Source organism: Phodopus roborovskii, unplaced genomic scaffold (genome assembly GCF_943737965.1).
Source record: "Phodopus roborovskii unplaced genomic scaffold, PHOROB, whole genome shotgun sequence".
Lineage (NCBI taxonomy): Eukaryota > Metazoa > Chordata > Mammalia > Rodentia > Cricetidae > Phodopus > Phodopus roborovskii.
The window spans coordinates 11,633,651-11,777,829 of NW_026126549.1; positions in this window are offsets into that span (position 1 = coordinate 11,633,651).

Consider the following 144,179-nt stretch of genomic DNA (forward strand, 5'->3'; position numbering starts at 1 on the left):
TGCTTTTCCCTGATGGACTATGTCTCAGACCCTTGGCGTTCCAGCATGGGCCCATTTGAATAGAATACCCAAGGCTCAAGAATTATGGAGGCTAAATTTTGGTCATAATGAATTTACTTATTCCCCCACTCTCCTTTTCTCACATTCTGGAGGCATGTCTCCCTGAGGGTCTCCTATTTACACACTCTCCTCCAGGTTTTCCTCTGAGAATCTTTTTGTAGTGAACTCATATGATGTTACAATTTTTAATTTTGGTTGCATAAAAAGATTACCATATGGAAAAATGAAAAGCACAATTATAAAAGAAGCATCATAAAATGTTTAGATACATAATTTAGAAAATGCCTACCCATGACACAAAAGTGAATTCATATTTAAACAAAAGTAATATTTTCCCTGCAAACTGCTAAAATTGTTTCCAATAAACAGCTAAGAAACTGCTCCCTTTTTTAAGGCAACTTTACTTTTTCTATTCAATTTAAGTTACTCACTAAAAATATTTACAACTTATTTTTGATATATGGTTAATATATCTCTCAAAGTAGTGGTTACTCTCAGTCAGTTTCTCTTTCTCTCTCTCTCTCTTTCTCTCTCTCTCTCTCTCTCTTTCTCTCTCTATCTATCTCATTTTTTTCTTTACAAATAGAGACATATTTATCCTATGAGATGTGACTGGGGATGAAAAATACAAGTAATAAATAGAATCATGGACGTGGATTTTCTAATTGTGATCATTACCTTAAAGAAGCTCATCCATCAATACTACTTGCTCCAACAATTACATACATCGATAAGGATAACTGACAATAGGTGAATTGCCTTGTGGTTATGATCTCTGTCTTCTAATAAATAAACAAACTAAATTTAATGCATCAGGTGGGTATGGTGGTGAACACCCACCATCATGGCATTGTGGAGGTAGAGGCAACATTTTTGAGTTCAAGGCTAGCATGGGTTCCAGATTGACAAGCCACTCTGAAACAACTCTTTAAAAATTGCAGCAATATGAATAAACTTCAAGATTCAGAGATAAAGCATAAAACATAGAACTGAGGAAAGTACAGAAACACGGATTCTGAGGACCTGTCTAGCAGGAATGAATGGAATGTCCTCAAGGTGATCCAGCACTTTGCTCCTTTGACATATATTTTTATTCATCATGTTACAATGTTCACCCAGAGAGGTTTTAAAGAACAGTGATTCATATTTGAGGTTGTTTTCTTTAGACACTGGCTTGGGTCTCACAAAGTAGAATCAAGCATGTGCTGTAGCACCATGCCTAGAGTCATTGCAGACAGGACATCATCATGAATAGCAAAGAGGGAGAAGGTACTGTGCACATTTCTGAACTTCCTACCTCTGGACTACATGTGAGAGGAAAAGCCAACAGACAACCAACCAGACTGAGCCATCTGCTGCAGACACTGTTATCCAACATTTCCTTAACCAGGTGGTGCTGATGAATCAATCTGGTAAGGAAAAGCAAGCCTGAAGCAGAGAGAGTGCACAGACAAAGGTCTTGCTTGTTATTTGTGCTCCCAAACAGTAAGAGTAACCAAAATAGATACTTGATTTGGAAAGCAAAGAAAGAAGGAAGAAGGGAGCAAGTAAAGGAGGGAAAGGGTTAGATAGGAGAAAGGGGATTATATCATGAAATGATTTGGGGATGTTGGGTATAAAAGGGGAAACAAAAAACCGCTTCAATGGAAAGAAATTAGGACTCAGCACCAAAGTTAATTGTATAATAGACTATAGGAGAGTCTATTTACAGTGTCATTTTCATCTGCCATTCATGAGTGAATAATTACACTTTATTTTGGAAGCACCACTTAAGTCAAGAAATTTAAGTTAAAAGAATAAATGTTTGCATTGTTAGATTGATGGAAGTTAATTTATTGACAGCTGAAACACTAATTTTAAGAAAAATGCAATTCACCACAACAGTATTAATTTTCAGGAATGCCTGGAGACAGCTATTTCAATTATAAATGTCTATTTAATAGTTACTACAAGTGGACAATGATTGTTTGAAAATAAAATAAGTCTTCAAAGCAGACAAAAACTGTCTTATGAAAACCCATATTAAGTTATCTGAAGAGAATTTCCATATAAAATAAATTAAACTCTGGTTTAAATTTTCACTCACACACATAACTTAGTCTTAAAAGTCAATCAGTATATAATTTTAAGAACATATTTTAACTAATTTGAAGTCTATGAGCTGTCCATGATGGAGTGTTCAGTAGAAGCAGAGTATATAGTTTGTCTGTTAGAGATTCAGATGCACATGTGACTGACCATAAAGCCACAGTTGTTGCTTAGTTCATGGTCTGGGTATTGCAAGGACAGTACACCAATGAACAATGAAGAGGGTAGGGCAAGCATATGTGCCAATGTTGTAGGAACTCAACTTGTTTAGTCAATGATATTTGGGGTGACTGGCTCTATGAACTCTATGGACGTGGTTTTCTCTGATACATGACTGGTTAAGAACTGAGGTAGGGGAGTTGCACACTCTCTGGATTGGTCATGGAAGGCTTCCTGATGCAATGTTCAGAGACCTAGTCCAGAGATTTCTACATTCTTCCCTGAAGGACAATGAAGCAATGGTGTCTCTTCTTACTGTATTTGTGAGTGTGCTTCCTATTTCATCTCTTATTAAGTCTTCCCAAGCATCCATGGGTTTCTCTTTATATACCCTTTACCCACTGCATCATCTTCTATTCTTTTCACATATTTTTTTTATTGATACTTTGGGAGATTCATATCATGCACTCCAATCCCATTCATTTCCCAGTACCTCCATATCTGTCCTTGTAGCATTACCCTCCTCACAGGAAAAACTTGAAAAGAAACAATAAAAATAAAAAACACAAATAAGAATATAAACCAAAAGAACAAAGACAAAAAAGAAACAAAAATCCCAATGACCAAAATTCTTAAACCAAATAGTAAAGGCATGTGCATGTGGCTTATGTGCCTTGTAGTATCAGCTACTCAGGAAGCCAAAGCAAGAGGATCTTTTTAGCTAAGCAATGTGAGGTTATCCTGAGCAACATAGCAACTCATCTCAAAGCAAATCAAAGCAAACCAAAGCAAAGCCAAGTGAGGCCAGGCAAACCTAACCAAACCTAACCAAACCAGCAATGAGGACACACATGAAGACAAAGCAAGTATCAGAAAAATGACTCATATATGTCACACAGGACATCAATTTTAGACATTTCAGGTCATGAAATTTAAACAAATATTAATTTGTTAAAGTAACCCAATTAGAGGGCCGTGAGTACAGTCCAGAGGTCCATCCTTTGCTTAGAATATATAAGGCTATAGGTTTAGTCCCTAGTACTGCAAAAATAAATAAATAAATAAATAAATAAATAAATAAATAAATAAATAATCCCTAAAGTAAATAAATAAATCCTTAAAGTATATAATAATAATAATAATAATAATAATAATAATAATAATAATAGTAAATACTTAAAGTGAAAAGCAAACACCATGTTAGGACTAATGGGTGATGTAAGCAGAAAGTGAGAAACAATAATAAAAAATTAAGGGGTCAGCAGAGATGGATTAGAGGTTAAAATCATAGGCTTACAAAGGTCGTGAATTCAATTCCCAGCAACCACATGGTGGTTCACCAACATCTATAATAAGCTCTAGTGCCCTCTTCTGGCCTGCAGCAGAACATTGTATACATAATAAATAAATCTTTTAAAACTTTTTATTTTAATTGTCTTCCTGCTACCTCCCTCACCTCTACACCCCATGCTCCCAATTTACTAGGAGATCTTGTCCCTTTCCCTTTTTCTGGGTGTTGATGTATGTCTCTCTTAGTGTCCTCCTTGTTTCCTAGCTTCTTTGGGGTTGTGGATTGTAGGCTGGTTATCTTTTCTTCTATGTCTAATATCCATTTTTGAGTGAGTACATACCACGTTTTTCTTTTTGGGTATTGGTTATCTCACTCAGTATGGTTTCGTCTAGTTTATGGTTGTCAGTTGGAAGGCCAGGGCAGTCTATGGGACCTCTGGCAGTGGAACCAGTTTTTATCCCTAGTGCACAGACATTGGGAGCCCACTCCTATGAAGTGGGATACAGAGGGGAGGGCCTCGGTCTTTCTCCAGATGATGTGACAGACCTCACCCTCCCTGGGGAGTGGATGGGAGGTAGGATGGGGATGTTGGTGGGGAACATGGGAGGAAGGGAGGGAGAGGGAACTGGGATTGGTATGCAGAATAAGATTGTTTTTAATTTAAAGTAAAAATTACTTTAAAAATGTTTTTACTTACCAATCCAAGTTCTCCCTCCCATCCTGCCACTTCCCCTACCATCTCCCCATCTCATTCCCTAGCTACTCCTTAGAGAGGCTGAGGCCTCCCATGGGGAATCATCAAAGTCTGTCACATCATTTGAAGCAAGTCAAAGGCTCTTCCCTCTGTATCTGGGCTCAGCAATGTATCCCTCCATAGGGAATGGGCTCTAAAATCCAGTTCATAGAGTAGGGGTAAATACTAGTTCCACTGCCAGTGGCTCCATAGATTTACCAAGCACCCCTAATGACACCCACATTCAGGGGGCCTTGTTCAATCTTATGCAGGTTCCCCAATCAATCTGGACTCAGTGAGCTCTCATTTGCTTGAGTTAGTGGTTTCTGTGGGTTTTCCCAACATGGTCTTGACCCTGTTGCTTATCATTTCTCCATCTCTACAACTAGACTCCAGGAGGTTGGCCCAGTGCTTGGCTGTGAATCTCTGCTTCTGTTTCCATCAGCTACTGGATGGAGGCTCTATGAAGTTATTTAAGGTAGTCATCAATGTCATTATAGGTTTTCAATGACTGGGATTATTTCTTGTACTCTTAGGGTCCTTTTTAGAACCCCTTGCCTATACGTTGAACGGTTTGACCTATTTTCTTCTAGTATTTTCAAAGTTTCATTTATTACACTGAGATCTCTGGTTCATTTTGAATTTATTTTTAACCAGACTGAAACATGTGTATTGAACTCTGTTCCTCTACATGCAGATATGCAATCCTTCTTCTATCATATGTTTGTTACACTTTTTTTCTGGTGTATATTATTAACTCCTTTTTTGACCCAGAGATAAATGTTCATCTATGCTGTTCTGTCTTACCCCTCTACCAATCGTTACATCTTCCTTAGCCCAGCCAACATCTCTCTGGTTTCCTGCCACAGTAATGATGGTCGCAAGGAAGGGGGTTCACTTCCTAGAAGGTACTATTGGTCTCCCTCCAGCTAGAGCACTGTGTGGCTGGGAACTGACTGAAAGCTGCTAATGCCTGCTGTTTGGACTTCTTAGAGAGTTTCCCACTTATGCTTACTTCTGCTCTCTTCAGTCATTTCTCCTAATAGAGAAGAGTCTGGTGTGGTATGTGTGTGTGTGTTTGTGTGTGTGTGTGTGTGTGTGTGTGTGTGTGTTATTCTTTTCCTGGCTCACTCATGGGTATCTGAAAAATAACCATAACCATTTGATCAAGATTTTGTGATTATAAAACATTAAAAGCATATTCTACCCAAGAAAAAAAAACCATGACGTTAAGAAGGTGAAGAACAACATGAAGATGTATACTTTCTCACCACTGAAACTATAATGCACTTAACGGCATCTCTTAATATAATTACAGAAGCCAACATATTAATATGTAGTTAAAATTATATTGGTAGGCTGAATAAACATGATTACCATTAAGAAGTCTGGATAATCATAACAAAGAAAACGAAATAACTAAAGTAATGTACTCTGAATAAGGATACAGTTGTTACATCCCATTAAAAATACAGTAGCTGGAAAATGACCTGGAACAATTTAAAAACAATCCCAAGAACTATGTTATAGAATATAATTAAACCTTAATGAGACAATTTTAAGACTCAACAAGAGTATCTACTGTGTGTGTATAAATTATGTGAAAAAGTACAGTTCTCAGAATAATCTCTTTTATATGTTAAGCACAAGAAATTGTGAATAGTAAACATTAACCACTTAAGTGATCTATAGCATGACTGATTAGAAAATTTAGAATTAAAATTGTTATGGATGTTAGAAGTTCTAGAAGTCTAATGAACTGGTCTAAGCACGGAGTTCTACTTTTAAGTATTGCAGATTTATTGATGCTAATTGATCAAGGGCACTTGATTTGTTAATGTAACACATTTTTAAATAATTTGTTTTTATTTTTAATTTTGGGCATATGCCTGTTTATTTCAGTGTGGGCTTTTGTGCATGTGTGTGCAATTACCAGTGGAGGTAGAAGAGGATATGGGATCTCTCAGATGAGCTGGAGTTACAAATGGTTGGGAGCTACCAGGACTGAAACTTAGTGACTTAACTCAAGCCCTCTGTAGGAGCAGTAACTGTTCTTAACCACTAACCCATATCTTCATCCCTAACAGCATATATTTTAATATTTTAAGTTCACAAGTGTTTGCATGTAGCTCACTATAACGCTAAGACTTTCTTGCCTAAGAACTGGCATTGTGTCCTTCCCTGGGATAGAGAGATGAGTAAGATACAGAAAACAATAAACCAGAAAACCTCAACCTTTCAAATATTGATTTCTTGGGTCAGATATGATTAATATGATACTTTTCATATTGCATCCATTTTATGGTGGCTAGTACTATGCTGGTACATTTCTGGGTACATAATATTATTTGTCTAAACCCAGATTTAAGTGGATTTTTAAAAAAAATATTGAAGGTCAATTTTCTGATAATCCCTTTAGCCTGATTAGTAATGATAATTTTTTTAAAAAAATAGAACATTATGGACATTAGGCCTATAGAAGTTTCATTATTAAAATATTTCTAATATGATGATACAGTGAATAGCATGTTTAGTCTGATTAAATTCTATTCAGCTCCCTGTTTTTAGATGATAATAACATGCATTCTTTATGCAGGCACAGATAAATATATGTTGTCAAAAAAAAAGACCACAGACCTTTTTCAGCTCTGAGTAACCCAGCAGCAACATCAATAGCACCTACTCCAGCGTTCCAGTGCAACTCAGAGCCTAGCACAAGGCCTTTCATGTGGTTTTCTTCTGAAGAAAGGCACAGTCCATCAGAGGGTACCTAATTCCATGACTGAGAACCAAAGGGAAAATATTAGGACATTTCCCCAACATCCTTTTGTTACCAAAACATAAAAATGTTTTCAAGGATGTCACCATCAGTGTCTAAAGGGTAAGGGGCCACTTGAAGCCTCCCCTGACTACACAGTTACAGTGTTTGAGATAAAAATTGTAGACTTACGCATTGTTGATATCAAAGTCACAGTGAGACTGTCTAAGAGACCAAGGGTATGATGGGAGGGGTGTGGAGGAAAAAAGAAAGGAAAACTATGCTCAAAGTATCTTACATACCTGCATAAAAATGTCCTAATGTAACTCCATTTAATAAAAAATAAATAAATTTTATTGTAGAAAAAACAGATCAAAGACTAAGCAAAAATACTACTGAAGTTTTGTTGTAGCTAATAGATCACTATTGGACATGGATCTTGCATTGAAACACTATCTTATAACTGGAGTGTTAACAATCTGGTGTTTTAAAAAAATTCTCATGGAAAAAGAGTTTTCTGGAGTACTTATACCTCACACTGGGATTTTTTTAATAAGAACAGAAGCCATAGAATAGAATGTTTTGTTGTCTGTATGTTGAAGCACAGTGTGTACACTGCTGTGTACCTCTTCCTGGGCCCTCTCTTACTTGTCACCCTTTTTTACCCACATGCTAATGACTCAAATGCTATTAGCAGAGACCCAGAAAATTTGGAAGACTTATCATACATTTTGGCTGATATGCCCTGGAAGACTCAGTCCATCATGGCAGATGCTCTACTTCTGGCCAGAGGATTTCTTTCTGCTTCTGTATGGGTATATTTTTTCTTTCTATTCCCATCTGTTATTTTATTGTCTTAGCATGTAGAGTTGACAGATGCTCTGGGACTGTATTCTCACACCCTTATACATTTTCTTCAAACCAACTCATATCTTTTCATTCCTTGGCTGCAAGTACTGCTTGGAAGCCATTCAGTGGCTTTATCTCACCAATAATTCAGAAACAATTCCAAATGATTTTACAATTACTTAATTAGCTGCAATTGACTTTTTTGTACCCAAAGCCAGGGCTCAGCTTGTTTTGTGTTAAATGTTGCAAGTTATAAAACTCAGTTTAAAAAATATAAAAAATTACAAATTTTCAACAAGAAACATTTGTAATGCTTTTACTTTGGTTGAAATCAGATGCAACTTAAGTACATCCATATGTTGGGATGCCATCATTCAGATGACTACTCAAAGGACTAGCTAAATCATACGATCTATTGCAAAATGAGACTATAAGCCCACTTACCCAAAATTTATTAAGAATGATGCAAAATGATATTACAGTATAATAAACAAAGCATATCATTATTGCCTGCATAGAGAATCATAACTTCAAAGACTACTGGTCCATATAACCAGCCCTGCTTATAGCATATATTTTTTTCATTATCAAAATTTTGGAGCATATAACTTAAGAACTTCATACCCTATAGCAGTGATAAATGTACATTTGTGAATGGAATCATCAACACAAAAGAAAATTGAAAGTATGAAAATTAAGGGAAATGCGTGGAATTGGAAATACTATGTTGAACAAGGTAACTCAGGCCCATAAATACAAACACTTCATAATGTCTCTCATACGTTTGAGTTTAGATTTCTGTGTTTAAGTTGGAGTGAGTGTCTGCAGAGGACAGTAAACAAGAAATGAGCTATGAAAGATGTGTTTGTGGGTGTCTTTGGAGGAAGAATACTTAAAGATGTAAGATATAAAAGTAGAGTGAGGAGAATTCCAGGGCTCAATTGGTTTAAATGGAGATAGGGAAGAATGAGAAATAGGTGAAGATGTGGGAGGGGGCGTCAACAAGAAAATGTATATAGAAACCTACTAATTTATAAGGTAACTGAAGATAAGACACACAGGTAAATAAAGCTAAAACTAAGCTGTATTCTCCCATCCCATTGGCTACAATTCATAGTGCTGGGGAGAAGAGTTATCAGTTATCCTGTTCAGCTCTGGATCCTGCATACTACAATACAGACCAACATGTAAGACGTTCTCATGGTGCAATAGCAGCATAATTGTTTGGGGGCTTACCAACACTTTATAATTGGATTTGAAGCTTGCTCCACGGCACTATAAACATGAGTAAAAACTTTGGCTAGAGATGTCACAAACCTTAGTAGAGCAACTTCCTGTCAATACTAAGCTACATGGGTATTTAACCAAATTGCTTTCTAAATGTTTATTTTTATATCCATAGACTACTGCTGCTATTTATCTTGGATAGAGTTTTTTTTTTTTTTTTTTTTTTTTTTTTTTTTTTTTTTTTTTGTCCTCAGTGGGAAATAGAGACCCACAACTGGTCAAGTAACTAAGAATAATGATTCCTGAGTGCTTAGCTCCAAGAAAGGTATCTATTATCTATTTTTTATCTATTTTACTTCCAGGGAGGATTAAAAAATAATGGAGGAAAGACTACAAGAGAAACGATGGTGAAGGGTCCATTGAAACAGTCTTGTGGATGCAACATGATAAATATAATCATGAACACACAGTAATTATAAATTATGTGTATAAGACCTGCACACATGCAAAATAAGCCATGAAAGTAGTGGGAGGGAAGGGGATGGCAAGTAGAAAGTGTCTGTAAGAATGAGAAGGGCACAAGTGAGGACAACAGGGGGAATATTTTTATAATATATTATACACATGTATAGAACTGTTAAATTATAAAATTTATTATATAAATTTATTTATATAATTTATTATATAACTTATAAAACTAAAAACACACAAGAGTAAGGAATGAATTTATTAATTAATTTTCCTTTGATAATAATTTTTGAACAATATATTTCACTTATTAAGAAAATATTTTACTGCAAGAAATTCTTACATTAGAAAACATATTTATTTTGTCATGGTATCTCCATTGTATTTTTAATATTTGAAATTTATGCTGATAATTATATGATATAAAATAGGTTTATTTTTCTATAATTTACTTAAATAATTAATTCTCTAATATCTAAGATGTTACATAATTAATTCTCTAATATCTAAGATGCTATATAATTAATTCTCTAATGTCTAAGATGTTATATAATTAATTCTCTAATATCTAAGATGTTATATAACTAAGTCTCTAATACCTAAGATGTTAAGGTTTTATTTTGCATTTCCTATGGTTAAGGCAAACAGTTCTGGAGACAGAGTGATATGTGAACAACTACTCTATGGCACTAGCAAGGTACTTACCTCTCTAGGTCCTCCTTTTCTAACCTGAAAAGTAAAATTCCTATCCACCTTCTAGTGTTGTTTTGTTTTGTTTTTACAGGGTTGAGTTAGGTTATTAATGGCCATATTAAAAACACACCAAAGTTAAACATCAGTTGTTTTAAATATGTCTAAGTCTTACTTCAGGTTTCAAAACCTCACACCCTGCATTGATTCTTACAATTGTACATATATCTCCATTGTTTTGTATTACATTTTCTTCATTTATCCTGAAAAAACCACCTGATACTTAAGTTTACATTCTGTGTGCTGAATGTTCTCAGTTAGGAGTTCCTTGCTCTTAAAGCCAGTTGAACTCTCTTACTAGTCCCTTTCCTGGGACACTTTGAGATCCTGAAGATGGTGGTGACAGGGGACTCATGTCTTCGGGCTTCTATTGCTGCAATAAAACACAAGACCAAAAAGCAAGCTGGGGAGGAAAGGTTTTACTTGGCTTACAATTCCATATCACTGTTCATCATCAAAGTAAGTCAGGACAGGAACACAAACAGGGCAGGAACATGGAGGTAGGAGCTGATGCAAAGAGCATGGAGGGGTGCTGCTTATTGGCTTGCTCCTAATGGCTTGCTCAGCCTGCTTTCCTGTAGAACCCAGCCACCAGCACAGGGATGGCACCACCCACAATGGGCTGGGTGCTCCCCTATCAATCTCTAATTAAGAAATGACCTAAGTCATTTCTTAGTTTGTGTCAAGTTGACATAAAACTAGCCAGCACAACTCATGTTCCATGATCACTTGAATCTGTGATCTGCTCTTTCATGACCCACCAGGTTTAATAACATTCTTTTTATATATTATGGACATTATATAATTTGGACTATTCTCTGTAAGGTTTATATAAACAGAAAAGACCCTCACTATTTGAAAAAAAATAATAATGCTAAATTTTAAAATGCAAAATTATATATATTAAATAATGTTCTTTCATAACTCTATTCCATGTAACTTAATTGCCAACATAAAGAAACTCTAACTTCAACTTTTTTCAGAAAGAGCTGAATTGTTTCTGTTGTCTCATCTGTCCATAGGATTCTATGACATCCTGTGTCTTTGCTCTGTAATACACATTTAGGTGCATGTCTGAACCTATAATCTCTAATCTTTTTTGTTTGTCTTGCAGAATACATGGTTTATGCTTAGATGGCTTCATGTGCTCTCAGTTTGTTGCTTGACTATGCCATTCACTTTCTTGCACTGGTGTTATTTATATATGCTCTAAGGATCCAGTTTTTAATAGAGTCACTGGAATTGGATCTGTGTTTCTCCATATGCCACAAAGGAAACAAACATTCTGGAGCTGGGATTGTATTCATTAACAAACTAGTCTATTTTCTTCTGCCAATATCAGAATTTTATGAACTGGGTAAATTATATAGAAAAGAGGATTCTTAGAGCTCAGATTTCAGGCCAAAGATATAAGAGTTTTATCTGGTAACATTCTTGGTTAGCAGAGTATGACATACAGTGAGAGTCAGGGTTTGCATGTGTGTCCTCTGCTCTCTTTTTATAAAGCCACCTGTATTCTATCATGGGTGACCGACCCACCCAGATGTTGGGCCAAGTTTTTATTTTCTTAATAGCACTCAATGGGAAAAGAATAATCTCTAAAATTAGTTTTATGTGGAGTAAACCATATTTTGACCATATCAACCGAGTCCTATATCAATTTTATCTACAAAGAGTTAAGCTATATTAGTAAACATTCAATCAATTCTTGAATTCTTGACAGTATTAGATTCAAGATATCCAAAATCATGACTTCTTACCAGATTACATTAAGGCCCCTATGTAGTTGAATAAGTCAAGAATAATTAAGAAGTCCTTGGTTCATCTTTCCACAATTGAAAGGATAGTACTGTCACACCACATACAAGAAGGTTTTGTATTAGGTTAGAGATGGAAATTCTAGCTCCAGGAAATCTCTAACTTTCTTTTAAATCCCACTGCACTGTCTAGCTTTTTGTTTGCATGCTTTTCACATGGCTGATCCTAATTCATGGAAAATATTATTTCTTAACTTTTCATGTGTTTCTTTCTCTGAACTCACTGTTTTCATGGCAATCCATGACCTACATAATATTATAACTTCTTATTTCTTTTCTCTTTGCATTTAACTATGATTTCCTCTAATATCCCTACCAAGTCAGACTTTTACCAATCAGCTGGTTGTTTTCAAGTTTCCATCAACTTGAGTGTATATCTCTCAAGTTCACTTGCTCTGCTATAGTGGTTTTCAACTTGTGGGTCATGACTCCTTTGGGGATTGCATATCAGATCTCCTATATATCAGATATTTACATTACAATTCATACTGCAGAAAAGTGCAGGTATGAAGTTAGCTACAAAATACATTTATGGTTGGGGGTCATCACAATGTGAAGAACTGTTTAAAAGGGCTGTAGCATTAAGGCTGAGAAGTACTTCTCTAGTACTATTACTATTAACAGATCTGACCAAGGCTTCTAATCTGTTTACATTGGTACTTATTACTTATTACCCAGAAACCAGTATCTTCTTGCTGCCTTTACTGATGGATATACTGTCTTCTGTGTGCATGCTCCATTTCCTTATTATTTCTTCTGGCATAACCTTTTGGAAACATCTCAACCTCCAGTCACAACTAACACTCTTCACTGATTGCTAAACCCAGATGCTAGCATTGTAGTAGAAAATCACACAATTAGGCCAATGTGTTAATCTTCTTTTTGTCTTCCTATTGCTAATGGATAAACTATTTCATTTCAGTACAAAGTATTCTTCCATACACCCTAAATCTTAAGTCAACTTATACAGCATATCTGATATTTCTTCATTTAAGTTGAAATAAAAAATTCCTCACATCCTCCATGCCTGCATGTACAAATCTTCTCCATGTATTTAACTTCTCATTATAGAGGAAGTTTTTTCATGGAAAATATTTTCTGAGCCCATTCTTTCTATTCTTTTAATTTTTATTTTAATTTAAATTTGAAACAAGCTTATTTTACATGCCATCCCTAGTTCCCTCTCCCTCCCCTCCTCACCTGCCCCATACCTCCCTATCCCATCCCCTTTTTGCTCCCCAGGGAGGGTGAGGCCTTCCATGGGGGATCTTCAAAGCCTGTTATATCATTTGGGGCAGGGCCTAGGCCCTCCTCCATGTGTCTAGGCTGATAGAGTATTCCTCTTTGCGGAATGGGCTCCCAAAGTCCAAAGTCCATTTGTATACTAGGGATAAATACTGATCCACTACCAAAGACCCCATAGATTGTTCAGGCCTCTTAAGTGGCATCCATGTTCCGGAGGTCTGGGTTGGTCCTTTGCTGGTTTCCCAGCTGAAATTCTGGGGTCCATGACCTCCCCTTTGTTCAGGTTAGCTGTTTCTGTGGGTTTATTCAGCCTGGTCTTGACCCCTTTGCTCATCATTCCTCCCTCTCTGTAACTGGATTCCAGGAGTTCGGCTCAGTGTTTAACTGTGGGTCTCTGTTTTTGCTTCCATTAGCTCTTGGAGGAAGGCTCTAGGATGGCATTTAAGGTAGTTTTCAATCTCATTATGGGGAAGGATATGTCAGGTAGCCTTTCCACTATTGCTTAGATTGTTAGCTTAGGTTGTAAGATTGTAGTTCAAGATATATCTACATCCTTGTATGGGACATTTCCCAGAGGCTAGATTTCTCTGTGAACCTATAATGGCTCCCTCTATTGTGGTATCACTTTTCTTGTTTTCCTCTACTCTGCTTCCAACTCAATCTTCCTGCTCCTTCATGTCCTTCTCTCTCCTCCTCTTCTTCCCTTCTTTTTCTCCTAACTCCCTCTCTCCTCTCCCATTTTCCCCTCCTGACTTCTACCACACTATTCTGAGTAAATTCTATGAATCATTCAGCAATGAACACTCATCCTCCTGACATTATTCCTAAAATCTATTTTTGTATTTCAATGTAGATGTTACTTATTTCCCACTCAAATCCATGTCTTATTTAAATTACTTATTTCTATGTATATTAGTATATCTAGATATTTTTATCTAAATGAAATACAAATACTTAGAAAAAGATACACCTTAGGCTGCTCCATGGAGGCACATGCCTTTAATCCCAGAGTTTAGGAAGCAGGCAGATTTCTGTGAGTTCAAGGCCAGCCTGGTCTACAAAGCTACACAGAGGAACCCTGTCTCAAAAAAGAAAGAAAGGAAGGAAGAAAGAAAGAAAGGAAGGAATGAAGGAAGGATACACCTTAAAGGCCAATATCTTTGACAGTTTATTAGTATGCTTCCAGACATCTTCCTATGTGCATAGACACAAATTTTAAGTTGTTATTTATGTATGTAGGGTTGAAAAACTGATGTATAATGTGAACATATTTCCAAGGCATAAATTTAGTTAGCAATGCTGATTATATAATTACATTTAGTTAATTATTTTTAGTGAGTAGATATTATTACATTACTCCATTAATTTGTTCATGTACTCCAACACTTTTAATATTTAAGTTTTTCAGGTTATTCTTTTTTTTTAAACCTCTTATATACACATGTGCAGGTAGCAGTTGAGATATAATCTTAATTATTTTTCCAGATGGAAACCACAGGCACAGACTGAAATTCAGTGTTTGCCTTATATTCTAATTAACCTTCAGATAACTTTAGAAACTTTTATTTATTTACATTGAATGATAATTTCACTTTACCTAATATATTACTTTTCCTTTTGGATCTTTTTAATTTCTTAAATATAACAAATATTTACTCACTATTTTCATATATAATTTGGGATGACTATAGAGGAATAATAGTTTTACATATTTTCATTTATATTCATATTCACATCATCCCTTTTTAAGGTTCCCCTTTATATTTTTTCTATTGAAGTTTTAATCACTTTCTTAATAGATTTTACAAAATTTTTCCAAGATGTTACAAATTTTAGTGTTTTTGAAATTTACTAAACCGCTTTATTTTAGTATTAATTATAAATACTTGCTGTTTGCATTCATCCATAGCAGACTTTTTTCTTTTAGTCTAATGTGTTCTCAAATGAAATATTTTGGTGGCTAGATTTTCCTTTTGCATTGGTATTGTGAATTATGGTGATTTGAATGAGGTATTTCCTATTATCTTGGGCATTTGAGTTGGTTTCTGTTTGGTGCCTTATTTGTGGAGGCTTAGGAGGTGTGACCATGTTGGAGGAGGTATGTTACTAGGACAAGGCAAGGAGGGAAGGAGAGAGAAAGTATGATTATGAATGAATGAGAAAAACAGGAGGAATCACCAGCAAGGCACCCTTCAAAAGCACACATACTCAGTGACTTATTTCCTCTAAGCAGGCCCTAGTTACTAAAGTTTCTACTTCCTCCAAAATTAGCACCACCTAGGAGCAAGCTTTTAACCCAGGAACCCGAGGATGATATTTCCTATTCAAACTATGACACAGAGGAACTGAGGAGAAAGGAAATCAGATCATGAAATCAGGGAGTAGGGAGTAAGTAAGCTGGAGAGATGAATGAAGGGAGGAGACAAGGAAGTTCATCCAACAGGAAACAAATGACAGTGATAGAGCCTGCAGTGAAAAGAACACTAAGATTCTAGTCTAGATTCTAAATGAGGTTCCCTCAAGCCTCAAATGCATGGACGGGAACTGGTTATACAAAGTATAATACTAACAACAATGCAGGCCATCACCATTTATGAAGCAAGTTCTAACATTTTCTGTATTACTTATAAGGGGAAACTGAGGCACAGAGAACCCAAAGGGCATTTTCCAAAGGCTCAGAGCCAGTAAGTAGCTGAATTAGGTTGTGAGGCTAGTAACTTGGCTTCCTTTACATCCATGGGAAAGCCTTTAATCTGCTAGCTATCCTTGTACCCATATGATTCCTCTTCATTTTCCTGCCCAACCTTCTGTTATTTGACATTCTACCCCTTGATCTGCCTGATCAAATAGTAGCAAGGGGAAGAAGCTAAAACTTGAACTATTTTCATACACAGTGAAACAGGAACTGAAAACCACTTTACAAGGTCAGGGAGCTATGACAAAAGGGCATGTGACAAAGAAGCTAAAACAATATACACTTTGAGCATTTGAACAGTGTAGCTCAGTACTTTTGAATGGTCTATGGTTCAGGTTAACTCATATCATGAACCACTATGTAATTTAGAAATCAACATGAGAGAACAATAGAAAACTAAAACTGAGCTGGAAAGAGGATGGTTATGTTGTGGTCATAAGACTAGCACAACAATGCTTTGGGGCACAGACAAGGCAGTGTACAATCTAAACTGAAGGAGCTCATATTTATACAACCAAAGTAAATTTTTCCAAACAAACCTGAAAGACTGGAGAAGTAAAGGCTGCATTCATGGAGTGGGAAGTTCTAGAGTTCATGTCTTTCTATGAGGCAGTGAAAATATCAGAAGAAAACAGCCAATGTATCTCCATAGATAGTAGAGCCTTGGATACCTAATCCAACTTATTATTTCTTTCATGAACTTTCTTAGAAATATTTACTTGGAATATGAATTGCTGCAGGTGCTGTTCTAGAAGCAGTTATCAGACAGCTCATGTTATAGAGACAAGAACAAAAGCTAATAAATACATTATAATGTAATTTGTTGAATGGCCATTTAAAGTGTAGGCACAAGAGATTAGACAAGCTAAAAACATGAAATGTATGGTGGGAAAAGATGTATGCAAATTAGACTGGAGACTTGGAAAGAGTGGGAAAAATGAGTAAAAGGTATAAAGGAAGATGTTACTCATCTATCTATCTATCTATTCAACTATCTATTCATCTATCAATTCATCTATCTATCTCTATCTTCATGTATATATCCATGAAGACATCAACCTTAACACACAGTTGATTCAGGCAGCATACAAAAGGACAGCTGGCAATCAGAGGTAAATGATATTTTATCACCAAGAACCAAAAAGCCCTGATCTATTTGATTTTATAATATTATGCCCTTGCAATAGTAACACAAAGTCTTTAAATGCTTATTTAATCCCCTGAAGAACCAAGCTTAAGTTCCTAAAATATTTACTTGTTTAATTATACAAGTAAGGTAAAGGGTTATCATTAATTTCTGTGAAAGAAATGGAGTTCTACAGTTGGCTTCTTTAGTTACCTTTGGAATGCTGTACATAGGTTGGCTTCCAGTAAATTTTGTAAGTGGCTAAAACCTCAAAGTAGCCTGGATATGTGTTTCTTTCATATGTGAATAGCATTTGATTACAAAACTTTCTACTGTTCCAAAATGGAAATACTGGGGGTACAAGAAAGAATGAGAGCATCCTCACTGGTAAATACACATCTCAGACATGGGGAAGGTACACAGAGAATGGGGTCCTATACACTTCCTATGGAGACAATGGTGATCCAACTGATTAGGGTAGAAATGGAAATCACACAAATAGGAGTGGAACTAGAGATCATATCCGGTTACAGTTGTAATTAAATGATGTCTATTGGAATGAATTTCTGTTTGCATAGAAATGTGCTAAAAAGAATAATGAAAACATTGCCTTTTCAACTATGATCATTATCTTTCTGCATTTATACCCACTCGATAAACAGAAGAACATGAACACAGATACACAGACACACATAGGACACAAAAAGAGACACACAGAAAGACACCCACAAATAGGCAGCATATGCACCATTTCACATACACACACACACACACACACACACACACACACACACACACACACACACCATAAGAGAGTGGAAGAGAGAGAGATGCATTTCTTGGTGGTATAACTCTGATTTGCACTTTAAATTGTATCAGAGATGTGAACATTTATCATTAGAAAATAATTTAACTGTTCTGATAAAATTTTGGAAAGAAAAAAAACTATTGTTAAAAGAAAACTGTCATATATTGCTAAAACTACTCAGAGAGAGTGTATATCAAATAGAATGGCTTCGATTTTAATAAACTTGGAAATAGTCAAGCAAGCAAAAAAAAGGTTATGATACATCAAAATTTTAATCTGATTCAAAAAAGAATCTTAAAATTAATTAATGAGAAAAAGTATTTCCATGTCTCATTAAATTTGTGATGAGGCCATATCTCTTTTGATTCAGAACTTTCCTTTAATAAGCTGGTAAAAAAATATACTGAATAATTGTACTCAACAAAAGGGTTATAGCAGAGATACTTCCATATTATTTCAGTCACCATCAATTCAATTTCTATTATTAATGCAAAGCTTAAGTTCACACAGTCATTCTTGTAACTTAGACCTGATTGCCTTTTCTTCCCATTTTCCACCTCCACATACTGATGCTATAATTTTAGTAAATGGCATTTAGAACTCAAAGCAAACTGAACAATTGATGTAATGAAAATGAAAGGCTTATGGAAAATACCATCTATTTTAGATTAAGAAAGGACCTCTAATTACATTTGTGTGTGTGTGTGTGTGTGTGAGAGAGAGAGAGAGAGAGAGAGAGAGAGAGAGAGATAACAGAGTCAATGTCAAAATTAAAGGTCAGAGAGAAATTTTATGTTTACCTAATAATTCTGTTCACACACTTTAAAATGCCTGTATAATGTTTGCCTATTAATACAATTTTTTTTAATCTTAAAAAAAAAATATTCCTGGTTTTTCAATTATAAGAACACAATTTTTGAACCTTCACTCATGTCCTCCAAACCAATATTTTAGAGTTTAAAGTAAGTACAAATAATGAGATTTGTAACCATTTTTAATCAGAGGGAAATTTCTCTAAGATAAGCTTTTCTTATGAAGGTCAACTGTAGCAGAACTCAGTGTTCTCTTCCTTTGTGATTTAGACCCAGTCTCAAGTGTGTCTCTAAAAAAATCATGTTAAAATGACGAAGTCTACCTGTACGTGCATACCAATTAGTTTCACAGAGGCATCTAGTAAAAGATGTAGACAAGAGAGGTGGTTAAAATGCAGTCCATGGCCACATGGCCTGACATAAGAAGATTTTAGAGTAATGCTATCTTTCTCTTCATAGGAATCATACCTCTTGGAGGTGGGATAAATGGAATTATGGTAAAAAATAGATCTCCAGGGAAGGAAGCTCTTTTGCCATCACACACCCAAAACTCAGCTGAATTCCCATTCTGAAAACCTTCCCACGTGGAAGTTTACAACTAGCAGTGACTGCTTTTCCAATTGCCAGGTGTTTTCCATGTCACAGGAAAGCTAGACTAGCCTGTGAAATGAGAGGTCCATCCAGAGATCAGCATCACAGAACTAGAGACTAACACAGTAATTTGGAAGCAGGCAAGTTAGGTTGGGTGGTAAATGTCCCCATTTGTGTGCGTATGTGTTAGCCTAATAACAATCTTTTCCTTTTAGCAATAGAAGGCAATGTGATACATAACAATGTGAAAGCAGACAGGCAGCTATTGAAGAGAGGAAGCAGCAGAAATGGGCTAAGAGCAGGGAGACAGAATGGAGCAGGGATGTGACTACAATAAAAACAAGGTATGGATTTACCATAATTCAAGTACTGATTTGCACACAACTTTTAAGTAGAACTTTGAAAAGTAACATATTTTTATTAACTTTTGGAAAATTCCATACAGTGTATCAGATCATACACATTCTTCCAACTCCACCAAGAATTACCTTAACCTCCCTAACCACTCATCTTTGAATGTTCTTCTCTTTTCCCTCCCAATTTTCATTTAATTTTTAAAATTAAAATACTTTTTAACTCATCAAGTTCAATTTGTGTTTCCAGTCCAATCTTTGGTATGAGCCCTACCCTGGAGTACGGTGTAGCTAGTAGGGATAATCAGTATAGAAATCTCTTCCTTTCTTAATAGCTAATAAATGCCAACAGCTGCTCAGCTAGTGTGGGATTTCTTTCTCACACACCCACTTCAATGCTGGGATTTTGACTGGCTTGAGCCTTTATATGTTATATGCATGTTGTCACAATGGCTGTGAGTTTCTACTCATAACAGGGTAGTTGTGTGTAGAAAACACCTTTTCCTTGATATCAGCTACTACCTATGGCTCTTAAAATCTTTCTGATCTTTTTTGTTGTTGTTGAAAATATCAAAGTCTTGGGTAAGGGAAATGACATAGCCATCTTATATAGGGTCATACTTTTCATTCAATATAACTTTAAAATTTGTAATATATTATGAGATACAATGCTTTTTGAATATTTTCATCGGAAAAAGGTATGACAACTTGATTCCAGGAGTCACTTTCCTTAAAAAAAAATTAAGCTTTATATTTGGATTTTTGTCAGTAAGAATGAGTAAAACTTTCCTAACAACAGGTTTACCTACTTGCTGTGAATAAGTATTATGCTACCATGGAGTAGCTATGAGTTGTGACTTTAGGACATGTTAGTTTTTCAGGGGTGGTTCTTCAAGGAAGCAAAGTGTTTGGTTTATAGACATGAGCTCTATCCTTGTCTTCATCTGTATAAAGCCAGAACCCAAACTGAATATTTGTTTCTTTTCCATTGAGGAGGGTATCCCTTTTCTTATTTACACATATTGTTTTCAAAGGGCCCCAGAAATAGCACTTTTCATAATCAAGAGTGTTACACATGTGTACAACAGAAACAGAGAGGCATGGACTGGGTCATCTTTATATGTAAAAAGGAGACAGGAGTTATGGAGAGAGAGACTCAAAGACATAGGTTTGAGAAGAAAGGCCTTTGAGGAATCCCTTGCACAACTTGCTGTTTACTCCCAATGGCAAGATGGCCAATGCCTTGAAAAGTAAGATTTATGCAGTGTCCATTGCTTCCACAGAGAGTGAGTATGACAGCAAAGGAAATGAAAACATTGTGTTACTCTTCAAGTTCCCTGTCCTACTCATAGAGACACAAGGATGTTATAAGTCAGAAATTCACTAAAAATCTTTCTAAGCTGTAAGCTTTAGTAGTGATTTTCAAATTCCAACCCTTCGATTTGGGTAGGAATGGGAAGAGCTTACTCCAACAATGCTACCTTTCTCCCAGTCCCAGGAAGCTCTATCTCTTATCAGTCATTAAGTATGGGACTCAATCTGTCCTTATGCTTCCCAGAGAGTTCTACAGGAAAGCAGGTATGTGATAGTCAAGGGTACTATTATCCAACCTATGAGAAGAAATATGAAATTAAAAAGAATGCATTCTACTTAAACATAAGCCAATGTCCTAAATAAGTTCTTCCCCAGTTTGGGGTATACACATGGACAATAATCCAGAGCCAGTCTCCACTTGGATGATAATCAGAGAAATGCAAATTAAATCAGCACTGGCATACCAGTGTGCATCTGTTAGAACTGCCCAAATCCAGAATATTCACTATACCAAGTCTTGGAGAGATATGGAGATACAGGAGTCCATTTACTATAAATGGGAATGAAAACTGATGCAACCATTCTCAAATACATTTTAATCTTTCCTTCTAAATTTAAAGAGCTTTCATTCAGGGAGAGCTTGGAACACTCAGTTCTACACAGGATGTCTCCATCAACCCCCCCCCACCCCAGGGCTCAGAGAACCTTGTAGAAGAGGTGTCAGAAAAAATATGCTTTGTGAATAAGGCACAATTCCAGATGTGGGTTTTGAGGTGACACCTGTGTATGTGAAAGAGAGGTCTCTGTGTCACTCCCTTTTTTTCTTGTGCATTTTCTTGGTTTGTAGTGTTTATACTGAGGTTTTAGTTTTTGTTTGATATTATTATATCTTATTTTATTTCCTTTTTTTATAATTCCTTAGAATTCTTGTTTTCTAATGAGAGATAGAAAAAGGGTAGATCTGGATGGGAGGAAGTATAAGAAAGAGGTAGAAGGAATAAAGGGAAGGAAAATTATAAGCAGGATATATTACATGTGGGAAATATATGTTCAATATAAGGAAAAGAATTATAGCCATAATGAAAAAATAAGGAGCTTTCCTTTTTTGTGATCTAGCAATTAAATTTTTTAATATTTGCCTGGGGGAATTGTAAGCTAAAATCCATATAATCTTCATATGATGTTTATATTTATTTCAGTCATATTGCCAAAACTAGGAAGTAACCAAGATATCCTTCAGTAGATGGTATCATATTTAGCATTTCTAGATATAGCCTTAAAAATACCTAGTAATTTTAAACATACCTTACTAAACTAAAAAATAAAAAGCCAACTTCATGTGATTCCAAGTCTATGGCATTTAGAAAGGACAAAACAAAAATATTAGTGGTTAATACAAATTGAGGGAGAGCTGATAGAGGGCATACAGAAAAACTTTAAGGCAATAAAATTGCCTTGTGAAATTACATGATGAGCATGTGCTTTTGTACATTATTTTGGAATGCGTACCAGCAACAATAAACACCAATTCTATCTTTGTACTTTTAGAAAAAAATGCAGTTATGAACATACATCAGTTTTAACAAATGCAGCACTATGATGGGGTACTGATAATTGATAAGGTTTTGCACACATGGTAACCTATGGTGTTTCTATTGCTGTGATGAAACCATGATCCAAAAGCAAGTTGGGGAGGAAACAATTAATTTTACTCACAGTTTCATAGTGCAAGTCATTATCAAAAGCAGTATGGGCAGGCATTCAAGCAGGGCAGAAAAGTTGAGGCAGAGCTGATGAGAGACCATGACAGGTGCTGTTTACTGGCTTTCTCCACATGACTTGCTCAGACTGCTTTATTATAGAACCCAGGACCACCATCCCAGAGTCAGCACTCCTACCAAGTGATGAGTCCTCCCCATCAATCACTAATTAAGAAAATGCCCAACAGCCAGATCTTATGGAGGCAATTTCGAGTTTAAAAGTTTATCCATCCAATATCCATTAATTAGCTATGGAGTAATTCTGCATAATCTTATTACAATGTGAGACACAAAAACCAAAACCAAAACCAAGACAAGCAAATAAACAACAGAACCTAATAAAATAATTGGAAGTATTGTTTTCCACACCTAATATTAAAGCCATGAGATAATGTACAGGGTTGCTCCTTTCTGAATGAGACTCAAGGTTAGACACGAATGACCAGTAAGAACTACATAATGAAATCATGTGTAGAAGGTAGATTTTTCTCACTAGTGCTTGATCCCAAGATAGAAAAGAGCTGAAGTATAAATAAGGCCTAGGAGATCAGTAACGTTTAGACAGAGTCAAATAAGGAGAGTCCTCATTGATCTTGGGTGAAGTCTATCTTATATACAACAACAAGAGGATGGGGAAAAAGGACACTGAAGAGAGAACAGAGTGGTTACTAGATATGATTTATAGCTCCTAAAGGTCATCTGATAGCTTAGGACATCTAGTATTACACTAGATTTCACTATAACCGTTTTGATTTTTCAAAAGCAAGGCCAATCCATGAATTTTTCTCTTTAAAACTGCTTTGTTATTCCCAATTTATGGGTTTTATGTATGTATATATGAATTTTTCATATTTTCGAAAGAGGAGAAGTTAGTTTCAATATCTTTTCCATAACCAACAAACTGCAAATGCCATTTGCCATGAAAGGATAATCTTACTATCACATAAGCCTAACAATGTATTTCTTATTACTAAAGCAGAGAATACTAAGTAGTTTTCTTATAAGTCAATGGGTATCAGTTCTCTGGAGATAGAGCTCATTGAAAATATTAATTAAAGCTAGATATTCTTAGAAATCAAGATAGTTTAAAATAGACAATGCATGTAGACTGAGCATAAGTTAAATCTCCCCAAAGATCTAAAACACAATATTCTAGTTATCAGAAAGTTTTTCTTTCTCTGAAACATATCAAGGTTGCCTACATAGTCTAGAAGTTGTATGGTAGGAAAAATGGCTAGGTCACTGCCTTTCACATTGTGAGCCATTAGGTAAGCTGGGCCTGGCAGCCTATATGTAAATAACTAGTATGCTCACTGTCAGTAAGATAGTATCAGAGAAGCATGGCAAATTCTGAAAATTCATGGAAGAAACCTTTCTATTAGTCAATCAACCCACTTCCAAGACAATATCAAGCCTTCCTAGTGGAAGCAAACCCTGCATGTCTTCAGTTAAAGACCATGTGATGAAATGTAGCAAAGCCAGTTGATCCCATATGTGGGGGAAAAGTTACACAGAGAATAACATCCCAAGCCACTTTGTTCAAAGGGCAATAGGATTTCATTTTAGTAGCTATGTTTCAAGGGGGAAATATTTTTTATTTGTGGAGTCAAGCATACTTTTTGTGGCCCGGCTACAATTGCATGAAGACAAATTAAAACACAAGGGCTTAGAAGCTATAGCAGACACCCAGGTCCCTAACCCTGGTCTAGGGGCTTTACATGAAAGCAGACCTGGAATAACAAAAAGGCCGGCTTCATTGGCATTCTGCAAGAAGGAAAAAAGCACTTTTTACTACTTCCTTTGGGTCAGGTATAGCTAGGAAGAAAATCTTTCTTTGAAAGCCCTTATCAGGTTTTGTGTAATTGTTTATCACTACAGTTACAGGTAAGAGTAAAAAAGGAACCATGTTGTCAATCAAAAAAATCCTGAGGTAGAAATTCTGGTTTCTTTAACACTTCCATGTTCTGTGGAAAATGTTAATTGTGTAGATTTTATGTCATTCAAGACTCCCTTACAGACTTGGCCATTGCCCAGGCACACACGATAGCATCGGTGCCTCCCAAAACAACATTGCTTATTTGGATTACGTTGGGACCAAATAAAAAAGTGGCCTGCAGACTGCTAGTGTTTCTTGCTGAGCCTTCCCTGGCACAGGGAATTTTGAGTCTTATTTTAAGTCTTAAGAGTCATTTGTTGTCCTTGAAAGACAAAGTAAAAAAATAAAAAGTTGGGCTTGAAATGACATGTATTTTCCATGCTAAAATCAATTCGTAATGATAATTACCCCAAAAAGGAAATAAGAGAAATATTTTCATTAAGATTTGCTTAGAAAGCAACATGTCATCATCTCTTTTTGTCATGGCATGAATTTAAACTTTGTAGGGTATGTCCATTAATTTGTAAAATAAAAGCCCACAAATAAACAAACAAACAAACAAATACCAAACACTCATTATGTCCCCATCATTTTCTAGTTTCATCATTATCAAAAGAGAAATGCAGGCCTGGAGAGATGGCTCAATGGTTAAGAGCACTTGCTGCTCTTGTTGAGGACTGGGTTCAGCTCTCAGAACCCACAATGCATCTGTAATTATAGTTGCAGAGGGTCTGGTGCCCTCTTCTGGACTCCATGAGCATCTCAGGCACTCAGCACACACCTACACAGGCAGATAAAACAGTAGCACACATAAAAACAAAGAGTACAATATACTTTAACAGTGTTATCAAAATAATAAGACCATTAACTCCTAAGATATGGTTATTTGAAAACTTTATTCTTTATTTTGAAATTTGTATTCTATTTTAAAAACTTACTGAGATAAGGAGATGATAATATAGTCAATAAATATAAATATGTATGTATTTTGTTTATGCTTTAAGTAAATATGTATTTATATTATACATATATTCAAGAACCATAATAAAATGTATATAATACTCATTTATTAGATGAGATAAAGCATATTTGTAGTATCCCAAATCACCAATCTTGGGTTTCAGGAAATGGAACTCCGCTTACACATCCTTTTGGTTTCCTCTGAGTGCACGCGTGGAGTGCTTTAGAGGAAAAGAAATGGTATGATTTTCAACAGAACTTCCAAATAGCTCTTGATGCAAAACGTCCCCATAAATTGGTGATTTACTTAAGAAGTTAGAGATCTATAATTCAGGTGAATCCAGGCAGGAGAACAGAGGGCTGTGAAGGTTTGGGAAGATAAACCTGAAGATGTTAATGATCTCTTTTCCACTTAGCCTCACATAGTAATGGTAGAGTTCAGAAGAGTCTCTTAAAGAACCCAGATCAAAGCTGATGCCCAGAATACTGACGCTGCATCATGCTGGGGGCTCTTCCTGCCACATCTGTGCTTAATGCTCCAATAGTTCATTCGGTGCTTACATGAAATCACCTGAAGTATATTTGTGGTGACAGTTCACACTCATTACTGCAATTTCTTAGTTTACTTGAACAAACATTGTGATATTGAACAAGACAGAAATATTTCTAGTCCAACATTTTGCTACTTTTCAGTTTAACAGCACCAAAAAAGAAGATCTGAAAAGAAGCCATTGATGCACACAACCAGAATCCGTGCAAAACTTCACATGAGAGGAAATAAAATGAACCTGGGGGAGTGGTAGCAGATGCCAGGAATGACTGTGGAGGGAAAGGAGCCTGACCTTGGGTTGAGTATGAGTTTGATTGACATATAAGCAAGGAGAAACCCAAAATTATCCTTAGCTACTTCCAATGCCCCCCCCAGTTGATTTTAGTTCACCTCTAAATAAAGTGCAACATCTACTTACCTTATTAAAAACTTCCACCATTTTTCAGATAGAGGGCTAGAGTGTAAATTTTAATTCTATAAAACCAATGAGAACAGTCTTTCAGATTCTGCTCCCATTTAAGTAAGTTTTATTTTATTCTTATACTGTATGCAGTTATAATTATCATGGATACATGTCTGTCTACTCAAATCCTGTATAAAGAGGCCTGTAGTTAAAGTATCAAGTCATTTAGTTTAAAAATTTCAGGTATACACTCAAAGCCATTAAATAACACATCTAAAATCTTATTCTAAAATATGAGACAATAAAAACATTTCTCAAAATGAGAATTAAAAAAAAGCAAACCTCTAAAATAAAACAAAGGCAAAAGTTTACCTTAGAAATATGATTTCTAATTAGATATGGCAGATCATATTAAGTTTGCCTATTATAAGTATTAATTAACTCAGAAAGATTTTATATATACCAAAGAAATTAACATATTTAGGATCTATGCCAAATTTTTAAAGAAAATGTCATTTTATATATAAAAGTTGAACATTATGGGAAATTTGAAAAAAGGAACTGATCTAGCTATCCCATTAATTCTTATTTGTGAACACATCTATGACTCTAGAACAATATAGTTATAGACAGGCAATTTTTGTGTTCACTAAATCTTTTCATTATTCACTGGACTTGGTGATAAATCTCTGAACAGTAATAAAGGCTAGACTGAGAGGAACTAGGACCTGTTTGTCTCATAGTGTTTTCTTTATTTCCATCACAGTTTATCTCATAGGCTTGTGTCAGGCCACTTCTGTGATGTGGGACATGTATGTACCAGTTACCACAGACTAAGAATGTTCCTACCTAGTAATGAAAGGTTTTTAAATATGTAGGGGTTTTGTATTTTATTTTTATTGAAAATAATTTCTTTTCCTACAATACATCCTGACCACAGTTTCCCTTCCTACAATTCCTCCCACAGCCACCTTCCACCATCCCAATTCTATATCTTCTTTTTCTCTTTCATGAGAAAATAAAATAGCAAAATAGCAAACAAACAAATAAACCAGAATGAAAAAGAAAAGAAAAAGCACAAGAAACACACATACACACAATGTCATGCCACTCTTCATCAGCCAATACATAGATATTATTTAATAGGATACTTTGATGGATGGACTGGAATGTCAAAGAGTACCTGTGTTGCAAATGTATGCATGAAACATATGGTAATTAAGTAATCACAGAGAAGAGATCTTTTGTAAAAAAAAAAAAAAAGTTCTTACAAATTAACAACCATGTTTACTCATCTCTTTTTAGGATTAAACCTCTAAGCAATATCAAAAGTTCAAAATTTTCAGGAGCTATGGAGATGGTTCAGCAGCACAAAAACACAAGTTCAGATCCCAAAACTCATCTAAAAGGCTTGGCATGACAGAGCACATCTAGGATGTCATTGATGGGCTGCACGGAGATAGGCAGAGCCCAGGGAATTATGAACCAACCAGTGGAGTTTAAATAGTAAGCTTCAGTTTCAGGGAGAGACTGTGGCTCAAAAAACATGGAGAACAATCTAGGAAGACATCTGGCATCAACGCCTGACCTCCACATATACAAGCAATGAAAAGCACACCTGTAAACACTCATGTTCATCTCACACACACACACACACACACACACACACACACACACACACACAAAGAGAGAGAGAGAGAGAGAGAGAGAGAGAGAGAGAGAGAGAGAGAGAGGCTATATATCACTTAGAAACTACATGGTCCATACAGTTAAACTAAATTAATACCTATTGGTAGTGTTTAATATACTCATATCTTTATATTTAATGTTACATTCCAATTATCATGCATCACCCTTCCCATTTTCCTTCACAATCTCTTTCTCCTTCCTTACATTCTTGCCTATTTGTTATAGCAACAATTCAAGGCAAGGTCTTAGAAAGGAACTAAGACAGAATTACCCTTCAGAGGATCTTTAGTTAAAGGGTTGCAAGCTCATGGCCATAGGCAGTCATGATGAGGTTCTGAAGTGGGAGGTCAGTTCACAAGTCAGGACTCAGAAATGAGAGGGCTAGTTCTCAGGATATTAGAAGAGTTAGAGGTCCATGTCGTAATTAGTGTTATGGGCCTGGGAAAGAGAGGAAAGCTTCAATTCCAAAAAATAAAGAGATGTCCGCACTTTTAGGGCTATATGGTAAGTTCCATACTTCCTGACCTAACCTGTGAGGTATTACAAGTTACTGGCAAGTAAAGTTAACATTCAAAAGTTATCTTTATGTGGGCAGAAGCAGAGGTGTGGGGTTTGGCTTTCAGGTTTAGAGAGTGATGAGATATATAAGTGCCAATAGCAAGAGAAACTTGACAGCAACAGTGCAGGATGTTTCTTGACTGATTTGGGGATAAGGGAGTGGGATCTTTAAGGTCTGTGATCTAATTACTTCCTTCCTAACTATTCTTCCTATTTCCTTTTCCCCCCAATGTCTCACTGTGGTTCACAGTGGCTTGAAACTTCCATAGTATAGGCTAATCTTCAAACTTATGTCAATTCACTTGGTCTGGTCTTCATAGTGCTGGGTATGGGCCTGAGCTATTACAACAGAATTTTGTACTCTCCCAACTACTGTTTCAGTTCTTTTTCTTCTTCTTCTTTCTTTTTTGTCACATTTAAATGAATTTTCTTACAGTGACTGTTCCAATAGCTCCACACCACCAATACCTGGTAAATATGTGTTGTTTGGTCAACTTATTGGCCAAATGTTTGTATTGAAAGGTATCTTTCTAGTCTCTGGAAATGGCAGTGGTGGGACAAGTGGGAGCGTGAAAACAGTCCATGAATCTGGTTTCCCATCCTGTGATGAGTGGCACAGAAAATTTATATATAGCTCTCAGCAGTACAGAATCATAATTTATTGGAACTTCCTCTACTTTCAGATTGTTCTCTATAGCATAACCTTGCCCTGAATTGTGCTGTCTCTCATGAACTCTCAGAATTAAAGTGCATAAACCAACAATCTTTCTTCAAAATGGAAACTCAGTGGAAGTAATAAAAATTTTCTCTAGGTGTCATAGTAACCTTCACAGTCTGGCTTCTTTGTGTTAATCTTTAGCCTACAAATACAAGAATGGCTATTGATAACAATCAAACTTTCATAGTTAAGGAAGAAATTGATCAAGAAATAAACACCACATTTGTTGAGCTGTTTTGCTCTCAGAGCAAGTTACTTGTTTATAACATAAGGATGGCAATATGGGGTGAAATGTAGAATCTTGTACAATTTCTCATTTTTCCGTGAACTCTATGATAAACAGAGCCTCTTTACCAAAGTTAATGATGGACTTCAAGAAAAAAATTATAAACAGAAATATAAACCTTGAACATACTAATATTCATTCTCTACAATGGATATTAGCTTGTAAATATACATAAAATCAATAGAATTCAGTGTAAAACATTAGAAGCAATATTTTATATACCAATCGGTGTTTTACTTTATAGTATGAGTTGTATGGTTGACATATATAAAGTATTCTGTAGTAAATTTGATGTAATACATACAAAAATTTTGCAAGAGGTTTTAGTTACCAAATCATTCTGGAGCCAAGAGTCTCAAATGCTAAATTTTATTCCACGGAGAACAAGAATCCAGATTTCTAATGTATGTTTAATGACCCAATAGTACCTGGATAATGAGACAGTCGAGAGTGGAGAAAGGTGCGCATCCATCAGAGGAAACTGAACACTGGTGTCATGTTGCTTATTTACAGTGCAATATAGAAGGACCTATGGCTCACATTGTTGAAGGAAACAGAACAATAAGAGGTACTTTAAAGCCATTTGTATTCATTTAAAAAATTGAAGCCATGAGATGAAGCCAAGATTTCTATTCTTTCTGACAGAGATACAGCATTTATCAAGAGCTGAATGCTTCATTCTTCAAACAGTGCACAGTGGGGGTTTGGATTTCTACAACTCTCGTTTCACGCTGATGGAGAAACAATGAAATTGGAGAATGAAGCAGTAATTAGATCATCTTGTGCTTTCATTGTCACGCTCATGAAACTCTGTCACATATTCTCATTGCCTGTTTGTTATGATTTTCAATAAAATTTCTGTCCGATTTTTATTCATCATAATACAATACAATTTAGCTGTCACCAGATTCCTTTCCTCTCTTTAAAGAAAGCTTACTTCATTATTCTTAGTGCATAGTGCATTCTGTAGTGTAAAATATATCTGATCTTTTTTTCTGGCAGTGGAATAGATCTGTTATTTTCAAAAAATAAAAAAAAAAAAAAACCATGATGTCCGTATTTTAGGCTGTTATTAAGCTTTTTACATGAAGCCTCATCACATATTAACTCTACAGCCTTGTTCCTTTCCCCTTAATTTTAATTGCACTGAATCACATTTTTAAAAGATAATCATTTAATAGCAGACAAATATATGAGTTTTCCCTGTGTTATTTAGAAATGAGGAACATGTGTGTAGATTCATGTTGGGAGTGTGTGTCTAGATACACATGTTATAAGTTGTGAGCAACAGGAGACAGAGTGAGGAGGAATCTGAACTTTAGATTGTTGTCCTTCAACATGGAGAGAAATTCAATTACACAAACTAGAGAAAATTCCAGCATAGCATTAATGCCAGGAAACAGACTGTGTTTCTATCCCATGCTGTTAGAGGAAAGTGTCCTCCCACTTGAAGCATTTAATCTGGGAGACAGGTGATGGAAGACTCAGGAAGTACTAAGATTAGCTTTTATGGTACCAGAACGTGTTATCCAAGTTTCCAAAGGAAGAAAGAAACCAACAGTTCTACCCAGTGATGATGCCTATGAACCAGACCAATGATCACCACAGCCTGATAAACCTAAAGGTACAGTAGTGATAGGCATACATGATGATAAACAACAGTTTATCCTTAAGACCCTCTCAACAAGATGGAAGTCATGTTTTGTACTGGAATCCTAGACAAATGCCCAGGATTAGTGAAGTCATGAATCTCAGAGAGAATCTACAACAATCACTTTAAAAACCAGCATAACGTCTATCTACATTATACCCATAGATGAGTGTAATCTTTACCAATCACAGAGGAAACTTCTCTTTGCAACAGACACAGAACATTACAGATAACCACAACTAACCAAAATACAGAATTATGGATCCCAGTCCAAATTGATACATCTATAATAAAACTCCCACACCTAATGCTCAGGGAATACAGGAGTTGGGAGTGGTGGTGTAAGAAACAGAGGACCAGATAGTCTGCAAAAAGATTGTGTCTCATGGTAATATTAGAAGTTAAACCCATGAAGTCTTACCAACATGATTGCCTAAATGTGAGCTGAACAAGAACAATAACAATAGGCATGGTAAAGTACACAGGGGGTGGAGAAAGTCAGAGGCCTCAACCTTTTGCCTAAAGTAGAAGAAATAGTTCTCTGTAGAGGAGGACATACCAATTGGCTGTCCAGGACCAAATGGCCAGCCCTGAAAATATATAAAGACCTCTAAGAGATTGAGCAAGATGGATTTATGTGTTTAGGAAAATGTACACATATGTAATATGTATTTATTTATTTATTTTGGTTCACTGTTTAGAGAATTCAATCTTCTATGATGGAGTTAGTGGTTAGAGAGAGAGCAGTTAGGATGTGAGGGCGAGAACAAGAATGAATGCTTCTAGTGGGATTCCTTCCTCCTATTTCTCTCATCTATTGGAAGGTACTGTTCGCAGTCAGGGTAGATCTTGGTCTCTAAGTTAATTTCTGTGGAACTATTCTCTTTCCTAATCTCTTAGATGGTTTCAGTTGACAATAAATAGTATGATGCTTACTTTAACAGAAAATACTCAAAAATTCACATTGTTTCATTATCTCATTTGTAATTTCCAGCTTTACTAATTTATTATATAAAATGCTTATCTAATAACTCTGGAACTTAAGTGAATTTTTCTTCAATAATATGTATATTAGACCTATCTGAAAAAGTATTAATTATTCTTACAGATTAATAACCACTAGGTACTTATAAATATCATTAATCCAGTTATTGCAACCTTTACCCACTAACATAAAAAGCCATTGAATGTTGTCTTGGAAATATTTACCCTACCAAATTATCAACATGAATCTTTCCAGTGCTTCCATTGAAGGCTCAGTTTTCAGTAAAAAGTTAAATATAAAAACATATCAAATAACAACAGTGTGAATATATATTATTAGTATCTATACCTTTAATACTTAAAAGCAATCCATATTAAATGTCTACTACACAATTACAAAAATGACACTTATTTGGAAATATGAGCATCTATTTTTAATGAATCTTAAAGATTTCTGTAACAGTGCATTTGCTAGGAAAGTCTAAAATCCCATAGCACATTATATTTGTTCTGTTTTGAGTTATGCATGGTTCATTCCCTCACTGGTCTACCAAATGTATATCTAGCTTCTTTTATTTTCTCAGCCATTGTTTGATGCTAGGAATTTGCAAGTAAAAAAGAAATGGTTCCTGAATTATTTGAGTTAGCATCTCCATGCTTTCACATTTTTATTCTCTTTTCCATATACCACGATGACTGTGTACAGTTTTAGAAGTAACCCCAATGTATTTCATGGTATTTTTATTTTGGTGTGAGAGTGTGTGTGTACATGTGCATGCATGCACTTTTTGTTTTATATTTTGGTATTTTTGTCTTATTGATTTTCTTTTATTTACTTATTTATTGGTCTGTTTTGATTCTGTTTAGTTCTTACTTTTGAGAGAGGGAGAGAGAGAGAAAGAGATATTGATTCAATAATATTTTATCAAAAGGCCCAGGATGCTCTATGCAAATGTTAAACTAAATTATTCTGTAACAAAGTATGACTCTTCATTTCTTTTTCTAACTTTTGTCACATATTGCAGTCCTAAATATATATATTTTATTTTAGATAAGAATTTATGTCAATGAATTGTAGAAAAATCCTCACTTGTATAAAACTTAAATTTCTTGAAAAAATTGTAAACATGACCCACCATAAAACTCTACGTCATCAGGTAAATAATGAGTGTATTCTAGAAATCCACATGAATCTGTAACAAAATTTACACTATACATGCCAAAATTCATCTTTCTCTGGGGCCTCATTGAGTTCAAGTGTAGTCAAGTGCCTACCCATTGCATGGAGAAATGCGAACTGAATAAAAGGTGCTTCCAGCTTCAGCGTGGAGAATCCACCCCAATGTTTCCATGCTCTTTTTCTATATAATAGATCCAATAGAAAAGTGTACTATGTTCTTGAAATCCACAGTCTAAAAACAACACCAGTATGTGCATTCTATATTATCTAGGTTGCTGAGCTACTGGCGATCTGATGGGAGATGTTATTCTTTATATGTTTCTCTTTTTAGTTGATGAATTAAACACTAATTGGCCAGGAAGAAGATAGGCATGGCTATGCAAGGAGGAGAATTCTGGGAAACTTAGGCAGAGAAAGCCCACTGAACAGAGTCATGATGCTGCTGGAGGAGTAACACCATGCTGGGCATTGCCAGGTATGTCACAGCCTCATGGCAATACATAGATTGATAGAAATGAGTTAATAATTAACACAGAGCTAACCAATAAGAAGCCCTAGTTATCAGCCAAGAGAATTATAATTAATGTAAGTCTCTGAGTATTCACTTGGGGCTTAAGGGCCATTGGACCTGATGAACCAGAATACTCATGTTTATAAAGATGTTGGTAATTCTTCAGGTAGGTAGATATATTTGACTTACCTTATGAAAGATATGAGCTGACCTAATAATAAGGATATATATTGAGCAAATAAGACAATTTTTCAAGAAACTCTTCATATTTCTTTTCCCGATTGATTAACCATTGCAGACATACACCAAAGCAATCACTGTGATAATCAGTCCAAAAGATTCCTCCATATTTTTAAAAGCGTTTCTATTGTGTCAGATCTTACAGTGAACTCTGAACAATTTTTGTTTTGGTTTTTGCTTATAGAATATTGCACAGGTGTGATCATATTTGTTTTTAAATTTCCCCACCACTACTTATTAAAAATATAGGGCTTTCCCAATAAGTGCTCTCAGCAACTTTATCAAAGTTGAATTGATTATACATTCTTATGTCACACCTCTCTATGCTCCTCTTTTGTCTACATGTCTTTCATTTAGAAATCTGACTTTTGTGTATATATAGCAAAGTATGTATATTATCATATGATTAGTAAACCTATATGTGAGCTTTCACAATGATCTTAGTGAGGAAATGACACAAGTGACCATGAATATATATGAAAGTGGAGAACATTGTGCCAAGTGAATGAGCCAATAATATACAAAATACTCCATTTTTCCATTTATCATATTGTCATGGTCAAATCTAGAAACAGAGAATAAAATGGTGGTTTACAGGGTCTTTGGAAAAGTAGAAATGAGAACTTTAAGGGGCGATATAAAAATTAGTTTTGTTTAAAAAAAACCAGATAACTTAAATATTCTTGCCATCCCTCCATCACAAATAAAAAAATGGGTGTGTTTAATATTTTAAGGCAATGACACTATCATGTATGTGTATATTCTCAGTCATTAAATTATATATAATTATATACTACATAATTTTATGCATGTGAGTATTTAGTTAGCGTAGAAGAGGTGTATATGTCATTACCTTAAGTTAATTATACCACAATGTATAGATATTTCAAAACATTCACAATTATGTATACATATATATGTGTGTGTGTGTGTGTGTGTGTGTGTGTGTGTATGTATCGTTTCAACAATTTAAAATGAACATATAATTTTGTATATAAACCTTACTTGAATAATGTTAACTTTTAAATTGGGGTTTTTCAAGATAGGTATTTCCCTAGGATAACAATACTTTGTGACTGTTTATCCAAAAGTGTCTGTTGAAGGAATTGTACAAAAAAGAGTCTTTCAACATGAAATGGAAGAACATATGTTATAGTGATGAATGGAATATATTCCTTCTGGAATGCAAGCTTAAGATTTGACCCTGACATTTCCTTCATTATTTGTGGGGAGAGCTTTAAGGCAGCCAATCAATCAGAAAGGCAGATCCCTTTGAAGCATTGCTGAAGAAAGAGGATTACTTATCCCATGAATGGGACCCTCTACCTTTCCTTCCCAGAATGTCTGCCCCGTTGTTCAGTCCTTTACAGAGGTAAATCTACCCAGTGATGCAAGGGGAAGTAAAACTTTCCTTTCCTTCTATCTCTTTCCTAAGCATCTTTTTCCTGACACTCTGGGATTTTCTCTGTCTCTGTCAGTGCTGTGTAACTGCTTTTCTGTCATGTGGTTGAACTCCATTGCTAGCCAAACTCCAATAAAGACTGCTTTTCCTCTTCTTTATATTCCTCCTCTAGGCAGTTGATGAGATTTGCAGCTTGCTATATTAAGGCTTTTCTTTGAAACTCTAATAAAATTGTCCTTACGCTAGAAACAGCATAGGCAATGCAGGAGCATTCCATCACTGCTTTATGAGTCTCTTCATCTCAAGTTTCACATTCATCCATTTTTTAGAATGAGTGTTTTATATCATGGCTGTCATGCTCTTGCTTCACTGGTCTTTGGTATACTGTCTATTAGTCTATGAAAACTAAAAGACATCAACACATAAATGGTCTTGATCAACAGGACTGAATACTTTATACCAAGTCTGGACTTTGGAATGGGATCAGAAGTAAAGTGAGGCTTTTATTGCTCCATTTAGAAATGAGATGAATGTGCTTTAAATACAGGAGACGGTACAAGTTTATAAGTAGAGGACCAAACTGTGGTAGAAACTACTTTCTACACACACACACACACACACACACACACACACACACACACACACACACACACACACAAAAGAAACAAAATGAAAAAGACCCCCAAGCCAATCTATATTCCAAAACATAAAATTACACAATATTTAGGCTCCTTTTAACACTATGACCATGTTCTAGGAAGTGACCTATACTCTTTCCAAGAACAGTCAGTGAAAGCATCTCCAAGCATTGTCCCACTACAGTTCACTGAGATGAGACAACCACCATGCCCTTAGATACATCAGCAGAGCTTGCCTTATCCTGACTGATTGTGTGGCAGTGTGAAAGTGAAGAGTGATATGAAATAGCCCTACCTTCCCTGGATGTGAAAGAGAAATGAATCCATGTTGTTCAGGGCTTTGGTAAGAGTAGCTATCATTTTCTGAGATAAAAATATAAATCTATGAGTACTACTTTAAGAATCAATCATTTATTGATGTATTAATGCTAAATACCTTATCATCCCTGTTCTAAAGGATTCCATTGGTTAAGCCAGCACAAATGTTAGGCTTTTCATGTTTTAAAGATAGTTACCTTAATATCCTTGTCAACAGTTCACACAAACCTATACACAGAATATAATATCTAGGCCACTAAATGGTTTACTAACTTTCAGCTAAGATGGTTCTTCTTTCATAGATTTGGGGAATGAGGCAGAAATAGGAAAATGATGAAAGCCTACTTCTAAACTCATATTGGGAAGTGTCAGAACTGTATTTAGGCCCTCACAATCATACTCTAAAATTATAATCTTAGCCTTTAAATTGGGCTGTGGTTATAGAGGAACTTTAAAAAAAAACTGTTGTCACAATTTCAGTCCTCACAGTGCTTGCAAAATATTATGTATGTTCCTGCTACTCATACCCTCAGTACAGAATTACTATGATTTCAAAATATGAATGACATGTGGGGATATTTGCATCAGAAAATATTCCTTAGTGTCTAAAGGGAGCTATCAAAGAATCTCAATGAACAAAGAACTCTCCCTGAGATTCTAAGCAGAGTTTACCAAAATGTGAAGACTCACATTTATTGTGTGACAAGAAGGGTAGCACTTCATTTGCTTTAGCCCAAATTTATGGTTTGTGAAGGCTAGGCATTCGATTCTTCAAATACTTCCATGGCATTAAAATACAATTTCTCTGTAGTAACAGGAAACTTTCCAGAGCTCATAAAATAAAGCACTATTCCTGGTCCTGAGATGGCTCATAAAATATCTTACATTTGTACCATGTGTTGGTGTAACTTCCTTTTACCATAATTTCCTAGTAACATGGTTTGTGACCTTTCTGCTTACATTTATAAGAATATTACTGTTCCCACTAGGGAACAATAGCACTAGGTTTTTTTTTTTTTTAACAAATATGCTCCTTTTGTTCCTTGCCTCATTCATTGGATTTATTAAATGTTAATGTTATGCAACATTACTATAGTATAGATATAAATGGTGAAGATCTATATTCTGTGTTCAGAAGAATGCCTGAAAGCATACAGGGCACTAAACAAGTACCTAGAACAAAGTGAGTACAAGGGTCAAAAAAAAAAAAAAAAAAAAAAAAAAAAAAACAAATAAATGAAAAAAACTATTTGAAGCGCAAGGAAATCTTATATGATAGACCTTAAACGGGAATCCACATCATTGCTTGGTTGAGTTAGAAAGGACTACAAAAACAAACAAACAAAAACAAAACAAACTTGTAACATGAAAAATAGGAGACCCAAAAACTGATACTGGGTTTCAAGCTTTAAAATGAAGATCAGAAAAGCAAAGAAGCCAAGCCAGTAGATCTCGCCTCTATCCAGCTGAAAAGGCAAGCCCGTCTCAATGAATCCTCAGCAGCAAAAGGCTCTCAGTTCCTGTCTGCTCCTCCTTTTATTCCTTTCCCCACCCATCCATAGCACTCCTGTCCACTCTTCCCTATGCTTGGATTAAAGGCAGATGATCCCTGCTGCTGAGATCACCTTTGTGTGAGTTGTCTCTTTTAGGACTAGATCAATTTCATGTAACCGGTGTGTCCTTGAACTAACCTTCTCTTAATCCCGAGTCCTGGGAATAAAAGTATGTGCCAACACTTCCTAGCTCCGTGGCTGCTGGAAATAAAGGTGCATATCAATACTTCCTGGCCTCTCTAGGTTGTGGCTGGCTTTGCTTTCTGAATCCTCAGGCAAGCTTTAATAAATCATAAATAATATATGGCCACAGATTATGGAAGGTATAGATATACATGATGATCTTATTAAGGGACAGTCTGTGGCAGACACCATTAGCAGAGCCACATAGTCCTTAGCCCAAGCATGACCCAATAACTAGGCAGTCTAAGTTTCTGTCCTCATGTGGACTTCTCATACTATCCATGGCTTTTCTCTACCCATGAGCACAATTCTCCTAAATCACCTCTAGGCACAAAGCAAGCTATGGGATAAATGACTTTCTTAAGACTCCAGGCAAATCATTGCTGGTGAAATGAGAGCACATTAAGAGAGAAGACAGCAACACCAACTAATTAATATGGACTGAGAGTACTGTATGCATTCTCTTCTTCCAAAATTATTCACTTCTGAAGTAATTGATTCCAATCATAGGTCATAAGCAGAAGTATATACTGGCTGTTTTGATGTATATCAAAAGTATATGATGTAAATCAAAGTATATGATGGAGGTACTGAGAGCATTATCCAGCTTTTAAATCACTTAGATGCTAAGAGGCCATGACATTTGAAATGTGTGTTTGAATTAATTTTCTGGCATAAATGAACTCTAATATTATTAAATGTGCAACATGCACACACCTATACTATAAAGTGATAACTCCACCCCCCATGAATACTTTTAGCCCTCTATAGTGCTGGTGGCATCAGCAACAGGCAAGGTTTCACTCCTTCTCTCTTGGCTATACCTATGTGGACAGCTCTTTAGTTCTCCCATGGGGTCAGATTGTGAGAGTCTGATTCTATAGCTGAATGCCAAAGACAAAATAGTTCAAAGTGCAGGGCCAACTAATAAATGAATTGGGTTCTAACCCCAATGGTGGTACTTAATGTTCTTATGGAATTAATTATACAAAGGCACTTAGTGAACTTTATGATTATCTCTGATTACTAAAATACTTAAAGTCTCCTCATAGTTTCAAGACTACCTAATATAATTTAATTAGAGGCAACAGGTACCTTCTTTTAGGACACTGCTATTTTTATTGAAAGGGAAATAGGTAATTTCGAAAGTGAAACTTCCTCATTGCATCGAGTAACTGGCACTGGGAGTGATGACTTAGCTCTGTACCTGCCCATAATAACATTCTACTCTGGTCCACTGTCATTTCAAGATGAGTGATGCTCCAGGTTGTCAGGACTCCCCAGATATTGCAAATATGAGTTGGTGTCCCAAGGCTGAGAAGATTTAAGCTTATTGTTTCTTTCAGGCAGCCTTGTGGAAAAGCTAGATTGCAGATATCAAGTTAACTTAGAGAAGAAGAAAACTGGAGTTTCTGCTTTTGTGTGAGATCAACTCTCAATTTGTGGTTAAAGTTTCTGTTTTTTGTTGTTGTTGTTTTTCTAATAGAGTTAAACTTCTTTTTTCATGCAAAGTCAAGTGCATCCTAACTAATAAAACTACAAGAGTTGTGCAATTAGTTCTTTTGCATTATTTTGTCAGTTTTCTGTGTGATCATATTTTATCTCTTCTAAAGAACATGGATTTTGTATACTTCATGGCATTAGTATATTTTGTGTATAAGGATATATTTATTTCATAGCATATGCCAAGTGCTATAGATCTTATTTTCTATCTTTGTTTTTTTTCAGGCCAAAATAAAATTAGCAATGCTTTAAACAACTCAATGTTCACTTTTTTGGTCTAACAGTTTATTATGCAATTTTATCTTCTATTGTGAATTGGATGGCTTTTATTTTTATTTATTGCAATGTTGTGCTGCAAAAATGGTAGATTTTATAAAAGTTTCAAAGATTTTAAATCGGTACTATTGACAAAAACCCAGGGGAATTAAAGAACTGAAAATTTGTATAATAAATTATTCAAACTTACTGGAGAATTTCATATGTATAATACACATATGTTTGCCCATGTGTGTTTAAATGAGGGAGGGGACATCCTATTTAATACAATGTAAGTTTCCCTAGTACAATAGAGGTTTATCTATTAGCAGAGTTTATGAGAAAAGAAAAGCCATATATGGACAATAATGCCAAAAATTATCATGGGAAAAAATATCAAAGGTAGCTGACTTAAAGTGAGACATAAAAGAGTAAACATAAGACAGGATTTATTCTGCTTGTTTGTTGCTCTACAAGTAAAGGAAAATATCATATACTGATAAAGGCAGAAGTTCATTTGAAATGGTGAGAGAGAAAAGAGCTCCAGGGCATATAAATTGTGGTAAAGAAGATGATGAAGGCTGATACACAGGATGTTTCAACCATCTTTATTTAAGTGGAAATCGTGATTAAGTGAACGAAAAGACATGAAGGGATTTTTGTTTTAGTGTAGCCCCTCTCCCTGGATTATAATGAAATCAAAGCAACAACACAATAACACTTGCCTGACTGGAATAGTTTATTTTTCTAAAACAAAAAATAAATCATATTTGTGATATGTGATATGTGATATATTGTGGCTCATTTCTTTACATTTTCACCATGAACTTCCAAGAATTACTTTTTTGATTTGGTGAATAGGCTAACTGGCAACAGCACCAAAAGATTACTCAACTTCAAGGGTATATAAACAGCTTTTAGAGCAACACATGAACAGTTTGGTTTAATTTTAGGAAGAATCCTTTTGCTACCACACCCACCCTTGCCACCCAGCGAGATTATGCACAACTTTCTTCAGGGTCTACCCATTTGCTTATGCATGACTCTCTCCTTCACTTACGCTCCCCAAACTGCCATATCTAGCCCAGGTCACACAAGCAGTGCATGGGCCTAATATGACCACCAGTGTCTGCTCTGAAGCATACCCCTAGAGAGTATGCTGAGGCACTCTGTCTATACTCCTAACTCACCTTTCACATGTCATATCTAAATTTTCTACCCATCCAGATCTACTCTATACTCCAGGCTTGAATCAGGACCCATATCCTGGACCTCAGCCCATTCCCCTCTTTCCACCTGATTCCATTCCACCTAAGCCATTTCTAACTTCTAGTCCCAATCCTTCCCCACATACTTCTACTCCAAGTTGCTTTATTTATATCAGGCATAGAACTAAGAAAGAAGTCCACATATCTATATCTCATTACAAAAATATAAACAAGTCACAAGTAAAGATCCCCCATCACCGAAAAGAAAAAGGGGAGGGGGGAGCGGGTGGTGGTAATACACACCATTAATCCAAAAATTCAAGTCAATAGATGTAATAAAACACATAAATGGATTTAAAGACAAAAAAAAATCACATAATCATTTTAACAGATGCAGAAAAGGCCTTTGTAGAAACCAGCAGTCAACATTACTCTAAATGGAGATTTTAAAGCACTCCTACTGAAGTCAGCAACAAGACAGGGATGTCTACTATCTCCACTCCATTATAATACTGTACTTGAGTATTAACAGGAGCAAGAAGGCATGAGAAGGAACTTCAAAGGATGTGGATAGAGAAAAAAAATGAAGTCAAAAAATCCCTATTTTCAAATGATATGGTATCACACGTAACAATTCAACCAGAAAACTTTTAGAATAGTCAATGAAGTTAATGAAGAAAGCCATGTGTCAGGATACAGAATCAACTTGTACAAATCAATGGCTTTTCTATACTCCAACAACAATCAAACAAAGAGATCATGGACATACTCACATTCATAATAGCCTCAAAGAATAGACAATATCTAGGATTAAACCTAAAAGTATTAAACCTCTTAAGAATGTCATAAACACATTAGCAAATGGGAAGACAGCGTATGCTCATGGACTAGAAGGATTAATATTATAGAAATGATTTTCAAAATAGGACTTACTTGCCCCCATACATCCCCCAAAAGTGATAAGTGCTGTGAAGGAATTAGAGTAGTGGCATAATGACTACTATTTACAGAGTGGTAGTCAATGCACTATCACAGAAAAAAGCGATAAGAAATGAGGCATTTAACGTGGAATCTGAAAAATTAGTAAAACGGTGTTGGCTTCAACCATAAAATGTGAAAACAATACGGCAAACAGAAGGAAGAGGAAAGGCATACCACTTAGCCTTTCAGGACTTGACTTCAGTCTTTGAAGAATGACAGCAATGCCTTGTAAGATTATTATAAAGACACAGAGCCTAGGCCACCCCACTCCCTGCCAAGTGATGCCACTATATGCCCTTTAATAACTATTTTCTCTGGTGAGAAGAGTATCCCTTCCTTCAAGAGTTACTCATCTCTTTAATATTATATAGATAATATTAATTATTATCAATGACGAATTTTTAAAGGAAGTAATTAGGAAAACAGTATAGGTATTCTATATATTTTATGAAGACAACACATTGTATTTTAAAATAAAATGAAATAGGATGATCAAGTCTACAAATTTAAGCTTAGAGTTCTCACAGAGAGCATCAGCAAGAGAAGATATTGGTGTTCTTTCAGAATGTGTTCTTTTTGAAGACAAATACCAATTGTCTTCTAGGTCACTTCCACAAATGGTTCCCACTTAATTTTTTTTTTTAAAGTAGATATTTCATTGTTTATTTTTATGTGTGACCATCTGAGATCACAGCGTGGTGTCACCCACATTGAGGGAGGACCTTTCTTCTTCTCAGGAAACTTTCTTAGAGACACACTTAAATTTGCCTCAATAATGCTGAGACAGGTTCATTTTCTTCCTTGTTATTATTTTACTTTATATATAATTATATGTGTGTTGGAGCCCACATGAGCACAGGCTCCCACTGAGGCCAGAGGGAAAGGAGAACCCCTGGAGCTGGGATTACAAGTGGTTTTGAGCCTCCCCATGTGGGTGCTGGGAACCAAACTCAGGTCTTCGGAAGAGCAGCATGCTACATTCTTAACCACTGAGCTATCTCTCCAGACCACAAATTCTTATCGATGGTCAGGGCATGTGTAGGCACACTCCACCACACAGCCCTGCAGACCTGAGGGCATCTAGTGGGGTCAGTTCTCCCCTTCCACCTGTACATGGGCTCTGGGGATCAAACTCAGGCTGTGAGACTTATGTTCTTAGAAATCTTCATCTGCTCACCCATCCTGCACACTCTGCCCCCCCTCTTTTTTTAATCAAATCTTTGGGAATTTCACAGAATTTACTTGATCATATTCACTCTCCAGCTTCTCCAAGTCCACCTCCCACCTCCAGTGCATCCATCTCTTATCTCTCTCTCTCTCTCTCTCAAAGTTATTAAGTCCCATTGTGTCATCCAAATCTTGAATGTGTGTTCATCCACAGGAGTGTGGTCCACTTATCAGGGTTCATACCCTCAGAGAAAACTGACTATCCCCTCTCCCTTGAGAGCTACCTCACCTGCTCCATCTCACTGACTCCTACCCTCTGTGGGAACTCTAACAGAAACACAAATATCTACAGACTCAAAGACAATATCCACAAGAGAGATAAAGCATATGATGTTTGTCTTTCTGAGTCCAGGTTACCTTACTCTGGAAGATTGTTATAGCCCCATCCATTTCCCTGCAATTTTTTGTTACGAGTAGGTTTTTCCCTGCTGGGCTGGTCCCACTGCCAGTTACTTGTTCTTACTTCTGTTTGCCAGTTACTAGTTTCTTATCAGCTAGCTCTCTATTAATTATTAACCCATTTCTATTAATCTAAGTACTTCCACATGGTCTTATCTTACCAGAGAGAGTGGGTGGCATTCTTATCTCTCCATCCTCCATCTTCAGTCTCTCCTCCTAGTCTCCTAGTCCCACCTATCTTGCTTACCTATTGGCTAACAGTGCTTTATTCATTAACCAATATGAGAAACATATTTACAGAATGACATCTCCCATCAATTTTTTTTTTCATTTTGAGGCAGTGTCTGGAGTGTCAAAATATTATCTACAACTCACTATGTACCCAAGGATGAATTTGAACTCTGAGCCTCTTCCTCCACCTCCTCTTTTCTGTCTAAAATTAAAAGAAGGGTTTTTACTTTAACATAATAAAATATATCACACAACAGTTATCAAATAAGAATCACAGTTAACAATATTAGTTCATTAACATTTAGTTAGATTTAAAGAAAATAGTCTATCATCTATCCTATCTTTGTGAGTCTTAAGTTTTATATGTAACTTATCTTTAATCCTAACTAAGGAAATTTATAACCATAACTATCTGTCTTCAATTCCATCAAAGACCACAGAAGGATAATATATACAAACTCTAGAAATGACAGAGACAACTTGCCTAGTCAGGCACCAGAAGTTCTTCTGTAAAGTTCCATCTTCAGCCTATAAGCCATAGTGTGTCTGGCAGACACCTCAGCAAAGCAGGAAACTTTAAACTGTCCACCTTATTGGCAGTTTGTTAGTCATTTTTCTCTGTGTCCTATAGACTGTCTGGCAGACTCTTCCATGAAGCAGGAACCCTGTAGCAATGTCCATCTTGTATCAGCAGACACTTTTCCTGTGGGTCCTGCAGTTTATACATCATAAAGGCAAACAGTCCAGACAAGAACAGTATCTTGTGTGATCAAAGCCCAACTTATTGTTTCTCAATCCCTATACAACTGTTTGTTTGTTTGTTTGTTTGCTTTTGAGTTTTAGAAAGGAGCTCTCACTGGCCTGGAGCTTGTAATGGAGGCTTAGCCAAACCGGGCAGCACATCTTGGTGATCCATTTGTTTCTGCCCCCCTAATGTTGGGACTGAAAGTAGGTACTCTTGAGTCTGACTTCTTTAAGTGGGCTCCAAGGATGAGTTCAGGTCCTTCTGTTTGTGTGGTAAGTTCTTAATAAATGAGCTACCCAGCCCAGCTCTTCACCTTGTTCTGCAGATAGCACCTGGAATTGACAAAAGCTATCAACCAGTATGAACTAGAATATCTGATTTTCCTTCCCAGCTGGTAAAGGGGGCAAAAGGGCTGAGGTCAGAGAGGGTTAAGGAAGCCAGATGTTAGGATTCATATGCCATTAATGAATAACTTGAATAACTTAGTAGGAACCAATTGGAACTGTAAACTAATGAACAAGAGACTTGTCAAAGGTACACATTACCAAGAAGAGCTAAGTAAACCAAGCATCTTATAACAACAATGAGTGTGATGTAGACTGGGGTAGTTTTAAGTCAAACACTTATGTGCTGGTGATTCTGTAGTTTTAAAAAGTTATTGTTGGAGGTGACAAGAGATTCTGAGATTTTGTTTTCTTCATTAAGAATTATACAAAACTCTCAGAAAACAAAAGTATGCACTATTCTTACATAAATCAGTGAATCACTGTTAGCTTGAATGATTTGTTGATTCAATTCCAGTTGCACTTTTTCTAGTTTGCACAATCTTGGGTTTCCAGGAAAAGACAACATGATATTAACAAGTCATAGGCAACTTTGCTCAAGAGCAGTTGGGAAACATCAGTGACTCATTTGGGGAAGTAAACAAAAGGATTAAGAAAAGCAATTTTGCAACTATAAATGGACACTACAAACTCTTTCTCACAGAATGCTGGAAAACAGTTGCCAAAGGAGAAAACAGAAAAGAGAGAAAACAAAATGGTTTTTGAGAAAAGCACAGAGGGAATCAGTCAGAGTAACTTTAAAATGGAAAATGTTTTGCTTTTAAAGTTGGAAATATATCAGATTTTCTTTTTGTTTGGTTTTGTATTACAACGCCCCCCCCCATTCTTATTTACACACTTTGCATTGAGTGTCAGAGATTGTGTGGCAGCCATATTGACTTTGTCAAAGCCTGGGGTAATCTTTTCAACAGTAACAGACTGATCTTTTTGCATCTCTTCAGGGCTGTTATTGCCTCAAAATGAGACCATTGTCATTTTTATGTTTGAACTTTGAGGTTCAAAGTAGAAGATTCATCTGGCATGATATAATCAATACTATGTCAAATATGCTTATTAAAGTCTATATTTGTAATTTTGAAATAATTGAAAATGTATGGGAAGAGTACAAGCAGGTGAGAAAAACCAGATGTTCCTTATCTTTTGAAATACCCACAGTATTTCAAAGTGGCTGTGTCACTTTTGTCTTGTTGCCTTCTCATTTCCTCTCTGTGCAAGCCTTTTTTAATGATAAGGGAATATCTGGTAAGTCTACATGCTCCACTATGTACTGCAAAAGCAAGGACACATTATCCATGGTCCGCATCTTATCCAAAGAATTTACACTGACCACTAACCAAATCATAGATTCTGTCTCTATGACAATACTATTGGAATCTTTTGGTGCAGTTAGCCATCAAGAGCATGTCCTGAATGAGCTACCAGGTCTCACCAGATTCCTTGAAGTTTTTCAACCATTACTATCTCTCCTCTCTGTGTATGTCTTAGAACAGGTCCCACCATGCTGTGCTAGGACCCTCAACATGTGACTATCTGATGCACGCATATGACCAGGCACAGGCCATGTATTCTAGGTATTCCATCAGAAACATATTATGATGATTTTACATTACTGATGTTATTCAAATTAATCAAAAGGTAAAGGTATCTGTCATATTTATATACTATAAATTAATTTTTAGCTGCGTTGCATCATCATAAGAGACTGCCTGGGAACTTGGAAAATTCAAGTGTGATCTTTCAGCCAGGGTTCTTTCCCTGTGTTATCCACAGTCCTCTGCTATGGTTGCTTTCTTGCAGAGATTTAATTGCAGAAATATTTTATTTTTTATCAAGATCCTACCAACTAGCCTTTATGTCCATTGATACTTTTCATTTATGTTGATGAGTACTGGGTTGTTGCTAAATCATATTTCTCCTGCTTCTTTCATATTTATTAGCTGGTGTTCTATTCTAAAGATATTTCTTATATATATATATGAGTAATATATTTATGAAAATGTGTGTAAATTTTTATTTATATCTATAAATTTATTTATGAAAGTATGGAGTAATTAACCTGTGTTTTATTCATTGAATTGTCATATAATATTTTCACTATTATTTTGATATTCACATCATTATAGGTTGATGCCTCTACTACACTTCCAGTTTTTGCTTACTCTCTGGTGTAACATGTTACATCTTTTTAAATTTTAATGCTATATTTGCCTGTCTCATCACTATAGCAAATTATTTTTCTAAGATGTCATGCTTCCTTTTAGCATAAGTTTGTGGATTAAAAGTAAAATCTTAGTGTTTTGTTTTCACTTGTTACAAGGATGCCATTCCTCACAGTTCCTCTCAGCAAAACATATAGACTATAAAAATGTATATACTTATGCTTTATATATTGTATATTTATAAAGTCACACAGGGATAAATTATGTTTATACAGTTATGCTTTTTATGTATGTGCACATAAGTGTGGGTATATATCTAACTTTCATATCTACTTATGCATACAGAATTCTGGAAGTCTGACCTGCCTCTTTTTGACATTTATTTCCTTATTATGTTGTATGTCACAGGTGGAAATATTGTGAACATGCATGCCATAGAAATCCTGTGGATGATGGAGGATAATTTCTGGATTAGGTGCTGTTCTTCTACAGTGTGGGTCCAAGAATAAAATGTAGTTTGCCAAGTTTACCTCAAGTGACTTTACCTGCTGAGTCATCCAGCTGACCCACATCTGAACTTCTTAGGTTTAAAAGTATTTGCTCTTAAATGGGACACTTAGAACTCTAATAAGAGTTTCACTGAACTTTAGCTTTCAGCAGATTCCTTAGCATGTTAGGTTCTTCGAGACACAGGAATAACAGACAAAAACAAATGTCCCCATACTGATGGGGACAGCTGACTGCTGGAGACAGCTTGGCTTCTGTCCTCCCCCCCTCAAAGAGCAGAGGTCAATTTGAGACAGCAGGGAGAAACACTTGGATATCTCTTACAACTGATTTGCTCCATTTTAAAGTTAATGAAAAAAGTTTTAGCATCTGGAGAGGAAAATGAGGACTCTCAGCTCACAGTAAAGAGTTCTGGATTATACCACCATAGTTGTCAGCTAGAACAGCAAAACACAGCAAATGAAGGGAATTTGGAATGTATAGAAAGAGAGTACTTATGTCATTTGTGGTCATGAGATCTGTCTCAGTTTCAGGGATAGGGGGTGTGAGGTTGCTACTATAATTCAGGGAAGAAGCAGATGAAACATAGAGGGTGTTACTTTGTGACAATGGGAATCCCTGCCTCTGTGAGGATGTTTTGACCAGTCTTAATGCTTAGTCCCTCACAGGAACTGGCCTTTGGTGAAAAAAACTATGTTGTGATGGTTTATGGTCCTTACAACAACAGTTGGTATTGAAATCACAGATGAATGAAGCAGTATAATGGGCCAGGCCTTGCTTCCCAGCTAAGGTCAAACGGAAAGGGGCCCAAATTTCAGACCTTTTGGAATTTGTGATTTCCTAGCTTGTGTTCACCTAATGTCCACTCTCTTTCCCATAGCTGATAATCCTGCTAGTACCTAACAAATACCCAATTCCTATGGTTGACTGCCAGATAACAGGTTATGTAGCACTTAAATGACAAATGATTAACCTGTGTCACTCCACTGATCCAAAAAGGACCAAGTCTTAGTTCTCCTTGTACCAGGGAGGATTCTATTACTAGGAAAAAGGAAGTGTCGCCTGTAGTCCTTTACTTTGAAGGCTTCTGTTTTCTTTGAACTAATTTTCTAAGGAGGATGACAGTAATGGATGCATGCTGAAGTGTAGGGCCATGGACTAGAAAAGAAAGAACACACAAAATTGGAAGCTTGAATGAGCTCTTAATTGCAGCATAATCATGGCAAGTTTTTTTTGGGGGGGAGCAACTAAACAGATTTTCTAAGTAAAATACATCTTATGATTGTTCCCCTTAAGGGGTTAGAAACCTGTAATATACATCTAAACTCCCTCCCTTTTTTTGCTAGATGTTACATTTTAAGTAAAACGTATCATCAGTACCTGTGTTCCAGTGCTCCCAGGCTGAGTCACAATTGCTTGTGATAGGATGCCAACACCTTTGGTGTATAGGCAAATCAATCACTGGAGTGATATATAAAGCCTAGGATCAGCCCAAGGTACTTAAGTAGAGAATTTGAGCATTATCTGTAAGGGGCATCCAAAATGCTTTACTTATGTACTATACTTATCACAAGGTTGGTTTCTTCTCAAGGCAACTGATAAGCTCATTGCAATCTTATCCACAAAATCAGCAGCTGTCATCACACAGACAAACTGTTAAGTAATCTTTATTTTTTAATTTTGGGCCCATTCTTGTGCTGTGGAGAAGAATAACATGTATCCACTTTGGTGCAGTAGACTGACTGAAATATAGTAGTCTGTTAATAAACCACATGCTTTTATTCTCATGGCAGTTTATTCTCACAAGTTGTATAGAGGTCTGAATGCAGGACCACTGCATGCTGGGAAAAGAACACCCAAGAAAGAAACATGGCCCTGGTTTTCTGTTAGGTGGTCTATGGTCACATGATCAAGGTTTATTTTGATTAATATATTGTAATAGATTTTATAACAATTTTATCATTAAAATCGCTATCTTAAAATGTCATTTATAACATTCTACAGCATCAAGTTTTAATCTTTAAATGTTATTTTAATGTTTTATTTTGTGATTTGTATTCAGTAAAATTCATCTGTTCTAATGTACAATGCTTTAAGTTTGACACACACAGTTTTATGACCATAATTAAATCCAAAATATAAACTAAATCTTTCATCCTCCCCCTAACCTTTAATATTTTGTAATATTTACTAGATTTTAATAGCACTAATTAATGTATGAATATATATCATTAAAAATTACTTTATTTAAGACAAATTAGTCACTTAGTTATTATTTTTATTGACAGTTTTATTCCTTTTCTCAAGAAGCTCTGTTCTCAGTTTGGGGTATACTCTTCAAGGCCTTCTTTATCCATGTACCACTATTATATTGTTATCATTGAACAACTTAAATAAGCATATATATGTTTATTCTGATACCTCACAGTTATGTTTTAACTATGCATTATCGATGAAATATATACAAAACAGTAAAAATACCTTACAGATTATTTGAAAAATGTAAAATGTACCAAAACAATCATTACCTATGAAAAGAAATATGAAAATAACATATAGAAATAAAGAAAAAAGAATATTTGATTCATTATGTGTTATTATTTCATCAATAATAAATCATCTAAGAAAATAAATACATATCCCAAAGAGCATACTTTATTATGTAGAAGTCTATTTTATATTTATAATAGTAAACATCTATTCTTGTGGGGTACAATTTATCATCATTTAAATATATTGAACCAGTAAAATAATAGTATAAATCAAATATGACACTCAGAATGGATACTTTAGGAACATGTTAAATAAATGATTATGAACATAAATGGTTTGTTCTACATGGTTATGATGGTAACTTCAGTATCTGAAATGAATAATGTAATAGAGACTACAACAGATTGGATCCCATGGTAGCTTCTCACTTGAAAGATATTTATAGTTAGTCATTTTAACCACAGAGTGAATTAAACACACAGGGACTAAATGTGTCTTATATGACCTTACTACTTTACAATCTTTGCCTTAAAGTCATAAATTGATACAAAATATATTTGAGCTCTACCAAATTCAAAAGTTCTCATAGGCTATGGCTTCTATATTTTTCTTTCACACATTCTGAGTTCACTCTCTGAATGAATCCCCCATATTAAACAGTTCTGTGAGATGTTTGATCACACTGTGTAAAAAACGTTTTGCTGTTTGACTCTGATTGGTTTAATAAAGAGATTAATGGCCAGAAATAGGAACTCAGATAATGGCATGGAGGGAGTCAGAGAAGGCACCACAGGAGAGGTAAAGAGTCATGAGACAGAATATAGATTAACAGAATTAATTAATGGGTTAATTTAAGTTATAAGAGCTAGATAGAAACAAGCCTAAGCTAAGGCCAAGCTTTCATAGTGAATGATAAGTCTCCATGTCATTATTTGGGGAGCTGGTGCTTCAAAGAAAGTCCACCAAAATGTCCAACTATAAAAGAGCTCCTGATTAGTGTTTCTGCTCACTGTCTCACAGGCTTCCAAATTCCCCCAGCACCACCTCAGCAAACTACCTTTAAGAATCCTCATCTGCTCAGGGTAATTTGTGCAAATCCTGGTCACAGCTGAAAAAGTTCATGATAAACAGCGTTTAACATTCAGTTAATATCTAGCATTTCTACATTTGATCTTATCCATCCAGTTATAACAAACAAATCTATTAAATTTGTGTTTTCTTTTTCATTGTAATATTTTCAAAGACATTGGAGTATCTCGTAGCACCCTGGCACTTTACACAGTAGTACCTTTCTTTCACCTCCTCCATCACTCCCTACCTTTCTTTAGACCCTTGCAGGTGGCCTCTTCTTAAGTGCTCCTGTATTTATGTATACTTCTCAATGGTATTTACTTAGTTATTCCTTGTGTAAATATTCAGTTGACTTTGACAAGAGAAGAGACTGTGTATTCCCAGCTTTGAATACAATACTTGCCAGATAGTATATAAATTTAATATATTTTCTGTAATAAATTTGTTCTTTAAAAACTAGAACAGAATCCTAATCTTGTTTTATTCTGTGTGCTGTCATCTTTTATTGAACCATGCTAAAATGTGATGTGGTTATTATCTTCAATTAAGCATATTGCTTTAACTTAAGTAAACACATACTATTTTCTAGCCCTATCCAAGCTTAAGACTGTAAGGAAAGGGATGGATGTTTCTACAACACTGAAAACAATATCAGCACTGACAAATTGAATATAGAGTTTCTAGACCTAAATAAAAACTGTACACACAAATTACTTAAGAAAAATGAATATTTCCAAAGTGAAAAACAGCAATTAATTAAGAGGTTTTTTTAAAGTTCAAGGTCAGTGGCACCTTTATTTTCAGTGTAACTAATTGAATTCTGTCTCTAGCACTGAGCCTTGAATGTTCAATCACTATAATTTCAAAAATTTCCAAATTTTGCATACATATTTTATTATTGTATGAAATTTTCAAATAATTTTCAATTTCACAGACGATACAAAACCCTGTCTAAATAAATCATCCATTTACACCTCAGTTTAAATTCAGAAGCACCTTGAATATCTTATGGATCAAAGAGGACACAGGACTGTCTGTGTTTGCAGATGTCAAAATCTCCAAGGGCATCTCTGCTTGCATCCCCTTTGTATTGCCATAGAAACTATTTTTTCCATGTCGAGAAACAGTTATAGGAACACTAATTTTGTTCCCATAGAGATCTAGAAGCCCAGACTAAGCATTTCCTTATAGTAATAGCCAAATGTGAGATATTCTCTTTCTTCTAAAAATTATAAACATTTAATATAAAAATTCAAGGAATAATTACAAACTTAAAGATGAAAAAGTGATGTAAAGATCAAGCTGTTAAAGACAGCATTGCACAGCAAGTGTTTCTATGAACAGTTAAGAGTCAATTGCGGAGTCTACCAAAAGACAACCTTGCTTAAAAATAAGAAGTTTAGCACATAGATAGGCCAGACAATGGTAAAGCAATTTGCCATAACTAGGAATAAAGAAATGTTTAAACTGAGATTCCATGAATTATCGGAAGGTGGTAGCTTGTTTTTTTTTTTTCTCTTTCTTTCTTTCTTTCTTTCTTTCTTTCGTGTGTGTGTGTGTGTGTGTGTGTGTGTGTGTGTGTGTGTGTGTGTGTGATTCTTTACAGGACATAGGCATTTCTGAAAGGAGGAAGAGATCAAATCTCTAATGTTCTGGTCCACAAACTTAATTTAGTTTCTTCTTTCAATTCTGACAATGTTATCCTTAATCTTTAACTCTCGGTTAGGAGACAATGAGAGGTTTACTCACCTTCTTGCAGTAGTTAGCTAAATTCATTTATAAATTCCTAAAGTATCTCCAAAGTGCTCTTTACTGATGTTTATTATCATTGAAAATGTGGGTTATACTGATTTGCTTTTTCCCATAAACTTAATCTACTCTGAGAAGGATTTTATCTTCTTATCCATAACAATCCACACTATGGTTGACAGAACAAAGTCATTTATTTCCAATGAATCACTCATGTAGAATGGGGATTTGGGATATATCCATCCTCTTACTTTTTAGATATGGATATAGAGTCTTCAGAGTAGAGCAAGTAAACCACTCAGTGTCTCCTCCCTCTTTATAGAAGTCTCCTAGTCTTGTAACACTCACCTATACATTCTGCGTGGTTACTGGCCAATCAGCGTTTTATTAAACCAATATGAGTTGCAAATCTTTACAGTGTTCAAGAGCATTGTTCCACATGAGGAATGAGAGCAGAGGTAGCAGGAGGAACAAGAGGATTTGAGGTTCTCAAACTCCAGGCATTTTTTAATGCTGTGTACTCTAACAACATATCTGATTTAAAAACTTGTCTTCAATAAACAGTGTTTCTAAAATTTTTATTAAAATTGTTTGTTATGTTTCTGTGGGTATGTGCATATACTACAGGACCTGCATGAAGGTCAGAGGACAACCTGAGAGAATAATTCTTTCCTTTTACTGTGTAGGCCCCAGGCATCAAACTTAGTCCTTCAGGTATTGGTAATAAATACCTTTACCCAGTGAGGCACATCACAGGCCCTAATACTGTTATAAAAGTGCACTGAAATGTAATCAGTTAGGTGAAAATAGCTTTAGTTTTATTGTTGCTGAGCTTAAAATATTAATCCATTTTGAATGTGTAATTTCATTTGTGAATATTTATTCAATATACTTTGAAGGTTAATAGAAAAAAATTATACATTTTGGTAAATGGCCAATTCAGCCCTAACAAGGAATGACTTTGTTATTTATCATAAGTCTAGTAATCTTTGTATTACTTATTTCAGAACAGATTTCAATGTCTGCAACTGTATGTCTCTAAAACTCAGACATATACAAAGAATATTGTGATGAAAAAGAATGTACTTATGGGGTTGGAGAGATTGCTAAGTGGTTAAGGAAAAGGACAAAGTAAAAACAAAATTTGATGGGAAAGAATGGGTGGGTAAAGAATATAAGGAAAGGCATTGAGGTGGTTGAATATATGAGAAGGTGAATATCCTCAAAATAGACTTATGAAATACTTTAATAAGTAATAAAAATATTACAAAAACAAGTGCTATCTGCTCCTGCAGAAGGTCCGAGTTAAGTTCCCAGCATTCATATTTGGGCATCTTAAAGCCACTTGTAATTCCAGTACCAGGTGATTTGAAGCTATGCCATCCCCCATATGCAATGTACTGTTTTCATAAAAATGCTTTTGTTTTAGGAGATTGTCTAAATACACATCTATAAGGACACCATATATTATGAGTTTGGGGTTAATTTTATTATTTGATGTGTTATTTCTAAAAGAATGAAGACATCCCTATTGACCATAACTTCCCAATGTCCTAACTGCCTTGCAAAGCCATCTTTACACAATTACTTTATCTACATCAAATTAGTTCCATCACCCAAATAAAATAAAAGGCATTGTCAAAGATAATGATGATAATAGACAGAAAGAGTATAATACACACAGATTTGGCAAAGGATCAGACTCGTATAAAATGTTATTCGAGTATAGTATAATCCATGGTGTGGTGATCAAAGTAAATAATTATCTTTCTTCTGAGTATCAGTCATTTGTATTAAATATTAATTTCCCTTTCTAGAATAAAGTAGAATTCTTTCATGCTTCATGGTACACTAAAGAAAAACATCAAATATCATCTAACTACCCATGGCCATCTCTGCTCTCATCATCAGCTTCTCAGGATTCCTGCTGTTCTCATCCACTCTTGAATTCCTAACAGGCTTTTCCTCCGCAAGGTCTAACTTGAAGAACCAGCTTCATTTCCTTATTAAGTATTTGATGTGAATATTAAGAAAATAAACCATAATAGTATATTAATTTTCTATAGATAAGAATATTTTGTCTCAGGTTCCCATATACTTAAATGTCATAATAAACCATCAGTCTATAAAATAGCTTAACACAAGATATAGATGCAAAAAGTCCAAATTATACACTTACAATAGAAATGTTCTCTTAAAGCCTAACCAGACTGTGATAGTCACTACAATTCACATGCTACATATAACTCAATATGTAGTCTGATTCTGCCATGATGATGATGAACTAACCCTCTAAAACTATAAGCCAACCACAAAGTAAATGTTTTTTTTTTTATGAGAGTCCCTTGCTCATGGTATCTCTTCACAGCAATAGAAAAGCAACTAAGAATTATTTATTATCCCATTTGGCAATTAAGCAGTGCATGTCAAGTATGTCACTGTACCTACAAGTCAATGAATGGAAGCATAGAAGAATACATTAATAGATAACTTTTGATTAGAAATGTTTTCAACTGCAATCAGTTCCAGAACTTTGATAAGCAAATCATATTTCTTTTGCTGTTGACTGTTCATTTCTAAATAGAGACTGATTTCAGTCAAAGATTGTTCAAAATAAAATCACAAACAAAACTGACAAAGTAGTATCTTTTACATTAGCAAAATACCTGAAGTGTTTATGCTAATACCAAGGAATATTTGAAGCATTGGAGCTGGAAGTCAGCACTGTGGTCATCAATCTGAATATTTCATTATAGAAAAATAAACAGATTCAGATCAATTGCATCAGATCAATAGCAGAATTATCTGAGGGTTTCCACACTTTTTCCAAGGAAGGAGAGAGTTTTCTATTATTTGTGGTTCATTGTTTTCCCACAAGAAGGGCATTTTTTCAATTGTTACAGCACATGATTTTCTAACTAACATAATGAATTGCATCTATGTTTCTTATGCTGCTGGCTTTGGACTCCTGCGTGCCTTTGGGGTTAGTATCAGCAATTTAAGAGTTACTGAATTACATATAAAGGGGCATTCAGGAAAACCATTAACACTGTTTAACAACATATAATTGTAGGTGAGTATTCCTTGTGGATTTCTTGAGGCCCCTCAGATAGTCCAAGCTTTACAACTGTCTCTCATATATGGAGTGCCTAGTTCAGCTCTATGGAACTTATTTGGGATGGTTGCCATTGTTGTCTTTTGTTCTCAAGTGTTTTTCTGTGTAACCCTGAACCTAAGGAAGTAGTGGAGGTCTTTTAAGATGGCCCACTGAGGAAGAAATGACTCTACACAAGAAGGTCCTGGAATTATCTAAGGCAATGCATTGCACGGGCGTTACTGTTTATATATTATGGTCTGTTCTAGGTAACCATTTTTACAAATTTCTGTATTTACTCTGGGTTATATTTAAATTTACCAGGCTGAGCCCTGAAGGAAGTACAACCTTTCCTAATGTGGAAAGCCGATTCACAAAATTAATGATTAAAAATCACTTAAATGAAGGTGCTCACGTTGGGGAACATGAGACCTGCAACGGAGAAAGTACGCACATCTTACTCTGGAGCTAGAACAATGACACTAACAAAGTGTTCGCTGCAAGAGCATGGGTTGTGGAGCTCAGATCCCAACTCAGGTACAGCACCACACATCTGTAACCCCATCACTTCTGCAAAACAGGCAGATGTTGGGATTTAACTACTAGCCAGTCTCCCTGGAAGGTGAGTTTCTGGGTTCAATGGCAATCCCTGCCTCTGGAATTACTGAAGAGTCACCTGATATTAACCTCTAGTCTCCACACACACAAATACTGGTTATCGCAGAAATGTACACATACAGATACACAAACTCACACACACATAATGGTATAACTTCTGACTTTGAAAAAAGTACCATGAAGTAACTAAAAATTGGGGTAATATATTTTGTTTTTTCTTCTTTTTTTTTAAATTTTTATTTTACATATCGATCCCAGTTCCCTCTCCCTCCCTCCTTCTTTCTCCCTCACCCACCCTCTCATGCTCCCCAACTACCCTTCCCTCCTATCCCCCCAACCCACATGTAGGGTGATGCCCTTCAGGAGGGGTCATCTACATCTGTCAAGTCATTTGGAGTAGGAACTAGGATTTCCCTCCTGTCTCTAGGTTAAGGGAGTACTCCTCCATGGGGGATGTGCCCCCAAAGTCCTTTTGTGCACCAGGAATCTTGAAATTCTTAGGCAAGTGGATGGAACTTGAATAAATTATCCTAAATGAGGTAATCCAGTCACAAAAAGAGGAACATGGTATGTACTTGCTCATATATGGATTTTAGACATAGAGCAAAGGATCACCAGCCTATAATTCACACTGCCAGAGAAACTAGGATACAAGGAGGATTCTAAGAGATTCATATAAGGTCCCTCACAGAAGGGGGAAGTGACAAGTTCTCCAGAGCACATGGGGAGTGGGGGGAGGGCAGTGAGTGGAGAAGGAACTAGGAGAAAAAGAAGGGAGGAAAGCATGCTGGACTAGGAAGATTGAGTATGGGGTGATGTATTTAAAGTGTTAAAAGAATGAATGAATGAATGAATGAATGAATGAATGAATGAATAAAAGGTCAACCAAACTAAAATTCTGTAATTTATAATTTATCTCTGAACATGAAGAATACTGAAAACACTCCCTGATATACAAAAGGTGATGGAATTTGTTGCCATTACGCCTACCTTGCAGGAACTCTTAAAACAGAGAGACAAGATGATCCATATCAGAAAATAAGAAAATATTTTTAAATCTAAAATGCCTAAAAGACTCTTAAGAAAGTGCTCAACATCCTTAGCCATCAGGGAAATGCAAATCAAAACAACTCTGAGATACTATCTTACTCCCATCAGAATGGCTAAAATAAAAAACACCAAAGACTGTTTATGCTGGAGAGGATGTGGTGAAATGGGTACACTCCTCCACTGCTGGTGGGAGTGCAAACATGTATAGCCACTTTGGAAATCAGTATGGTGGTTCCTCAGGAAAATGGGAATCACTCTACCTCAAGATCCAGTAATTCCACTGTTAGGCATATGCCCATAAGATGCACATTCATACAACAAGGACATCTGTTTAACTATGTTCTTATCTGTATTATTTGCAATAGCCAAAACCTGGAAGCAACCTAAATGCCCCTCAACTGAAGAATGGATAAAGAAGATGTGGTCCATTTACACAATGGAATACTACTCAGCAGAAAAACAAACAAACAAATGAAAAAACAAACCAATGGAATCTTAAAATTCAAAGACAAATGGATGGAACTAGTAGAAACCATCCTGAGTGAGGTAAACTAGTCACAAAAAAAAAAAAACCAAATACAGTATGTACTTATATATATATGGTTTTTAGACATACAGCAAAAGATTACCAGCCTACAATTTACAATGCCAGAAAAGCTAGGAATCAAGGAGGACCTTAAGAGAGACATACATGGTCCCCTGAAAAAGGGGAAAGGGACAAGATCTTCCAAGCAAATTGTGAGTTTGTGGGGAGGGGAGGGGAGAGGGAGTTAGGAGGTCGAGGAGGATATAGTTGGACATGACAAAGCAGGAAGACTGAGTCAGGGAAAGAATGGAGGAGAGTAAGAAAAGAGATACCATAATAGAGGGAGCCATTGGAAGTTTGAAGAGAAATCTGGCACTAGAGAAATGTCCAGAGATCTACAAGGATGACCCCAACTAACAATCTAAGCAATAGGGGAGAGGCCACCTTAAATGCCCTTCCCTTATATGTCATCCTAGAGCCTTCATCTAGTAGCTGATTGAAGCAGAAGCAGAGACACACAGTTAAGCACTCCTGGAATCCAGTTGCAAAGAGGAAGGAGTGATGAGAAAAGGGGTCAAGACCATCCTAGAGAAACCCACAGAAACTGCTGACCTGAACAAGGGGGAGCTCATGGACTCCAGTCTGATAGCTGGGAAACCAGCACAGGACAGACCCAGATTCACCAAACGTGGTGTTAGTTGGTAGGACTGGGCAGTCTATGGGGCCTCTGGTAGTTGATCAGTATTTATCCCTAGTATAGGAATGGACTTTGGGAGCCTATTCCACATAGAGGAATTCTTCCTCAGATGGGGAAGGGCCTAGGCCCTGTTCTAAATGATATGACAGACTTTGAAGACTCCCCATGGAAGGCCTCTCCCTCCCTGGGGAGCAGAAAGGGATGGGACAGGAGTTGGTATAGGGATCAGTGGAGGACAGGAGGGTGCAGGAACTGGATTTGACATGTAAAGCAAGCTTGTTTCAAATTTAAATAAAAAAAATATAAAATTACTATTCAAATGATTTCAATTCAGTCCAACTAGAAAGCATTCAGCTTATTAAGTAAAATGCTGCTAGTGTTCCTGCAGGAGGTGGAAAGGACAACGATCAACATCGTATCTGGAAAAAGAGAGGGAATAAACCAAAAGTCCAATGCAACTTAAATATAGCTACAGATATTAGTAAAATAATAAAAAGCAATGAATGAAATAAAATTTAAATATTCATTCTGTTAATTCATCTCACTGAAGACAATTTGTTTCAAAAACTAGAAACAATAATGAACTGCTTGCACATAGCTATGTAAATAATAATGTAACACACATAAATAGAAGGGAGCATATATGTCTGTGTGGATAAATGAGTATATGACAGAAATGCCCAGAGGCAGGAATTGAGAGTAGTTTAGGGAAATACAACTTCAAAGAATTAGAAGAAATAGATTTGAGCAAAGGAAGATAAAAACATGTTTGAGAACATCACATAGCAATCATTTAACTACAGTATTGATATGAGTTGATAATTAAAATTAAAAAAAGAAGACTATTTCAATCTTACATGGTATTGTATTGTCCACAAGACAGGATAATTTGAGATGAAAGTGAATATGAATTAATTTTAAATATAGATTGTAAGCATACAGACAAAGCCAACTTTTGAACAAGCAAGTGTATGCAGCATGTTACATGGACTGACATAAAGTGGTTATAAACCAAACAAGGCAGAAGAAATGGAGTCTACAACAATGTGAGCAAATAACATGGAGAAGAAAAACAAAAATAACAGACCTGGTAGACAATGGTCCAACAAATAGCAGTTAGTATCTTACAATTCAATATTTTCACAATCATCACTGAAAGGAGATAGTCAAGGCTGCATTGAAACTAAGTGTTACTCTCTGTTATCTATGCTAATCATATTTAATATATATGACCACACATATTTACTTAAAATAGACAGAATAGGCCAGACAGGTTAGTTAGTCTACTGACAGTGATAAAGGTGACTGTCATCAAATCTGGTGACCATAGTGTGATCCCTGAAGTCCACAAGAGGGAAGAGGAGAACTGACTGACTTTTCCAGCCTGTCCTCTGATCTCCATATTATCACTGCGTAATTCGTTGTCTAAACACAAACACACACATGCATGAATATATATATATATATATATATATATATATATATATATTCAGCAAAGCTTTCTCCTGCAGCAGATGAGAATAAATAAAGGGACCCACAGTCAGACACTATGCAGAGAGCGAGTGACTTTGGAATATTCAGCTCTGAATGGGATGTCTCTATCAATTCCCCCCAGAGCCCAGGGAATATCCCAAAGCACCCCAATCAAGAGGGAGTAGAAAGACTGTAAGAGCCAGAGGGGATGGAAGATACCAAGAGACCCTCTAACTCAACATGAGAAAAACTTATATGACCTCACAGAGACTTTGTCAGCATGTACAGGGTTGACAAAGTTTTCCACCAGGTCCTCTGTGTATATAGTATGGCTTCCAGTTCAGTGTTTTTATGGGATTCCTTCTGAGTCTCTGATTATTGTGCCTTCTCTTGGGCTCTTTAACTTCTTTTTTTTCTGTCCAACTTGGATGTAAATTTTTATAGTTTTCTATATTTCAAAAATAATTCAACATATATGTAAATTGTAGAAAAGATTATGAATCAGTTGTAATTCAATTTTTTTAATAATCAGTATAGAAATATAAACTATAGACAGGGAAAATTATAATCAGGACATAGTATATGAAAAAAGCATCTATTTTCAATAAAAGGAAAAAAGCAAAAAAAAAAAAAAAAGAATGAATAAGTGGAAGGAAAAAAGAAAGACAAACTAGGTATTTTACTCACTGATGAAATTTCTTCAATGAATTCAGTTAGGATAAATAAACTCTAACAAAAGATAAGGAAAAAGAAAGGAAGGAAGGCAGTAAGGCAGAAAGGAAGGCAGGAAGGAAATAGGAAGGATGAAAGCAAGAAGGAAGGAGAAACAAAATAAGGATGGAAGTAATGAAGTAAGAAGGAAGAAGGGAGGGAGGAAGGGCCTTACTATGATGGCTCCCTCCCTAATGTGCACCACTGTTACAATGAACAAGGTTACCCCATTTTTACCTATGTATTTACTTGGTGATAAAAACATGCTGGAAGGCCTTTGAAAGCTGCACTTAATCATCATAGAACACTGACTTCTACCAGTTCTCCAAGCTTTTCATCCTTGATGTATTCCCACACCCTCAGGCACATGGGCTTAGCTATGCTTGGGACGAATCCTGGACAGTGGAAAGGCAACTTCTCATCTCCAGAGAGGGGCTGATGTGCATCCCTCTCTTAGTACTATTGGACAAGATCAGCCTTACACCTAGAACCTGGCCTGGTTACCTAGGCTATAGCACTGCACAAAGGGAAAGCATGTGTACACCATCACAATGGGCATTGCATCACAAGATGACTTGTGAAGTATTAACCACAGGAGCAAATAAGATCCCACTTTAGTTGCTCACTGATATTGATGAAGTGACAACTGTGGAGACCAGTCTTCCGAAGAAATGCCAAGAAAGATTCCTAGACGTTTGGGCTCTCTACCCCGCCATCCTCCTCCTGCTCTTTCTTCCTCTTATTGTTCAAGCTCTCTACATTTTATGCCTACTCAACCTTCTGCTTATATACAAGCCACACAGACCAATTCTAATTCTGTTCTCCAGACTACCCATTTCCCTTCTATGAAGCATACAGCCATCTTCTCCACCTTAACAGCCTGCTCACCCACCTTTTCTTCTACTGCCAAAAGTCCTACTAAGTGTCCTGCTCTGGTTTCTCACACTTCATGTAACGTCAAGTTTCCCTCCACTCCTTCTAACAGCCCCACAGACTCATTCCCTATTCTGTCATACCCACCGAGAGGGCAGCTGCTGTTTGCCAGACTGAATAAGACACATTTGGATCCCAGCAAGTGGATTTAGCAGGTAAGAATGCAATTCCAGATTTTAATGACTGTGGCTTCCTAGCAGCCTAACCTAGGAAACACAGGATAGGCAGGAATGTGACACCACTACTCACCACAGACCCTCTCAGAATTAATTTCTCGATTGTCCATTCTCTTTAGCAGGCTATCATGAGACACTGAAAGAATCCAGGAGATACTGATGTCTTCAGAACGTTACCGAGTCACCAGAAAGCCTTGCCTTCAAAAGATACCTTGGATAGAATTTTATGTGATCACTGGATATCATTGTGTTCATAGGGTACAAGGAAGAAATGCCCTAGGACATAAAGACTGTAAGTCAAGAAAGAGATTAGCAATGAGAACTGAATAGTAACTCTAGTTTCATCTGTCCTATGAGCTGGGAGGCATATATGGTCAGATATATAGATGGTCAGAAGAGTCTGATGGGTGGGGCCAGGGTAACTTGGTAGGATTATGGGATTCTAAGTAGTCTGTGTGACTGTGGAAGAAGTGTCAAAAATTTCATGACTCAAAACATAATACTTAAATATAGATGTTATCAAATTACCTCAAGAGTTTGGAGCAGTTAATCAGGTAGTACTTGCAATGTGCTGGCAATTACAAAAGGTAATGAAGGAGAAATTGATGCATGACATACATAGATATGCATGGTATATACAGGTACACATGTATAAAATTTTATAGGGAACCAATTACTTAAAAATTTAAATATTGTTTTCAGTACTACCTTGTACTCCACAACATATAAAGCAAAATATTTTTGTAGCATTATGAAATTCCAGTGTTTTGACTGGAGATAAACCTACAATAAGAACTAGAGTCTACAAAAGGAATTATAATTGAAAGTGGAAGGAGAGTAATAAAAAGTTTAAATGTACTATTCATATAAAAATGGCAGACAAATTATGGTAGACAAAATGAGAACACACTACAATGTAACTACTAGTAAACTGTAACAAATAATGGTTTTAATTTTAAATGATGATAATTTAAGTTCATTGATCATATGATGCAGAGTTGAAATTTTCTGTTACAGTTTACATGCTGTGTATAAAGAACTTACTTTAAATAAAGACACATATGCATTAAAATAAAAGGATGGATCGACCTGCCCATTAAAATTTGATCCCTGATGAGCACATACTTCCCCTTGCCAGAATAGACTGAATATTATATTCCTATTTATCTATCATTCATCTAAATACATCAAAAGAAGAAAGTCATTTGGAGTTTCATTTAGCTGTACTGGTGTGCTGACATTTCCTATTTCATTCATTCACGCTTCAAAAATACTTACCAAGGATACAATAATTTATCTATATTGTCAGTCTCTGTCAACTGTATTTTACCCAAAGAGCCTACACTGAGATCCTGAGTCTATGTGTTTGACTGTCAGGTAGATCAGTGAGAGGTGTGCATACTTCACATTGGGCATTCCTTTAGGGTTAGGGGTGATCTGAGAGTTGCATGTCACAGCAGGTCTTGGAAAGGCTCAGCCACTCCATGAAGTATCAACTTTGTAGAGACTTGTACAAAGATGACAAGAACATTTCTGAGATTTTTTTCCATATCACCCCTTGCCAGGGGTTTTCCTCTCTCCTTATCCTAACCACATTTGCTGTACTCCTTGCCAGTCTTCTAGCTGTACAACCATCTCTCAAACAAATAGTTCTGTTTTCTTCCCTACTGAAGTCCTTGCCCTGAAGCATCCTTCTTCCCATCCCACCTCCGTGGTCCATGTCCAAGTCTTCTTCTTTTCTTTCTCCTTCTAAACAAACTTGTTAAATTACTTTCCATCTTCTGTCCTTTTTATTCTCTTTTGGTAACCATTCATCCCATCTCTTAATTTTCAATGAAATAAGTCACCTAAGGATACGAGACTGCACAATACATAGTAAGCATGATTCTTTGCACACACTGATATGGCTGTCTCTTGTTTCTAAATCTCATTCAGGGTATAATGCAGAGACTAAGGAAAATTACAGGCAAGAAACACTGGGTTTCACAAAGAGTAGAATTGTAACTCCTTGTCAATGTGCTTCATTCACTTAGTAAAGGTTGGTAAGTACAACATATAAGTGATCTTAGGAGGACATGATAGACTCCAGATTGGCCTAGGTTTAAATATGGACACAGATTGCTAGTTTACTTGGTTAAGTATTGAGACATTGTATTACTCAGTTTACTTCTCATAAAATGCAGAGATGACCAGAAGTGTCTCTGGGTGAATGATGTTTGAATGGTGATATCTAAAACAGTTTTTGTCACAGAAAAAGGGACTAGATACCTGTAGACTTCATGTGAAAAGAATTGTTTGTGTGGCATGAGAGGATTAGGACTAAAATTGGACAGTACAGAGATAAACACAAAGTTCCTAAAGTTGGTTTTGGTTGGAAAAATAGTTCAAGGGATCCTATTTTAGATTTTTTTTTTTTTTTTTTTTTTTTTTTTGGTTAAGGCAGAATCGAAAGGTCAGGAGGGTATGGGAAGATAGAAATTATTCAGGTAATTGAATGGAAATTTTAGAAAAAATATGGTGACATACAATTCCTCTTTCATAGAAAATAAAGACCCAGTACACATAGGTGGAAGTTTTGCAACTTTGACCTTTCAGCACATCTCATATCAATTTTAGCACATATGACAAGAAGTACAACCTTGGCTGGTCCAGCAACCACTCAGACCATTTTGGACACTTCAGATGGAGATTTGCATTGGGGCAACATGAAAGCTGTCTTTGCATACTCCATCCCTATTCATCATTATGGTTTTGAACATAGTCACAAATATTGGCATTGCAAAAAAGAAACAATGTACACTGAGAACACTGAATGATGGGATTATGGAGTCACATGATACAACTAAGCTGGAGTTTAGGAATGATGTAGTTGGTCAAGGATAGACTTGATTTGCTCCCATTGTCCATTACCCTGCCCATGGGAAAATCTTGCCCTATTCAGATAGAATACTGCCAGTATCAATATGGACAAGAAGGGGGTCACACTCAATAAGAAACTTGCTGAACATGTCACTTTTTAACACTTATTTCATATATGTCCTTTTTACTAACTGCAGTGTACTTTCTATAAGATCTATTCATATATAGCTAGTGTATTCAATCACTTATCCTTGTTAATTGCAGTACTATTCACAATAAACAAAAAGCAGAATCATCATAAATGTCCACTAGCAATGAATGGATAAAGTGTGGTATATACTCAATGGAGTTTGATTCAGCCACAAAGAGAAGTATTTTGCAATTTACAGGAAAATGCATGAAATAAGAGAATATCACTGCTAAGTGTATGTACAGACATGAATATATGCACATATATGACATGAAGTAGATAATAGACCCAATTCAGGATAGGAAATAGGAAAAACATGTGGGAAATGGGAAAAACAAAGGGTAATTGGGACTTAATATTATCACATTACATAGTAAACATGAAGAATAATATAATATTTACCATTTACCAGTTACACTACAAATATGCATTCATAATTTTTCTCATAAAAATAAGACCTTGTTCAATATGTAACAATTTAAAGGTGAATGCGCGAAGAAATAGAAAGAACTACTTAAATTTTTTTATTTCATTCATTCTCTCTTTTAAGTATGTATTTTTCCTTTTTGGTAAGTATTCCTTTTACGGGGTAGCAATAAAAATGGTGAAGAGAAAGAAAACAGTACAGAAGGAGATAGTAAAGAAATACCTTTGAAGAAGACATAAGAGCAGAGGAAAATATACAAGCCATAATTTTCCTTAAAATGTCAAGACAAACTTTATTAAATGATGACATGTAGACACTGGCCTAAAGATGGTGAGGGAAGAAACCAGAAACATAACTGAGGGGAAATATTCTAAGTAGAGAAACACTTTTAAAATATTAATTAATTAATTAATTAATTTTTCTTATTTTACATATCAATTCCAGTTCACTCTCCCTCCCATGACCCTCAACCCCATCCCATCCTATCCCCCCTCCCACCCCACCTCAGGAGGGTTCAACAAAATCTGTTTAGTCATTTGGAGGAGGGACTAGGCCCTCCCTCCTGCCTCTAGGTTAAGGGAGTATTCCTCCATGACGAATGTGCTCACAAAGTCCTTTTGGGATACATCAGGGATACATCCTGGTTCAGAGGTTCCTTAGACTTCCTGGTTCCACTGCCAGAGGCTCCACAGACTGCCCAGTCCTCCTAGATGATACCTACTATCAGGGGGCCTGGTTTGGTATTATGTTGGTTCCCCAGCTGTCAGATTGGAGTCCATGAGTTCCCACTTGCTTAGGTCAGCTGTTTCTGTGGGTTTTCCCAGCATGGTCTTGACCCTTTTGCTTATCACTCCTCCCTCTTTAAAACTGGATTCCAGGAATTTAACAGAGTGAATCTCGGCTTCTGCTTCCATCAGCTACTGAATGAAGGCTTTAGAATGGCATTTAAGGTGATCATCAATCTCATTATATGGGAAGAGAATTTTAGGTAGCTGTTCCACGATTGCTTAGATTCCTAGTTGGGGTCATCCTTGTGGATCTCTGTACAATTTCCTAGTGCCAGATTTCTCTTTAAATCTATAATGGCTAGAGAGATGGCTCAGCCATTAAAGGCTAGGCTCACAACCAAAAAATATATTTTTAGGCAAGAATTTGTTTGATGTGTTCTGCAAACAGGCAACAGGACAACATAATTGAATAGGGATCTGCAGGACAAAGTGTAGGAGTGAGAGCAGCCAGAGATAGGACTTTACAGTCTATCAACAGGACTCCCTTCACGTTTAACTAATTTCATCAGCCATATTGGAGGTATATTGTTTCAAAAAATCAATCTGAGATAAAGTAAGGATAAGAGTTTAGTTGGCCAAAAGTTTACAGAACATTTAGTTGACAGGGTCCTGGTAGACTTTTAGCTGAATGATCTGGTTCAGGTTTGGTTTTGAAGTTACTCTTATCATGTCAAGAGGGGAACATGATGTGAGAATCTGGCTAATTATGAGAAGCTAGGAGTCTATAGAGATTGTCCAGAGAGAGAACAATGATGACTAGAGTGGTAGAAGCAAAAGGGATGAGAAGTAGTTAGCTTGGACTACATCACTGGATTTGGTACAAAACTAGAGAAGAATTGGAGATGACTAAATTTTCAATCTATGGGGATAGGAGAGTTATTAAATGAGAGGAAGGAAGATGAGCAGGATTGGGGGATAAGATGAGGAATTTTTTACGATGTATGAACTTGATATAGCCATAGTTAGAATCCCAAATGTTTATGTCACAGAACTTGTACACATTTGAGAGATGGTGGTCAGTCCATAAATAGTGCTCAAAATGGAGGACAGTGTGGACTCAGTAACAGCTACTAAAGAGAAAAGGGGTGGAGAAAAAGGTGGAAAGTGCAATAAGAAAAGGGAGAATAAAGAAAAGCAATGAGAGTGAGAGAATAAGAACTTTTAGAAAAAGCAAAGGAAAAGCATGGGAGCTATTTGTAGATTTTAAGTTGTCACAGAAGAAGGAGGAGGAGGAGAAGGAGAAGAAGAACAAGAACAAGGAGAAGAACAACAAGAAGAAAATAAAGAAGAAGGAACAAATGAATTTTTTAGTAAATCAGAAGAACACCTTATGAGAAACTGTGGTTAAAGAGGGGCTATGGATAAAATCCCCCAAGTCGGTGAAAGTTGCAAATATGCTGCAAAAGAGAATTCCACTTTCAGATTATGATACGATTTTGGGAAATTCTTAGAAAATATAAAAATTGGCTGCCATCCCAAAATATACAGACTTTGTGATTTTTCTATTATTTCAGCAGATATTTATGATGTGTCTACTAAATAAAAAAGAAAAATATGCTGAGGGAATTTTCAAGCTTACAGACACTGTACCAGCCAGCTTACACACTGGCAAAAGAAATGAGGTCTACCTAGATAGTCAGAAAACTGTCAGAGAAAGGCCAAGTTCTTTTCATTAGACATGATTTAAAATCACGGGTTTTAAAAGTGTAGACTTAAGGAAAACAATTTCAGATACCCTAATTTGAGTTTCAAGCATGGGAGATATGTGGTTCCTTACCATAGCCTAATTGTCTTTCTTTAGATGTTACCTATAGACAGAATGTTTGTACTCAACAGCTTCCTATTGTTCACATGCTGATTAAGTTTAGCAGGAAGAAAGCAGAATCCCCTCCCCCCCAATACTGACCACAGTGACATTTATTCTCACTGATCTCAAATAGCTGCCTATCTGAAAGCTGATGGCTAGGGAAGGGTGGGGATATATGGATTTCATTAACTATGTGTAACTATGTGTAACTATCTGCCAAACATACATGAGTTAAAGGCAGTGGTAATATTGGTTCAAAAACTAATAGAAAAAGGAAAGTCCTGTATAGGGTTTGTACATATATTTGTACATATACACATGAAAATGTTTATATATACATAGCATGCATATATACATGTATTATTAATCAACATAATCAAAGAAGATACCCAGAGGGTATACCATTTGTATTTATCCCTGAGAAGCAATGAAAATAAAATATTACAGGAAAAAGATGAGATTCTAGGTTAACATATTATAAAGCAAACTAGCAGCACCAAAAAGCTTTTGTGTGTGTGTGGGGGGAGGGGGTCACGTATGTGGTGCATAAAGATAGTAAAAGCCTATAATATAATTTATTAATGGGAATAGCTTGGAATTTAGAGGTAAGCTAATATACTATTTAGAATGTAACCAGGAAATGATTAAAACAACCTATGTCATATATTTATTATTTATTATTTATTTGGTACCAGATGTAGGAACTTGCAATTTTTGAGCTCTTAATAGTCTTTCATTTCAACATCCTAGAAGTGTTGATGTTTGTCCTGTGCCTTCATAATCTCACAGATGAACACAATAAAAGTTCCTTTTTAAGCCGTATTCTAAGAAAGAAAACATTAATATATTCCCTTGTTCTACTTGTGAGAGTTTAGTTCCAAGAAACATCAATACTCCCAGACACCTAAATCCTTGAGGTAGATGAAACTTATATGCAGTATCACGTTTTAAGTATGCCCCATGCACATCATTCTATACATTTTCAAATCAGTTCTAGATTAGTTATGATACCCAATAAAATATAAGTGCTCCTAAATAATTACAAGTTTTAAAGTGTTTTTGTTTGCATTTGTGGAGGTAAAGCTCATGGCTATAGAAGGGATACTTTGCTTCAAATCTTCCTTAGTGAGCTTGTGTAGAAGTCATGACAGTTATAGCCCAGACACTCAGATCCCTCCACCTAAAACCAGTCCTCCTGTGTTCTTGGAAGGCCATCTTAGTGCACAGTCTCAGAAGAGGCACACAAAGATTACAGAGAGGAAGGACACCTGTGCAGCCAGCCAGATTGATCAAATCAACCCTGGGGATTAAAAAAATCACCTTCACAGTACCCATCTCTGATGCCCATGAATTATAACAATGAACATCATAATATCAAAAGGTTGAGTAGGAACACTTACATTTTAGAGGTAACCAATTTGGGATTAATGCCTGCTCAAGGGGATTCAAGTCTGATATTGTGCATTCAGCAAACTCTCCATGCCTAATTCCATTACGGGACTGAGAGTAGAATTTACTATTTCCATGTTCCCAATCTAAAATAATCTCTATCTCAATCCTTGATGTTCATTTTTATACCCAAAATTGAGTGTTACCAGTGTCTTATTAAATGGGCATCCTTTTGCTATCTATAGTAGAAATATAATACTAGAAAAAAGCACACAGTGTCAAGGATTACTAATGTTGGTAAAATGTGATTTAACCAAAATTCTAACATAAAACTGAAAATGTAGGTAAAACTTATTTTTAACCATAAATTTATGTGATCTCCTTGGCAGTAACTGGGCCTCTTATAGAAGGGATGATAATTTCTATTACTAGACTAAACAAATGAAGATTTGGCCTCAGCATGGACATACTGTAAGCTGAACTCAATCATAGTAAAGATAAAGAGACATTAGATACTGGAAAGACAAGAAACAGGATTATTATGATAAAAGAATGGTCTAGCATAACCATGCTTTTTGTTTATAGTGGAAGAGTTAAACTAAGCAAGCATATAGCAAGGGAAAGTGAAATAACAAAGTAGCAAGTAACAGGTAGCAAGTCATCAAGTTGGATACTTACAACATTCTGTAGAAGCAACTAAAGTGGCCACATTGGAGCAGCAAGCAAAAGTAACACTCTCAAGTCAGGTGTTTATAATCTCCAGCAGAAATAACCAGGGACTCCTGTGGAACAATCTCACTATTATTCTTGATTAAAATATTTCCAGACAGGACAGATGTTTGCTGGAACAGATAATCCCTAGACTTCCTTGTTCTGCTACAGACATTTTTATACCAGAGAAGTAACAATACTAACCTCTGCTGGAAATGGATCACCCTCTTGTTGCTCTGAGGAGCACAATGTTTTGAGGACCCTGAGCAGTTTTCTGTTCACCCTTTTCTGTGTCAGAGAGGCAGGGGCCAGCCTGCCCTCTGAAATGGGTCTGGGGGAGGCACCTGAGATAAATATAATTGAGGCTGAGAGGAGAGAGCCCCTCTTTTGCTCTCAGGGTCAGGTCTCAACGAACAAAACAATCATGAGAATAGAATTTTTAATATAAATTACCAATGTAATATATATCACAAAGAGTTCCACAGATTCAGAGATGCAAGATGAATCTGGAGGTTTGTGTAGAAATGGTCATAGGGCAGATCATGAACCTGAGCGTGGAGCCGGGAAGTTAACATCTACCTAAGCCTGACATTGCAGGTCACTCTCACATGTGAACCTCCTCCCCAACCCCCCCCCCCCAGAAAGAGAGATTTGGGGAGAAAGAAAAAAAGAAAAGTCCTACTTGTTGCCACTGTTTTATCAGATTTTTAAAATTTAATTTCCTCATACCCCTATGAAACAACTTACAACTCTTTAATGTGGTTCCCAATTTAATTTCTACTAAACATTCAAACTCCTCCATATTCTTCACCCGCCACTTGGCTGCTTTGGCCAAGGCTGTGGAAAGTCGCTTTGTGCTGCCTTTTACTTATTATGCTTGTTTTTCTTTTTAACTTATGCAAGCTGAGTCCAACATTCCATGCTTTGTGCCCCTAGTTAATGCTTGTTTTACTTGAGTAAATTACTTGAAGTAATTCCTCTTTCAAAAATTTAGCATCAATACAGCGACTTGGAAACTTATAACAGAAAATGTGGCAACAAGGGCACAAACTCAGTCATTAGTAGTATTCATATCCCTTTAAGAAATGAGTACCAAACAAGATAAAAAGATAATTAGGATCAATGTGTTGCTTTCAAACAATATTTAAAAACGAGAAGAATCTGTGTTTCTGGCTTGAATCATGACATCATAAATCCATAGTAACAATACTCAGAAAATAGCTCCAGTAAGACACAGGCATTTTTCTAACCAAGAGGAAATGAAGTCTCTAAAATCTGTGCTTGTTGACCATCCTTTTAACCTGCACCAGCAGCTGTTTATACTGACACATAATAAGGTCTCAAATATAATTTTCTAAAATAACCACATCTATGATCAAAAATCTCTTACAGAAATAATATTTTTTCAAGATTAAGTACAATGTTTATATTATTTATGGGCTTAAACCAAATCTAGAATGGGAAGACACAGCAAACATTTGAAAATTATCAAAGATGAATTTCCATAGTCTAAAGCATCCACAGTTAGTCACATGACCATAAATTTATTGTACACTTTTCAGTCATATATTATCATGCTTAAAATAAGCAAGTGCTCATATATTTCTTCAAATTAATGCCTTCCATTCTTTTAAATTTCCAGACAGTACTTCTATCCTATGTCCTCTCACCTAATATTGAATGTGAACTTCAATGGAAAGCAATAAATACTTAGAGGGGAATTTTCAGTTCTGTACTTTGTTTATGCTTTATATAATGTAGTAAAAACAAAAACGATATCTGAGTCCATTTTCATGTATCTTTCTATTATTTAAAATATATGTCTCTTACTACTGTTTGATACATTGATATCAGAAAAATGAATTCTGAAGTTGCTTATGTTAAGTAGTAATTTAAAATAAACATTCTTGTACACAATTAACATAATTTGTTATATTACTTTAAATATGCATTTAAATTAATATGCTTACATGAATTTAACATATATTTTTAAATGTTGGAATAGAAGTATTGGAATAAGTTAGTCATCAATCTCATTATCAGGGAAGTGCATTTATGGTAGCCTTTCCACCATCATAGAGCACTCATCTAGTAGCTGATGGAAACAGAAGCAGACACCCACAACTAAACACTGAGCCAAACTGGAATCTAGATGCAGAGAGGGAGGACAAGACCAGGCTACAGAAACTCACAGAGATAGCTGACCTGAACAAGGAGGAGCTCATGGACACCCAGACTAATAGCTGGGAATCCAGCATTGGATGGACTCAGACCCTTTGACATGGGTCTCACTCAGAAGGCCTGGGCAGTCTATGGGACCTCTGACAGTGGAACCAGGATGCATCCCTGGTGCATGAAAGGACTTTGGGAACACATTCCCCATGGAGGGATACTCTCTTAACCTAGAGGCAGGAGGGAGAGCTAGTCCCTACTCCAAATGTCTTGACAGATTTAGCCTTTGGTTGCCTCTCAAGGCTTGAGTGTGGACCTTTATTGATCGTATCATACACTTAGGACAGAGGGCTCATGATTTGAATTGGATATGACCTGTAATTCTCCATGGTTCCCGAAAATATTGTGTGAGCTGTCAAGGGAAGGAAGCAATTGAACAGCCCTACCCAGGTCTGTAATACCTATAAACTATGACAATTAACAGCATGGCAAGATACACATAAAGGTAGAATCATGACACTCACGCATCTGAGGCAACTAATAGCTCTCTATCTGGACCTAAGCCCCACTCAACAATGGGAAAGTCATGCATGGTACTGGAAATTCAGCCAGCTTCCCAGGGTCAGTGAGGTCACAGACATTAGAATAGAATGTACTGTTGCCATTCTGCTAGACCAGCGTAATTCCTTACTACATTCTGTCCATGTACCTACAGATAAGTGTAGGTACTTATCAAAGGAACTTCTCTTTATGGCAAATGGAGGAAAATCTTTATGGCAAATCACAGGAAAACCTAACAGGACAATGCAGGGACCAACAGTTGTGGGGAGTCTGATTCTGATGGATTAATTTACAAAAAAGCTCTTGCACCTGTGGCTCAGGAAATATGGAAGAAGGGGTGGAAAGATTGTAAGAGATAGGATTTGTGTTTTTAAAAGTGATATGAATGTCTAATATAAAGCTTTATATGTTTTAAAGAGTCCAAATACTGATGAATCAAAGCTTCGCCAGGTTACTCTCTCACAACTCCAATTATAATATGTAAATGAACACAATATGCAAGTTAAAATATTTTTAGGCATAACAGAATATATCTAAATACAAGCAGACAGACTAGATTCCAAAAGGTTAAAGATATATTTTTGTTAGTTGTCCCTATGTGACAGAGTAGTGTTCAGTCTGCTAGCTCATGAAAATGGCTATAAGTCAAGTCACTGAAAACCCCAAACTATTTCTTCTTTCAGGACAGTGCCCTTAAATTAGAAAACATGATTAAAGCTCTATGTACTTCACATACTACAACAAATGCATCTGATGATCTAATCCTTCAGATTGGAGTTCACAAACCATTTCATTGCAACAATTACAAAGTAAAATGGAAAAGCAATGAAAAGTTAGCCCATCATTCAAAACCCACATTAAAGGATGAAGAACTGATGTTTGGACTGCCACATTAAAAAAAGAAAGAAAGAAAGAAAGAAAAGAAAGCAAAGCCCTTGTCAATACTGCAAGAAGTGAAAAGTCAAACAAAGAAAATTAATGTCTTAAATGTTACTGCTATTTTAAAATAACAAAATCCTGTTCTTTAGGGGCTGGGGAGATGGTTTAAGCCCATAAGAAAACTGGCTGATCTTCCTGAAAACTTGGGTTTAATTTCCAGAATCACCTTCATGCCTCATAATCATTTATAATTCAGTTCCAGGAGATCCAATACTCTCTCTGGCTGCCACACCGACAGCATGCTTAAACGTACATGTGCACAGACATACATGTGGGAAAAACACCCCTGTAATTAAAAATAATTAAATCAATTTTTAATAAATCCTATGCTTTAAAGTGAATGCAAAGACAAAATGGAAATATAAGCTACACCAATCCAAGGGATCACTCGCACAAATCTGTTTCTGGAATCTTTAATACAGTTAAAAGGTGTGTGTGTGTGTGTGTGTATGTGTGTGTGTGTGTTCCTTGTGTATTTCACATAATGGGAGAAAAAGTAAGTGCATTTCTCTCCAATGCTGCTTTATATTTAAGGCAAAAGATATTTCTAACTGTCACAGGTGCTCATACAACTTTCCCAGAAACCACCAGACCCACTGTTAGCACTTTCAACATATAATTGTGCAATAAACACCTAGGGATTGCATATTTATGAACAGATCTAATAGCTGCTTCAAAAACTATTAATCTTGTATTCAATTACATAGAGCCTCACACTTTAAAAGTTGAGTCTAAGAATGATAAACATTTTCTGGTAATTAAAAATAATAATTAGTAAAAATATGTCTCTTTGATTGAAATACTAAGAAATAAAGTAAGTCAATGTTTTGTTTGTGTTTCCCTGAAACCTTCCAAGTCATTAGTTTCTCATTATATTCTCCTAGTTTTATCTGTGATCTTTCTCCAGACTCATTAAATGTTAGTCTCAATGGCTCAATTTGGTTTTTCTTTAATTGTTTTCTTTTAGATTTATTTAATTGATGCTATGTGTACTACTTTTGCCTGCATGTTCCTTATGCCTCATACCTGCGGAGGTCAGAAGGCATCAAATCCCTGCGACTCATAGTTACACATTGTTTTAAGTCATCATGTGGATACTGGCAATCAAACCTGGGTTATTTGATTGAGCAACAAATGCCTGAACCACTGAGAAAATTTTCCAACCCCATGGTTGACTTTGCTATACTTTGTATTGAACTAGTTTTCAGAATCAAAAGATAGTAGCCAAATTACCATCCTAGTAGCTGCTTTGATAAAAAGTGTGATGATTACTCTCCAGAAACAGTTTGTTTTTGTTATTTTGAAATAATGTGCCTGAGGATCTGCAGGCTTAAATTTAAAATTAAAAGGGAGTGACCTCAGATATACATATATCATATGTATGATCCTAATTGTTTTCAGCAAAATGATAATGCCCACAAAAAATAGAAAGTTGTTAGCAGCAATGGAGTGAGTGAGGCTTTATTGGCATGTAAAATTATCTTAAATGTTCAGATTTATTTTGAGTTGGCATCAGGCATCAGGATCATTTAAAAATCATGGAATATGCAAGTCCTGAGTGAGTCCAGATGCTTAATTTCCCAAGATTATTTATAAATCACTTTTGTTCAATAAGTAAAATTACCTTCTCTGCTAAATTTGAATTACCAGACACTTCCAAAATATTTCTGAAGCTAACAACTGTTTTCTCTTTTGTAATTTGGCTTATATTCAAAAACTTCTTCAACAGTTGTAGCAGTGTCTCAGAGTTTTCATCAAGCATGCTTTAGCGATTTGTTTTCCAACTATAGCAGAGTATATTTAGAGCAGACAGCATCTCTGCAAATAATTCACAAATGTGGAATGCCTAAATAATGTTGCTGTGCACAACTGTTCCTAAACCCAAGTGCAGGAAACAGTTAAATGACAAGGCATCAAACAGCTGCAATCAACATTGATACATGATATGTGGAAGGATTGACTCCAGGGTCACTACTTTGATTAAAAGCCCAAGGGATATTGAAGATGTACTCCTTTAGAAAGGTCTACTGCTGGTATCCACACTTACATGACTATCGGAATCCCCAACAGTGGGGCAGCTTTGAAATATTAAGTTTCCTGGGCTCCCTGCCAAGCAATTTTGTTCATGGGAACCTTAGAACCAGAAATCTGTGTTCTTTATGAAATTACTTAGTTCTCCAAGTACCTGCTTAGGCACAATTGGAATACATGGAAAAAACTGTATAATTATCTCAACTATCAATCATGTTTGATACATTTATTTAAGTAATCTTGACTACAGTTTAATTTGTATCTAGAATTAATATGTTTGATTATCTTTATGACATAAATTATCATGATATCATTATACAGAAACATCTGAATTCAGGGAATGTGCTGGGTCAGAAATTGGTCTGTCCCAAGAGCAAGTAAATCATGAGACAAGCAGCATTTATAGAATAGGACAGGAATATTACTCATCTGGGGGTTTATATTTTTTGTAAATATATATTAGTGGTCTCAAAAATTTCTTTCCTTCTCTGGTATCCAACTCCAAAGAATAATTTGCAGCCCCAGGCCAGTTGAACAATTCATTCTAAAGAAAGGTAGAAGCCAGATCCTCCCTACCTCCAAAATCATATGAATAAATGCTACAGAATCTAGGAACAGGAGAGATAATATGTATGGAGGGAAGGTTTCTGAGCCCAGGGATATGCACAGTGGTAGATTTGAGCTCACAACATTGAGCTTAATTAGCTGCATGCAATCTTGACATTGACACAAACTTGACTTGGGGATATTTAATTTTTTATTACTTTGTTTTCCTTATCTCATTATTAGTATTGATGGATTTGTGCTTTAGTACATTTAATGGGAAATTTATATACAAATAATGAATTGGTTCATAATCTGGCAGCTGAGAAATCCATCATTTTCCCTCTCAAGAGATCTCTGTATGTGGGGAATACAGAATAGTGATCAAACTGTGAGCAATTTGAATTTCTATACTATGACTGCCTAACCATGAGCTGAACAAGGAAAACAACAGTTATAACAAAGTAGGCCAGTGAAAGACCATGAGTTCTCAACCCTACACAAAGAACTATAATCAACTAAGAAATGTTGAGAGTGGGAGAAATACCTTTTCCCAAAGAAGACCACACCAATTGGCTATCCAATATTAAATGGTCAATCCTGGAAACATCCATAATTAATGTCATACAGGGTGAGCAGATAATATTTTCAAATACCTATATATACCCATATACATATGTGTATGTAACAACAATTTTGAAAGTCCATAATTTTGAAAGCAAGGAGAGGCTTAGGGGAGAGCCTTAAAGGGAAAAGGATATATTCTCAAAATAAAATAATAACAAAAACCCTCACATCTCCTGGTTCATTAGCATTCTCATATTTAGCATTTAATTCAGGTGGCCAGTTATAGTAGTGTCATAAAGGCTGCTAATTTCAAGTTCCCTTTGTTCGATATACCAATTATGACCTAGTGTCCTTCAGATGTATGACAGATACTCCCTTAAGCCTTGGATGGCAAACTCTATCTTGATGTCTAATAAAGGTTCCTGATTATGGGTCCTTTCTCTTGCTCAGCACCTGCTCGAATCCCTAGGCACCACTGCTGTGAGGAAGCCTGCATAGCATAGGGATGCTCCTCTCCTTAAAGTCTGTGATTTCACATGCCTCTCCATGCATAATTTTCACAGGCAGATTGTAATAATTCTTAGAGATCCCACAAGAGAAGCTTTAACTATTCCCCGAATGAGCTTGGATGAAAAATTCACACATAACAATTCAGGGTAGGATATAGGCAGTGAACTATGACTGCAAAAGTCAGAAATACTCCTCCAAAGAGCTACATCTGACCTTAGTATGACAAACATATAAAGGAAAAGGACATTTTGAACTTTGAGAATCAATGTGTAATGGCATGACATCAGACAGGCACAGATCTCTATACTAAGTATGAATAGCAGTGGTTCTTGAAATAAAAAATGCATAAAGAGAGGCTATTGAAATGTTGCTGCATCTAGGTTCACCTCTCTGGGATGCAGACTTTACTCCTTGGTCTCCCTGGGATGAATTGAAGCCCCCATGATTCTTTCTGATATACAGGGCATGCTGCTTTTGAGTGACCTCATGATGAAGGGTTTACATTCCTTTCTGAGAATCATGAATCGGGGCTCTGAGCAGATGAGCTGCCAGTGAAAGATTTTAACCAGCACAGTGATGCTCAACCTTGATTTCTTGCAGCTAAGTCTGAGGAAACTGTGAAAAAAACTGTTATGAATTATGGCTAAAGGGGTTGTCTGGAGCCTCTGTTCCATCCAGTTGTCTTGTGCAGCCTAATGCATGTGTCACTAATGGTCTATGCTCCTAGTTGCTTATTTTTCCAATGGCATTGATAATGGAACATTTGTGAGACCAGTAAGGCATTTAGAACATAGCTTAACGTGTCATGCATACATTGTAATGTTGAAAACTTATTGTCACCATCAACATTTACATCAGCCTTTACAAAGCATATATCCAAGGATAATGTATTTCTCCAAAGAACCAGCTATATGGAGCACAATGATTTTTGGTTTTATTTTATTTTATTGTGAACGGGTCTCCCTATATTACACATGCTGACCTTGAACTCATAAGATTCCTTCATCAATTTCTTGAAGTTTAAGATGACAGGCATGCACCGCCATGCTTCAGAGGATATGTTTTGTTTTTATGTTGAAAGATTTGATTATATATATATATATATATATATATATATATATATATATACACACACACACACACACACACACATACAAGGAAGGTGGGTAGATTTGTGAACATTAGTGTTTTAAACTTGTAAGACCTCTGTTTCAGACTCTTGCAAACTGAGATTATAAACCTTCACCACTATGCTTAACAGAATATATTTTATTTTATTATTTCTAATGTGGGGGGGGCATGTGCTGTGTTGTGAACATGAGTGCAGGTACCCACAGAGGCCAGATGTATCATTTTCTCCTAGAGCTTCAGTTATAGGTAGTTATGAGCTGATTGGTGTGGGTATTGGGAATAGAACATGAGTCCTCTGCAAGAACAATATACACTATTAGACCCTCACCTATCTCTTTGGTCCAGTAATATATTTTAAATTCTGTTAATACCTATACCTCAGTTAAGATATGAATTTGTATTCAAGCAAACTTCTTAGTATCTTAAGACATAGAGCTATTCATTTGTACCAGGCCATATTTTACTAGTGACGCATTTAGTGATATTATTATTCAACGATACACAGTATAATCATAAAGATGAATAGTGGGCTACTACACAATAGCAATATTTAGAAAGTTTCTTGGGATCAAATGTTCTTCTACACATGAAACAATGTGTAGACTCCTGACAAAAAGATGAGCAGAGAAAAGTTTGAGTCACTTAAGTATAATTACCACAGCATATGGAACTCAATCTCTATCCTTGTAAAAATAATCTAATACAAGAATAGGTTAGACAAATCCTGGCTCATTATAATAACAGATGCATAATCCAGGAATCCACAATCTGTCTGTACATTCATTCTTTTTTAGCATCCTGCATTTAACACACTATTGCTGAAACACATCGAGCCTTGGCAGATTTTTAAATACATCAGAGATAGACACATATGTTCTTTAGTTAGCAGCACTGAGTCATCTTGACCCTCAACGATTGACATGCTATTACAAATACATTAAAGAAATTCATTTTCCAATTACTGTATGTCCCAAACTAAAATTCAGGAACAGGATCATTTTGATAGTCTCTTTATAGATCTGCATTTAGCCATGCATATAAGAAATAAATCTCTAGCTTTTGTTGCCTTCCAGATTCAGTAGACACTTTTAACATGAGGTATTTCTCTCAATCATTGAAGCATACTGTTCATTGTTTGTTACTGTTTGTCACATAGAGAGTGAGAGAATGGGAAAGAGAAAGAGAGACAGAGAGGTAGGTAGGGAGAGAGGGAAGGTTTTTTTTGTTTTTTGTTTTTTGTTTTTGTTTTGTTTTTTTTTTTGTTTTTTTTTTTTTTTGCTTCCAATAGAAAAGAAACTGGAGCCAAGCATGATAGGTACATGACTGTAATCTTAACATCAATGATAATGAGGCATCATGACTGATGTGAATTCCAGGACAACCTGAACTATGCAATGAGTTTGAATTGCAAAGTAATATTCTAATTTAAATTAAAGTTAATGAAACACATCCGCAAAACTGATGAGAAAGAAACAATAATTATTAATGCCAAATTTAGGCCATCCGTGTGCCAGATGAATAAAAGAATACATATTTGAGCAGTAATACTAGCTTCTTCACTGTGAAATAGCAAAATGGAAAGAAGTGTCTAAAGTCAAATACCACCAGATGCATTGATCCAAAACCTTAGCAACTCGTGGTCTTACCTATTCACCTGAAGGTATACCTACCTCCTTCCCATTCAACTAATCCGATAATACTTATGAACTATGTTCTATTTTAGGCCTTACATGGATGTTCTAGGTTTGCTACGGTAATTAACTCTGACTCTGTCCTTCTGGGCTTGCTTCATATATAGTCCCAATTTGCAGAAGAGGAAATAAAAACTTTGGGTCTTTACATATGTATCTTACAGAAGAGCTGTTTGTGTGTTTTTAACCTACTGTCTTTTGTATTTCTATTGTCTTCATTGTAATGTTGGTCTAGTGGATTACAAGTTATAGTTCTGTCTTTCTCTGTGTCTTGTTAGAATGAGTCAAAGAAATGAATTTTAAAAAAAAAATCTTAAAGCTTGAAAATAATCATGTTATGTTAGGGCATTATATAGAGATTTGGAAGCAAGATCATTTTTGCATACTAAAACATAGATGCAGAGCCATTGTCTCTTATGTGCATTGATTTATTTTTTGGTATTGTTTTTGGAATTTTATTCATGTGTAAACAATGTGAATTTAAATGAAGTATGTATTTACAGACTATACAGGTTTCCCTCTTCTATCCTGTATATGATTAAGATTAATTATTCCCATGATAGTTGATTGTTTCTATTCTAGGAAGTACCACTTTGCATCAGTATGGCCATGTCAAAAAATAAGTTCCTGATATAAAAATGCATTCCATGAATACCAACAATACAATGAGAATGAAGCCTCTACAATGTGGACATTGTGTTTGGGCAACTAAAATTCATTTCTATTAAATTACTGTATGTGACATTTCAATATCAAATCCAGGATTTATCTGTGATTGCGTTTAACCATTCAACATTAATGAAATTGTTTAGAAAAGAAGGATTTAGCCCTTAGAGACTAAGGAATTATGCCATTTATCCTAGTTTCATTTCCTGTTGCTGTGGTAAAACATCCTAATGAAAGCAATGCTCAGTGGAAAGGGTCTCCTTTAGCTCCCAATACTGCTACAGCTCATCATAGCAAGGAAATGCTCATCACAGCAAGGAAATTCAGGGGGTGACTAACATCACAGTCCAAATTAGAGACAGAATGTTGTGGGCATGCATGCTCAACTCACATTTTCCAATCTTGCATAGTCTACTGTCCAGTTCATGGAACTGGTGTTCCCCTTCCCATCTGAGTTAATCCAACTAAGAAAAGTCCTCATAGGTTGACCCAGCCCAAACAATTCTTCATTCAGAATCACTTCCCAGGTCATCATACATTGTGTCAAGTTGACAAAAAACTACCCATCACCACACGGTTGAAGTAAATTAATCATATGTATTTATATGCATGTGAGTGATGGCTGACAGAGAACTTTACTGACAATCATATTCTTTGATAAAATATTAAGCTACACCACTCTTTTCCTGTGCGACTGTTACAACATTACAAAGCACATGTGTATTCTCTGATGCCTCCTTATTGATAGTATTAATTAGACATCAGTTATGAGTAATGGTTTCCTTAAGTTATTCTGTAATTTTTGGACAAAAGAAATAAATGAAATAAATGTAAAGTCTCTCCTATGAAAATTTAAGCAGAAAACAAAAACATTCCTGGCCATGATGAAATTTTTCATAGGCTAACATGACTGTGGAGTAAGTATTATGATTTCTTCAGACATCCTCCTATTTCCATTTATTGCTATAGTATGATAAATTGCACAAAAGAAACCACTTATCATTTCAAATACTGTTTATCTTTGAAAAGGAAAAAAATAACTTCATAACATTCATGAAGATATTATTAATATTCCGTTTCCAGCTTTATATTTTGTGAAATAAAATTTAGTTATTTAAGATTTTTGTTATAATTGTTTTTCATTTCTATTGTCTAATATTGCACAAATGCACCATTGACTTCCTCCAGCTGTGGAAAGGAAATATCAATGGGCTTTCTGTAGCATTCTCTTCCTAAATCCCCTTATACGAAAAAGTACCACAAATCTTGTCTTTATAGTAACAAATAGCAAATTGGCTTAACTCTCCTGCTAATATCACACATATAGGAATGTGCATACATATGTTCACACATAATCTCACTGTGAAATGAAAAACATTTGTCAACTTAGACAAAACTCTTAGTCATATATACCCAAATACACTAGAGAAAATAAATTTCTACAGAATATAGGCTCTTGTTCTTTGTACATTCACTATCTTGAGATAGGAATAGTTGTTTTTTGTTTCTTTTTTTTTTTTTTTGTCTAAGGTGGAAATTACACAATAAATCAAGATATGGATAAAATTATTGTACACCAATAAATCCAAAAATCTATATTTTATAATAGCTATCACATTAATCAAAAATTGGTTTTGTTATTTTTTGTAGGTCATTTTAGATAGTTTTAACCAAATAAATGCTATCAAGGTCATTTATGAGATGTCAGACTTGGAACTGTCATCATACCTACAAGTGTTTTTAAAAGGGAAATTCTCTTTTAAGTGACTGGAGTTAAATTATTTCTTTCCATACACAGGGTTAAAAAAGGTGTGAATCCTGCCACAATACAGAAAATACCATCTATTTAAGGAACATTTTCAGATTTATTTGAATTGAACAAAACGTTTTACAATCAGTAAAACTACACACAAAAGTGTGTAGTTGGAAGGTTTAAATGGGTTCCTTTCTTCTATTTTTTCTTACCACCATGTATATGCTAATATTATACATGATAGAAAATAAAAGCCAAGCTTAGCTGATTTTATTCACCTTGCCCGGATCCTATTTCATTCCTTTTTCTTTTTTATCCTTGCAAGTACACTTTCCAATCAGCTGTAGGTTATAATTTTTCTTATCACAAAACCTGATAGGATATTGCGAGGTCAGAGAGGAAAATATCTGCATAAATTGGTACTGCAAATACAATTTCCTGGGATACTCACCATTAGGGAAGGGGAAATAGTTCAGTCTGCAAGTTGGTGGTCACTTGGTAAGGACTAAGATTACATAGATTAAGGTCAATTTCCAGAACTCAAGTACAAAAGGCTGATTGTGGTGGCATGTGCTTGTAATCTCAGTGTCGCATAAGCAGAGCGAGTCAGATCCCTAGGACTCACTTCTCATGAGGCCAGCCTAGGCTACTTGGAAAGTTCTTGACCAGCAAAAGATCTTGTCCCAAGAAGAAGCTAGATGGTGGCTGAGGGAAAGACCCAAGACTGTCCCCTGCACTACAAACACATACACAAACATACAGTTATATATAGTGTATGCACAAATACGCAGGCATTACTTAATGGTTAAGAAGTGTTTGTCACATCTGTCATTGTTTGGCAGAACTATTGCCTCATGTCTACACCAGAACCATGAAGCTTCCCTACAACCAAGCAACAGCAAATACCCAGCTAGAATGTCAGCATGTTCAGCTTATTTAATTGACTCTGGTTTAGTAATGAGATGCATTTCAAACAGTTCAGTCTGTTTTGAATAGAATGTCTGCAAATGAGGCCACAAAAATGTGTGAGTTCATGTCTGAATCAAATATTTAGTTTAGTTTTGTTAGCTTACGCTTCACAGAGATGGACATGAGAATAGAAATCACATTTAAGTGCATGATTCATATCTTAGTTCATAATAATGTAACCTTTCCTGGGGCCCATTAACTTTCATAAAGACAGAAACATGAATCTTTTCTTAAGGCAGAATTTTGGCTTCTTCTCAAGATGATTTTCACTTTGGGGTAAATATTTGAGTGCATGCATGTTTTACATAGATTCCATATCCTTAAAGGGATGCTAGGTAAGTTAGAACAGCATACATAAAGATTTCATACATAGATATTCTCACGTATGTGCACACAGACACACAGCATTTCACTTTACCTGCAGAGCAGGTAAAGGATAAAGGGTAGTATCTTGACAACAAGTGGGCATTATCATCCTGTTGGTCTCATATTTACAGTTTATGAAGAAGCTTACATGAATAGTAAGTCCTCTGAGCCCACCTAGGGTGGCTTAAATGGGGCCTTTGTCACATTATACCCTCAGCTGTTCTAATCACTGTCCTTTTCAAGAGAGTTTTATCAATGGGTTCAATATAGTCTTCTAAAGGATAGATGTTGTACCTCAGGTTCTAGAAGGTGACGTTTGATTTCAGTTATCTTAAATGCATTTTATAACAAATGTAATTCAAATAAACATTTAAATCACATTCCATTCATATACATAAATATATAATATAAATTTGTAATTAATATATAAGAATGTGTAATTATATATAATATGTAGTGTATATTGTATAATTAAAATGAATACCAATATTGCTACACTGTCTGAAATAAAAGTTTCCTTTCAGCATGATATTGGAATCAGGTCCTTCTAAAAAAAACTTTAAGACTTCTCTAAAAGACTTTTAGGTAAATTATGCCTATTACTGTCTCTTAGATAATATATATATATATATATATATATATATATATATACTTTTAAAAACACATACTTTCAAGTTATTTTTATTTGTTCTTTGAGAACTTCATACAGAAACAACATAGTTGCTGCATAACAGCTATGGTTATCTGCATGAAACCTTTACAAGATCAAGTCAGCTAAAGATTCTGCCATGAATTGTGGTGGGCCTTCGGAGCCCCCACTACTAGTTGAAAACTGTTGAAAACTATGGTTGTTACTGGAAGTATCTTAGTTTGTGTTTTATTGCTGTGAAGAGACACCATGACCATGGCAACTTTTATAAAGGAAAATATTTAATTGGAGCTGGCTTACAGTTTCAGAGTTTTAGTTCATTATCATCACTGTAGGGCATGGCAGTGTGCATGCAGTCATGGTTCTGAAGAAAGAGCATAGGAGACCATGCTACAATGGCCAGAGCGTGAACATCTTAAAGCCTGCCTCCAAAGTGCCACACTCTCCCCCAAGGCCACTCCTACTCACCAAGACCATATCTGCTAATAGTGCCACTTTCTGTGGGTCAAACATTCAAACATGAGTCTTAGAGGTCATGCCTATTCAAACCACCACAGGAAGATTACTTTTCCCGTAGTTGTGGCTACTAGTAGATTGCTCCTATTTCTATGGATGACCAGCTCCATATGAACAGGGTCAAAGTGTGTTGGACTAAGTGGGCTACAGATAAAAAGAATAGAAGGAAGTAGAAGTAAGATGTGACGGGAGCATCTAGTAGGAGTTGCAAGGAGTTGAGTCCTGGGATGTCTGAAGATTAGGCCCAGAAAGCAAGCCAGTAAGCAATATTCTCTGTGGTCCCTGTTTCATTCAGTCCTGCTTTTGGGTCCCTGCTTGAGCTCATGTTGCTTCCCCTAAATGATGCACAGTGAGCAAAGCATTTAAGCCAAGTAAACACTTGATTTGGTCATGGTTTATATCACTGCAATATAAAGCAAACCAGGACAAATGAGACAGTAATCAATAACTAAAAGGTTTTTCCATATGTGCATTAAACTTTTTCTCTTCAATAAAGTCTAGGTTGATAAACACATTTCTCATTTCCATCCATATTCATGAAAAATAAAACCAAAATGTCTTATTCAAAATTTATGAAATTATGAATCATGTTCCCCTAAATATTGCCTTTTTTTCTTCTGTGGAACACATGGGTATATATGTAGTATATCCAGTCACATGGAAACAAGAGGCAAACTATGCTAATACCATGTAATTATTCACAAAAACAATGAAATGGTTGATGATAAATGAAAATCTTTTCCTTAGCCCATTCAGGAAAAGGTGGGTCCAAAGAAAAAAGAAAAAAAAACCCAAAAAAGTGTTTTGAGAATGTCAATAACATTTATTGCAGGCATAAATTTCCAATACAAAGATTTTCTTTCTCAGTTATTCAGTTGTTATCCAAATTGGCAACTGTAGAAGGCTCAGATGAATAAAAGTGCTCCAGAATTCATTTAAGGTAGAGCCAGTTCAGTGACAATCTACTCTCTCTAATCAAAGACAAAGTGTGAATGGACAGGCTTCACTAAGTTTCAGCATGGATATGACAAACAGTAAGTATCCATGAGGCTCTGAGGGAAAAAAAAAAAGACACACACACACACACATACACACACACACACACACACACACACACACACACACACACACACACACACACACACTTTGTAAAGTTTAATGGGTCCCAGCCAATTTCCTGCAGGCCTATCTTCTGCACAAATATGTGGGATTCAGCTTCTCTCAGTATTTGAGGCAATCAATCCAAATGCACGCTGAGATGGCAGCTCAGACCTCAAGCCCGCAGAGCCTCAGTCCCGAGTCTCAAATCCCATTCCCCTGATCATTGAAGTGGAAGAGCTCCAGTCAATAAATGCTGAGGCAGTAGAAAAAGGATGGCATATCTGGCATATCCTACTGCTGTTAGGACACTGGGCTTGGCCTCAAGGCCTTGAATGTGGCTGGAGAAAAGCCAGCACTTTTTCAATTAAGTTGTTTAAAAACTATAGCATCTAAGAGTCAGGGTTTTGGTATCAGCATCTGGGGGTAAGTTCTCCTAGACCACTGACACAAGGCTTGATGGTTACATGGGTACCTGTAGCCCCCAATAAATATTACCAGAAGACCTGTTCTTGCCATATAGCCACTGTCATTTTGTGCCACCAAAACAAGCACATTTATTTCATTAGTGGTAGAAATATGAATTGGCACAAATATGACAATGTCAAGTTAAGGTAATTTAAAACTAGCCATGAAAGTTATAATAGAGAATTTAATTTAGAATTTAACTTCTAAATTTTTGCCTTATAGATTTATTCATACTTTTACACAAAACTAATCATATAAAGTATCCATTATAGCACCATTTATTCCAATAAAATGTAAACCTAATGCCAGCAAAGGATATGGTTAAATATATATGCACATGCATGAATACAATTATTTGAAGCTGTTAAAAAAGCAAAATATGAAAGTTCTTTAGGCTAAAATAAAAAATAGCCAATGTATATCCTTCAGTGTACCTTTGACAGGTAAACAATTGCATACATTCTTAGAATACTTCAAAAATGTTGATCTATTATAAAAATAGTAAATACTTAAAGTAAGTGGCTACAAATATTTAGTATTGTTTATGATTCTAATACTTTTCCAAGTTGATGTTAAAGTTATGTTTTTAGATACTCATACAGGAAAACCTCAACAGTGCAGAAATATTCCGTTTAGAAAAAGAAGATATGTCATAAGACATGTTGATTGACAGACTGATACATAAAACCTTTGAAGAATACACTCCAGGGCTTGTCATAATCAGGGTACTCTCAGAGCTTTAAAATTTGCAGGCAACCTTAGGCTCAGAAATGCATATATTCTTTGGGTGCTGGTGCCCCAGTGTTCCAGGCTTCTCATAAAACATCAGACCAGCAACAGACTGCCTGGCACTTTGGGGACTTGTATCTTTCTGGAAGAAAATGAGTGTAATCAACATAATTTTCTTTGGTTCAAGCTTTTAAATTGTAAATGATATATTATATAACCAACATGTTTTTGTATGGTTTTCAACAAAAATACTTTAAAAAATACAATACTAAACAAATGAGGATGTCCTTAAAATATTCTAAGATCAAGTAAATAATAAAACAAATAAAACACAAAGGTTAAGTGATACTGAAATGAAGCAGGTTTGTTTGTTATCTTGTTTTTGGGTTTATTTTCAGACCAAGTCTGGCTTTTCTGAAGAACAGAATAGAAGGAAAAGAAAGGCCCAGCCTCAGGAAAGTATAGCTGTGATAGGATAGGACAGTGAGGAGGGGGTGTTGAATTGCAGCTCCCTTACATATGTGTCTATCAATTTACTTTAGAAAAACTCTTTGTAAATAGGAAATTAAGATCTTGAGATCATCTTTTTAAATAAGGTGAGCCAGAAACACAGTTAACTATGTCCTGGTAAGAGACAAAGGACAAAAAAGAATAACCATAGAAATATGGTGATGGAGATGTGATGGGAGATGTCATTCTGTAAATATGTTTCTCATACTGGTTAATGAATAAAGCACTGTTGGCCAATAGGAAAGGAAGATAGGAGGGACTAGGAGACAAGGAGGAAAGAGGAAGTAGTAAGGAGGAGTGAAGATGGAGAGTCTGGATAGAATAGGACACCATCTGGCTCTCCGGTAAGAGCATGTGGAAATATTAGATTAACAGAAATGGGTTAATAATTAGTACAGAGCTGGCCGATAAGAAACTAGTACCTGGCCAACAGCATTATATCAAATACAGAGTCTCTGTGTGTTAATTGGGGCTGACATGGTGGCGGGACCAGACCAGCGGCAGGAGGAAATACCTTACTCCTTATAGAGATGAAGGGGCATAATGTGGGTAGATATACATATGAGTTTAATAATGACCCGGGTTTCTGCCAATGAATAAATGCCAAAATAAATATCTGTGGCAAATTCTTCACCAGAACATCCACAAAGAGGCAATCTAGTTTCAGGATTCTTTACCTCAGGACTATAAAAAGACAAAAGGAGTGTCTTATTTTTGAGTCATTTAATGTGTAGTGAATTGGTACTGCAAACATAGGAAGCTAAAATACAGAGGACAAATCTTCATATGAGAGTCAGGGTTCATAAGGTAAATTAATGATGCATGGAGACTTTTATATATATATATATATATATATATGTGTGTGTGTGTGTGTGTGTGTGTGTGTGTGTGTGTGTGTGTTTGTATGTGTATAGAAGTCTCCTCTGTCTGTAACCTATAACAACCAACTTACTAAACCAGCATAATCCTTAACTATAATCAAAATACTTGTCCTAATACCCTTATTGAGATATAGCCCTTACTCATCATCAAGGAAACCTCTCTTTGCAATAGGCAGAGACCATTACTGAAAATCATGACCAATAAAAACACAGAGTTGTGAAGCCCAGTCCCCAACAGATATATCTATTACACAATTCCTCCACCCAAGCCTCTAGAAACATTATTAAAGACAGAATATACAGATTCCAAGAGCCATAGTAACAGGAAGTTTACTATGGAACTGTATTTCTCAGGAATGTCAGAAGTATGCCCCTGAAGTCTCACCTACAAGGTTGCCTAAATATGACCTGAACAATGGCAGCCTAACATGGATGGGGGAAAGTTCATGGGACCTCAACCCAACATAAAGAATTACAGGCAACAGATTCTGAGAGTGGCATATAGTATCCAGGGAAGAGTACATGAACTGGTTAGCTAACACCAAAGGGTCAACCCTAAAAAATGTACATACAAGTATCATATACCTTTTACAAGGGTATCTAATTAGTTTTCAAGTGTCTCTCTCAGCATAACCTCCTTTTGATTATATGCTAAGGTAAAATCTGTCTGAATATTCTTAGGTTTTATTTTCATATGTCTATTATTTTATTCCCAGGACTTATCATGGTTTTCTTTATAAATACCCAGTAGGTATTAGCTATTGAATAATTACTCACTTTGCTTCATGAGATAGAGTTTGATGCAGTTAGAAAAGAGTAACACAAGGGGTCATTAAATTATTAGAGACACAAAAGAAAATAAAATTAAGTATACAAAAATGAATCCTTTCTTAAAACAAGAGAAGTAAAAATGGCCTTTCCCAAGAAGAACAACAGCAACAACAACAAAAAACCAGCAAACACTAAGGAAGATTATAAGGATGCTGTGAGACCAGGAAGGGGCAAGCTAGTATAGTCCTCTCTCCTCAGTGTTTGAAAGTAGTAGCATTGCCTTCTCCACACTGTGAGATGAGTAAATGCCTCCTGTAAGATGAAATAAAAATACCTATGAGAGAGAGGGGGAGAGAGAGAAGGGCAGTGGAGGAAAAGAGAAATGGGGAGGGGGAGAAAGAGGGAGGAAGGTAAGCTTCCAAACATCTGCACAAAAGCCACTCTCTCTCTCCATCCCACCCTCTCTCTCTATGTTCTTTCTAATGCTAGTTTGCTAATGTTCTGAAGTAGATTTTTGATACCCAGACATGGTATTTACTTTTGGTGATCACAAAATTCTGCTAGAGACTATGCAATGTGTTACAGGCATCAGAAACAAAAGGAACACTATCTGGCTCATAATACAGCACAACACAGATAGCTTCATGATGATCAGTTGATTGTGGTTTGATAAAAACCAGATGACTGAAAGAAAAGCCCCCATAGCTAGTATTGTATAGTAAATGAGATCCAAGGTGTTGATTCACACACAGCTCTGCAAACTAACAGCTAGTGGTAAACTGCTACAGCTTTTCACTTTGCCCATGTTCATGTGCTTTGCTCTTCCTTTACTTTACTGCATTAGTTCCATAGCTTCCTGGAAATAATTATTAAAGGAAAGTTTAGTGCATTCTTTTAGAAGTTGAGAGAAAATGTTTTCTAGAATTAAACCAATCTGGAACCAATTCACAACAGAATAGAATGTATAAATGAAAAATATCAGGGGTGTTGGTAATAAAAATCAGATTATGGAAAGTGACTTCAGTCCATTGTTCAAAAGCATCTTCCCAAGATGAACTTCTAAACACTGGCAAGGGAAAATCCACATTTACATACAATTTTTATCATGTTTCATGAACTGAGCACTAATTTAGCCATGACGCCAGACATCTTTTTTTCACGAAAGCATACAATGGAGACAAAAAGCTAACACCTTTGTGATCAAGAAATTCACACACACACCAAAAAATGGAGAATCCATGCCTTTCACCGGAAGGTTACAACCTCATAGCCTATGCAAAGACACAACTTTCCCAACATTGCAATTTTATTGTCTCTACTAGCAATGCTTGGAGTCAAGGACTTTTGCTCAGAAAAACTAAGATATAAGCTCATTTCTCTCATTTAGGTCAGTTCGTCATGAAACAATACATATTTTAATAGGGCAGCAATGTAATGTTTTGACATATAGATATATACAAATTTACACACATATTTATACATATACATACACATGCATATATGTGAATAAAAATCTACATACACATATATACACATAGACATACATGCACAAACATATATGTGTGTGTGTGTATATGTATAAAAGAAGAACCAATCATGTAAGAGTCTTGTGGCTTCAAGTCTGTCAAACCTTAGAGAACATCTTCTCTAACACTCCATGGCTCAAGGAGCTGATGGACCTTGATTTGGTTTGTCCATGAGATGAGAAAATGCTTGCACTGAAAGCAAAAATATCAACAGACATGGCTTCTTCTGGATTTCTTAAAGTTCAAAAAAATCACAGGACTCTTTGAATAAAAACTCATTAATTTTCAATTCATTTGATTTCACTTTTGTGATATTTTTAATGAATTACAGACAAAACTCACAATACATACTATGCACCTTACCTACAACTTTGGCACCATAAACCTTTCAAATGATGGCCACATTAATGTACGTTATGGCCAGGCATGGTGGCACATGCTTTTAAGCCAAGCACTTGGGAAACAGAGGCAGGTGAATCTCTGAGTTTGAGGTCAGCCTGGTCTACAGAACCAGCTGTAAGACAGACAGAGCTATAGAGAAATACTGTCTGGAAAAAAACAAAAACAAAAACAAAAACAAAAAACAAAAGCCAAACAATAACATGCATGGTTATCAAGTATGTATTACTTAAGCAAAAATCTAAGGACATTGAAGTTACAGTGCCATGAAGATTTTATCTTAATAGTAAGGACAGTGTTAGTAAACCAGTGTCAGTCCTTAAGAGTCCAGAAACCAGATGATTAGATCAGGAGGCCACTCCCATAGTCATTGTTTCATACCTATAATTCATGATCTCATGGTCTGGGGTTTGGCTTCAGAGATCAGGAACCATTTGGTACATTAAAAAAAAAGAAAGAAAGAAAGAAAGAAAGAAAAGAAATGGAACATTGTGCAGAGGGAAAGGAGGGAAGACACCAGGGGAGTTAGAAAACACAGACAGTGAAAGGCTCAGAGACTACTTGTGCTCTAGGCTCTTCCATAGCTGTAACCTAAGCTTCAATCTGTCATTTCCAACTCTGTTTCACATCAGCACCAGCCACATGCATATGGACATATCCATTCTTAATCACTCACATTCTACAGAAGCAGAAAATTCTTTAAAGTTTTATGTCTCACAGAATAATTTGGCAGTAAAGGAATGTTTTTTATATTCTGCTGTTACTTTTGGGTCTTAAATAGGTTGTAGACATTATTTTTAGTAGCAATTTTAACAATATTTGATAGATTTTATTTTAAAATACATTTATAAAACACATTTCTCAGAATGCTGCAAGGAAAGACTAAATAATCATTTATTTACTTGCGAGGAGGGGTACAGGCTATAAAGACATAGTTGCTCATTCCATCCCCACGACAACCATCTCTTGTGTTATATGCTTAATCTCTTGTAAAGATTCAATTAACTGAAAAAAAAAATCTATGACTATTGTCATAAATCCACCATGGCTCTTTTTATTTGGTACAATTTTAGCTAAGCTCTCTCTACCTTAACCTTTCAATTCCTGCTGGAAACCACACAGATTTCACATTTGTAAACATCATCCTGCCTTAATTTTTCAGGTATGTGTATATGTCCATGATTTTAAATGGGAAAGTTTTAAGACAGAAATAAAGATCTACTTATGGATAATTACCATCCTTAACTCCTTGTAAACAGAAAGTTAAAGCCTCATTTCCTCAGGAATGGTTTCCCCCATTTCCTCTACCTTTTCATATCACAGTGGTCTGCCTTCACATCAATATTCTGGTACATGTTTAATTATAAGGGAGACAGCATTTCTTACTTTGCATCATAGTTGAGAGCTATTTTTAGATGCTGGTTTTCACATGTGTGTCTTTCTTTTCTTTATGTGACTTTTTTCATAGAAAAATTTAAGCTAAAAATATAGAGAAATGCAGTACTTCACATTACATCATATAAAGCAGCAGGCACAGAGAACTGGCTGGATTGTGACCAAGAACCTAGTTTAAGACTTAGTGGAGAACATTTCAGATCTTCCAAATGAATCCTGTGTTTGGATACACTGACCTTCTTTTCATGTGGCAGGCGGGGAAATGCAGGTTGTGAAGTTCTAGATCAAAATACTGAAGGCAAACTTAGAAACAGTGAAAATCTCCTTAAGCACAGACCATGCCCACATTTCTGGATTCAGAAATTTGTTCCCACATGCTGGATATTGACTAAGCTCATTCCCAAATATTTTGTCTGTTTTAACTTTAAATGTTACTTCTAATTGTGGATATGTGACTGTGAATGTATATGCCTAAAGGCTAGGGGCTTCAGATACCCCTGCAGCAGGAGTCAGGGGAACTGGAAAACTGCCAGGCATGAGTTCTGGGTAAAGAACCTGGGCCCTCTGCAAGAGCAGAAAAGCTCTTAACCACGGAGCCTTCTTTGCAGTCCTAGTATGTTTAAGATTTGCATTACTGCTCGGGGGATTGAGGAAGTCTCTTGATGGTGTCATAGGCTCAGCAATCAGTAGCAAGTTGGACTCAGCACATAGGTGCAGGAACAAGTGGAAGTTGCTTAAAACTATCTGCCTTTGACCCAGTTAAAAAATGACATACAATTCATAAATTGGCTGCTGTCCACTTCACAACTGTGGTCTAAACCATTGCTTTCCATCTTGTATTTCATATAATTTACCCAAGTCAACCAAAAGCTTAAATGAAGAAATGAAATTGGAACAAGGAAATGACCTAAATGTAGCTATTTGTTTAATTTACTGGATGAAATTTCTGATAGCAATTGCATTTAACTATATCACTATCAAGGCAGATTATAAAAGTTTTTAAGTTTGTTATGCAATCATAACTTCAAGCCATATTATAAATTAAATATATGGTATTAGTTTCTCGTTGTATCGGGTTGATTTAAGTGGGATGTCAAATACTTCTTACAGCAGACAATCCTGGTTCATTTTCTCAATGATGGAACAGAACCAAATTCTTTTGTCAACCTACAGTAAGTGACATACTTATGGTCATCATACATTATTTGACTTATGTTTCTTTGTTCCAATATTAAATCATCCCTCATTATTTAGCATAAAACAGCTATTGGCTTTGTTTAGACTACAGTGTGGCAAATTAGTAGAAAGGCAGGTTATCAATTATTCTGACAGGTATCTCACTCCCAGAGGAAGCAGGATATTTGTCAAAAGATAGAATTCAAATTTGTTTTTATTGCCTTTTTAAAAGTTCTATCTCCTAAATTTAAGGTAATTATTTCAATGGTGCTTGTCAACTCCTTTTGCTTATGGATAGCTCAGTGACATTTTCTGGGTCTAAAATCATTGCCCCTCATCCTTCCAGCATATGTTTCTCTGACCCCATTCTGTCCTGCCACAGGCCTTCAATTGTGCTGCAGCAATATATAAGAATTGAAAAGACAAGCATATGGATGATTGGAGCATACATGTGCACTAAAAAAATCAAACCTGTTCTTTTCTTTAAAATGATACAATCATTTTATTCCATTTATTTTAAGTTTAATTTTATGGAAGAGAGTCTAACTAATGTTGTCATTGAACACTGAAACAGAAAGGCAACACATGACTCTTTTCCCATAAGAAAAAGGAAGGGTCTTCAACAAACTCAAGACATAATTGATATAATTCAGCAATCATGTTCATTAAAGCCACACCAGTCAGTATTCAAACTATTCTTCAGGTAAAAGTTAAAAGACAAACAGACAGACAGACCGACCCTTTAATGAGAATTTTGAACATAATTTTATTCATCATGGGAAAATGTTATCATAGCAGATTTTCTTCTGTTATTCTTGGTACATTCTGCACAGGTCTATAAATATAAAGTCTGTATTTTAAGCCAATGTATTTTCTTTCTAAAATTTTAGTCTACCTGACTAAGCAAGATGGGAAAAATGTAGGCTGTAAAACTAGCTGCTTTTTCAAACAGGCATAAACCTTGCCACCATCCCTCCCTTGGTAGAGTGAGATTACTAGGACACGCCCAAGATAAACAATGCCATTATTAATATCATCCTGAATCTAACTTGTTTGCTAATACACTCAAGAAATTTGCATTACAAATAGCATTCTGTCCTAAATCCATCACATGCCTACTAGAAAATCTCAAATCACAGGTATAGACAGCATCCATCTGAATTTTATTTTCCTCCTCAGTACCCCCCCCCACCTGCCGCCATTTCCTCAGAAGCATCTACACCTGACCTAGTCCTTCCTTTCTATAACCAAGTCATAACTCCATGGTTCTTATCTTACTAAACAGTATTTCAAGCTAATTAGGAAACCTGCTTCATTAGCTTGACTGTCTTCTGTCTTTGTCCATGGTTAGAATTCTTCCCTGTGTTCACCTTTTGTGAAGATCTAAAATTAACTTTCAATTTTATAGAGAAAATCTGACTTTTCCTAAGCAGAGCTACCTGTCACACTGCCATGGAGCTAAAGATCATTCTCGTTAACTTTCATAAGTCCCCAAATAAAGGCTCTATAGAACTTAGGGAGCCAGGAACTCCAACAGTTCTGCACAAGATGTGCTACAGTTAGATGCAATTTGGTCATATTTTGATTATGGCAGTGTCAGGATTGAGAGATAGATCTTGGGGAGATGTTTAAGCATCTGGAAGGGATCAATGCTGTCTGATGGGATTCTAGTTCTGATGGATTAGTATTCACAGGAGTGAGTTGGTGTGAACGATCTTGGCATCTCCTTAGGTCTCTCTTCTGTGCATGCTGCTCTCAGCTCTCACAAATGCTCTCACTATGTGGTGCCATCTGCCATGCCTTCTGGCTACCTTGATAGCCAGAAGACAGTCACTAGAAACTAAGCAGATGGAGCTATCGAAACTTGGACTATCAACTTGGATATTTATGTGACAAAATAAACCTCTTGTCTTTATAAAGTGTACAGTTTGAGGTATTTTGTTTTAGCAATACAAAATGCACTAAAACATTAGGAAGCACCAAGTCTTAATAGACGCCTCCAACCTAGAATCTCCACCCAATTCCAGAACCAATGAATTGCCAATACTGACACGAAGGCACTACAAAATGGAAGAAGCCAGGTTCCCAAAGTCAGCACCACCTGGGTTTGAGGGCCAGATACTTTGCAAATTTGCAATACAATTTTGGAAAAAAAAATATAAATGCTGCATTTTGTGCCTCACTTTATTTTGTAAAAGCTGACTATTGTAGTCTAGAAATAGAGTAGCTTGGTATTAATGTGGGCAATGTATAATGCCTTAAGGTTTATCTAGGACTCGCTCAGCTGAAGATATTTATTATTGCCAATGTATCTGAGCACCTTAGTGAAAAGGACTAGTCTAGCATCTTAGATCTGAGGCAACATGAGATCTCCTGGTACAAGGTGATGGCTATAACACAGGAGAGAATAAAGGATAGGGAAAGAAAACAATGTAAATATTTTACAAGAGTACCAAAGACTACACGTTCACTTATATTGCTCTAACCAGCAGAAGTAGTAATAATGGGCTGGAAAGATGACTCAGAGGTGAAAAACTGGCTGCTCTTCCAGAGAGTCCAGGTTCACTTCCCGGCATCCACACCAAGGCTCACAACTTTTGTCAACCTCCAGTCCCAGGGGATACAATGATTTTCTTTTCTGGCCTCTGTAGGCACCAGGCAAATAGGCGTTGTGCATGCATACTTGTAGACAATGAAATACACATGAAACATTAAATTTAAAAAGTAAGACTTAAACATGAAGTAGGTTTTGTGATAATTCAGCAAAGGGCTTTATCATCTATCTGAGCAAAAATCTTCCCAATGAGGGAGAGATACATGAACTGTTGTCAAGCAAGACTAGGAATTTGCTGCATTAATTATAAAACAGAGTACATGAGCTAAAACTGGGAAAGCCCTATCTTATTGCCATGGGCAGGAACTCTGATTGTTTTCTTAGTAATTAGTTAGTAAAGAAGATGACTTTTGGGGACTCCTGAAAACTCAAGTCCAAGAGCATGTACTTTGGATGAATGATTTCATTGTATAGTGCCAGAAATTGTACATTTAAGTGTAAAGAGTGATCATGAGAGAATGTCTCTTGAGTCATATTAATAAATTTCTGAATTAGGCTAATTGCAATGGCAGACTTCCTGAAATGGTCTCTCAGAAAAGGCTCCCAGTATTTCTTGGAACCCAGCACAGACTTACTCTAAAAACAGAAATGATCTGCTTAGTCCAAACACAATTACATCAGACTTAGTAGCAGAGAATGTCCCTGAGTAGAAAAAAAGTCTTATGCTCCGAGCACAGACATGAATTAACAGTGTTGTGGATGGTTTGAAATTGGCAGGTGAGCAAGAATGCAGGCAGCTTGGTAGAGTCTCCTCTGATAGCCACCACAAAACCTAGGACCTCAGATCTATAGCAATAAGGAATGGAATTTGTCAGCAACCCTAGAGCTTGAAAGTTCACTCTTTCCATGAGTGTGCAAGTAGTGCCAAGAGTGGCCAACTCAACATCTTGACCATACAAGATTTTGACCATACAAGACCATGAGCATAGAACTCGGTCAGTTCCCCTGAGACTTCTGACTGACAACTGTGAGATAAATGATTTGAAGTTTCTATGCTTGTTTTGCTATTTTTATAAACTAATGAAGAATATGAATATTTTTGAAATACTATAAAAAGGGAAGCTATAATAGTCAATTTTCTATTTTGTAGTGCTTCTCTCTCTCTCTCTCTCTCTCTCTCTCTCTCTCTCTCTCTCTGTGTGTGTGTGTGTGTGTGTGTGTGTGTGTGTGTGTGCGTTTCTAATTTCCTGGGGGTTGAGATAACAAAGCTGCTTTCTCTGTCCATAGCGATAACCATAAAAAGATACAAACAGCCTCGATAAAACTAGTTGTTTTGTTTTCACTAAAGTAGGATGGTGTCTTTAATGTACTCTGTGGTTTTAGATTTTAGTCTCTGAATTTCAGCTGATGGAGTCTGGAGCCTAAACTCCAAGGTCTAATGTCACTTACCTGTCTTTACTTGCTGCATTGAAAATGGATTAAATTGGGCATGGTCTCTTGAATAGTATTTGTATTTCTTTAGATTTCAAGTAGTTTCAGTAACTTCTCAGGTAAAAATAAAATCCGTTTTACAAGAGGTGAATTGTACCCTAAGTCTCCTTCAGTGGAGACTTTGAACTGAGAGAGAGGACTCAAAAGAAAAATGATGTAATCCACAGTGAAATTCCAAAAATTCAAAGTTGGTAAAAACTAAGAAACAATGTCAGATTGTATCCAGAGGTCAGATGATGTAAGGCCTGAAAACCAAATAATGCTACCTTCTGGCTTTATTTAATTTTTTTTTTATTATTTTTAAATAAACCTTTATTTAAATTAGAAACAGTATCATTTTGCATATCAATCCCAGTTCTTTCTCCCTCCCACACCCCCTGCCAGTTCCCTCCATCCCATCCCCCATTCACTCCTTAGGGAGGGCCAGGCCTTCTATGGGGAATCATCAAAGTCTGTCACATCATTTGGAGCAGGACTTAAGCCCTTCCCTTTGCTCTAGTCTGAAAGTATCTCTTCACGGGGAATAGTCTCCCAAAGTCCATCCTAACTGGCATCCAAGTTCAGGGGGCCTGGTTTGGTCCTATATTGGTTCCCTAGCTGTCAGACTGGGGTCCATGAGCTCCCACTTGCTCAGGTCAGCTGTTTCTGTGGGTTTCCCCAGCATAGTCTTGACCCCTTTGCTCATCACTTCTTCCTCTCTACATCTGGATTCCAGAAGTTCCGCTCAGTGCTTAGTTGTGGATCTCTGCTTCTGCTTCCATCAGCTACTGGATAAAGGCCCTCGGATAGCATTTAAGGTAGTCATCATTGTCATTACAGGGGAAGGGCATTTAAGGTAGCCTCTCCACTATTGCTTAGATTCCTAGTTGGGATCATCCTTGTAGATATCTGGACAGTTCCCTAATGTCTGGCTTTATTTTAATGGAAAATTCTTAACATAATATGGATAGAAGATTATAGAAGGACCAGAAAAGAAAAATCAGTCTAGTCTAGATTTATTTGTTTACACTGGTTGAACTGTAAATATTCAAGATATTAAAGATATGACTAAAATGTTTTGTCAAAATCAGCTCTGCCTTTTCTTTCCTTCCAACATTCTGGTGTGGGACATGTAGCAAGGGAGAGGGACTAGAGGGGCAGAAGACAGGATAAAGGGTCATGTCTGCCTCTGGATATGACACAATAAAAGCTAGAGCTAATATATTGTGATTTTACTATTGTCGAACCTGTCTAAATCTTTCTTGCCTCACTGGGCAGACAGCTACCATGCAGTGTCACCTTCTTCCCTTCTGGGAGTCGCCTAATAAAGCTTACCCATACATCTCATTGGCAATTTATTTTTCTGTGTGAAGGAAACAGCTTTGGTTCATCTAACAAACAACTGGTTTTCATCCCTTGAAAATCTATATGAGAATGTTGTTCTCCCAAGATGAGGATATTGTTTTCTAGTTGATATTCTTTTTGTTTTCTTTTTGTATTCCATACCCACATCTAAGCCATGGCAAAAGTGATTCTGCAGGTGGCCTCCAGGGTGCTCACTGTAGATGCTTGTAGTGCTAAGCCTAATAAGCATTCCAATGCTCAGGCATGGCATCCCTATGGCCCAAGTTCATTAACTTTAGATATATTCCACAGGGGAACAGTTAAACACACAGAAAAACACAATGTTCCAAATGACAGCTGTGATGTCCCCAACCTATGCTTTGAAGCCCTGCTCTTTGTGTTGATTTTGTTCAAATGTGATGCTTATTAAATGTGATTTCAAGCCTATATAAGACTCAGTGTTTACATTTTGTTTTCACATGGGAATATCTGATCATTTAAAATGTTTCCCATGTTAATCTCTGCCTGAGAATGTGGCTTCCTTTGTTCAGTTATTTATCCACTCATCTTCACTAAACCCAGTGAGGTCAGTGAGACAAGCATGTTTGGGATCAGGATGACTTCATTGCCATTGCTGCTTGCCTTTTTAAGTCTTAGAGTACTTTGTTCTGGAATTCCTATGTGGATGGAAAGGCAGAAGCGAACTGAGAGTCAGAACAGACTTCACAACCATGAGATGATTTGCTTTGTAGCCTTAACTCCTCAAGTTCCATTAGACCCCCCAACATGGCAAAGAGGCAGAGTGTGACCACTTTCCTTAGAAAGGTTAACTGTCTCTGATGGGGTTGTTTTTCTGTCTGCATAACCTGTCCTCACACATGTGGTCAATTCTGGCTCATAGGAGTCACTACAGTCAAACCTAGAATTCTCGTTTTTATGCCCTCTCTCCATCTCAGTTTCTCACTGCCTTTCTTCCTTCCTGCTTCCACCTCTCCAACTGACTGTGAAGCTCTCTTACCTAGATACTCAGTTTTAACCACTATCCATCAAATTTGGCCATCACTTTTCAAGCTCTTCAATTTATATTGCTTCCTGCATTTTAGTGATAATAAAGAATTTAGGTAAAAATCCAAACTTTTCTTCAAATATCCTGCATTGGTCAAGAAAATAGGCATATGCACCCATGGATATGCATAGCAAATGCAAATATATATGCAAATGAATCCAGGTGCCTACCTAGACTTAAAATTAAATAAAACTCTGAATTGATTTAAGTAATGAAAATAAAATTTTTATTTTACTTTTTAATGCCTTCTTATGTTTCTCTGAAATTTTTGCTTAACATTTTTGCTTTTCAATATTTATTCAATAATGTTCTTTATCAGATTATTTAACTAAGGGATGAAAAACTGGTGATAAAAGAACTAAAACCTATTTCTGTCTTTCATTTTCTCAACTCCCCTAAATCTTTGTTGTATACTGTCTTCTTCACTGTTCTATTACTGTGAAGACACACCATTACCAAGTAAACTCATAAAAGAAAGCATTTAGTTGGGGCTTTCTTAGAGGGTTAGCACATTATTATCATGGTAGAGGACACAGTGGCAAACAGATGTGGTGCTAGAGAGGTAGCTAAGAGCTATATTGTGATCTACAAGCACAGAGGGAAGAGAGAGATATACTGAGCCTGTCTGAGGTTTGTGAAAACCCCCAGGCCCACTCCCAGTAACACATTTCCTCCAACAGGGCCATTCATAATCCTTCTTAGCAATTCATTTTTTTCTTTAAAAATAAATCACTTCCTAAAGTACAAATACAATTCAATGAAGTTACAGAGTGAGACTTTTCCAAAGCTATAGAGATAGTTAAATGAAGAATGTAGATCTGCTGTACTCTGACTCATTAGAAGACAACTAGCTACAATGAACATCCCATCAACACTAAAAGGTAACAGAAATTAGTGAATACAAAGGAGATATTTTGTTGTTAAAGGAAGGACTGCAAATTAAGGTAATATTGAGATGTTATTTTCCTCAAAAGACTGCCAGAGGTAAGAAGTGACAAATTGGCAAGTAGAGGCAGGGAAAAAATTTATGAATTATTGGTTGGCATGTAAGATTTTATATATATACATATACATATACATATATACAACTCAAAATTCTCTCATGAAGATGCTAATCAAGACAGTCCATTGTGAATTAATATCCATTTGCTTCTTCAGAAACTCAGATATCTTCCACAGCAAATAGTGATAAAAAGGGTTTTCTCCATTGCTGTCCCCCTGCTTCCCTCTGCCTTTCAGATGCTCTAGGCAAGACCTTGACTTCTGTTGTGGGAGTTTCTCATATCTAGAGGACAAAAGTCAATTTGCTCCCTGAACTCTTTAGTTATGGGTTCATGGCAGAGAAGATGCTATCAAAAAACATTCATTCACTATGAGTGACGGTGATCTCCTTTTGCAGACTCCTTAGACAAGTACTAGTCTTCTAGAAAAAAAAACACACATGATTCAGCCTAAGGAGTGTGAGTAAGTCTATCTTTTCTTTTCCCCAAGGTAAGGAATAGAGAAAAGACATTACTCTCCCATTGATCCAAGTGTGTCAACTATTTTGAAGCCTTTCTTTAAATACTGTAGTTGAGTCTTCTTTTATATACCCTGACAATATTGCAATAGGTACTTGACTAATTACCTGAGTATAGGTGATTTAGTGTATCCTTTCCAAGAGAGACCCAAATGGGAAGAAGCTTGCTGGTTAGTTTCAAATATGAAACACTAGCGGTAAAGCTGAATTTGTCAGAGATGGAAAAAATCTAGTCACTGTCTCAATAATGCTGATGTTTTCCTTCACTGTGTTTCATTTGTGTTTTGGGAGTAAGATGGACAGAGAAAGATTGGTCTTGGTAGCCAACAAATGATAATCATACAGGACAAAATATGTATTTGGGTTTAAGACTATGTCCTGTGGGGAGATTGTAGTTTGATATGTTCTCTAATGTCATGATATTGAATCTCTAGCTGTGCCATTTCTCCTCTCCTTCTCACACTTAATCACTAGAGACTAAATCAGGACTGTAGCCACAACCAGGCAATGACTTTTACAATGAGCTACACCCCAACTTGGCTTTATTTGCTTTAAAGGGAAGAGTTTTGACTAAGATGTGAACAGCACCCTTATCTCTGCTCTCAGGTCATGAACTAGCTCATGTCCACTTTTAAATATGGCTATGTGGCTAGAACAATGACTTTAAATTCTTCAACCTGAGATTTTATACCAAAAGAATGTGAAACCAAGAGTTCCCAGAGAATAGTATCTCTCAGCCCTGTCCACGATGTAGGTTCATCTGTGGTAATTTTCTAGTCATTTGCATTTCTCCAATGATCAAGTGTTATCCTTCTCCATGATTCTCAGACATCTATTAGTTTAAAAGGTCCCTATGGAATTCCAGATTATAGCTGAGACTCAGGCTCATTGGAGAATTCTAATTAGGATTTATTCTGGAGGTGAGATTTTTTTTGACAAGAGTATATGATTCCTTATTAAAAACAAAGAGGAAACAATGCTTGGAAGTTTAACTGGGGGATCCACTGATATAAACAACCACAAAGAAAATATCAACACCCTTAAAAAGAACAGCCCAAACCACACTCAATAAAAATATATCCAAATATGTAAAGTTTATTCCCTAAAAAAATCTAATATATATATATATATATATATATATATATATATATATATCCTAGATATAAAGTCAGGAAAGAAAGCAAAAATATAATTATAAGCCCAGGGTAATATTGTGAGTATACTACTACTATTTATTCTTTGCTTTAGAGTTGAGATGCTAACTGTGAAAGAGAGGAAAGGAGGACAGAAATGGCAGGAAAATTGGAAATCAGAGAGAATAAACTTAGAAGCTTCTGTAAGGCAAGGACACAGTGGACAAGACCAAATGGCATACTGGGAAAAGATCTTCACCGATCCTACACCTGACAGGGGGCTGATCTCCAAAATATACAAAGAACTCAAGAAACTAGTCAACAAAACACCAAATAATCCTATTAAAAATGGGGTACAGAACTGAATAGAGATCTCTCAATAAAGGAAATCAGAAAGGCTGAAAGACACTTAAGAAAGTGCTCAACATTCTTAGCAATCAGGGAAATGCAAATCAAAACAACTTTGAGATACCATTTTACTCTTGCCAAAATGGCTAAAATTAGAAACACCCATGACAACTTACGCTGGAGAAGATGTGGAGAAAGGGAACAACACTCCTCCACTGCTGGTGGGAGTGTAAAATTGTACAGCCATTTTGGAGATCAGTATGGCGGTTCCTCAGGAAAATGGGAATTAGTTTACCACAGGACCCAGCAATCCCCCTCTTAGGCATATACCCAAATGATCCACATCCATGCAACAAAGACATGTGTTCAAATATGTTCATAGCAGCATTATTTGTAATAGAAAAATCCTGGAAGCAACCTAGATGCCCCTCGAGTGAAGAATGGATAAAGAAGATGTGGCACATTTACACAATGGAATATTACTCTGCGGGGGAAAAAAATAATGGAATCTTAAAATTTGCAGGCAAGTGGATAGATCTTGAAGAAACTATCCTGAATGAGGTAACCCAGTAACAAAATGAGGAACATGGTATGTACATGCTCATATATATGGATTTTAGTCATAGACAAAAGGATCACCAGCCTATAATTCACACTGATAGAGAAACTAGGATACAAGGAGGATTCTAAGAAATTCATATAAGGTCCATCACAGAAGGGGAAAGGGACAAGATCTCCTGAGCATATTGGGAGTTTGGGGCAATGAGTGGAGCGGGAACTAGGAGAAAGAGAAGGGGAGGAGAGGAAAGCACATGGGAAGAGGAAGATTGAGTCAGTGGAGGAATAGAGGAGATGGAGAGATGGAGAGACAGAGAGAGAGACAGAGAGAGACACACAGAGAGAGAGAAACCCTAAAAGAGGGAACCATTATAGGTCCGAAGAGAAAATTGAACCTAGAGAAATGTCCAGAGACCTACAAGACTGACCCCAACTAACAATTTGAGCCACAGTGGAAAGGCTACCTTAAATGCCCTTTCCTGATAATGAGATTGACGACTAACTTATTTACCATCATAGAGCCCTCATCTAGTAGCTGATGGAGACAGAAGCAAACACCCACAGCTAAACACTGAGCCTAACTGGAATCCAGATGTAGAGAGGGAAGACAAGATCAGGCTGCAGAAACACATAGAGACAGCTGATCTGAACAAGGAGAAGCCAGTGGGCCCCCCCCCCAGACTGATAGCTGGGAATCCAGCATGGGACTGACTCAAACCCCCTGAACAGGGGTCTGAGTTAGAAGGCCTGAGCAGTCTACTGGACCTCAGACAGTGGAACCAGGATGTATCCCTGGTGCTCAAAAGGACTTTTGGTGCACATCTCCCATGGAAGAATACTCCCTTAACCTAGAGACAGGAGAGAAGTCCTAATCCCTACTCCAAATGACTTGACAGATGTAGATGATCCCTCCTGGTGGGCATCACCCTACATGTGGAGTGGGGGGGATAGGAGAGGAAGGTGGTCGGGGAGCATGAGAAGGTGGGAGAGGGAGGAAGAGGGAGGGAGAGAGAACTGGGATTGATATATAACATAAAAATGTATCAATAATAAAAATATTTGTTACGCAAAAAAGAGAATAATCTTAACTATTGACCCACATGGCATTGCCTATTCATTTAACTAGCACTTTTTACTTCTGCCATATTGTCACAGAACACTAGTTGGATGGTGCCCCTAAGCCCTGGACTCTCTTCCTCACTCTGTAAAAGAGGCAGCTGACAGACAGGTGTCATAAAGGAATATGATTCTTCCTAAACTGTTATTGAGGACAAACTCTGTAACAAGGGGGTACAAGTATTCTGTATCAATGATTCAGTTAAACCTCAAAACGTTCTCTCCATTCAACAAAGCCAGCTGCACTGGCTTCTTACCTCTACCACAGGCCGAGTGGCTGATCTTGTCTCCATGAGTTTTCACCAAGCCCCAGAGTGTAATCTCTCTTCTGCATGGCTAGAGATTGGATGTCTCTACTGAATCTGTTCCTGTCTCAAATACCTTTCATGAGTCCTGGGATTACAGGTGTGAGCTCTAATTCTCTTTTAGAATGATTCAATCTTGTGTAGATCTAGGTGGCCTTGGACTCCCAGAGATCTGCCTACTTCTAAATTCTGAGTCCTAGGGTTAAAGGTGTATGCCACCACCTCCTAGCTTCTGGCTGCTGGGATTAAAGGTGTGTGTTACCACTGTCTGATCTCTATAGTTTGAGGCTGACTTTCTTTTCTGAATCTTCAGGTAAGCTTTAATAAATCATATATAATATATCACTATACAGGCCTTTCTTCACTCTTTTATTTCTGTCCAATACTCTTTCTTATCTTCTCAGCATTTTTAGATGTCAAAATGTGAATGAATTTTTCACCAATACAGAGCACCTCTAGTCACTTTCAAGACTAAATGCTTTAATATAATGGTTCTCAACCTTCCTAATGCTATGACCCTTAAAACAGTTCCTCATGTTGGGGTGACCCCCAACAATAAAATTATTTTAATTGATACTCCAAAACTGCAATTTTGCTACTGCTATGGATAATAATGTAAATATGTTTTATTTTCAGATGATCTTTGGTGACCCCTGTAAAAGGGTCATTTTCCTATATCCAACATCTTGAGAACAACTACTTTAGTGGGTAGAATATTTGTATTCTGTTTTTATCAATATCTGTCATCCACATTTTTTGGAAAACAAATTCAGCATTTAATATATGATAAGAGACTTGAAATTTTTAATGAACTGTTTTTAGAATTTGAAATAAAACTTAGAACAGTGTTAGGTTTATTGGATATAAATTGTTTTCGTCTATGTGACAGTGACAGCAAACAGAATATATCTAAGTCAAACCCACATCCAATATTGTCTTTCAGGAATGCCACTCAATTTTGGGGATAAAATCAAACTTATTGCTGTAGTTTACTAGTTTATATGTTTGGTTTTGTTTTTCTCTGAAAGGTAAGATACAACTAAAATAATTTAGAATACACTACCCATGGATAAAGAATTAGGTTGCTTGAAAGTACCCAGTCTAAGGATGTCACAGAAAGCAGATGTCTGCAAGGAGCTCTGATTAATAAAATCTAAAGCCATAAATGTGGGTAACAGAGAAATTACAGAGTGTGTGAAGTCCCAAGTGAATGTATGTTGTTGACAGGAGCCATGAGCTGGATTCATCAAAGCTCAAAGCTCAGACAATGGGAAACTGGCAAATCACTCCCCTTGGGTGAAGCTCAGAGGAATGGCAAGGCCTTCAATTATTTGGTCTGCATATGTTAATGGTGTATGCAGAAAATGTCCAATGTAGTTTTCCCCTACTCCCAGTGTATTTATGGTGTAAAGACAATTCCCATACAGAGACTAGATGAATTTGCCTCATTGTTCAGTCGTATACAATACCCTTGCCTCCTTGTTTACCATGATGTACAAACCCCACCACATTATTTAGCTGCATGCAATCACCCTGCCTCCCTTTTTAACTGCATAGAGTAAACACACTGTTCCTCCTGATGCTGTGGCTTCTTCATCAGAAAGTCCTGTCCATCTGCTGCTAGCTCTTCTATGTGTCTATGTTTGTCCTTTCTTACTTCCTTCACTGCCCCAGTTAATTCAAAGTCCCTGGAGGCATGCTGGATGTAGCCCATCAATACAATAGAACACACAGAAAATGAAATACTATCAGGTAAACAATAACTTCAGTTTTAGAGTAACCTAATCATGGCTTCCCATTGCAAGACAGAGAAACAGATTTCTGTTGTGTATAACTACCTAGTATAGGGCATTTTGTTCTATCAGCCAGAACTGACCAGGATAATGAAGCTCATGTGTAACATACTTGGAGCTATAAACTATGAGTACAGAGGGAGCTTCCATATCTATCAGTCAATTTCCACTCATTTCTGACTCACATGGAGAGTTTAAGAACCATGAATGCAACAAAACATATGACATTAATCTTTAAAATTGGATAACCCTTTGTATTTTGCAGAAAAGTATCACAGCCCACAGCAAAATAAACACAAATATGCTCTATATAAATTCAAGTAAATGAGTTAATATATTTAACTTACACTAAAATGAACATAAGCTACAGTAATTTTTAAAAAAAGTATATTTCTATTCAAACATTTGTAAAAGACTACATTTGCTTTTAAAATATAAAATGTTATTCAGTGGTAAGGAAAATTATGTGCCGTTTATAACTTATTTAAGCTAAAAATACTTCCTAAACTTTTAAGAAGAAAGGGCCAGTTTGCTACTTTTTGTAATGTATGGAAGCCAGCAATCATAAGTTGCTTGCCACATTGTCCTGTAAAGGAACATCAACATTTCCCAGTCTGTCCATCATTTCTCCTGCTTATTCTTTTTTTGAGGTTCAAGACAGGATTTCTCTGTGTAGCTTTGGAACATGTGCTGGCACTTGCTCTGGAGACCAGGTTGACCTCAGACTCACCAAGATCTGCCTGTCTCTGCTTCCTGAGTGCTGGGACAAAAGGGGTGTGACATCACCACTCACTTCTCATGCTTATTCTTATCTTCAATTTTCTACGATTTTAGATACTATGATAAGAGTTATCATCATTACGTCACATATTGGTCCACACTATGTTCTCTTAATGTCATGCTCATTTTACTGGCTAGAAAACACTGAAATAGGCATCCATTTACTCTTTTGTATTCTCTTCAGTCTTTGCAGAGTGAGAGCACAGGGGAGGATGTAGCATGGTTTGTAACCCTGCACTCACAGAGTCCTATAGAGGTGTCTCCTTGGGTTGGCTCAATGCTCTGCTACTACTGTAATGGAGTGCTTACTTTAAAACAACTGAAATTTTCATTTTTTTATTGGCTCTAGAGAGTATATATCTGGTACTAGGAATACTCTAAATATTTGAGGATGTGCATCTATGTATGTATGCATATGACACTAATAAACATTCTGAAATTTCAGTGCTTACTCACTAAACTAATGTGAGTAATACATACAGAAGAACTACAAGGCTTTCATTGATTGCCATGGAAGAATCTTGCAAAAGAAAAATATTGTCTTAATATCAATATCAGTTTCTCCTTTACCCCAAATATATATTAATCTGCTAACAGATTATATAATGCATTTTTAGAATATTTGATTGTCCAGTATGCCATAAGGAATCTTGGTATAATTTCCTGGGACCTTTTCTATTCTCTTTTAAACTACATATAATAAACTTCACAGATTTATGGGAAGACTGATTCAATTATTTAATACTCTCTTGGTTCAGGTGTTGTTTACAGAATAAAAATTGTCTGTACACACGAGTTTGGCTCAGATAATTCTTTTAGTTTTAAAAATATCATAAATGAAAGCTGGAGGCCAAAAGTAGAGTTGTCCAATGCTAATGAAAATGCACAAACCTAATGAAAATGCATAGACCCAATGCTTAATCTTATATAGCCAGTTCCAGTGTAGACATTACCACAGAATTTAGGTTGTAAGTCACTATAAGCAGAGGAAGGACTAGCAACAAATTTTCATAGTCATAAAGACTTGAGAACATTAATCAGAATTTTCAGTCTATGAGTAAAATATGATTCAATTCAACAATTCTGAAATTTAGATTTATTTGACAAGAGGTGTTACCTTCTGCCTGAGCAGTGTTGCTTAGTAAGTTCTGGAATAAAGCATGGAAACCTGCATATTTTAAAAATTGCTACAGCTGAGAAAGGAGAATGAACTGCTATTCCTGCTCATACAGAAATACAGCTTATGCTACAATTACTCACACTGCAAGTTTGATCACTGATAAGTGTGTATAAAACCTATAGATATTCACTAAGGCATTTGCGTTTCTGGAATTTGCCACCCACAGAACAATCGTATTACATCAAATGCATTTGCATATCTCCAATTCACTATCAAGGACTTTGAGCTTAAATTTTGTTAATCCATCTAGTTATTTTTAGAACATCACTACTTGGGGGATGGGAGGGGAGGGTGGTTAGGGTGCATGTGAGAGGGCAGAGAGGGTAAAAGGGAGGGAGAAAGGGTAAAAGGGAGGGAAGGAAGGAGGGAGGGAGGGAGAGGAAACTGGGATCGACATGTAAAATAATAAATTAAATAAAAAAAAATGCTTTGACTCCAAAATTTAAGTTCAAGGACAAGTTACTGGGGAAAAGGATTTCTATTTTTGTTTCCACAGAAAATGAAAAGCTGTGGATTCCTCCCAGACTAATGTGATTTGATCAAGTCAGACCGCCTGAAACAGAGTACCAGGTGATCCTACATTCAAAACAGCTGGACAAAGCAGCCTTACAGACCTACAGCCAGGATTTCTGAATCTTCTTCGAATCCCCCATGACAGCGCCCCTTACCAGCAGGAAGTAGTTTGGAAAGAACGACCCCCAAATTCCCAAATATTGTCTATAAATGTTAGTTTTCATTTAAATGGGCTTGGTTATACAAAATAAATAAAATTAAAAAAATAAACTTTCATGGACATAAAAAAAAAAAACCAAAATAGGTATAATCATTCAAGAGTATAATGTGTGCAACATTTGGAGCCACATAGTTTAATATGTAGTATTGTTTTGCTTTTGTGGAGATGCAAGACAGATTCCTTCTGTTTACAAACACTTTATTTAATAATTGCATTTTGATAAAAGCTTCAATAGCCGAACATTTTATTTTATTTCTCAATTCTTGATTTTACTGTACATGAAAGTCTTGATTAAAGATTTCCAGAGACTGAGAACACACTGCATATATTATTTAAAAAGTTCATTCATGAAGAATTTCAATGGAATTGTAAAATCATTTTTTTGACTTACAAAAGAGTATTTCTCAAGCTGAAATAACTAAAATACAATTATAGAAGTCTGTGATGTAAAGGTTTGCTGTATGCCGTCTTGTAAGATGGTTATCTGTTTAGTATCAGCACATCTAACTGTGTGCTCAGAAAGCCTTGCATTTTGACAATTAACATTTCCCCTTGGATTAGTAGAAAACATTGTTGCTTGCCTTCAATTAATTAAAGTCATATGTGTACCTCAGCCAAATGAGAAAGCATTTCTGCGTGTGAGGTTTCTTAATTTGACAAGAACATTGTTTGCAACTGTGAATGAAATTGTCCGAAAAGATGTTGGGCACACTGTAGCACTGGCCTTTAAATCCAGCACTCAGGAGTCAGGGGCAGGCAGGTAGTCAGGCAGGCAGTTCTCTCCCTCCATAGTGAGTTCCAGAACAGTCAGATCTATGTAATAGACCATGTTAATACCAAAACAAAACTAACAATCAAAAACTCTCAGAAGAAGTTTTTCTGTCTGAAGAGAATGGTGGATCCATTTAAATTTTAGTACCTTGGAGAGACTGGGATTTTGTAGGTTCAAAAAAAAAAAAAAATCAGATAACAAGGAATATAGTTTATTATTTTTCTATTTTTATTTTGTATCAATTTTAAGTAGAGATAACAAAATCTAATCATTGTCATATTAAGCCAATTCCATTGACAAAATACTCAGGAAGTAAAGGTCAGGTCCTGCTTGTCCTAATAGTCCTATTGTTTTTGTACACAGTGTTGGGGAGGACATTCATTCACCTTATATTAATCTGAAGCTTATTTTGGAAATGTAGAGAGCTACTCATCAAAACCTACAAATGAAATAGTGTTAACACAAAGTGTATAGTGACTTTAATTTTAGTATTGCTTCACTAGCATGCAATCCAGTTCAATGGCATTTGGAATTCTGCCAGTTCACAAAGCTGTCAAATATTTTTAATTCAAAAAAGTAAACCTCAAAACCTACTTCATACAAGCTACAATTTCACTACTTTCACGTATTTCTACCTTAATAGTTCTGTGATGAGTAGGGAGGCATACAGTTGTAATTCCAGTGTTGGGAATGTTGAGGCCTGAGGATTGCCATTGGCTCTAGTACAGCCAGAGCTACAGAGGATGGTCCTATCACAAAACACCAAAAACAAACAAAAACCACACAAACATTTCCTTCAGGTTTGTGTTATACTAAAGACGATGCAGCTTCTAACAAGCCAAGACATAGTCACAGCTTCCTTCAGTAGACCCTCAGAGGAGCACAAGGAAAGGGAAGGAAAGAGGAGGGAGAAGGGCAGAAACATGTCAATGAAAATAGAACTCATTGGTCTTAAAGCCATTATCTTCTTAAAAACAAAGAAGGATACTGGGTATCTGGCCGAAGGTGAGAGGCCAAAAGTGGAAGTCTCACCTCTGCCTGTGATTCTCTCTACCCACCTCTCTGCATTTGGGGATCCCAAATATGAATTGTCACAATTTTGGACTGAGAGTAGAGGCCCACTGCTTCCCATAACAATAAAGGAAAGCCACAATTTTTTTTTTCTTAACCTTTTGTGAAAACTCAGTTTCCGTGTAATCAGGGGCTATATATTCTATGTCATCACCACCAGATAAAAGCATATGGTTACTAAAATACACAGGATAAATAAACGAAAGCTTCAATATCTTTCTAAATTTGACCTAATCATTGATGAGCAAACTAACTTTACCGAACTATCATGGGTCTTCCAGCTATAATTGTTTCCTCTCAGTTCTTGTGTGCAAAATCTCAACCATTTGTCTATCTTACTCTCTCTCAGAGAGTGGGTATAGAGAGCTTTGTTAATGTGACTGGAAACCTAGACTCAGCTTCTGTTATAAAGGAATAGGAAAGATTATATATAGTGAACTCTCAAATTTTAATCATTTTCTTGCCACACAGGTCAAAGAACATTTTACTGTTGATTAAAAGGATGATAATAGGTGCATTTCAATTTTCCATAGAGAGAAGTAATGAGGCACCACAGCTATCCTGTGCCATTGATGTACTTGCTGTCCCCAGAACTTTCTATTAGAATTTTGATAGTAGCAGCAGTAATCAATCTGCACAGTGCTAGCCATGCCTGTCCTTTGTTTTGTGGAGATAGGCAAAGAAAGAAAATTGTGATTTTTATACGGAAGCAAATCCTACAATCTTCAAGTTGTCACTATGAAAAATAGGTGTGTGTTGCCGGAACTGACCCTTTCAAGCATCATGAAAAAGTACTTGTTCTTCTGTCAAGTCACATAGCCATTAACAAAAGATCCTAATAAATCAGAGAGCCTCACAGCCAAAAGGACTTTTAGCTCAGACAATTCCAAGTCCTACGAGGGAATGATAAGACATGAGATGTTTCGGCAAAATGACAACTTGTTATGCTGACTTACAGAGAATATCTAAATCTCCTCAGCCTCAACATGACAATCACTCATCATCTGTTTCTTCTTGAGAAAATAGTGAAGCAAGAATTATCTGGCAGGGGAAACCAAAAACAGCATGCATGAGGCCAACCAACATAACCCTGGAGTCAGATTAAGAGATGATGCTCCAAATTATCCATTATAAGACATGGTGTCCTGGGTACTACAGGGATGGCTCAGTGGGCAAGGGAGCTTTCTCTGAAGGCATGAGGGTTTGGATAAAATTCTCAGTACCAAAATAAAGTCTGGGCATGGCTATGCCTGCTTGTAACCCCTGAGGGTAGAGAGAGGAAGTTTAGTGAATTCTCTAGCCAGCCAGCCTGGCAAACAGAAATAGCTTCCAGTGCTCTAGGACTCTGTCTCAAGTCAATAAAGCAGTGATTATAGAGGGATATAATCTTCCACTGTGGCCTTTGCATCACACACTCCACACAGAGAGAACAAAACATACAACCACACACGGAGGCATGCACATGAAATGCTTTACTGACAGGCATATTACTTTACCCACTCATAAGTGGATACCAGACATAAAGCAAAAGATACCCAGCCTATAGTTCACAACTCCCAAGAAGCTAGAATCTTCTTCCGGAAACAGATGGAAGCAGATGCAGAAATTCACCACTAACCACTGGGCCAAGCTCCTGGAGTACAATCAAAGTGAGGGAAGAATGATAATATGAACAAAGGAGTCAAGGTCATGATGGGGAAACCCACAGAATCAGCTGATGTGAGCTAGTGAGTGATCACTCACTGACTCAGATCTAACAAAGCGGGAACCAGCATAAGACTGAACTAAATATAGGTGACAATGGTGCAGAGACAATATATGAGGCCACTGTCCGTGTGTCCAAGATCTAACTCTTATAAACAAACTGACTTAGTAGACCCCATTCTATATAGAGAGATGCCTTGCTCAGCCTAGACTCAGGGGTGCAGGGGGTGGCGAGGCGCCTTGTTCCTGTCTCAATGAAATGATAGGACAGAGTTAGTAGACTTCCTAGGGGAGGCCTCACCCTCTCCAAGGAGCAGATGGGAGGTTGGGAGGGAGTAGTGGAAGGAGAGGAGGGGGCAGGACTGGGACTAGAATGTCAAATTTAAATTAATAAAAAAGTGCCAAAAAAAATTCTCTTCAGTGCTTCAGGTTTTTGTTGGTTTGTTTTTTAAATTACAAACTTACTAACTTAAATGGGGTTTCTATTGCTGTGAAGAGACACCCTGACCATAGCAACTCTGATAAAGATGAACATTTAATTGGGGCTTGCTTTCAGGTTCAGAGGTTTAGTCCATTGTCATCATCGTGGCAAGCCTGGTGGCACACAGACATGGTGCTGGAGAGGTAGCTGAAGAGTTTTACATCTGGATCCACAGGCAGAAGGAAGACAGTGAGAGTGGGCCTGGCTTGAGCATCTGCAATCTCAAATCCTGTCCCCAGTGATATTTCCTCCAACAAGGTCACACCTACTACCACAAGGCCCCACCTCCAAATGGTGTCATTCCATGTGACCAAGCATTCAAACACATGAGTCTATGGGGCTATTCCTATTCAAATCACCACACTCATTGACTGTTGGGAAGAACAAAGATTCTATTAACCCAAAATGTCTCCTCCAATAATCTAAGATGTTAACATGACTATGGAGCAAGAAATTGGTCTTTAGTATTAAATTTGTATTAAGATATTCATATGAAATTAAAATGTAAGTAATATGTTTCAATAATCGGTAGTCATGAAACACAAGTTGTACTGTGACAACATCTGTATTATGACAACATGTCCTCATTTTCCAATAAAACATCATAGTGTTGAATTGTACCTATGACTTTCATTCATAAAGAATTACACATTTAATTTGATACTAGTTTTTTCTTAATATTCTATAGATATATTATGTACTGTACCACCATCTATCCATACTGTCTTCTTTTCTGTTAGGCTTTTTGTTTGTTTGTTTGATGTATTAAATTTTATTCTTAATCTATTTCTCTTTTTTGATCAGGACTATTGTATAACATATGACATGCATATATGTATGCATGTGTGTATACACATGTATATTCTTGATTGTTAAAATCTGCCTAACCCAGGGGTCAATAAAGTTACAGAAATGAGATTGTTTATCATTTTCTGAATCTTAGTTTTCTATTCACCAGTTATAAATTCTTTGGTAAGTATACTTTTATCTTCTAGGAATTCCTATTTTTCATTTATTTCAAAAGAATAGAAGATTATTATAAAACATAAAAATAGGTCATTTAGATAACGATACACTAGTTTTATTTCTTTAAATAATTATGTTCATGCTAAATTTTCATATGTGCAAATGTCTAAATGTACATTTGATATAAAAATGTCAACATTACTGTTATAAGAAGGGAGGATAGATACTGGTCTACTGTGTATGTATATAGGCACTATAAGGAAATACAGAATGTTTTAGTTTTAAACATAATCAGTTAACCATTTTATTATTTCCATGTTGGCCTTTTCACTTGGCAATTTGTTTTGAAAAAAATCATTAAATGTTGGTAGAAATAGATTTATCTCATCTTATAATCTAACATATTTTCTTCCAGTTATGGATTAGTCCCATTTTAATAATCCATTTTCATTACTGGTAAGTGTGTCTGTGGATGTCAAGTTTATCCTGCTATAAAAAAATAATACAAGGAATATTCTCCCTGATACTGTGTGTGTGTGTTTTATTTTGGATTATTTATAAGCATGGACTACTAAATGTTGACTTATTTGAAAAGTTACTCTCATAAATGACAAAGGAGTGCATATTGGCTACACACATTTTCATTCTCCAAACACAAGTAAGTAAATTTCTTTCTAACCCTATAGGTACAAAAATGAACTCAAGACTGAAATCTACTTCACATTATTTGGTGGCTAATATGAATATTTTAATGAACTGTGAATTCCTTTTTACAGACTATACATAAATTCAACTTACCAGGAATAGCCCACTATGCTCTATTGTCTGAGACATTTCTGGTATCTGTAAGTATTCACATATTGTTCTAATGTCTATAATGCCACCATGAGTCAGGGTAGAGAATATCCAAGGGCTACAGAGTGTAACACAGGGACAACAGAAATGCATGTGGGACACTTATTCAAACAGGAAAATGTGTTCGCATGGTTAAATAGTCTGTTTTACTGTTTAATCCCACCATTGTGAATGCCTATGATACTTTTCTACACATAGGCATGTAATTTATATGTCATTATATATATCTTTTTTAGTTTTCTTATTGGGCTGGTTCTAATTGAATATTTAGGTATATTTTAATAAAATCTGATTTATTTTCTCTACTTTATGTGCTATTTAGTTTACTTCTCTATCATGTCTATGTTTAACTAGGAGTATGATATGTCTATATCATTCACATATTTGGACACAAAGAAAGGCAACAAAATATAAGAAAATTGAAATATAATTTTATATCCTATCTGACCACCATGGAATATAGCCAGATATCATCAGCAATAGAAACTGCAGGGATATCATAAACTCTTAGAGACTAAATATACTGTTGAATGAAACTTTGACTGAAGAAGAAAGCAAGGAGAAAATGAAAGATTCCTAGACCTGAATTAAAATGAAAACACAACATATACAAAGCTATGGGACACGATGAAGGAGCATCTTAGCACAAAGTCCTGAGTGGTTACAACACTAAATTCCACACCAAAGAATTAGAAAGATCTAAAACTAATAGCACTTAAAGGTCTAAGATAAACAAGAGCAAACAACAGTGCAAAGTAGTAGATGGGAAGAGATAATCAAAAACAGAGCTGAAATTAATGAAACAGATGAAGGATAAACTGCAGATAATCAATCCAATGACAATTTGGTTCTTTGAAAAACTTAACAAGACTAATAAGCATTTGGTCAAATCAACCAAAAAAATCAGCCAAAAGAGAAGTTCTGAATGAATAACATTAGAAATGAAAAGGGAGACATTATAACAGATACTGAGAAAAGTGAAAGAATCATAATGGCACACTTAAAAATATATATTAATGGCACACTTAAAAACATATGTTAAACTCAATCTTCCAGAAGGGGTAGATGAGCTCCTAGATGCATATTCCCTACCAAAATTAAATCAAAACCCATAACAATCAAAGAAATAAAAGCAGTAATTTAAAATCTCCGAAGTATAAAATATGAGGTTTAGATGGATTCAGTATGGGGTACTAAGACCTTCAAAGAAGAACTAGCATTACATATTCCTTAATTTATCCCATGAAATAGAAAAGAAAGAAAAATATTTAAGTTCTTTTTACTATGTTAGTGTTACCCTGGTACTAAAACCAGTAAAAAGCACAACAAAATAAGAAAAGTGTAATCTTATCTCCCAATCAAACACAGAAACGAAATATTTCAAATACTTGCAAGAATAATTCAAGAACACATGAATTATCAACATATTATAATTATTATTATTATTATTAACACAACATATACTAAGATCAATTAGACCATCTCATGTAGGAAAGTTTAAATTAAAAACATAATCTACCACATATAGACAGAAGGACAGATGTCAGAGTATCTCAATAGAAGAAGGGAAAGCTGTTAAAATCTAACTTCGCTTCAAGACCATATTACTGGAGAATCTACTGACACAGGTCACATATATTAACATAATAAAATTAATGTACAACAATCCCTAGTCAACATCATGCTAAGTAGAGTCAGATTCAGTACATTCCCATTCAGATCAGAGACAAAAAGGGTTGCTGACTCTTTCCTGTTCCATGTACTTTAATTCTTAGCTAGAGCAAAAAGACAAGAACAGATGACACTACAGAAAAAAAAGTCAAAATATTCTTAATTGAATAGAGCAGGATTCTCTACACAAAAAGTCTTTATATAGTCCACCACGACAATCCTACAACAGATAAACACATTCAGAAAAGTAACAAGACAAAAACAACACACAAAAATCACTACCCTTTACATATTTAAATGACAGCAATACAAAGAATTCAAAAGAAACAATCCCATTCAAACTCGCCTTTAAAATATATTGAAATAAGCCAGGCAGTGGTGACACACTTCTTTAATATCAGGACTAGGGAGGCAGACACAGGCAGATCTTTGTGAGTTCAATGACAGCCTGATCTACAGAGTGAGTGCCAGGACAGGCTTGGCAAAATAAGCTTCATAGAGAAGCCCTGTCTCAAAAAACAAAACAAAAAAGAAACAAATCTGACCAAGAGAGTCACATTATTTGTATATTAAAAAACTTTAAGACAACAAAGAAGGAACTAGAAGAGGCCAGAAGGATACAATGATTCTGAGTTTGTAGAATTAATATTGTGAAAATGGCCATTCTACAAGGTCTGGTACCATTCTCATCAAAATTCCATTACAATTCTTCATTAAAAAACAAACAAACAAAAAGAAGTTTTAAAATTCACATGTTAATACAAAACGACCTAGTGGCATCAAAACCATCTCAAACAGTGGAATACGCTTAGAGGCATTACCATCCCTGAGAAACAGGTGACAATCTAATTAGAAAAACAAGCAAAGATAGTTTAAAGCCAGCTTTACTCTGAAGATGTCTTTTCAGTTCTGAGCATGTACAGGAATCTAGGCATCTGGAAGCCTTCCCAGAAATAGATTACTCTTAGAAGATCAAGCAGTAAGCATCCTTTGGTAGAAGACTCAGAGGACATGCCAAGGCTAACCTCAGGGCAGGAATGTCACAGAATATGAAACACTCAAACTAAGCAACAGGCCTCTGAGAGAAGGCAGACTTCTCTATGGTGTTCTGAGTCAAAATTTAAATTTAAGACCATTCCAGAGGAAAGGGCTTACCAAATGCATTTTAGTTTTACTGAAAACCAAAGGTAGGTTCACCATGAGTAGGTGAGACTCCCGGACTGCCAAAAACTGTTAAAGCACTATCCCTACTAAGTCTCAAGCAGTTGCTTCTACTGTGTTTCCAAGGGCAGGCAGGCCTATATTGTAGCACCTAACACAGTAGAGGCTTCCTAAATTATATACTTGTATGCAGGATATCTAAATGAAGCCTGTAAATATTGGGGATAGAGACAGACTTAGGGGAACAGAGTCCCAACGGGATATCTCTCAACACCAAATGAAGTTTCATGACCACCAATGGGTTACATCTAATTGAGTTGTCTGCCATGGTGGCCCATCGGAACCTCCAAACAATCCAGGCTGTTGCAAAGGCTATGGGTTGTTCTCCTCAAACTGATGGCAAGGCCCTATTGCTGAAAATAATACCTGCACAACTCATTGAACATGGAGAAGTTGAGCTGGTGCCTACCGTGAGCCTTTACCTCTACCTGCTAGTGCTGGTGGCAACTCTCAGATTTATAACTGTGCTGAAATGTTGACCATCTATTGTTTCTTGTTCTCTACACAAGGTCTGCTGCAAGTGTTATCTGTTAAATCCCAGTCTTCTCTGATTTTTATCCTCCGTTTTGTCACAGCTTCTGATACATGGTAGGAAAATCCCTTAAACACAGATGGCCTCTATAACGCACATGATCAATAAGCCGTACATATTTAAGCAAAATGTTTCTCTCATAATATGTTGTCTCCTAGAGTCAAGGGTCGGTGAGTTTTACAATTGTGGTATATTTAACAATTATCACTTTCCTTTTGGATAATGTGGTAAAGTTGTCATTCCTCTGGTGGATGTAATATAAACTTACAGAGATACCAAAATTCATCCAGTTTCACATTCTCTTTCCAACAGATTTCCCGTTTTAGCTTACACTATAACAAGACATCTTGCCTTGGGCATATCCTCTTTTTTTTTTTTTTTTTTTTTTTTTTTTTTTTTCATGACAACATCCTTATCTTCTCTGTGTTCCTTGACAGGAACCCCCGAAATCTGTGAATTTTATGGTAACTGAATATGGATAACATTAAGAAGACATGAGGACATAGTGAAATTGTTACTTTTATTAGTAGTAAAGACAATTTTATTAAGGGGGGGGTCTCATCTCCCATCATTTCTTCTTGTACTTATTTCCTACAAAGATCAAGCCATAATAACAATTACATAAAATGATATACATTCCCTGAATCTGAGGGAGTTTTTCTTGCAACCCTTACCATAAAACAGATTATGAAAATCAGAACAAAAAAATTGCTATTGAAACAATTTTATTTACTGAAACTACCCTTCCAAGGGTAGAATCCCTCATGAATCTCCATATTTTCACCCTTAGAAAAGCAATCCTTTACCTTACATTTTCTAGGCAATAGCTCTTGGGACACACCTTTCCTTTAATATTAAACATCCTCCAAGGCTGTTATATCAAAGAGGAAAAAATAAACAGCACAGCAGTGGAAAGATGATTCAGCAAGTAAGAACATTTGCCCCAAACCAGATAACCTGAGTTTTATTCCTGAGACCCACTTGGTAGAAAGAGAAAACTGATTCCTGCAATTTGTTCTCTACATCTGCACTTGGGCTGTGCCATATGTGTGCATGCACACACATATACATACACATGATTGTACATGTGCACTAAATCAATCAATAATGTAATAAAATGTTTTTTGTTGATGTTGTTTTAAGACCCATTTAGAACATTGGGGCTATTGTTGGTCTGTGCTTTGAGACTTTGGCCAAAAGAAGTATTACTTGTCCAACTTAATTACTTTTCTTTAGATATTTCCTTTACTCATAAAATTGGAATGAAAATTTAAGTTTTGATAGTTTTTGTGTGAGTCGCCAGTAGGAATTTAGAACAATATGTCTCCACATAATTTATGGGCATGTGAAATTCACTTTCATCTTTGTTTTATGTGCAAATCATTTATGTATTTATCAGGTTGAAGCATCACAAGATACTATGCAGTAATTCTATATCATATTCAATACTTGTTTATAAAGAGTAACTACCACAAAAAATTCAATTCTGAAAGCTTACACCACAAGAACATCACTATCACTTTCCAATACAGTCTTCCATTAACTAAAAATTATAGATGATTATTATATTCTCAATCCAGTTAATACACACATTTTTAGACCTCAGCACACAGAAATCTCAGTGTTATAAGTCCACATCTGTCCTTTACCTGTGTGGATATTGCTTTAGGGAGTATCTCATTACTTTCATTGTAAAGAGCCAGAAATGCATTAGTTTCTTAATCTACTAAATCAATTCTGAATTTTTTTTTTTTTTTTAGAATTTAAAGGTATCATGAATCTGAACAGAGTCTAGAAGTGAGAAATATAGAGTGTTTTGGGCCAGAGCCCAATACCTATGATATCTAATTTAACAACCATCCTACTCATTGTCTCAATGCAGTAATACTTTTAGCTAATATGTATGGAAGAAGTGAAGATGAATATAATTGCTCAGCAACACTGGGCTCTTTCTTAATGTGCCTTCCTTTGCTTTCAAACAGCAGAATGAAGAGAAAGAAAGCATACATATTATTAACTACATTGCTCTTAAAGTAAACATCAATGAAATTCTTATTTGCATGAAAAGAACCTGTCATTTAGTCCCATCTTGATGTCAGGGTGTATAGTAATATTTTATATGTTGTGATTGAAAAAAGAAGAAATGAACATTGGTATTCTAACAAAGTGAATTCCCTTCAGAAATAATTTTTAGTTAAGATGGCAGGGCAACTTGTTGTTCATATACTGTATTGGAAGATACCCCACAAGCTGAGACCACAAAATTAGACAGAATATTTAGTCACTGAATGGCTACATTTTAAACTGGAGTTTTCTTTTTTTTTTTTGGAATGGTCCTCTTGCTGGATTTAATTACTTAAGCCCTTCAAGGTTGTGCTTCATTTTCTTCTGGCTGGTCTAGTTTCTGATTAGCACACTGCTGTTACTCTTTTCTCTGAGTCCCATTTATCTTTTTTCCTCTGCTTGCTTTCCAGATATTCTCTGTATTTTGGATCTTTCAACAGTTTGAATATGACATGTCTAGGGGTGGAGTATGTGTTTTTATAGAAAAGGACAAATTCCAATCTGCAGCACTTTTGAAATAAATAGAACTTCATGAGAAGATTTAAATTGCACGCAGAAATAGAAAGCATCTCTGCTGAGGCGTCCCCTTTAGAGGCGACTATGAGTCTTAAACCAAATAGTACCATGGCCCATCACAGTGCTCTGTGTTCTGCCATGGGTGTATGGTTTCATTGGTTCTGCTTTAGGTTACACAATCACTATTATTCTTGGGACTTTCATTTCCTTAATCAACCTCACAAGGTCTACTTTGGAGAAATCACTTACTTAGTTTATTCCCTTTCCCTTGAGCAAATTAAGCCAATAGTCAATACAAGATGACAGGTTTAACATTTTCATATACTTTCTACAACTCTGAATGAGCAGAGTGGCCTGATAAGTGCATTCTCCTGCAGTCTATGTTTCTGTACACATTTATAATTGCCATTTTCATGGAGTATCTTAAATTATACTATAAGATAGCTTAATATCACTGTACACCTCAGAAATTTAAAAACTGTGTTTAGTATAAATACCCGTAAGAATATATAGTCAATAGGACTGTTATGTTCTAATAGGAGACAATTTAAGAGAATTATAAGCAACTGATAAATCCTCATTTTTTTATATACAAAGAAAGACTGCAGAAGGCATCACTATTTATTCTACTTCTCTTAGGGAAAAGCCGTCCACTTCTCCATCTTCTCTCTGTGGCACCAAGGTCTTGTCAGATGACAAAGCATCTCTACTTATTACCAGATATTTATCGACTTGTTCACTGATAAATATGATGCAGATACTGAGCCAACCAGTCCAAAATAAGCAGTGTAATTCCAAGCAAAAGCCTTTGCTCCCACAGATTTAACATCTAGTAGTGAATTTTTTAAAATTATATTTTATAAAGCAAATGCATAAATGCATATACATATAGACTTAATGAATCTTTTTTCTTTTCTCCTCAGCAGAAAGTAGTGACTCACACCTAATTATTCTTAGTCTCCTTTTTTTTCCTTTTGAAAAAACACAGTCTTTGTTCACTGCATTTCACTGATCATCATATGTGACAGTCATTATACTTCAACATCGTAATAAGCAATATGATCGAACAGTGCCAACATAGCACCTTTGGGTGTCTACTTTGTATACAATCTGGGACTACAAGTTTGTTATCTAGAGTCTAAGAGGTTCAGATGTTAGAATTCATAAGACTGTTAATTCATAAGTCTGTTGCTGTAGAGTCCGGCAGTTATGAACAGATAAAAAGGCAACCATTTAGACATACCACACTGCATGCAATTTCAAATACTTCTATAAATGAGTTTATAACCAGTTTTAAAAAAAACACTTAGCAAAACAAAACAAAAAATTCAATAGTCTCTCAGGACCTCAAAATCTAGACAATCAAACTAGAAAGAGTGCTTTCCAATTACCTTTGCTGTTAATGTCTAAGAGGGAGATTTTGTAGTCACACTAGTTAGGTGACTCGCCAGTGTTGCAAGGCCATTTCTTCTCTGAATTATTTTCCTCTGAAGAACTATATGTACAGGAGATAAAATGGCAGAGTGTATAATTAGTTTAATTATACATTTGCAATAAATACTTTAGACTGCCTTTGCCTAATATATTGTTTTAAATTTTTTATATACATTATTGGCATAAGTAATAATTGTAATGGTCCTGTTAGGAGAGCTCTCTTAACCTTTATTAGAACTAACAAATGAACTCAAATAATCCAAGTATGCTTCCAGGTTTATAGGTCTAGTACTTAGATGAAATAAGGTTTAAATTCTTATTCATATTGTAACTTGGATTCTCAATTTATTATGTCATATGGACTTGTTGGTGTTTATGCTATAATTTGTAAAGATAAACAACAAAAAATATTCTCAGTATTAGCACATATTTTAATTCCTATAAAGTATAGTAGTAAAAAAGTAGTAAAAATAAATAAATCTCAGACTGTAAAGATTAGAGTGCTTAATGAAAATATGTAATTAAATGGAACTGTGGCTTAAGGAATAACTCAAGAAAGAGGGTTGTCGTAGGGTGGAGAGTGGTCCTAATCTCTATAATTGGATTTCTAGTTTACCCAACAACAGACTTTACAGACAGGGTTAATTTAAGGAACTTGATATAGAAAGATAAGCCTGGACTGTTGGTACAGACAATAAATGGATTCACAAGTATCTTTAAAATAAAGAAATGCTTGTTCAACAAGAGCAGCAAGAGATCTGAAGATACTATGCTGCTGACATTGGAGACCAAAAAAAGAGGTCACAAGCTAAGAACAACAACCTGAATTTGTAATGGGTTAAAAAGCAAACCCTAAAATAGATTTACACGTATCCATAACCAGAGAATTCATTACCAAATGTCAATCAAATAATCTCTAGAAATACTACAGTCCATCATTTTCCTTTCAATTGTCTCAAATGTTAACAAAGAAACTATTTCACAAATTATAGAAGAATAAAGACTATTGGTATAGTCTAATATGGGTATAACTAAGGGGTATAATAATGTCCTAACAAATATTTTTGTCCTAAGACAATTATGTAAAGCGATAAAAAGACATAGTAAATTAATTTTCCCCAAAAGCCACCTACAGTCTTATAAATATAAAATGTAGGCTATTCTTAGAATTATTTTCCTAAGTTCATATTCATTCACAGTATGAAGAGAAACTAACTATACAAAAATACAGATTACTTCCCAGTCTTTACTGTAGGATTGTTCCAGAAAAATCTAAGAAAACTCATGATAAATTTAATATATTCAAACCCCCAAGAAAGCCAAGGGTAGGTTAAGCAACAAATGAAGAATGTTAACACTTTACCTCACTGGAAAATATTTTTTATATGGCATCTAAACAATACTCATTTCTTATTCATGGCTATTTAAAGAGTTCCTGTTGCAAAAATGGGACGGACACACAGCTGAGAAAAAAAAAATTAACCTTTGATGTTCTGTCCCAACAGAACTCACCCCAGAAAGTGAGTTGGTGCTGAATATTGACTCCATCCTGAGACAGTCACCATGGCGCCACAGCAGCTGTGGTCCCTTTTCAAGCAGGTGACAAGTGGTGCTACTAACGCCAGTAGGTCATAATCCTAACACCATAAACTGACCCAGATTTATACTACCAGTTTACATGAAGTGCAGGCTAGGGACCTCTAAGAAAACAGTCATCCTCTGAGCATAATTCTGTGAGTGAGAATAAAGAAAGTGACAGCAATCTATAGAGTTCATCTGCATAATTTGCAAACGTGATAACCTCTAATAGTACAGTGGCAAGCTCCAGGGGAAAAGATGCCAAACCCTCCTTTCTTCTCTGGTTGGGATTTCAAGCATGTTAAACCTGCTGCATCACTAGTCAGATGGAGTATGCTTTCTCAAAACATAAATCATTGTGAGATTAGGAACCAGGCAGCAAAATGATGGTAAAGGATGGTAAATGAAAGTTAGGACTAGATTTATTATGTGATGTTAGTAAGATAGCAATAAAATAAGCAGCCTTCACTTCCCTTTAAACACACACACACACACACACACACACACACACACACACACACACACACACACACACAAACCACTCAACTGGAATGTTTGAGGCAGAGTGTTAAAATCAGTAGAGACATAGTAGAAAGGCCACCCAGCACTTAGACTGAGATGGTCTTGTAAAGAAGGAACACCACAGCATCTAGCCCCATATCTCTAGTCAGGATCATATGAAAACAAAAATGAGACAATGAAAGTATGGTAATCAAGGAAACTCTAGTATCCCCATCGCCAATTATTTGCTATTGGCAAAGCCCTGAAGTCCCAAAGCCCTCACAAACCCTGTTTGGGAATCTACTGTGATTTCTGTATAGCAATATTACCTCAAGAAAAAGACAAGGTAATAAATACTGTGACCTTCTGGACCAAGGCTAATGCTACATGAGACCCGTCTGTTTGCAGTTTTACAGAACAACCAGGCAGCTGGCCTCTAGTTCCTTGGATGAAGCTGCCCTGAGAAGCAGCAGAATGAATCCACTAAGTAACTTCAAACCCTCTAGCTGCCAGCCTACCTGCTGCATCACCTGCAGACTCAGAAAAAAGCCAGGTGGCTTCCCTACTCACCTATAGATCTACAAATATCTCATGTGTCTATGGTGAAAGGAGCAGTTGCTAGTGGCCATCTGTTTATCCATTCCCTGTCATGAAACCCAAGTGGATGATGAACTGGTACATTATGTGTATTTTACTGTTTTCTTTATATGGCCACTTGAATATTTCTTTCTCATCTATTAGCTCATCCTGGTTGCCAAATCCTCACTCTAGGAGTACCATGTCTGACAAACCCTTGTAGCCTAGACCTCTGAAGCACTGTTGGGCACTGGATGAGTTGATTACAGCTGAGGAAACCACAGATAAGACACAAGTGCTTTCAAAATGGAAAAAGCATTATAACTTACAGATTGGTGACCTATAATTATCTATAGGAAAAAGCTTCATACCATGAAAACCACTGCAATAAGAAGAAAAGGCAACTAAAGAAACCAAGATGCAAAGATATGAACACATAGTCATAATGAATGTGAAAATGCATACTAATCTAGTCCTTCCTAAAGCACACAATAATTCTATACCAGGGAAAACTGAAGAAAATCTATAAAGTGCCCTAAAGGATTTCGAAATGATAATCTTAAGAAAATTCAGTAAGATTACAATTCATAGAGATACCTTAACAATGTCATGTAAAGTAATGTTAAGAATGAAAATTTTGACATGTAGATATAAAAGGAGCCAAATAGAAATCTTGTAATTGGAGAGTTTTGTTAATGAAAATACGGAATGAACTTGAGAGTCTAAACAATAGTTGAAAGACTTTCTGAATTTGAAGGGAAAGCTTTCAAATAACACAGTCAAACAAATAGATATTTTAAAAAATGAATAAAGAACAGTGAATCAAACCAAATGGGGACACAGTAAACTAACTAAATATTTATATTACAGAATTTCCCAAGAGATAAGTAATGTGAAGAGCCATATAGAATATATATACTTTTTAGGAACTGAAAAATTCCAATGTTGTTGATACCCTTAAAATCTCCAGATGTGTTGCTGAAATGTGTTGTGCCTTAAATATCCTATTCTCATGCAATGTAAAAGAAAATACCTCTGTGGTCAGAAATAGCAATATCCAGAGGTTGAAAGCAAGATAGATTTCTCATATAAACATCACCCAGAATGGCTTTTTTTTTTTTTTTTTTTTTTTTTTTTTTGAGAAAGTGTCAGTATTTAAAGAGAAAAATCTAAAAACAGCAAGACAAAAAATAAGGAGGGAATTCCACACAAGCTAATAGCTAATAGAAATGTTCTCAGATGAAAAATCATGACAGAGAAAAAATGAGATGAGCTCAGCAAGATGCTGCAAATAAAAACAAAGACTCAAGAATACTACACCCAGAAAAGCTGGTCTTCAGAAATGAAAAATAAATTCCTCCCAGAGGAACAAAACTTCAGGAATGAAAATTGAGTGGGACATGTTTATCTGAAGTGTTTGAAGGAGTCCAACACTTGGGAGGGAGAGAAAAAAAAATATCACATATACACTCTGAAACCTACTGGAGGAGGAGTCACATAGTTGAAAAAGAAACTAATCTTTCTGTATTATTTAGGGTTTCCCTACTTTGATGAAATAGCAAGACAAAAAACAAGTTGGGGAGGAGAGGATTTACTGGACTTACATTTCCACATTGTAGTTCACCCCTGAAGGAAGCTAGGACAGGAACTCCACCAGGATAGGAATCTGGAAGCAGGTGCTGTGCCAAGGCCATAGAGGGCGCTGCTTACTGGTTTGCTTTTGGCCTTCTTTCTTATAGAACCCAGAGCCACCTGCCCAGGGAGGGCACCACCCAAAAGAGGTCAATCGCCCCCCCCCCCAAATCAAACACCAATTAAGAAAATGCCTTACAGCTGGATCTTATGGAGGCATTTTTTCAATTAAAGTTTCCTCCTTTCAGATAACTCTAGCTTGTGACATAGACTAGGTAGCTCAACTGACTACTTGTCAACTTAACACACAAACACATCATTATTAAGCTATAACCCTTCCTTTCTTATTTGTTCTCAAGATCTCACATTAAAAGTCACAAAAAGCTTTTAAAGTTCCACAGTCTTTACAAATCTTTTAAATACCCCCAAATCTCTTCAAATTCTTTCAGCTGTGGGCTCTTGTAAAAATCAAACTTAAATACCTTCTTCAAGAGGGAAGAATCAGGCACAGTCACAATCAGAATTTGATCCAAGCAAAACTTAACTTCAACTCAACATTCAATTATCTGGGATTCACACATGATATTCTGAATTCCTCCAAGGGCTTCCAGTCTCTTCTCCAGCTCTACCCTCTGCCATACAGACATCTTGTCTTCTAGGCTCCAGTTGACTCCACTCCATTGCTGATGCTGTTCTTGATGGATAATCCATGGTACTGGCATCTCCAAACTGCTGGGGTGTTCTGCTGCATTTGGGCTGTATTTTTGCCAACAGCCTTTCTTAGTCTCTCTTTATGTACCAAGCCTCAACTTCTTTGGAAGACATCTTCAGTGCTGAGTCTGCAAAGGCTGCTGAGGCTGAACCTTTACCAGTGGCTTCTTCTGGCCTCTCACAGTGCCAAGCCTCAGATGTTCTCCACGATCCCTTCGTGCTTTCAAAACAAGTAGCACCTGCATGACTCTTAAACTACCAAATTTGGCTGCTATCTTGAGGCACAACCTTGGTCATCTCTGGAACACAGCTTCTGTGTTGACTTTCAGGAAATATTTCCCAGAAGATTTCACCTCCACAATGGTGGTCTCTTCTTAATCACTGGTAATTTCTTAGCTAACATTAAACAACATTGTCCAGTAACACAAAGCTTCCACTTCAGTGTTTCCAACCTCTCATTAATCACAGCTGACTCTTCAGCCACAGGTGACCAGAATGACAAACTCATAACTGAAATTAACAAACTGCCTTGATAGTGTTTAAACTTCCCTCTAAAACTTTACAAGCCAGGCATCCATGTTCTGTACCGCTCTCAACAGTCTCACCATCCAATGTCTCATATACTACCCCACTTAGCTTTCAACACTTAATGACTTTTCTAGCCCAAATTTCCAAAGGTCTTCCACAATCCTCCCCAAAACATAGTCAAGTCTGTCACATAAATACCATACTATGCAGGTACCAGTTTGTCTAAGTTAGGGTTTCTATTGCTGCAAGTTGTGGAGGAAGGTGAATATTGGACTTACACATCCGCAGTATAGTTCATCACTGGAGAAAATCATGACACAAATTCAAACAGCACAGGAAACTGGAAGAAGTTGATGCAGAGGCTATGGAGGGTGCTGCTTATTGGTTTGCTCTGCGTGTCTTGCCTAGTTTGCTTTCTTATAGCACCTAAGAAAACTGCCCACGGAAGATACCACACACAAGGGGCTATCCCCGTGCCCATCAATCACCAATTAATAAAATGACTTATAGCTGGATCTTAGGGGCATGTGTTCTCATTTTGAAGTTCCCTCCTTTCAAACAACTCCAGCTTGTATCAAGTTGGCTTAAGACTAGCCAGCACACCTCCTAAACTACAGTCAATTAAATAGCAAACAAAAACCATAAAAGCAATAACAGGGAAGGACAATATTCTTGTTAAAAATGTAGCAAAATGAAAGTAATATGTTCTTGTATATCAAGAGTATTCTTGAATATTAAAGTCCAATGTCTGGGATCTACTCACAATCTTCTGGAGTTCTCCAAAGGGCCTGGATCACTTCTCCAGTTCCACTTTCTGTAACAACTTGTAAGCAGCTTGTCCTCTAGGCTTAGCCTGGATCCACTCTATTGTCACTGATGTCCTTGGTGCTCTTTCCATGGCGTCTTCTGCTGCAACTGGGCTGCACTTTTACCCCAGTGCCCTCAACTGGGCTCTCTTCAGGGATTCCAAACCTGCCATGCAGTTTCCAAGCCTCAGCTGATTTCTATACAACTTCAGAGTGCCAAGCCTCAACTTCTCTGCATGAGCCCTTTGCTCCTGGGTCTTCAACTGCCACTCAAGCTGCACTTTCACCAATAGTCTCTCACAATGCCAAGCCTCAACTGCTTTCATGATCCATTCATGGCTTCAAAACCAGTACTACCTGGATGACTCTTAACTAACATGTTCAGCTGCCAGCATCAGGTACAACCTTGGCCATCTCTGGAACGTGGCTTCTGTGTGCTGACAATGAGGAAACACATCCCAGAAGATTCGTATCAGCAATGCTGGTCTCAATCATTGCTGATTTTTCAGATCCAGCTGCACAATATCTAGTTCACTTTTTTTTTTTCTGGTATCATGTTAGTTACAGCTGAGTTTTCAACTCCAGCCAACCAGAACCAAACATTCTTAACTCAAAAAAAAGTAAATGATCCTAATAGAGTTAGAAAGGGACTCTCAACCATCTGTCTAAAACCTCATAAGCCAGGCCTGCATAATCTAAACATCTCTCAATATTCTTATCTTCAAGCTCCCACAGAACAGCTCACCAAACTCTGAACATTCAGTGGTTTTTTTTTTTTTCCTTATTGGAAAGTTCCAAAGTCCTTCCACAATCTTGACCACAAGACATAGTCTGTCACAGCAATACTCAACAACCCTGATACCAATTTCTGTCTTTAGTTACAGTTACTATTGCTGTGATGAAACATCATGACCAAAGCAACTTGTGGAGGAAAGGGTTTACGTTACTCACAGTTCCATATAAAAGTTCATCATCAATAGCAGTGAGTGCAGGAACTTAAGCAGAACAGGGACCTGTAGGTTGTAGCTGGTGCAAAGGCTAAGGAGGAGTGCTATTTATTGGCTGACTTCTCATGATTTCTTGGTTTTTTTTCTTATTAATCTCAGGACCACCAACATAAGTTTGATATCACCTACTATTAGCTGGTGCTCCTTCACTCAGTCATTAATTAAGAAAAATCCCTACAGCCCTATCTTTTGGTAGTATTTTCTCAAATGAGACTTCCCCCTTTTAGATGGCTCTAGTTTGTGTCAAGTTGACATAAAATAAGCCAGCACAGTGTCACAAACCAAAATAGTCTTATTATGTAATGATTAAAGTGTCAATTTAATAAGGATATATATATATATATACACACATATATATAATTTAATAGGGAGATATATATAATGACATATATAATGTACACACACACACACACACACACACACACACACACACACACACACGAAAGCAGTGAGAAGATCAATATTTGTTGACTCCCCAAGAGTCCTTATTCCCTCTGAGGAGGCAGGAACTGGGGTATGTAAAATGAAAAAAATAAATAAAAATGTATAACCACAACTCCTGTCTCCTCCTCAGACTCATATAAGCATAGTGGATAGATGGTCCAGACTTAGAGTTTGTAATGAAAAGCAAAATGGTGCCACACTGCTAACCAAAAGCACACACAGAACATTTAAGGAACTTTCCTACCAAGAACATTAGAATACACTTTCTCTACAGAAACATGGGAACATTCTCCAAAGGACAATCCAAATTTACAAAGAGTGTTACCAAAGTTTATTGGTGGAAATAATTATGAAAGTCCTTTTCCTAATAAAATTCAAGACTTTTATATTGACAATCATAAACACTGGAGAAAATTCAGCCCATGCAGAGGGTGATATCCTGTGCCCATGGATAAGAATTAATATCATTAAAATTCCTATGCTCTGTAACACAGTAAGAGATTGAATGTAATCACTGTCAAAGTCCAAGCAACATGTGTCTACGCTGAGAGAATATCCCTCTAGATGGAATAGGCTCCCAAAGTCAATTCATATACTAGGAATAAATACTTATCCATTACCAGAGGCCCCATAGACTGCCTAGTCCTCCTAACATCCTCATTTAAGAGGTCTAGGTTGGTTCAATGCTTGTTTCCCAGCTATCAGACTGAAGTCTATGAACTCCCCCTTGTTCAGTTCAGAAGTTTCTGTGGGTTTCTCCAGCCTGGTCTTGACCCCTTTGCTCATCACTCTTCCCTCTCTGCAACTGGATTCTAGAAGATGGGCTCAGTGTTTAGATGTGGGTGTCTGCTTCTGCTTTCATTAGCTACTAGATGAAGGCTCTAGGATGACATACAAGGAAGTAATCAATCTCATTATTGGGAAAGGGCACTTGAGGTAGTCTCTCCGCTATTGCTTAGATTATAAGTTGGGGTCATCCTTGTAGATCTTTGGACATTTCCCTAGTGCCAGATTTCTCTTTAAACTTATAATGGCTCCCTCTATTATTGAATCTCTTTCCTTGCTCTCCTCTATTTTTTCCCTGATTCAATCTTCCTGCTCCTTCATGCCCCCCCTCCCCTCCTCTTCCTCCTAACTTCTCCCCTTTCCCCATGCTCACAATTTGCTTGGGAGATCTTGTCCCTTTCTCCTTCTCCAGAGGACCATATTTGTCTCTCTTAGGGTCCTTTTTACTTCCTAGCTTTTCTGGCATTATGAATTGTATGCTGGTAATCCTTTGCTCTATGTCTAAAACCCATCTATGAGTGAGTACATACTGTGTTTGTCTTTTTCTGACTGGGTTACCTCACTTTAGCATGGTGTCTTCTAGTTCCATCCATTCGCCTGCAAATTTCAATGTTCTTTTTGTTTGTTTGTTTGTTTTGTTTGTTTCAGTTGAATAGTACTCCATTGTGTAAATGTACCACATTTTCTCCATCCAATCTTTAATTGAGGGGCATTTAGGTTGCTTCCAGGTTCTGGCTATTACAAATAATGCTGCTATTAATATAGTTGTACAGATATCCTTGTTGTATGAATGTGTATCTTTTGGGTCTATGCCTAAGAGTGGAATTACTGGACCTTGAGGTAGACTGATTCCCATTTTCCTGAGGAACCACTTTACTGATTTCCAAAGTGGCTGTAGGAGTTTGCACTCCCACCATCAGTGGAGGAGTGTTCCCCATTTTCCACATTCTCTCCAGCATAAAATGTCTTTGGTGTTTTTGATTTTAGCTATTCTGACAGGAGTCAGATGGTATCTCAGAGTTGTTTTGATTTGCACTTCCCTGATAGCTAAGAAAGACACTTTCTTAAGTGTCATTCAGTCATTTTAAATTCATCTATTGAGAATTCTGTATTTAGTTCTGTATCCCACTTTTTAATTGGATTAATTGGTATTTTAGTAACTAGCTTCTTGAGTTCTTTGTATATTATGGCAATCAGCCATAATGTGGGGATGGTGAATATCTTTTTCCATACTCTGGGCTGCCTTTTTGTCTTATTGGCTGTGTCTTTTGCCTAATACAAGCTTTCTCATTTCAGGAGGTCCAACTTATTAATTGTTGATTTCCATGTCTGTACTACTGGTGTTATGTTCAGGAAGCAGTCTCCTGTACCAATTCGTTCAAGGGTATCTCCCACTTTCTCTTTTAAGAGGTACAGTGTTGCTGGATTTATGAGGTCTTTGACCCATTTGGACTTAAGTTTTGTACATGGCAATAGATATGGATATATCTGCAGTCTTCTACACACCAGCATCCAGTTATGCCAGCACCATTTGTTGAAGATGCTTCCTTTTTTCCATTGTATAATTTTATCTTCTTTGTCAAAAATCAGGTGTTCATAGGTGTGTGGGTTAAAATCAGGGTTTTCATTTTGATTCCATTCATCTTTCTGTCTATTCTTGTGCCAATACCAAGCTGTTTTCAGAACTATAGCTCTATAATAAAGCTTGAAGTAAGGGATGGCGATGCCATTGGAAGTTCCTTTTGTTTTTTATTGCTCTAGCTAGAATTTCAAGTACCATACTGAAGAGATATGGAGAGAGTGGACAGCCTTGCCTTGTTTCTGATTTTAGAGGAATCACATTGAATTTCTCTCCATTTAGTTTGATATTGGCTGTTGGTTTTCTGTATATTGCTTTTATTATTTTTAGGTATGTTCCTGTGATCCCTGATCCCTCCAAGATCTTTATCATGAAGGGGTGTTGAATTTTGTCAAAAGCTTTTTCAGCATCTAGTGAAATGATCATGTGGTTTTTCTTTTTCATTTTGTTTATATGATGGATTACATTAATGAATTTTTCGTATGTTGAATCATCCCTGCATCCCCAGGTTCTTTTCATATTTTTAATGTTTTTTTTTTCCTTCTAGTTTCACATACGAATGACTTTATCTCCACTGTGGTGAAGCTTGGGGGTGGTGCATGGATTAAAATGTTGGGCCAATAGTTAAGTCTCTGAAGGTAATATATGAGAATGCATGCTTGCAACTATAATGAGCCCTCAGCTCCTGGGAATAATCTCACTTTCTTGATGAGAAGAAAATGAAAGATGCTGTCAGAATGCCAATTACACTTCATAACTCATTTCTGGAAGTGTATACCACTGAGATTATATTTAGTAATATAGTATTTCCTAAATGAAATCTGCTGAATGTCCATCTCCAGCATTCTCACTGCAAAAATAATAAAATGTGATATGAAAGCTATGTCAATATACTTAGTTATGCCAAGTGTGATCATGATATAACATTGTATACCTTAAATATATATACTTTCCACTAAGTACATAATACTACATTAGAGGGAAGCAATTCCTTCATATGCCTTTGTGAAGACAGTCAACAACCTTCTACTATTCTTGCCTATGCTATTGCCCTGTTAGCACACGTCAGAGCAGAAACCTTCTGAAATGTAAATTAGAGCACATCTTTCCCCTGTTTTAAAATTCACAATCAAGTTCACAGTTCATCATATTATCTGAAGTTGAAATGACTTTGGCTGGGCCTGTGATGTTGAGCCCCAAAAGGACAAATAATGGAGCAGGAAATTTGGGCAGGAAAGAAAAATAAATGTATAAAGACTGTCTTAAAAATAAATTACCAATTAGAGTACTTAAGACTCTATTTCCCTGCAGACTGCCTATGCCTAGAATACACCTTTGTTACTGTATGAGACATTTACTAAAACCTACTTGTTGCAGGATCTCTTCTGTACCTTAACACTGCTCCTAAATTGTGCTTCTGGAAAAGACACTATGACCCTTGATGATAGCAAAATATCTCAGGCAGAAAAGAGGGAAATGGTTACCTTAGTGCTAGAAACTCATGTTCTATAAAGTGTTTCAGTTTGTAGCATCAGGTGAACTAAAAAAGGAAAAATGATAAGAGCAGGTACGTTTATGATGAACTCATTCTTCATTGCATAGAAGACACATGATGTGACATGGTCCTCATGGTCTGAAGTCTGGCTCCTTTGTTTTCTTGTGTGTGTGTGTCTGTCCACACATGCTTACATGTGTACATGGCAATGATAGCACACTATGTGTGGATGTCAAAAGTTAATTTATGTCTTGCTCTATCTATCTTCGTTTATTTTTTGAAAGAATGTCTCTCACTGAAGCAGAAACTCACCTTTACTAGACTGGGTAGCCGTAGAAACCCTGGAGTCTTCCAGCCTCTGCCCCCAAAATGCTGGGGTTACAGACACATAAAGCTATGCCCTGATATTACATGGGTGCTAGGGTTCTAAACTCAGGTCCTCGGGCTTGTATATCAAACACTTTACTCCCTGAGTCATCCTCAGCCCCCTCTGCCATTCCAAAATTATAAATTTACTAAAATGAGCTCAGACACATTTCTCCTTTCTTTTATAAGAAGTGTTTCATGTTTAACTAGTTCATTTACCTAGCATTAAGAACCAGTAGTATCCTGAAGAAACCTGGACACTAACCAGACACAAAGCTCTTGACCTATAAATCTGTCATGCCTGCAAGATGAGCTGGGATATTGGTGTAACAGAATTTGTGGGAGTGGTCAATCCATATGTGGTTTCACTTGAGGTCCATGCCCAGGAGAGGAAGTTTATAGCTTACACTGCCTATATTGCCAGGAAGCAGAGACTGGATAGCCCATAGACCTAGAGTAGAACTAAACACTATTGACAAAAATAAATAATAATGAGATGATTCCTAATAATATTCTGCTACACTCATAGATCAATACCTTATCCAGTTGTCACCAAAGAGGCTTCCTCTGACAGAAGATAGGAACAGGTCCAGAGACTCACAACCAGACAGAATGTGAAAAGAGAGACTAAATTAGAGCCTGGGGAACCCCAAAGAAGAGGGGGAGGAAAGTTTGTAGGAGTCAAAGGGCAAGGTGGACACCGGGAGAGCACAGACCACTGAATCACCTAATCAGGGATCACATGGAATCATGACCGAGGCATCAAGCACAAGGCCTGCAAAGGTCTCTGCCTCATCTTCTACATATGTATAATGGCTGTTAGCTTGGCCTTTTTGTGTGTGTGTCTGACACTTTTGCCTGCTTTTGGGACTCTTTTCTCTCATTGCATTGCCTTGCCCAACCTTGACACGAGAGGGCTTTTGCATTGTCGCACCTGGCTTTTTCATGTTTGGTTGTTGTCACTTAGAGCCCGGGTATTTTCAGAAGGGATATGGAGGAGGAGTGGATCCAGGGGAGAAGAGAAATTGGTGGGGGAGCTAGGAGGAGTGGAGCAAGGGAAAACTGTGGTCCAGGTGTATTGTATGAGAGAAGAATCTGTTCTATTTTCAATTACATCAAAAGAACCATTGGTGATCTACATACCAAATCAAACACAAAGATTTCATAGAGAAAGCACGTAGATGTCTGGCAAATGAGTAACATAAAAGAACTAAACAGTCCCTTGGTGGCCAGTGAAATTGTTGAGATAATTACAGAGCATTATTATATGATGAGGCTGACTTGAATTACTGTTGAAGGGGCTTGTTAATGTGTTCGAATATGGTGAAAACCTACCAGGCAGTACTTAACAGAAAGTTGAACCAAATAGGTGTAGTTAAGCAAACTGTTTGCCCCTTTAGCTTCAGCTGGTGATCCACCCTGATTGATGGGTTCTAGAGAAAGACTACCTTCTTTGACATAAATATCTACTTCTACATCTATTTTAGTATCATTGCAGCTCTAAGAGATGTTAGATATTTGAGTGAGCACTCTCTCCCCTTGTAGGTATGGATAGAATTCCTGGAAGCTGTGCTTTTTACTGTTATTTCACAAAAAAATGAGTTTTTACTGTAATCATCTCTTTTTCTATAAACATGTAGTAACTTAGAAACAATTCAGTTAAAGAAAAAGAAGAGATGCCAAGGTTCATTAAAGTGCCACAGAGTCAAGATTCTTCATAAGAAGTATAGCTAGCTTACAATGCTACTCACCTTCTTTGTAGATGCTGAGCAATGGATATCTAGTACAACAAATAGTAGGTATGTGTGGCTTTGTTTGCACCTGTCTGCATCCTGCTATCTACTTTTTCCATTAGAGTTAACAGAATTTTCCTGTGGATACCAGTTGTCATAGAACCTTTCTATTCATTTCTGCCTATTCAAGTGATATTATAAATTTGTAGTGATATGATTGTAAACTTGTGATGGCAAATGCACAAGATTTGGAATCAGTGGATCTCAAATGCATCTTTGTCAGAAATGAGGGCAATCTCTCCAAGCCAAGTTTTATAGTTAATGAACTGATATTATTGTTATCTATTTGTAGATAAAATGTTATAGACAAGCATAAGTATTTATGCAAATCTGTTGACTATCAGGGTCTTGTGTTGCCTGCTAAAGACAAGTACATATTTAAGGTTTTTCTGAGCAAACAAAAATGCAGCACGAGGGCTCATTGCAGTAGGGCATCCAAACAAGAACTGTAAAAGATGTTATGTGATACACTGCTAAAAATGTAAGCTCCTTCCATGAGGTGCAAACAAAGCACAGCAGATAACCATGACACAAGAATATATTGGCTGACATTGGAGAAGGAGGCCAAGGCCTTCAACAGAATCACACACATTATTTAGACACTGTGAAGAGGCAAAGGTAACAAGAACAAGTGACCTGATGCTTATGCTAAACAAATAAGCACAGAATGCAATCAACTCCAATGACTGTGTTTCCAGCTCTGGAATGTTTGGGAGTTATAGAACAAAAGGCCAACACAGAAAACTGTTTTACCAATATGCCTCTTAGTGTTCAAATGAATGTTAATCATCTGCATTTATAGAGTCTCATAAATGCATGTGGCCAAAAGAGAACAGAATGTGTTAGTGACTAAACTCTGAATCATCTTTCACTCTGCACACGGAGTCTGCTGCCAGAGCTTTCCACTTCTCTCTTCAAAATGTCTCCTGTAATTATACCTCCTTGCTCTACTACCTATTGTCACCCAAGCACACATACGCCAGTTCAGTAGTTTCCTAACACCGATGGAACACTTTACAGGCTAATAAATCTGTCAATCATTGGTATTAGGATGTCCATCAAGTAATAAACACTGTCCTTAATTTCTTATTTAGAGGATGATGAGAAAGCACTGTCCAGCTTGCTAAAGCTGTGGGTTAATCACACGTGCTGCTTCTCCTCTTTTAACACTGTACCATTTCTCCTCTAGGCAGCTCTGCCATGCTTCCTGCCTTACTGCACTCTTTCTGGAATCTTTCTTCAACTTCTTCCAGAGTGACTCTTCTAATGGACAGCAATGCATTCTTTGTTCTTGTGATGACAGCCAAGGTGTTCAGCTTCGTTCTTGACTGGATTGTGTGAATCTGGCCACAGCTTTTTAGTATATTACTGGCTCGTTTATATAATCCTCAGTCCCAATACCAGCTTCCTCCTACCCAGGGGTGTCACAAAGCTGTCTTATGTGGAAACACATTCATTTTTATCTCACCCTACTTAGCTGCTTCTGGTTTTGTCTTATCCTTTTTTCCTTTATACAATTAAGTCCATTCCTCTATAACCACTCTTCAAGGTTCTGATTTTATGTGGCCTAGTCCTGTGTGCCAATACAAATGGAATGTGAATGATATTTGTTGCCAGGAGCCAGCTCCTGCAGGGCAATGACAGAGTGTAATTACCAGTGTTGTGTTGAACATAGAAAACAACAGTAGATCTGTGTTAAATAAAGTAAAACAAACTGAGCCCAGGGTCTCATCTTGCAAAGCAAGCATTTTAACATAGCTGAGCTATATCCGCTATGCTACTTGAAGTTTTCATACATCATGTTTTCAATTCATTTCACACAACACAAGCAGAACACAATCTTAGCTTTGATAGAAAATGTTACCCTGAAAACTATACCATTCTTTGGGAATGAAGAGTTTATGCATGTTTTGTGCATATATGTTCATTTGTGTGTGAATATATATGTGGAGACCAGAGAACCATCTCACATTTAATTCTCAGAAACATCATCCACCTACAACAGGGTCTCTCATTGGCCTACAGCTAACAAAGCATGCTAGGTTTTGTGGCCAACAATTCTCATAAATCCTCATCTCTCTGCCTCCCTGGTACTAGGATTACAAGGGCATGTCATGCTGCTCCGCTCTTATTACGTGGGTTCTGGGGATGGAATTCAGGTTCTCATGCTTGCAAGGCAAGCACTTTACTGACAGAGCCATCCCTCCAGACCTATGCCATACTTGCACATGTTTTAAAGTTCCTGTGTGTTTTGTTCAATTGGCTTGACTTTTAAAGAAGAATTGTAGAGACATAGTGATGCATTTGTGATAGTCACTTTTATTATTTGGGATTTATAAAGAACAGTAAAAGAAAGATGTGGTATTTATTATATTTGGGTGTTTTTACTCTGTTGCAATATATGTGTTTGAATATCACAAATAACAGCTACAAATAATCTTGAAAAAATCATGCAAAACTACTGAAAAAGTGTGGTGTGGTGGCCCACACCTTTGAGCCACAGTCAGGAGGTAGAGCCACTCACATCTCTGTTTATTCAATGCCAGACTGGTCTATGTAGTACATTTTGGGCCAGCCAGTGCTACATGGTGAGACCCTGTCTCAAAAAGAATAAATAATACAAAACAAAAACCATAGAAAACAGTGGTTTTTGTTGGTTTGGGCAATTAGTTGACATGGAAGAAATTTTCTGTAAATCTTTATTAAGTTGGAAATTAATAGAAAGCACTTGATTTGTTCAAAGACTCTAAAGAATCAATGCAGTTTTGACTATGCAATTGCAGGTGCATGCACTACTCTGAAAGGGGAAGGTATTAATTAGAAGGTGACTGATCTAAGCTAGCTCAGCCCTGTCTGAGTCTGTTCTACTTTTGGAAGCATGTTGGAAGTGACTGATAAGGAAAAGCTATATAAAGGTTCTGACTTTCCTGAAGGTCACACACGGTGACACCTGCTCTAAGAATGTGTTTTCAGTGTATTTGTGTGCACGTTTTCTCATCTCAAAACAACCCCCAAATTACAGAATTTACCTCCTATAAAGTAATTAAAAATTCTATGTGGTATGTGTGGTTATGTAAGTTGGGTGCCTGCAGAGGACAACACAGTCTATTTTAGAATTGAAGTTTTAGGCAGTAGTATTCTGCACGGCATTGGGAAGTAAACTCACTCTAGCAGCCATTTTTTTTTAAACTGTGCTTCATGACCATGTTTATATTTTCTAAATTCCATGAACAGGACCTCCAACTCCTGATCTAGTAGTTAGTGCAACTGATCCTTTATAAACTTTCTTGATTCTAGAACTTACCATTCTGTAGCACCATCACTGGTGCTGTCCCATACAATCTTCCAACCAAGGGGAATCTACTGTCCCACTACCCACATTACTGTTATATGATACACTCATCAACATACATCTTCTGTATCCTACTTTTTGGACTTTCTGTACCTTGTTCAAATCTTGTTTAGGCAGCTATGACACCAACTGACATGCCAACATGAAAATCTCCTGGGGTCTCAACTCCAGACAAAAATTAACTCAGGTACCACTCTTCTACATTTCTGTTGCCATCCCTGCTCTTTGAATTTAACCTGTGATCCATATTTTTGTATAATCTGTCACTCTCAAGTCTAAGATACTAGTCCAGCTCTCACAGACTATGATGAACATATGCTGTTTCCAGGGTTTTCCTTACAGGACTGGACAGTGACTAAGGGCACAGATTGTTCCAATTCATAGAACAGCTTTGTTAGTGATTAATAAACCCAGCCCACTTCTGAGCTAGAGAACAATGCCAATCTCTGTTTTTTGGGGTTGCTCAAAGATTAAATGGGCTGGTAGAGACATAGACAGTTGTGCTACACACACAGATGAAGCATTGCTGAGGTGGTAGGTGGACAGCAATGGCAACTACAAAAGGCTAGATTCTAATTTATTGCAAGTAGGAGACCCAGAATAATCCTTTAAACCATGTCACATTTTGGTGCATTCTTGCTTAAATTTGCCACATAATTCTCTTTCATTGTACTTATAATATGATTCACAATCTTAGACCCTCAGTCCTAAATTTCTGATCTGCTTTCTGCTGGCAAATCCATTGCATCTTGAGACATCCCCATTCTTGTGTTGCTCAGTGAACTCAACCCCCATCCCTTCCATGAATCAATTAAGCTATCTCATTGTTACTTGTTCCTCCTGTACTCTTTCTTGTCTGGTTACTCATCCTCTTCAGTCAGTTCCTGAGATGACTTCTTTAACTAGCCTGCTATAAGAGAATTAGTTCTTGAATACTCATGGCTATAGTATCTGCTTGTTTCTGTTATTATTACAGTCAACACATACTTGTTTCTATTGCTTTTTTTTGCTTAGTATGTTGTTTGCTACTTCAAATTAGTACAAGCCACAAGAGCAAAGGTTCATGTGTATCTTCTCCACCCCAGAAACACTAGCATTGCAGCTCAGAACATGAACTCTGAACAGAGTATGATTCATAACTCTTTGTTATTTATTGATAATCTGTCAATAGCTTTATTTGCTCTTAAGTGATCTACTTATCTATGCTCCCAGATACTCACCTATGACTATGTTCAGGATATTTTCATAAGCTAAAATTACCCCTCTACTTTTCACGTAGAAATACTCAGTCCTTCCAGTTTGTTCTGTTAACATTCCTATGACTACATTTTATTTCTACAGAACCTCGTGTTTTTATTGATCTTTCACATCAAAGCACTTAAATGTGACTTTAATGCTTCTTCTCCTACAATTGTAATCCTTACAAATACAATATTCTAGTTCCTCAAGATGCAATGCTATCATCTTAAATAAAATCTAGATCTTAATTTCAATATGTTTTATATTTAGCAATACATACTCCTGGAGTGTCAAATGAGAATAATAATAAATATTTCTAATTAGTTTTATGTTGGAAGAAGTTAAGACATAATACTTATGCAAGCCAAACTTTAATCTTTACACCATAATATCTAGTTAAAAATTCATCCCCTTATCCAAAAGGATTCTTTTGTGAGTTTTGTAAGACTTTGGTTTTGCTTGGGTGATAATGACACTTAACTTCCTAAAGTATTCCAGACTCTAAAAATTACAAGAACAAAACCTGCTGGAGACCATATGGAGACAAACTCCACAAGACATTTGTGCAGTTGGCATCTGCTCCTATCAGAATTGGCACAGAAACTGACATCCTTGGGTCTCTGATTCTTTCAGGCCAGGGCTTACATGATGGTTTCATCGTAGAATACTATTAAAAATTATTTGCCAAGATCTGAATTGGTGATTTATTTTTTAAAGAATATTAAGTGATAACTCATACTTTGATTTCATTTCATTCAAACTGCTTCATTTTTTTCCAAAGGCAAGAGTTTCAGAATGAAAGCCTGAATTTGAAGCATTTCTTCTTGTCTAATGTGAACTCAGAAATGGAATATAAGAGTAACCTTTCCAGCCCCTGGGAATGGAGGCCAGCTGGCAGGCAATTCAGCTATCATCCGGGCCCAGGTTCACCCCAGCATATATCTATGAGATACTGGAAGGAGCTGGTCATGAAGAACCACAGACACAGGATCATATCACCATGACTCTGGTCAATCCAGGATATCCTAGAGGAGACTCGGTGATGGTCCAGTATTGATGGTTCTGTTATAAACCAGAAAACTTGAACCAAACCAACAACTCATTGCAATGAACATTTGCATGGCAGGTTATTTGGGGAAAAATCATACTGTTTGACAGCTTCCAATGCCAGTGCTACTAAAACAAATGTGTGATGGAGAGATGAGAGATATAGTAGAACCAATTGGGGCTTTCTCAGTGGAGAGAGGTGGAAACTAGAGACATGAAAGCTGTGACAAGTGTGAGAGAAGGCTATGGAGGGTGCTAGAACACATCCTTGCTGAGTGGGGTCAACAGGGTGGTATGCTGCAGCTTGGGGCTTGGACAGATTAAGCCCCTGAAGAAGCAGGCACACGATCACCTTGGTCTCACCAGTGATTAGATGTCTAAGATGAAGAATTGGATTGGGCCTCCTCAAAAATTCCCCATGGTCCATACTTCGCCCAGAGGCCACACTGTTATTGTGGTCCTTACTGTTGTCCCAGGCTGCGATAAGCCCAGGCGCTGGGTGGATATCAAGCAGACTGTCCTGCTACTGAGGGCCATGTTTGGGTCCATCATCCTGCTTTACCCCCTTGGGGTTGTATTGACATCTGAGGCCAGTGCTGCCTCTGAGAGCT